This window comes from Argiope bruennichi, chromosome 8 (assembly GCF_947563725.1).
Source record: "Argiope bruennichi chromosome 8, qqArgBrue1.1, whole genome shotgun sequence".
Lineage (NCBI taxonomy): Eukaryota > Metazoa > Arthropoda > Arachnida > Araneae > Araneidae > Argiope > Argiope bruennichi.
The window spans coordinates 82,379,822-82,524,000 of NC_079158.1; the positions used below are offsets into that span (position 1 = coordinate 82,379,822).

The 144,179-nt window shown below is 27.8% G+C and overlaps 2 protein-coding genes and 1 non-coding gene across 4 annotated transcripts; 1 reads left to right on the forward strand and 2 right to left on the reverse strand.

The window, feature by feature from the left end:
* The first annotated feature begins 30,653 nt into the window (after positions 1-30,653).
* LOC129981707 (intraflagellar transport protein 122 homolog) lies at positions 30,654-62,356 on the forward strand. Of its 2 annotated transcripts, XM_056092654.1 has the most exons (26): positions 30,654-30,799; positions 31,844-32,071; positions 32,365-32,441; positions 32,827-32,960; positions 33,527-33,606; positions 35,605-35,875; positions 37,457-37,595; positions 37,678-37,736; positions 37,838-37,978; positions 39,029-39,166; positions 39,782-39,946; positions 41,023-41,142; positions 41,386-41,504; positions 42,724-42,877; positions 44,148-44,303; positions 46,347-46,513; positions 53,572-53,743; positions 54,223-54,325; positions 56,131-56,375; positions 56,566-56,666; positions 57,059-57,224; positions 57,970-58,081; positions 59,653-59,769; positions 60,240-60,307; positions 60,411-60,575; positions 62,036-62,356. In XM_056092654.1, the coding sequence occupies exons 1-26, from the start codon at positions 30,741-30,743 to the stop codon at positions 62,132-62,134; spliced, it is 3,555 nt and encodes a 1,184-aa protein (XP_055948629.1). In that variant the 5' UTR covers positions 30,654-30,740; the 3' UTR covers positions 62,135-62,356. The 2 variants fall into 2 exon arrangements, with proteins under 2 accessions (XP_055948629.1, XP_055948630.1); XM_056092655.1 differs by lacking the exons at positions 57,970-58,081; positions 59,653-59,769; positions 60,240-60,307; positions 60,411-60,575; positions 62,036-62,356 and having other exon boundaries at positions 56,566-56,653; positions 57,059-57,218.
* A 30,583-nt stretch (positions 62,357-92,939) lies between these two features.
* LOC129980676 (piggyBac transposable element-derived protein 4-like) lies at positions 92,940-93,515 on the reverse strand. Its single transcript, XM_056091057.1, has one exon. It carries the CDS (start codon positions 93,513-93,515, stop codon positions 92,940-92,942), a length of 576 nt encoding a protein of 191 aa, XP_055947032.1.
* Positions 93,516-135,330: 41,815 nt separating this feature from the next.
* Trnai-uau (transfer RNA isoleucine (anticodon UAU)) lies at positions 135,331-135,422 on the reverse strand. Its single transcript is given in 2 exon segments — positions 135,331-135,366; positions 135,385-135,422. It is a non-coding gene; the product is annotated as a tRNA-Ile (tRNA).
* Positions 135,423-144,179: the final 8,757 nt, after the last annotated feature.

The window sequence follows — 144,179 nt, forward strand, 5'->3', positions numbered from 1 at the left end:
GCTGACAATTGAAGAGAGAGAACAAATTTACTAATTGTTAGGATACTCTTAAATGCAATTGAATTACTATAAACTGAAAATAATAATAATAACCATGGAAAATGTCTTTTATTTTGAGAAATTTGAATTATTGAGAAGGTGGGTTCAGTTTCTATGAGTCCACTTGGTGAACACTTCCCATCAAATGTCTAGGTTTAGGGCAGTCGTTAAACAAAGAGATTAGTGTAGGTAGAGTTCATTTCACATAAATAGAAATTCAAGTTTTTTACAATGGCACATTTAGTGCTGAATTGGCAATATTTGGTATTATTTAATTTTTGAAGACAAACACAAAAAATAATTCACCAAGTTCAAAATCATTTGAATACTCTGAATCCTGAAAATATATTCCTGCCATATGTATACAAAGAACATTGCAAATCAAATAAAGAAACTGAATAATTATTTGTATGTCTAATGATTGCACAAGAAGAAGAAAAATTAATTAAAAATCTAAAATAGAATCATGCATGACAAAAAAATTGTCTTCGTTTGCTTTAAGTTTATGTAAGTAATTAATATCAAATTTTCCAGAGGAAATGCAAGGTAATCTAATTTAACATAAAAATAGTATAATTAATCAATTATTTTATAATTTATTATAAAAAGGTATTTATATTCTTATATAAAGTAAATTGTTCATTATTGAATATGCTTGAAACTTTTCGAAATTTATATTTATTTATTTTCTCTGAAGTATATACTATTTTGCGAAACACAAAATTAACAACTACCATACTATCAATGTTTTAAAATCTAAGTTTGATTTGTAACTTATTTTCAGTATGCACAAGCTTTCTAAATAATTACTTCGCAAAGCTTATATGTAATGAACAAACAGTTGATTTTGTAGTTTTATCATTAAAAAAACAAAACAATAATGATGCTTTAGAAACAGATTTATCTCGTAACATTTTTATTTAATTATTTATTATTACCTATAAGACTTCAAATATTATTTATATTGCATTTCAGTCATAAATAAGTGTAATAATAAATCCATATTTTCAAAAATATATATCTATATAACTTAAAATTTTTTTAAGCAATTCATTTACTTTATGAGAAGCATATTTATATTGTGAATATATCAATTTTTTTACGAATGTAAAAATATTTATAAATATTAAAATCTATTGTTTCACTTTCTACAACATAAATTACTAATCATAGCAATATAAAAAAATTAATTAATTAGCAATTAACCAACCAAATTTTATGCTTTAATTTTAGTCACATCTACCAAAAAAAAGTAACAATCAAGAACCGAAAAAAATTGAAACGAAATTTAAAAATAAGGGCAATGAAATGTGTGTTAAGCTGAAGCTTTTGACTATCTACACAAACATGAATGGTAAAAATCAAGAAGAAATGGAAAATAAAAAGTATGCATCAGAATTGGAGCTTGTAGCCTCAGGAAATAAGATTCCATTCTATAAACAATAAACTAATTAGAATGGAACAAAAATAATTACAAAACTCAATTTTTATTCATAAAAATATAGTAATTATCATTAAACGAATGCAAAATTATCTTATTTCAAAATGTCTAAACTATTAGCAAAGATAGAGTAACAATTGTGTAATTTAAAAAAAAAATCTAAATCACTGTCACATGATTATGTTTCTTCTAAATCGAAATACGAATCACTACTCCCAAATCATCCACTAAATCTTTTAAAATTCCGTCCTTTTCCCAATAAGTATTTTCAAGTTTTTCCAAATGACAGTCATGCGCTTCCCATTCTTTGGAAGTCATTCCGAGCATAGTTTGAAAGAACAGATTTTGTAAATTCTCCAAATTTAAATCACCAGGAACATTTCTTCCATTAATAAGCTTTTTAACTGAAGACCAAACATTTTCACTACCTAATCGTACACAAATATAGTAGCACTTTCTTTTGTTGGACTTAAAAGTCTTGAATTGTTTGCCGAATAACACATTTGTCAAAGTCGTGAAGTTCACAATTTCGGTGAATAGGATTGATTTTAAGGTGCTTTCAAAACTTCTGTTTTGTCCAATGTCGAAACTTCCTTTTTTATTTTTCTAATAGTGAATTCCTGCACTCCAGTCGCTTGAGAAGCTCTTTTCGTAGCTTTTTGAAGAAGAAATTTCAAAGATTTTGCTGCGGCTTCCTCGGAGTAAAAAGTAGTATTATGTACTATATCGGAGTATTATGCACAATTTAACTTGTTGGTGATTTTAAAGTCTCTTCCTTTCTTAAATTGAAAAGACATTTTAAAAGATGTCAAAATGTAAGAGACAAAAAAAATATATTAAATAATGAAATGCAATTAATATTAATGACAGAAAAAGTTAATAAAATAAAAAAGACGTAAGCAAAGCGAATATAAAAGTACAACTGCGGCTAAAGCGAGAAGATGAGCGATGAACAGCTTTTTTTTAGAGCTTCGAACTGACGCCAAGGGGGGGGGGCATTAAAGAGACTTTCATCCGATTTTCCTATTCGAAATGGATCTTCCCTACAGAAACCTGTTTCTATATCGTAACATAGACATCTGGCTAGAAGTGTTTTCCTGGTGGACACTCAATAATGAATCTATTATTTTTGATGAACAGTTTGTTATTGAAATTAATCATAATAATAGCTAGAGAATCCGTCTGTCACTTTTATATACTTTTTATATAATTGGTCATTTTGCTTCTAATCACATAAAATTATTGATAGTGAACAAGTTGAAATTGTTTGAAGGAAAAGGGAAATGTCACAAACTAGGAAGATAGCTGGCAAAGAAATAAATATGAATTGTGTACAGTTGCATACAGTTATTTTTTAAATTAAATATTTGATATTATCTACTAATAATCATGATGATTGTGTGTGTGCATGTTGGCACTCTATAGGACAACTCATTTCACCTAGAATACTAAGTCTGGCACAAATTCACTTTGAAAGTTGGAGTATGCAGCCCAGAATAAATTTTTTAAAATTTAAATTCAATTTTTTTAATCTGCAATTTTTTCTTTGTTATGATAAAGATATCAAGTTAAAGTTTCTTTTTCCCATAATGAGTAGGTTTCTCTCTGTATATAATATTCATTTAATAACTGTGTAATACTTACAGTTAAACTCGTGAATAAGCAATGGTATTCTTTCAAAGCATGTCCATTTTTAAGCATTACTGCTACTTAATATAATATGATTGGATGTATAAGAATGTACTATCATTTTCATACCTACAAAATTTATTTCTTATTATAGTGCAATGTATTTTTTTATTGAATAATCTTTTGAGTTATTACGTAAATTATGAAAAATATTCTGTGGTACTTTCAAAATTTCAATGTTGGATGATTCTGCTTTCTTTTTTCATATTTTAAATAAAATAATTTAATTTTAGCGATAATTTATATCAGTTTAATCACTTCAATTTTTCAAATTAAATTTGAAACTTTTGGTGAGATGATAAAAAAATTAGGGAGATACGAACAGAATAGTGTAAAACTTTTTAAATAATGCATGTCTATAAAATAAACATGTATAGCAAGTTTAAAAATTCTTTGCTGAGGTAGCCGTTAACAGCAAACAACATAAAATATTTAATTGAAAATGTTAGCAACGATTCATCTCGGCGAATCAACCGATCGCCAAAGACGGTTACACAATTGCTAAATCTAGAAACCATAGTGAATATTCCAGTCACTATTGATATTATATGGGAAAATAGAACCTATATTATATTCCTACTATTAGAGTTTCGCTGCTAGAAATTGCTGAAAAGTTAACTAGAGTTAATGAAGTTGAGATTGTTGAGTTGAGGCGTTTCTTAAAATAAAATGACACTCGGGAGACTTCACCTGTTCTTAAAATGCTTGGAAATCACTTGCCTGTAGATATATAAAGATACTATTTACAAATCAAAGAAGACAATTCTTTATTGAAAAATCACGTCAGTGTACAAATTGCTTTAGTTTCATGAGTCCTTCAAGGATATGCGAAAAGATAAAAGTTTGTTATTTGTGTGGCGAAATTCTAGCTGGATTTTGTCAATCTCTACAAAAATGCATAAACTGTCAAGGCAAGCATACGGCTGCATCGAGAGGGTGACCTTTTTATAGTAAAGAAAAGAACATAGAATTAAAATATAGAAATGAGACGAAATGCATCTAAAACCACTTGGCGGAATCTGACTGCGTGGCGTCAAAGTAAATAATCGTATGAAAAATATTAAAGAACATATTAACGAAAAAAATGAAGACTATGATCCTTAAAACAAATGAAAGGATTGATTCTATCATTCAAAAAATTAATTTAAGATGGGACCGCAAATTAATATGATCCTTGGAATGTTTTAAAAGTTAGTGAAATCATTTTCACCAAACATAATTACCATGAATAATCTTCGTAGCGAAATTCTTTCCCCCATCTAGAAAGAAAAAAAGCATTGGAAAAGTTTCGCAAAGCATCTGCAATTCCAAGGCAATTGGATGCGCGGGATTTTGCTTAGTTTTTGGGGTCCAGTCTTTTTCTTTTCTTTTGTTTCTTCAAGTTTTTCTTTTTCCCATCAGCCATTTTTTTTTCGTGGTTTTGTTTTCTGCAATGATTTGATTCAGTGGGACTGTGGGGAGTTTTAAAAACAAAAAAAACACACAGAATACCTGGCTTTTTTCCTCTTCATCTGAATTCTGGATTTTTCAAGCATGAAGGTCACATTCTGTATTCAAATAAAAATTTGCTTTATTTAGAAAGACAAAATAGATCTGGAGAAGGTATAATTACCAATATTACAGAAAAAGCATTTGGAAGAATTATTTTAATTACTCTTTACATAATAGTAATCGGGAAATTCTCGCAGTTGAACTTTATTATACCGGCTTACATTCTATTATCATTAATTTATATATTCTACAACAACTCAATATAGAAAGTGTGATTTTTTAAAATTATTTTTCTGTCACCGTTTTTATATTTCGGTGGTTTTAATTTCCATCATCCTCTTTAGGGATCAGATAAATCTTCTTCTCTAAGTAATGATTACGCTGAATAATACAAAATTCCAGTTTTATTCTCCGTATCATTTCGAACTATACTTATGCTGTTTGTACTAGATCAGCTTCGTTACTCGATCTGCACTACACTTGTCTCTTATGTTCTTAACTTCTATATTTTAAATTCATTCCTTGAAAAGGATCATTGTCCGGTCATTGCCACATGATCAAATCTGGATTCTAACACAAATAATGTCTAAACAATAGATTGAAATTGGACTACGGACCTATCTGCAAAAGTATTAGCTATAAGAACTATTCTAAACGCGTTGTCACTTAGGATTTCGCATTTATAAGAGCTAACACAAAATCAACACTATTGTCGACTATTATTAATCCTCTGAAACTTCTTGAAATTTCTCTTGTCTGAGATTTTAAAAATTGAAAATTCGTTTTTGCAAAAAAACATCGATATCAGAACCAGAGTGGATAAAACACAAAATGCATGCTGCAAAATTTCGTTTTCACATTATAAAAGGTAGTCGGAATTGGAATAAAATTGCATTATATTGAGAAATCCTCGTATGTTTTATTACTTGATCAATTTTATAATCATTCGAATCAAGAATTAAACATCTCAAATATTATTCAACATAAAAAATTTTTTTGTCTTAAATTCATTTCAGCAAAGCAACTTTTTGTTGCTGCTGACAGTGGTTTTGAGTATGAACCGATCTCTCTTGCTCATTGCGAAGAACATAAATCTTATCTTAATATTTATTTTCAGGAAATCAGATAAGCTATTGAAAAAAACCCGAAATTTAACTCCCAATGCTGATGGTATAAGTGCAAATTGGTTTAAGAAGCTTAGCAACACAGATTTAATAAACATTACATCCATCTTTCAAGAGGTCCTTACCACATCTTTTATTCCGGGGGAATAGAAACATTCGATTATTGTTATAGTTCCTAAACCTAACAAGGACAAAAAAAAAAAAAAAAAAAAAAAAAAAATCATTTTAACCAATAGCTGTCATTTTTGTTACTTCAAAATCTTTTGAAAGAATTTTTATTCAGTGTATTACTCATAATTTTTTAATTGAGAAAAATGTTTCTCCTTTTGTGAATGGTTTCCTTCATCTCAGGAACCAACAAATTGCAGAATACAAAATTCACCCTCCCGTTATGGAAGCCTACAATCATAAAAAAAACTTTCTAGGCATTAGTCTAGATATTAATAGCTCATACGATTTTGTTTACATCAATAGCCTTATATTGAAGTGTCTTCAACTTGACATAAAAAGAAATATTTAAAGATCCTGCACAACTTTCATCAAAATTGAACTCTTAAAATTCGTTGGAAAAATATCCTTCCTCTAGAACTAAAATTCTACAAAATAGTGCTATCTCACTTTTTTTTTTTTAACTTCTCTTGCAGGTTTTTTGATAATTTCGATGTTGATGCGAAATGCTCATATTTGATGACGATATTTTTTATCTTTAGTGCTCATGCAGCTTTAGATTATATTTCAAAGAAGTTGCAGAATATAAAAGGCCCACAAATAATGTAAATATAGGAAATTTTATCTGAATAATGCTTTATAGATGATCTATAAAAAAAGAAATTGCAGTCGACTTCTCGAATTACATACGCTGGGTTTCCTCTCTCTTGGAAACAATCTATTAAATATTTAAGTATCAATTTTTCCAAAACAAACCAAAATGGGTTTGATTAAAAAAATATTCGATCCAAAGCTCTCAAGAAAATTAATGCTTTAAAATCTATTCATACAAATCTTCCAGACCAATACAAATGATCTTGCAAACATAACTAACAACAGCATTTGTAGGCTCTTTAATTATAGCTCAACTGCTAATAAACTTTCTGAATCCCAGTACAAAGCTTACAATTCTATATAAACTATAACTCTCAGAGTAGCACTTGGACTACCTAAATGACCCCAAATATTCTACTAAAGAATATCGTGAGACAGGAAGTGTTGACGGAAAAAAAATTATCTGGGCAGTTCTTTCTCAAGCAAATTGCCAATGGTACTTCACTTATTTATCATCACAATTCCTTTAGTGGGTGAAATAAATTAAAAAATGACATTTTAATTGGAAATTTGTTTACTACCCTGGATACCTCAATATATCACATTATTCCCCTCCTGATCTCATTCTTGAAACAACTTATGATAAATTCATTTATCAGATCTTAGTTTCCAAAATAAAGCTCATTCTATTTATATGATGAAGAACTTTGAAAAAACTGTATGCAAAGAATTTCAAGATTACTATATCATCGATACAGATGCATCCAAATATCAATCTTTCACTTCTAGATTGAACTTTCAGTCCCAGAAAAAAGTCTAATGCTACGGATAGACAGATATTCGGCTTTTCAAGCCTTGCAATCAATTCTCGGCTCAGCTCCAGTATACGGCCTCCGCCAAATTGGCGAGAAATTTGGCGATAAACGGTCTTTTCTGGCTGCCGTTATCGGTGTACGTTTTCTTCTTTAAGGTAACCTTAAACCTTATCTCTTAGCCTTTCACCTTAACCTCTAATTTTAAATTTCATTCATTTCACACTGTATTATCCACTTGTATCAGTCGACGGCTGTTAGCTCCCATCATTTCCCACGTGGCCAGGTTGTATTTTTCCAATTCTCCAAAGGTCATTCACAAATTATTTGGCAAAATATTAGTACAGGAAAAATTTAATCAAAAAATATGCTAGGTGTGGTCTCCAGGACATTCACAGATATATTGGAACGGAAAGGTGGAAATAGTTGCAAAAACACTCCTGGAATCTCACCCATTACTAGTGCAAATCGCTTTCGCAGTATAATTTCTCATTATCAAAAAATTTCTCATCAAATAACAAGTCATAGTAAAATAGTAAATATCGAGAATTTATTGGTGATATTCCCATCATGTTTTCTCTTACTCTTTGGTTCAAAAATAGAAGAGAGGATATCATAACTGTACATCTTTTAATCCGAATGATTATTTCTCCTCTGTTGAACAGATCTGGTATAGAAAATTATCCTCAAGTTTGTAATCTTGAAAATAGGATAAAGCATATCATTTTGTTTTGTTCTAAATAAGCTTTTTATAGATCAATAGGTACGTTTTAATGCAAAACTTAAAGGCATTTTCGGATACTTCTTCAATTTCTGATGTTTTTTATATTTATTGAGAGCACCTGTAGGGAACTGATGATGTCTATGGTTCGAAAGTTTTCAACAATTGATTCTAAATTTAAATCGTGCCATTCTAAATTTAATATGTGCCTCAGTGGTTTTAATTATCTATTTAATATCTAAAATCTATTTTCGAATTCTCAATAACCAAATATATCATTAACTATTCAACCGGCTGGAACGCAGAAAGTCGCTTCAATGGATCTCTTGAAAATTGGCTGGGATGTGTGATGGCAAATAATGAAAAGTATTGATCAGGAAGTTCTGTGCCAATTAAGATTTTGTAAAATGTGTCGATTTGTTGAAAAAAAAATAGTGAATATTGTAGTAAAAAACAAAACACTCTACAAAAAATTCTATTGCACATATTTCAATTATTTTTATACGCAACTTGCAGACACCTACGGTGAAAGGAATGAGCTATAATCGAAGAAATATATGCATTTTCAAAAAAATTACAACTAATCGAGTATTTCTGTATTAAAAAATTACACAAAATTCGTTGGGGAAAATTACGTTAGGCAGCTCTAAAACAAAAACTACTCAGTTCAAAGTTATATCCACAGTTCATTGCCTTTGGTACACTTAAGGTAACATGTACGCAAAATTTCAAGGTAATAAATATATTAACAAGTTTTTAAAATATCATGTTTTACGAATGAAAATTTTTCAAAAAAATTCATTTTAAGTTTTCATTTGTCTGGTATTAAAAATGATTTGTAAACAATGCTCAAAAGCAATCCTTTCGGCATAAAAAAAAAAACTACTCAAAACGTATTCTAATACGCGTGGCTGGCTGGAAGAACATGTTATAAAATACATTTTCAGAATGCGTGTATTTGATAAAATGTTGGAAAACATTCAACTTCCGGTTCCGTTTTCAGCTACAGTGGTGTATAAAATATCACATATCTCGGTTTCTGTTCATCGTAGAATTAAAACAAACACAGATTTGGAAACCCATATAAATGGGTTTTAAAATAAAACAATAAAAACATTTTTTGTGAACTTTGACCAAGAACTCCCTTTTAAACGTAGACAGATACCCTAACTATTGCTTAAGATTTATATATGGATCTTCGCCAAGCATTTAATCTATACTTATAATAAAGCTCAATGTTGTGTGTGTGTGTGTATTGGCGCTCTACAGGCCAGACCGTTTGACCTACAGCTACCAAATTTGGTACATGTATACCTTGGAGGTTGGGAATGTCCACCTGGGGTTTCTTTTTTCGAATTTTTAATTAGAATTTTAATTATCAATTAAAAACTAACTTTCCCGCCAAAAAAATCTTCTATTTTCCCCACCGCCAACTTTTCCGCCAAAAAAATCTTCCATTATCCCTAGCGCCAAACGAGAAAGGCTTCAGTTTTTTTTTCTCCCAACAGTAATGAGGCTAGGGTTAAAATTTTTCGGCGGATTATTTCATTCGGTTCTGTTTATTTTCTTAATGTTTGATACATTTAAAATTAAACATTGTTAATGAATCAATCTTTCAGATTCATTCTGAAGTACTTTTGAATTAAAATAAAACAGAATAAAGGAAATTAAAAATTTCTAATCCGCATAGCGTTACCCCAACTGGCGTAGAAAAAATCCTGTATTTGCGTTACGTAACCGGCGAAGAAAATTCACGCATGCGCATTCTGTTCTGACTGTTGCCATTACAACGTTATCAATGGATGATTTAAATTATTTTTGGGTTCGTTGCATGCTTTTGTAAGTGAATTGTATTTATGTTAGTTATATATTTTTTGTATATGCTTATATTTTTAAGTACATCGTTTTTTAAGTAGTTTTTTTAAAACCTGTTTTCAACCGTTTATTTTAAACGATTCGTTTTATTTTCTTAGTGTTTGATGCATTTAAATTTAAACATTGTTAATTAATCGATCTGCTCATAATGAATCTAAGAAAATTTTGTTGACCAACTCTTGAGATATTACATAAATTTAAAAAGATATTCTTTAGTGCCCATAAAGTTTAAACGCTGAGTGACTCTATTTTCAGTAATTAGATTATAAAAAAATGCTTTGTTTCAGTAAAAAATATTATATTAATTGAAGATAAATTCTTTCCACTTTAATTTAAAGCATAAATTCTACGGGTGCTAACAGAAAATGAGAGAGATACATATTACGTTATGACTGAAGGCCTTTATAATATTATGAATGAATTATATGATTATCAAAATTTGAAGTTTTAAAATATTTTGATGAAGAAGCTATTAAAGTAGAAATTGCATAAAATATTTAATTATTAAAACTTTAACGAACATTAAGATTGGCGAACCGGCTGGTCGCCAAAGGCGGCTAGTAAGTAATAAAAGACAAATTTGAAAAACTTTAGATCTAATCATTTTTATTATTATTTTTTTTACTGTTTAGAGAGAACTTTGATAAAAGCGTTTTTAATTATTTTTGATAAAATTATTCCTGATAAAAGTAGTTACTATTTATTCTTTTTCACTGTTTAATATTAATTTTTATTTCACTATATTTTAATACAAGCTTTGTTTACTGCGTTTTGCATATCAGCTTTGTCCCCCACCCCTTTTTTTCATAGAAAAAAAAACTTTCTTGTATAAGTGTATTTCTAGAAGTTATATTTTTAAAATATATAATTATATTATAAATATATATTTAAAATATATATAAAAACATATTCAAATGGTAGGAAGTTTTGTATCTTGTGATGGGCTGCGAAAAACAGAAATGATAAAAAATTATAAAGTAATAATAAAGACTTAAAAAAAAGTTCAACATATGAAGGAAAGAAAATATATTTAATAAAATGGAAAACTATTATAGAAACATTTAGTTATATTCAACAAAATTCCATATTGTTTTGAAGAACGGAATGAATAAATGTATCTGTGCAATTATAATTATTGCCTTTCATTGAAACAGTATTAGCTATTTAAAGAAAATAAATTAATGTGTTTAAAGGCTGATACAATTTTTAAATGTTTGAACTTATCACAACTTAACGTTGTGGATTCAGAATTTAATAATGAGAATTGATTTACACGCATATTTTAAAAATTAAAGTAAATGAAGTCAATTATAAATAGAAGGTTACTAGCTAATAGGTGACAGTTTTTTAAATATGTGCAGCATAGCTGCAGATGAATTTTAGTATATAAATATTTTAAAATGTATTCTAGAAGAAATTGAAACTAGAAGTATAATAAAATTTCTGAGAATAATAAATATAACGCATACAATACTCAAGAAAATCTGTTTATTTTTTTACTAGAAATGTTTTTTTTTAAATAATAATTAAAATCTTTTTCCACCAGAAATAGTTTGTCACTTTACAAAGAAAGTATACAAAAATAGAAAATTGCGGCATTCCATTTATTATAATAGAATTCTTAAAAATGAGAACAATAGCATACAACTATAAGGATTAAAAAAAATTAAAAATACAAATTCAAAAGAGCAAAAAAACTTTTGGATAAAATTTATAAAAAGGCATTAATTCAATATTTAAAAGATAAATGTGATTGTGCGCAGGTTTTACAATATTTCACCCATAACAATTACATGCAAGGCAATTTAAATAACAGATTGAGTATGATATATATCTCAAAACATGGAGCAGCACATAAACCCACCTTGTAGATTACACATTCAAAACGCGTTTCTCTTCGAACACTTTTGCCATTTGCGTTTGTTTTTGAGCAACACACGGCGCATCTTCTAGCAGAGTATTTTTTTCCCCTATTGAAGCAACTAAAGAATTCTCGCCAATTTTCCCACGTTTTCAATACTCTTTGGGACTTTACATGATGGTAAACATCTTCCTCACATAATCTTTCGATCAATCTCATTCTAAAATCGACATGTTTTAAATTTCCTCCATTTCTTTTATACTGCACAAAAGCATTCCACACAGCCTGATCGATGTCAAAATATTTTTTGTAACATTTCCTCTGTCAGCTTCTGGTTGAAGAATAGTATGATAAGCATTGATCAGACTTCCCAACTCCTCCCATAGATCTATTATAATCGACTACCACTTTCGGCTTTTGTTTGGTAGCGGATTTTTTTTAAATTCAACCCTAACTAATTCAGCCTTATGAATGGCACTTAGCACCGTTCAAGATTTCTTCAATAAAAATTTACTGTACGGTCACCCTAGGCGACTTTTTCAAAATCTTGCCAAAAGTCGCCTAAATAGCGACTTCTTGTACGAACGAGATTTAAAGAAGACAGAGTAGTGAAAACGTTGCCTGAGCAAAAATGGCTGCCAAATTGCTAAAATCGTTAATAATGAACAATAGACATACCTCTCCCATTTGCCGCTATCGCTCGCCCCCCTCACTACCTTCCACCTCTACTTCGCTGTCGATGCTGCGTCTTCCGGCTGCTTGAGGATGGTAAATTCGGATGATTGAATAGATGAAAGCCATGAATTTGTTGCACATGTGCTTATTTTTTTTTCTGCCACACATATTCAGCTAAATAGTAGTCTAATTGACTTTTCTCGCCGGTATACCACGTTTAACTGCTCCCTCACATTCCTTTTTATGGTATTAGTGTGGGCACCTGTATCCTGTTCCTTGAAATTCACACTATGATTAACCTTCAGATGCACGAAGCCTTCATTGGAAAGGCAATCGTAGCTCTCCCAGCAGTCTGAAATTATCAAACCCGGAAGAATTTACTCATTAATAACACTCAACAAAGAATCAGTCGTCCTGTCATCCACAACTTTCATAAAACATTTACCCGTCTCGCGCTCAACTCCCCCAAACACCCATTTACCTTCCACACGATTAAATTTACTCTCATCTATCTCAACAGCCACGTCGCTTCCACCCACTTTCATACAACTTTCAATCTTCTCTACCTTTCAAACCTCACGGCAATAGGAACGATAATCACACACAGTCTTAGAAGAACATTTACTCTTTCATATTAAAATCAACCTTACTCTGACTCACCCACAAATAAACCTGAACTAAAATCTCATTCAATGTCATTCGACTCAAAAGAACCCTTTCTCACATTCCTTTTGACGCCATGCATTTGTCCTTTCACCTCAGATTTTCACCTCCACTCAAAACCATCACTTATATCTTGCCTTTCAACCAATTTCGTATCCTTACCACACTCATATCTATCCGCAATCAAACCCGCTTTCATACAAAATTCAAACGTTTCCTTCCCTTTAACTAATCCATTCAAATACCTTAAATTAACATTCTCATCATACCACATAACATCATTCTCGCACTTACCTCAGACATTCCCCATGCAGCAGCCATCACGAAAAGAACGAGGGAGCTGAAGACTAAAAAAGCACATGTGCAACGTGGTCGAACGAAAATTAAATAATGGCGGCTACATTCTGTTGTCCAATAGGGTTACTGCAATTACTTGTCGGGTCGGATGGGGGTTGCCATATAAAAAGATTTATCGGCAATGTAAAAAAAATCTCGCCAAGGGTGACCGTACAGTAAATTTGATCTATTTTTTGTCTTTCCACTGTAGTACCATAATTTTTCCCTTTTCAAATGCTCTCAATTCATGCTTTTTCAATTTTGTGTCCTAAAATTCCGCTGGTAACCCTTTTCTGTTTTCTCTAACAGTTCTTATCAAATTGATTTTATTTTGAAGAATTTCGGCTACTTCCGGAGAAGTATAAAAATTGTTGTTAGCTGATATCCTTTATTTTTAAATTCATGGATTAGAGTCAGTACACATTATGTAGATAATCAACGTGTTCGTATTATTTTATGAAAAGGGTTACTTTACCGGTACAGATTATAGAATTCCAAATATAATCAGTTTCTGATTCACAAGAGTTGGAAGAATTTAATTCCGAATCTAGTTTTTTTAGTCGGAATGTATTGTTTCCATCCAAGTAAACCTTTGAAAGCAACCAAAAAAGACTCGTCTATTGTTACCGATTGATTAGGTGTATCGGGATGCAGGAAGTTGCTCACCGCTCGCTTTCCACAGATGAAGTGAAGGGTCGAAGGTCGTGTTCTTCCCCTTATCTCCGCTGGCAACGGTTTCTCTTCTTCTCGCCGCGTTGGCAATTTTTCCGCGCTAGTGGCGAGCCGCTACAGGAGCTCCCCCACCAGCGACAGCTAGATTTTAGGAGTATTGACGATTGAACCGAACACGTCGTCCGGAGCGGGTGACAGTCTCTGGTCGGTTAACCCTCTCTGGTATCTCTGCTGAGCCGGGGACTCTAACGCTAGATGTCGAGTGCTGTCGCAATCGTGCAAAACATAGGCAGGTTTCATACTTCGATATTCACTGTGAGTCCTTTCCCATGTTTGTCGATTTGGAAGCTTTTCTCGATCCGATGGAGAACTCGAAATGGGCCCTCATAAGGAGGTTGGAGGCTTTTCCTGAGTGCATCCGTCCGGAGGACCACATGCGTGCACGACCCAAGATCCTTGCTTACAAATACTGTCTGCGGGCCGTGTAGCTGTGGTTTAGGAGACAATAGTCGCTGCATTACCTCTCTCAGTTTCCCCACAAAGGTAGATGGATCGGGACTGTCCACTGTTGGACTTAAAAATTCACCTGGAAGTCTAATGGGAGCACCATATAACATCTCTGCAGTTGTCGCTTCCAGATCCCCCTTTCATATTTCTCTGAATCCCAAGAGGATTGTCGGCAATGCTAAGGACCATTGCACTTTTCCATGTGTCATGATGGCTGCTTTTAGTTTCCGGTGGAATCTTTCGACTTGTGCATTCGCAGCTGGATGGTATAGTGTTGTGCGCTGCCGAGAAGTACCCAGGAACTTGGTTAGGGCTTGAAAAAGTGCAGGCTCAAATTGTGTACCTTGGTCCGTTGTTAATCTGAGTGGTAATCCAAATCTGGTTATCCATCCTGAGTAAAAAGCTGTTGCTATCGTGTGAGCCGATATATCCACCAAAGGGAATGCCTCTGACCATTTAGAAAAGCGATCGACGCAGGTAAGGTAATATTTAAAGCTTTCAGAAGGGGGAAGATGTCCCACTATATCAATGTGAACATATTCAAATCTAGCACTAGGAGATACAAACCCCCCATGTTTGCTTCTAGTATGTCGTGACACTTTTGCTTGTTGACACTGTAAGGACGTACGAGCCCACAACGTCACGTCGGCTCTCATGGAAGGCCAAACGTATATTTTCGCTGATCTTATTGCCAGCCTTATTCCTCACTTCTACCAACAATCGGGAAGGTTTTCTATCCCCGTGCTGCATCCCGGAAATAACATCCTTTAACTTTTGCTCCTTACCTTGCGCGTACTGAGAACACAATCTCCTTCGCAGTGCTTCGAAGGGTCTTTCTGTCGGCGGATCTTGCATAATGTCGCCGACGACCTCCAATTCTTCCGGTTGCAAAAGTGACAATATGGTGAAATTTCAGTAGTCACATCGGCGAGAATGAATTGGCTCGCCATTTGCTTGAACCATAGTTCCGGATTAGCACGCCAAAATGGAGGGGCTTTGACGGCGACACGTGCTATATTTCCACTTACTTCGTTCTGCATAATTAATCACGATAAGCAATAAAAATAACGAGGAATTTTGTGCGAGCACAGTTCAAGAATATCGCTACACAAAACTCTAGTCACTTTTCTGTTAAAATCGTTCCGATGGCGATGGATTTTCACAAGAAGCACATGGTTCGTTCAAGTCCAAAGGTCACCAATATCGGGATGCAGGGAAGTCACTCACTGCTCGCTTTCCACAGATCAACGGCCGTATTCACCAACCGTTGTTAAACATCGGCTGATGATTAAACGCTGTTCAGCAGTCAAATCGGTATTCACCACACCAAACCCGTTGTCAATTTCCCCCTGTTTTCCCCCATTTTTTGATTCATGGACTTCCGATGATCACATTTGATCAACGGTTTTCCGCATGCGCAGTTCTCAAGAAGGACAACTGTTACATTAGTTTTCAAACAAACATGGAGGATTTAGATACATTGGAACTATTGCAGTTGATATCAGATAGGAGGTGAATAATTTACACTGACAGAGTTTCTGATTTGGATTTGTTAGATGAATGTGATTTTGTTTCCAATGCATTTTATATTTGAGAAGGAGAAATTAAGCATCAATATTTTACGAAACAGTGCTGTAACTACTGAAGAGAAATTGTGTATTGCCTTACGTTTTTTTGCTTCAGGAAGTCATCAACAAATAATTGGTGATTTCAATCAAACTATCCAGTCATCATGTTGCCGGGCTATAAATGAAGTATCTAGATGTATAGCTGAAATGAGGCCAAGATTCATTTACCTACCAAATAATGAATCTGAGCGACTTGAGGTATGTTTACATTTATCCCTTTTACATCGTTCATATGGGAATCCCTTTTTATTGTTATTATATCCGAGTTGATTTTTGATTATTATTTTCTGGAATTAAAATTAGAATCTGTCATTTGTATAATTCCGTGAACATTCAAATTTTTGAAGCAAAGGAATTATAATTAAAAGAATTTTCTAAACTTATTAATACCTTTTAGAAAACTCATCAAGTTTAGTACGATTATACTGTTTTTTGTCAATACTGTTTTACAGTTTTTTGTTCCTTAAAATACTTCCATTAAAAACATTTTATTGCATATTTTCTATCTGGTTAATCTAATGACTTGCTAATAAAATAAGTTATTTCATATCTATACATATTCATATCATTTGTGTAGTCTTATAGTTTTTTTAATTATGTTATTATGGCGATATAAGTTATTAAAAATTGATAATGTATGTATGTAATATTTTTTCAAATCATTTTTAATTAACTTTTAATATTACTTTTATAACTAGAATTCATCTGTAACAGTTTTTGCATTTGTTATGCTATAAGAAAATTTTCCCATTCTTTACATAGACAGTGTACATGTTAATCAATTTTAACCTTGCTCCTTTTATTTTTCAATTTTGTAAATCTGTAAAAATATAATAAAGAATTCAAGTATTAAAGATTATTTGCAATATAAACTTAACATTTTAATTATGCTTTATTCCATATTGAAAAATCTTATTCTTCTATCCCTACCATTATACCACTGTATATCAAAGATTACGGCAGATTTTTGTATGAATAAAGCAAGAAGGGTTTTTGAGAAACAACCACCTAAATAATAAAGGATTAGGAAAAAAAATATTCTTTCTGTAGAATATTTCCAAAGTTATCTGCAATCACTTACAAATATTTTAGAATGCACATTTCTAGTGATTGAGAATAGAATATCTTATGTCTTTTTTTTATATATATAAAAAAGTTTTAAAAAGTACTGTATAAATGAATTCTAAATTTAGTTACAAAAAATGGAATTTTTGTCTTATATCAAATATTATAATATTTAAAAAATTTAATATTATAATCAAATAAATTATAATATTTGTGTTTATACTATCAATTTTTAAGTATGTCATGTAAGTATTATTGTTAAATTAGCAATTTTTTTCATTAGTTATTTATAATATAATTAATTCTTATTTCACATTTCTCAGATTAAAGACTTGCAAAGATATGGAAGAAATAAGGAACAGCCTTTTCCTCCTGAAAAAAAAAAAAAAAAGAAAGAAAGAAAAGCAACAAACAAAAAAATCTTTTTCATCTGTCTGGTGATGATTATACAGGATTGCTTTTTGTATTTTTGAAACTTTCCTGTATGACTCATTTCCATGATTGTACACTGTTTTCACATGGGTATATAAGTTTTTTTTTTTTTTTTTTTTTAGTAAATTGATTTTTTATGTTATTATTTATTTTATAGAAAAAGAATTATTGCAGTTTTTATTATGATTAATAATTAGAAATTTAAAGAAATTACTTTTGTTACTTATAAATTGTGTGATATAATAATGTGCTTAGTTACTCAATATAGCTAATCTCTTTTACAATATCAGTTTACTTCAGCTTTAATCTTCAACAATGTGTATAAAATTAACATTTTTTAAAGAAATCAAATTTTGACCTTTGTTATCTGCTGAAAATGATTACCAATTTTTATTAATGTTTTCCTTCTCATTACATAACAAATTTTAACATTATTTCTAATGTATTCTCTACCTGATTATTTTTTGAATTTATCTGTATAGAAATGACTAAATAATTCCTTATTCCCATCTTTGAAAATCAAATGTATTTTTAATTTGATGTTGTTCTTTTTATGATTTATAGAAAATGACATGCATGTATGACTCATATCAGTGTAGTTATTTTTTAGTGGTTTTATGTGCTCATTATCTTATTATAATATGTATATGTATTAGAGAAATAAAAAGACACATATAGAAGAATTTTGTATTAAGAATCAGCATTAATGTTGCACCTCTATTGACACTTTCTTGTAATTCTTGTAGAAGAATTTTGAATTAATAATCAGCATGAATGTTATATTTTAAAGTACCTTTAATGGAACTTTGTTTTAATGCTTGTAGAAGCTGTAACTTCTCTGTCAGAATTTTCTTTTGTAATTCATATATGTTACTTTTCGAGTCAAATTTGAATAAAATAGATTTTTGTATACAGAAGTCCTTTTTTAATTTTGCATATTTTAAGACATTCTGAGAAGTGTGTGAAAAACAAAGAAAATAGATTAATTGTGATTTGAAAATTTTGGAATTTGAAAAACAAGTATAGATAATAACTTATCCGAGTTAATTCAAATTTCTACAAATTATGATGCAAATATAAAATTTTAAAAAAGAGGTTTTTATTTTAAAAATTCAACTTAATTTAACTGACAGTTTAATGTAACCTATTAGAATAATATTTAAGATGATTTCAAGAAAAAAAATTTTGTGAAAAATTCTTTTACTTTTTTGAAACATTTCAATTTGGATCATCTTTCATCAAATTTAAATATAGAAAGAGATTCCTTGTTTAAATACACAAGATCCTGAGTTGAAAAATTTGACAATTAAACAAAGGAAATTATGCTGACTTAACAGTATTTAGTTAGATGTTGTGCTCATAGGTTTATGATTTCAGGAAGTAATGATTGTCATGAAGATATGAATAATTAAAAACATCGTTGGAAATTAATATAATAAAGTGACAGATATTATTCAAGTATGAGTAGAAACTAAATGTTAAAATATCAAAAAATTAATAACTTTTTTGGTACAAAATCCTGGGAATAAAAAAAATAAAAAAAAAAAAAGGCAAAAACTTGTTGAAACAAATGGAATTTCACATTTACTTGAAAGAATTAAAATATCATTACTAGTTTCTGACAGGCTAATCAAGTTAAACTGTGTTGCTTTTTGATTAAGTTTGAATCATCAAGCAGAAAGTGTTAAAAAATTTATTGTTGGTTGTTGATGTTTTTCCACTCAATTTATTTGTACAAAAGTGAGTGGTGAGTGCTTATGATGTGCAAATTAATCATTTCTTTTATTCAAGGATAGCAATTCTAAAATAAGTATGGTTGTCATCAATATTTATATTATTTTTATGCAGATTTGTAATGGCAAGATTGTGAAGTACATGTTGTCAAACTGACAATTAACTCATTCAAATTTAAAGAGTTGTTAAATTCATTGTTTATAAAAAGTTTTAGATATGAGATACAAATGAGCTAATTCACTTCCACAATAATAAAATATTATAAAAAATTATTGCATGAATATTTATTTTGGCAAAAAAGGCTCTTGTTTTTCATAAGAATTCTTCAATATTCATATACAATTTTCACTGACTTTTGTTTATAATTTGAATTTTCTGATTTGCAGCATATATTCTGAATGTATATATTCTTCTTATATGTATATATTCTGACATTTATAACAATAAATTTATATCTTTTTTAACAAAATATATGTAAAAATTTAATATTCTGATAGTTAATAAAAGAAAATTTTTTCATATTTGCTTTTCGATGGGAATAAAAGCATACCACAGAATAAGTATTTTTTACTTTTATTCCGCTTTGAGGGAAAAAAATTATCTCAAACACTACTGAATATGTAGACAGCTAATACATATTTAAATATTGACACCAAAAACAATCTTAGTATTTTTTTTTAAATATAATATATTGTGGAAGTTTAAAACCTATTTGTTTAAAAATAAATGCTGAAAGTCTAATAACAATCTTAAAGAGAAGTTTGTAATATATGCTATAAACTTCATGCAAACAATTATATGGGATTGCCAGAGATATCATTGCAATTTAAATAACCTTTGGAAATTGAAATATTTTGTGTAAATGAAAATTATTTACTAATATGAAAGTCATAATACTTGTAAGCAAGATTTTATACACTACATTTTCTCCTCTTTTATTATATTAAAAATACAGGATACTACAATTTTTGTTAAATTCATTGTTTAGAAGAAACTTCAATGAACTCCTCACTTGCGAAATCAGTTTGCAGCAGTTTGTTATTTCTATTGTTTATGTATATACTCTATAATTATATAAAAAATGTTTAAATATTTCCATAAGTAAATGAACTAATTTAAGGTTAATATGCATTTTTTTCAAAAATTTAATTCAGATAGACCTTTTGTAAAAGTTTAATTCATTGGAAAACTATTCAAAGCACAGCTAATATGCATATTCTCAATTCAAAAGAGAGCAAATGCTCAAATGTTTTATTACATAATAATAGAGTGGAAATTTAAAATATACTTGGTTAATAATGTATAGTCAGAGAAACAATCCTACGAAAAGCTATAATATCATGTAAGCAAATCGGTGAGATTATCACTAGGCAATATCACCTTCGTTTTCTCGTTTGATCCTTGTACACATCTGGGAAAGAAACAAAATAACAACAAAAACACGAAACAGCGCCACCCATCAGCTGATAATCATGTGATATATATAGACCAATGAAGATCCATTTCCGGTTGAAAAAGGCAGAAAAAGCTGATTGTCGTAACCTTGATGCTTAGTCGTGAAATTACCGTTCGTGAATACCAATGATCATTGGTTGATGATTAATCGTTGATCATGGGTTGAACGATCCGATGTTTAGCAACCGGTTTGGTGAATACGGCCGCAAGTGAAGGGTCGGAGGTCGCGTTCTTCCCCTTATCTCCGCTGGAACCGGTTTCTCTTCTTCTCGCCGCGTTGGCATTTTCTCTGCACTAGTGGCGAGCCGCTAGAGGTGTATAAGCAGATTTAAATTTCTGAACCAGCATTTCATGGATATCAATTTTTTTTTCTTAACTTTGAATTTGGATGTATTTTTTTATTAAATTCATCTGAATTCTCAAAATGAAGAAATTTTATTAGCAAACTATATTTTTTCTCACTCATGATTTGTCCCTCCCCGCCCAAAAAAAAGGGTGTGCTTAATATAAGTTATGTTCCAGTACCAGGCTTCCACAGGTTTTGACACTATTCTTTGAAGTAAAAGTAAACTAAAAAATAGATGCAACTCTTATATCCGTATTTTTCCAATTTTATGCTCTTGAAGAGGGCTTCAAATGGGATTTATTGAAAAAGGTGTATCTATTTTTTATATTGTTGTAGTATTGAAAAAGGTGTATCTTCCGTGTATCTATTTTTTCTTGCATAATGAAAATCATCACTATTGTTGAGACTCTACCTGAATTTCATTTCATTCAGTCGTTTCTCCGCTAATAAGATTCAAAGATGTGGGATCGTAATGTGAAATAATCCACTCGTTATTAATCCGACTCCATTTTATTATCTAACTAAATTACAATTCTATTTACATGCTATATTTATATTTAGTTGCCATATACAAAAACATACATTGGTTTCGCGCGCAGTTAATTCTGATTTTAGAGTTGTAAAAGCAAGTTATAGCTCTAGTATGATTAAAGTTAAAATTAGTTTTTAGCCAAAGGCGCTCGTAACATCCTCCCACCTTTTGATTTTTAAATTAGGAGGTTACAAAATCAAAATTAACAAAATATTGCATTCAAAATATTTAGAAATCAAAACATGAAATGCACATATTTGAAAAGTATATAATAAAGTTCAAAAGTTAGTTAAAACTTGAAGGTTTAACCACTCTTCTTCCACTTCTAGTTTTTGTTTCATAGTTGTTATTTTCCGAGCTTGGGATTTCGATTTCTTCATACGAAGCAACCGGTTCGTTTTTTCTCGCACCCACAGGATCGTCATGGTCTAATTCCAAGGGGTATAAACGTTGCACTGGACGCACAAGTTCCCCACTCGCTGTTTTTAGCTTCACTACTCGGATGCAGCCATCTTTCCCAGGAAACACTTCGATTACCAATCCCAAAGGCCAGTCTAGTCGCTTTTTGATATCACTTTCAATTATAACAATATCTCCCACTTGCACTTGTCTAGATTCCTTTCCTTTTGGCTTCTTCTGGATTAACAAGCTTAGATATTCTTTTCGAAATCTTTTCCTCAAGTCCTCTCGTAATTTTTGTTGATACTGATATCGTTTGGAGATATTTACTTTATCCAAAGTATCCAAATCGGGAACTCCTACCTTTGTAGTCTCTTGAATGAACATTGAGGGAGTCAGTGGAATTAAATCATTCGGATCTTCCGATAGATAATTCAAAGGTCTAGAATTGATGTTGGCTTCTACGTCACAAAGAATAGTGAACATTTCTTCGTAATGAAGCGATGCCTTTCCTAAAACTCTTCTTAAAAGCTTCTTCACCATCTTAATCATGCTCTCAAAAAATCCGCCCCACCAAGCAGCTGTTGGGGGGTTAAATTTCCACTGAATTCTTAAGACGGAGGCTTCATTGACAATCTTGTCCCAATCAAGAGAACCCATCAAATTATTTGTTCCAGTAAAATTTGTTCCGTTATCGCTGTATATAGTCCTAGGTCGCCCTCGTCTTGCGACGAATCTTCTAAAACCTAGAAGGAATCCATTAGTTGAAAGACTCTGTATTAATTCCAAATGAATGGCCCTATATACAGCGCAAGTAAAAAGCAAGATCCAGGCCTTTTTCCCATCCTTTAAATGAAGCGGCCCTGCTAAATCCACTCCAGTGACTTCGAATATCAAGGCTTCCCGTACACGATCTTCCGGTAGTGGCGCAGGAATTGATTCAATTTTCTTGCTCGTATATCTTTTGCATCTTATACACCTTGAGAGCACTTTCTGGACAGTTTTTCGGCCCTGCAAAATCCAAAATTTTTGACGGATATCTGTTAGGACAACTTGAACTCCAGCATGGGAAGAGATCAAATGATGTTCGAAAATCAATCTCTCCACTAATGGGTGCTTACAAGGCAATACTAGAGGGTATCTAAAATTTTCTTCATCATCTCGTCTAGTAATTTTAGTTTTCAATCTAATTAGTCCATCAGAATCATTAAACACACAGAGTGATTTAAGTTTTGATCTTGCATCTTCGTTATTAAAGGTTTCTTGTTGCACGATTTGTATCACCTTTCTTTCGGCGGCATCTAGTTCTGCAACAGTTAAAAGATCTTTCATCTTGTTAATTGGATTTCGGCAATTTTGTACAAATCGTAGCATCCATGCTATCATTCGCACAATTTTGGAATATCTTGAGAACTTGTACAAATACCAGGATTTATTCAGATCTGTAGAGTTGACTAAAGTTACGACCCTCTTTTTCCTTTCCCGGAAAACCTCTTCAAAATTGTATTCAGAGTCTGTCGCTGGCCATTCTTCTTCTGGAAGTTTCAACCACTGTGGGCCCTCCCACCATCTCGATTTCAAAAATCCTTGGATTGAACAACCACGGGAAGGGAGATCAGCAGGATTGCAAGTGCCTGGGAGATGCTTCCAAGCATCCTTTGAAGAAAGACTTCTTATTTCTTCTACTCTGTTATTCACGAACGTACCCCAATGATCTTCTTTTTGAATCCAATAAAGAGCAACAGAAGAATCTGTCCAATAAAAAGTAGGTACGTCTCTCAAAGACATAGAATTTTTAATATCTGAAGTTAACCTAGCTCCAATGCAGCATGCTAGTAATTCTAGACGAGGTATTGTAATAACCTTTAAAGGTGCTACTCTACTTTTTGCCTCTATAAAATATATTTTGACTTCCTCTCCCAAGGTATTTCTCAAAAATACGACAGTACTGTATGCAACTTTGCTGGCATCACAAAAGGTATGAAGACTTAGTCCTTCGGTGCAGCCATTGATCTTTACACATCTAGGGATCTTAACTTCAGACAGCAATTTCAAATCAACAATCAAAGTTTTGAATTTTTTCTGAATGTCATCTGGTAGAATTTCATCCCACCCTAAGTTTCTTTTCCAAATATTTTGCACTAAGAGTTTTAAACATATTGTCACAGGACATAAAAATCCAAGTGGATCAAATATCTTTTGAGACGTTGACAGAATATTTCTTTTACTGCAAACATCAAAATTAAATTCTGTATTTTGTAAATCACAGAAAAGGAAATCTTCATTTGTATTCCATAACAGTCCAAGTACTGAGGTTGGAACAGTTGGCTCGTCCCGACTTAGGTCCCTTGTATATTCCCAACCTCGAAGATCAAAACAAGCCTTGGAAAGCAACAGCTTTGCTTCTTGAATGAATCGGGTAAGATCATCTTCATTGCGCACGGATGTCACACAGTTATCTACATAAAAGGAATTCTTCAATATTTCGGAGGTTTCAGGAAAGCACTCTTTACTTTCCTCTAGATGATTCATCAAAACCGCTGCCAAGAGGAAAGGACTACAAGTGAGGCCAAAAACAAGACGGCAGTGACGAAGTACCTCAAATTTTCTTGTTTCGTAATCTTTCCACCAAAGAAATCGCAAAACATCTTGATCCTCTTTTGCAATTGAGATTTGAAGAAAGGCTTTTTTAATATCAGAAATTACCCCAATGTTATTTTGTCTGAATTTTCTTAAAATGGGTGGAATTTGCTCTATTAAATTTGGTCCCTTTTCCAGACAGTCATTTAAGGACGGAACTTTCTTAACTCGACAAGAAGCGTCAAACACTGGACGTACTTTGGTTGATGAGTTTTCCTTAAAAACACCTCGGTGCGGCAAATAATAACTTGGATTTCCCTCCTCCATTTTGGGCACTTTCTCTATTATATTTTCCTCAAGCCATTCTTCAAAAACAGCCTCATATTCTGCATATTTCTTTTCATCTTTTAACTTTTGTGAAGTACGGATACAACGTTGTTCAGCTGTGGATCTATTGTCTTGTAGAATTTCTTTTGCTTCTATCCAAGGTAGCTTAACTATGTATCTGCCATTTTCATCTCTATCCACTGCTTTCATAAAATGATCCATTGCGTTTCTTTTCATTTCTTCTTTAGATTTAGTTTCAACTGGATCCATAATACCTAAAGTTTCTAATTTCCAAAGATCAGAGATAGAGCTATTTTGTATTAGCATTGAAGTCACCAGTTGAGCGGAAGTATTTTCCTCTTTTCCTCCAAAAACTTTACCCATGATCAGCCAGCCTAATTTTGTTTCATATGCTACTAATCCACATTTCAGAGCATATATATTTCCTGAGAATAACTGTCCACAAAAGTCAGCTCCTATCAGCAATTCAATGTCCGGACAATCTTTGCCTTGATCAGAGAGTATTATATTCTTTTTCTTCAACTCCTTTTGCCAATTTCCTTTGTGGATCCGAGGTATTTTTCCGCATATAATTGGTTGATCGAGGACTTGCATATCGTAAGTGAATCCCGTATTCAAATTCTGAAGGGTTATTTCATATAGTCCATGATCTTTTTTTTCTAACGTAGATCCACCAAATACCGAATGTATGATATTTTTAACTTCAATGGGCCTCAGATTCATTTCTTTAATTGTTTTCTCTAATAAGTATGATCGCTGCGAACCACTGTCAATAAGAGCTCGTACTCTGCGTGTTTTTCCTTCTGCTTTAATATTAACTTGCAATGTTTGAAGGAGAACTTCTTCAGCAGCACACTGATTGGATAAATTGAGATTTAGATTCTCTTCCACCTCAGGTGTTTTGACTTTTGGTTTGTTTGTTGGCAGATCTGGACACATCAAAGTCCAATGCCTCTTATTACAAAGCAGGCACTGTACATTTGACTTGCAAATTCTTGACCTATGGCCAGGCTTTAAACAAGTGAAGCAGCATTTTTTATTTTTCAAAATCTTTTGTTTCTTTTCAAAATCAAATTTTTTGGCATAGTAACATTCTTTGCTTTCGTGAGGTTTTTCACAAAAAACGCAGATGGTATTATGTTTTCTTTTTTCTGTACCTCCTGAAAACAAATCTGTAGCAGTAGCCACAGAATCAGAATTCCTCTCCTTACACACCTTAGGCGCAAATCCTGATCTCGCTAAGCGAATTCTTTCCTCACCTTCTATTTCTGTTTTCAGAAAGAGTAATAAGTTTTTCAGTTTTTCTGAATAAGCATTGCTTTCCGGGTCATGATTTGCTATTATAATTGGATTACGCAGCCATACCCTGAATATATCTTCAGGTATGCAGGATTCCACCAGGGGGAAAAGCATTGCTGAATACTTGTCTGATGTTAAACCAATTGATTCTAGAGCTCTTAAGTAAGTTTCTAATTTATCATAAATTTGCGACGTGCTTAATTTCCTTTTAGCTTCTGAAGCATTTATTATAACTAATTTTAGTAGCTCACGAACGTAGTATTCAATAAGCAACTCATCCTTTCCGAAACGCGATTTTAAACTTTCTATTGCCTTGCAATAATTCGCATTTGTTGGAGGATAACTGTCTATAATTTCCCGAGCTCTAGTTCCTTCACTTACACATTGGATCAAATATTGAAATTTGTCTTCATTTTCTAATTTATCATCATCATGAATACGCTTAAATTGACTCCAGAAAGCCAGCCAATTCTTAATTTCACCGTTAAATTTAACGAGTTCTATTTTAGGTAACTTAAGTTTTCGTTTAATTCTAGGAGAAACAGAACCAACGCTTTCCTTTTCAGCGTAAGAAAGTTTAGTCAAATATATGTCCACATTTACTTTCGCTTCAATCATTTTTGTGCTGTATTCTTCGATTTTCATATACTCATCTTCATACTTTTCGGTATCAGAATTTTCCAGAAGAAAACTACATATTTCATTATCTAATTTGGCCAAATCCGAATAAATTCGTTCCAAATTGCCGAAAAGTGATTTAATTTCTTTTTCCTGAGGTTCATCGACCTTTAATCTTTCAATTAAAACATTATACGTTTTCGTAAAGTTAGATCTAATAGGTGATCGCTTCTTAACGGACATCTCCATTTTTATTTCACTACTTAATTCTTATTGCAAATAAAAACAGACGTACCGTATTTTTAGCAATCACGTCCGGGTCACCACAATGTTGAGACTCTACCTGAATTTCATTTCATTCAGTCGTTTCTCCGCTAATAAGATTCAAAGATGTGGGATCGTAATGTGAAATAATCCACTCGTTATTAATCCGACTCCATTTTATTATCTAACTAAATTACAATTCTATTTACATGCTATATTTATATTTAGTTGCCATATACAAAAACATACATTGGTTTCGCGCGCAGTTAATTCTGATTTTAGAGTTGTAAAAGCAAGTTATAGCTCTAGTATGATTAAAGTTAAAATTAGTTTTTAGCCAAAGGCGCTCGTAACAACTATTATTTAAAAAATATGCTGAAATCATCTTCGGATCATCTGTGTCTCCAAAGAAATTTTTTACCGATGAACCGATTCCAGGTAAATTGAAAATTTGGAGGATCAGGTGAAGATGTTTGCAAATCAATAGGACACTAACAGATAGCCGCATTTAAAGTAACATCGCCAGATTCACTTTCTAATGTTGAATATTCATCTTCAAAAGACAAAATTAATTCATCATAGTTAGAATTTGAATCCATATTATGCACAACAATATTCTCATAAATATAATGTTAATTACTTTTATTGCAAATTTCAATAATATATTAAAGAAACCGGATGATATAATCTTTCACTAAAGCAATCAACACTTATTTAATTAAATAAATATTCGTAAGGTGTACTCAAGTTCTCTTGCGAAGTTACTAGACCTTTCAAAAATAAAACTATAGCCAGAAAAATTCAAGAATGTTTGGAATTAAAATCGGCATGTAATCGCAGAACATTTGTCGGTGAGAATTAAAAATGGAACTAAATGCCAAATAGGAAGTGTCGGATTTTTGTGAGGTGTTGGAATGGATGTAAGAAAGTGATTTTAAATTCAAACCATGGAGGGATATAAAGGAAATCTTCAGCTATATTATATGCTATAGAAGCTATCTGGAAGCAATTGGCGCATACATATTCTTAGTAGGGGGATACAGAAAAGACGAGTATTGAATAAACGAGTATGATTATGAATTGAAATGATTTTCCATAGGGGATGAGAATGATAGCTTAAATTCCGAAAGGAATAACTAATAAAGAGTAACTGAAGCAAATGACCATACAATCCAGATGTAAGGTTAATTCTAACCTACTGATTTGCATTTTACAAGTCACGTAACATGCTTTCTAATCTTATTTGCATCCTTCATAGGATGAAAATTCAGTAGTTTTAAGATGTAGGCATTTATAACAAGCTCTTCTCTACCAAATCTCTTTTTTTATAACAAATTTTTTTTATCATAGTTATCGTAAGATGATGAGAAGCCATTCATCATATTACCATCAGATCCTCCAAACAATGACTTTAGATAAGAACATTTGACTATTTTTATTAAGCTTCCTCTTTTGTCAATTGAGTTTTCGAATTTATTCCGAAATTCTAACCACAAACACGTATCGTCCAAATATTTGTCGATATACAGTTGTGGTAAACGGATTGAATTAACATTTCTGTTAGAATTCTTAGCAGATTCAATAACCGAATTATTTAGCAAACCACTTTGTGCACTCAATGTCAAATTTGGGTTCAACAGGGATGAAATACTAGAATCAATTTTAAAAAAATTATTAATTTGAAAAAAAAAAATTCTTGATCTTCGTTACATTTAAAATCAAATTCTATTTCCGCATCGAATTCGTTTTCTTTTGAAATAATTTCCTGGATTTTATTATCTAATTCTTTTAACATCCGATATAAATTTTCTAAATAAAAATATTCTCGTAATCTATCATCAAACAGTTCATCAAATTCTCTTTTTAATTTATTTACAAATTAATTACTGCTGTACGAATGTCAGCTCTAGACTTTTTCAGTTTCTTCTTTTCATCCAATCTTATAATATATAATTAGCTAAATATACATTAAAAATAATACAACACCAAAAGTAATCTTAAAACAAAAGCACTATTTCAAATAAAAGAAAAGTTCATCAAGAAGTATCAGCCGACATTCTCTATAAATTCTATAATGAACATGTAAACGATTCAGTGCCTCACTAGTTTCATGACATCCATAATATCAATTTCTATTTCTACCTATCGATATAATATTTTTCCAATCAATTCTAATTTTCATCAAAATTTTAAAATAAACATATCTCTTACCTTTTTTTTTTAACGTAACAGTCAATATTCGAAGGCGGCGGAATCAACATTCTATGGATTGACTTGCTGACTCATTTGCCTTGCCCTTGAGCATCTGAACATTAGTAAAAGGTTGATTTATCAGACGAAATTCGATGTCTCTTGCATCCTATTCATGGCAGTGTAAAAATTCATCATTTCAGGATTAAAATAATAGACCAATAAGTGCGGTACAACTCGGGCCGTTAGGAATTTTTTAAATTGGTTAGCCCCAGAGTTCGTAATTGCCGTTGATAACATAAAGGTACAATAATGTCCTGGAGCTATTTAGATTCATTCAAGATGCCTGGTTTCTCATGCAGATATGAACTATTCCAGCAAGACAATTTCCACATGTTGATTCATTTAAGGAGCAAGGCACAGAGATTCCCATCACTACTATTAAATTTCCTTGCTGCTAATACAAATCGATCATTCGTCATGGAAAAGTTTACTTAAAAAGCAACAATGACCATTATCGTATGGAATAGCATCTTAGTGCTACCATCTGCCGCCACGTAATTTATGTCGACTGATGAATCTGCCCAAACAAATTCCAGAACCAATGGAGTAAATAATCGTATTTGTAAAGGTGAATAGTATTTGGAACTAAAGAGACGATGCAAATTTACTTTGAATATCTTTGCTTTTAATTTGAGACATTTATAATTTAAACTGCGCCTGTTGATGATAAAATTAGAACTAATGATAAAATTGGAGCTAATATTTTATTTATTTTATTGTTGACTGCTAAAGTAGAGTAACGATGCCATAAAAAAAAATTCTTAGCTATTAGTCAGTAGGCCAAGTAATTAATGATATTTCAAATCAAATATTCATTCATATTTGGTTCCAAAATTGGGAGAATATAGATATTTATTATTTGCATAATTTTTTTAGTTAAATTATTTTCTCAAAATTATTGTATTATTTTATTTATTTAGCCGAATTATTTGTAATTATCGCTTGTAGCTCCGTCTATATCCAGCTGGAGAATTCTTTTCTTATGTAGTATGCATTCTATTTCAGTGTTACTTTAATCTCCAAACAAAACAATGTTTTTGTTTTTGATTTTAGTTCCAATTTGAAAATTATTCGCTACCTTTATTTCCATGTGATTTTATTTCTTGCTTTAAAATTAAAATGAGATCGGTTCTTGTTTGGGAAGCGCAGCTTCTAGACAAAGAAGAGAAACAACAATGGTAAAATATTTATAATTCTTTTAAATGTAGAAATTCATTATAAAAATCATTTTCTAAAATAATAAATCATATTTTTATTATGAGATTCTGAAACACTTCGCATTAATTATTATGATATTTTGAAGACTTTAATTTTATATTCTCTTAAAATACCTTAATTTTGACCTCGATTTATAGTTTTTATAAAGGAGATTTTTAGATAAGTAATTGAAAGATTGTTTGATGACTTCTTATGATTTTAAATAATGTTTTGATCTAAATACTTAAAAAATGCATCACAGGATTCTATGAAGACATGTCGTGGAGATCCTCATATTTTTAAAAGGTTAAATATCTTAACTCTGTCATTGTTTTGTATACTTTATTTATGTATATTATCGAAATCAGAATTGAGGTAAGAATAGGAATTTGGAACAATATTGTATGAACTCCAAATATATGAGAAACACACAATAAATTATTTACATTTAGTTTTAAATTATTCTGTGTTTTTTTAACGGTTTTAAACTGTTTCAGAATACAGTGTTTTTTGTAAAATATAGCTTTTTTGTGGGTTTAAATTATTTCAATATAATTTATTATTTTTTTCCCATAATGTTCATTCTTTTTTGAAATTTTATTAATTCTTGGTAAATTTAAAAACAATTTTAATTATGCTTAGCACAATGCAACTATCTGTATTTGAAACTCATAGGTTGATGAAATTTTAAAGTTTTAATTGTAATTATAAAGCACCATGGTATTAATTTCATGAAAGTATTATAGATTTTAATTTCTACTAGATAAATATTTATAAGAATATTAGAGATAGTTTAGAGCCAATGAATATTTACCTGCATGTTCTGTATAATTCAGATACAGCTTTTATTGTAACTATTTGAGCTGGTTTCCATATTAAAAGGAACTGTTTTTGTTTTCCAAAAGTGTTTTATATCCATCATTCCTTAAATCATGTTTTTACATCTATTATTTTATAATATTTTACTTGAAATATTATTTAAATTATGTATCATTTTTTTTTAATTATATGTACTTTATTCTTAGTGTATATGATATTGCATTGAAGCCTGATGGTTCTATGGTTATTATTGCATCAGGATCAAAATTACTTGCTTATGATACTGAAGGGAAACTTCTTCAATCATTAAAAGGCCACTCTGATACTGTATACTGTGTTTCTTTTTCAAAAGATGGGCAAAGATTTGCATCAGGAGGAGCTGATAAACAAGTTATCATTTGGACTTCTAAATTGGAAGGAATTTTACGTTATTCGTATGATATCACTTTTTTTGATATATTATTTTTGGTTCATGAAATTAAAAATTGTATTATAATACTTCTATTAATTACTAATTTTTTTTATAATTGTAAGAAATCCCAAACTTGACTTTAAAATTTCAATTAAAACTTATTTTTAATTATTACAACATTATAAATTTTTTTTGTGTGTTCATTTTTTAAACAAGAAATTTGAAAATGTGAAATTTAATTTGAATCTTAATATAAAAATATAGACTTTTTTAGTATAATAATTTTTTTAAAATTTTGATATTTATATATTTTAGCCATCATGATTCGATCCAGTGCCTTGCTTATAATCCTGTTTCAGACCAACTTGCAAGTTGTGCTTGTTCAGATTTTGGTATGATATTTTCATTCACTTTCCCCTTCTGATGCATTGTATTTGAATATTTCATATGTAAAAATTACCAGAACTCTCTTTTAAAATTTTTTATATATTTTTTACTCTAGTATAATTACTATTGAGTACTTATGTATTAACTGCATGTCATTGGCAAATATTATTTATGAAGGAGTTTATTAGCATGTGATGTTTTCATGATTAGTTACTGGCATCTATTTGATACTCTGGTACTTTTTATTCTTTTTATCAAAAGCTGCTTGATTTTCAATATTATGTTTTATTTAATGTCAATACTGCATATTAAACAAATAAGCTGATAAAAATTCTTTTAAGTATGTTACATCCACTAATTTTCATGTTTCATTATTTTGATATTATCTAGGTCTTTGGTCTCCTGAACAAAAAAGTGTATCTAAACACAGAGTGAATGTACGTATTACCAGTTGCAGTTGGACATGTGATGGAATGCTTTTAGCTGTAGGACTTGTTAATGGATGTATATCTATACGTGGCAGAGTATGGATAATCTTCTTTTACTCTTTATTTCCATAACTAATTCATTCACTTTTTTGAAATTTTATCTTTAGAACATGAAAATATGGTGAAAAAATTAATTGAAATTTAAATTTATAAAATCAATTGCTTAGTTATTATAGTTAATGTCTTTTCTTTTTATTTTATTTTCTGAAATATTACTAAGTACAATTACTGAAATTTCTATGCAATGCAATTTGATTGTTTCTTTTTGCTTCCATTTTTAAAAAATGTTCAAATGTTCAAGAATCTATGAGAGTTTAGTTATTAAGCATAATTGAACCTTAATAAATAATATTCTGAATTTATCCAATGCAGTCAAAACTTTATTTAAATTTTCAAACTTCTTTTATCTTTCTTATGTAATACAAACAATTGTATTCTAATTTATTATTTATAATATATTTGATAAAATTTCATGGATGATAAGTAATTAATAAACATTCAGTAGAATTTTTTATATATAATATTTCTCAATCTTTAACTTTTTGATACAAAAAATGCATCAAATTTTAAATAAAGTTATGTATACATCTGGTTATTTACAGAATGGAGATGAGAAGTTAAAAATTGAAAGACCTGGTGGTATTGCTGCACAAGTCTGGGGTGTTTGTTGGTCTCCTATTAAGTAAATAATTTAATCTTTCACTACTAAATTTTTTGCTTTTGTCAAACTTATTTTATATTTTAAAAGCATGCTTGCATTATATTTTAAAAACATATATTGATTCTTTTGTCTAAATAGCATTTTAGAATGATATTAAATTAAGTAATTTGTATATATAATAATAATAATTTTTCAGCTGTTGTTGCATTGCTACTTGTATTTTTTTTCTTTGGAAACAGCTGAAAAATTATTATTATTTGTTAATGATATACCTAGAAGCATGAAAATTTATGTGCGAGATCCTGCTCCTGAGATTATTATAATTTGGGGCAAAATTCTAGAAGAAAAGAATTGATTTTTTAAAATTTTATTTCAAAAGTGGATTATTTATTTGAAAAAAAAAGAAGAAAGAAATTAAATATCTTCAATGTGAAACTTTGGTCCCTCTTCCCTACTTAGAAAAACAATTTTGTTTTATGTTTGGTTGTTATTAAATATTATTATGAATTCATAATATAATGGCTGCACAGTTATATTCGTGGAGAGGAAGAGAGTTTACAGATGGCTCTGGTAGAGACTGAGTGAATGCTGGGTCAGTGATCCCCGACTTTGACGCTAAAAACAAAGGATTCAGAGTATTCAAGAATCTTACTGATAGTTGCATTATGATTTGAGTTTTGGCATTTGCTCTAGAACATTCAGTATGCTAAACAGAGGTTAAAAATATAATTGAGACTCAGAGTCAATAGTGAGTAGATGAGTGGAGAAAGAAGCAGTTGTGTTGAACCAAGTAGTTTTGTGTAGTCTATCCAGTGTATTCTCTGTGGATACTTTGGTCTGTTGCAGTTGTTTATTTCTGATTTGCAATTTTTGCATTGCTGTTTTGTTTATGTTGTATTTTTGTCGATTAAAGGTCTTAATCTGTTTCTGAGCCTTCATATAACCCCTGAACAGATTTTGGGATTTTTTTCCATAACATCATTTATTGAAGTATATATATAAAATACCATACACAGTTTATTGATGTGAACATGGGTAAAATGCTTCTTTCTATGCAATATTTGATCTCGGAAGGCAATCATTTTTAATAGTTGATATAATATTCTTCAATTGTTGTAATATTCTTGTGTGCATAATTGAGGGATTCTTGAAAAAGCTACAAGTTATGCAATGTGTATAAACTAGCATTCTAAAATAGAGAGAGAGAGAAAATCGCAAGGAAATTTTTCATACATGCTATCTTTTTATAGAAATAACAATGGAAAAATCTCTCGTGGTTGGTAGTAAAATTTTGCATTGGTAATCATTTTTGAATACAAAATATATAAGCAAACAGCAAGGATAGCAAAACTAACTACCGTATTCAATTTACACAGATGAAAATTTTTGTTGGTCTGATTACATGTGACTAAATGATATTAATAAAGCATACTTTCATAATGCACTTTTGCATTCTTAGGCTTGTTTGTTACTGGATTGTAGCTCCTTACAATGCCTATGATATTTTAATTTTCCTTTTGACATAAATTTCAAGTAAACAATATATTTTAACACAATTTGAGTATTTTATATCCGAAATCAGTACTTTATTTATCACTATATGCTTTATATTAATTGGCAAATGAAATCAATTTAATCCAAAATATCAATAAAAAATGCTTGTTTGAAAGAAATAAAAGTTGTTGTTCTATAATTAGCATTATTTTATGAATTAATTATATTCCTATTTTAAATGTTCTTTTTGCAAAATAAGTTGTGTGGTGTAGCTTATATTAAGCATAGATTGCAGAAAATCATCTTAGAAGTTCATTCTTAAGGCAAATTAAGATGGGAACATCTGTTTGCATTTTGAAGTATATGAAGAAAAAATATTTCTGATAAAAATTTCTTTACATTTTATTTTAAACCTCTTACTTAATTTGTATATTTAAATAAATTTATAAAATTATATTTTTATGCGATATCAAGCAGTTATCTAAAATAGAATCCACATATAAATTTTATTCTAATTTGTTTTAGGGATAGCAGTGGAGATCATGTATTAGCAGTTGTTGATTGGGGACAGACACTATCATTTTATAATACTACTGGAAAACAAGTAGGCCGTGAAAGAGGCTTAGGATTTGATCCATTAAGAGTTACTTATTTTTCTAATGGAGAATATATAATAATATGTGGAACTAATAGAAAATGTTCCTTATATACTAAAGAAGGAGTGTTTGTTGGTGATATATGTGAGCAAGAATCTTGGGTTTGGTGTTGTGCAACCAAAGATGATTCTACTCACGTTGTAAGTACTATAAATGATTAAAATAATTTTGAAAATTTAATTTCTTATACTCATTGAATTATGTCATTGAATTTTATTTTTCCAGATTTTCTTGTGCATTGTATTTTATTTTTTTAAAAAATTCATTTTTGTGTATAATACTAAAATAATTTTTAAATTCTGAATTCATATTTCAGAAATTAATCTCGTTGTTTTAAAAATTTGAAATTTTTTTTTTCATATTTGATCATTTTTAAATTTCTGACTTTTTCCAAAATTTTTGCTGGAAAGTATCATTAATATTACAATTTAAAAAAATCAGTGACAAACCAATAGTGAAGAGGATAATTAAAGACAACAATTGTGAACATTTTAATGCATAGTTCATGTCATTATTTCAGTTGCACATTAATTATTGGTATCTTTTCTGAATTCTTATAAGGAAGTTTATATGGGGAAAATAATATCTCTAAATTTGCCTGAAAACAGTTGTCAGCAGATTAAATATTAGTTTTATTCAAATATATCTATTTTAATTTCTGTTTTTAATAGCTTATTAAATTTTTATTTAGCTTTGATTCTATTTTAGGATACAGATTAACTATAGAAAGTTATTGCAAAATTAAAAATTAATATGAGCAAGACTTTTCAAAAATAAACATTCATTTTTCAAGATTATTACATTTACTGAAGATATTTGAAGTAATTTGAAATGTTTTTTAACTTAATAATTTTTGTAATTATTAACAAAAAAAAAAAAAAAAAAAACTTGTTTTTTATGATAAATTTATAAAAAAAGAAACTATTTATATGGTCCTTTCTTAAAAATAAAATTGTAAATATTTTTAAATATAATAAATCATATTGCATGTCAATAAAATTGTTAAATTCCAGCTATAATAATTATTTAAATTTAATTGAAGATAAATTTTGTAATTAGATTTGTGCAATTTCTCTAATATTTTAGAAATTTTAATTATACTCTTTAAAAAATATTTGATAGATTGCATATGCACTAAACTTTGATTTTGATTAAGAGGAGGGCAGGATTCTTTTTTTATTTCAAACTAGAGCTTTACTGTAAAAATGCATTTCTATGTAAAATTTACTGTAAAAATGCATTTCTATGTAAGATTTTCACTTGTTTAACCACTTGATTCTTCAGCTTTTATCATCTAATGTTTCATTCTATTTTGCAATATGTCGTAATTTTAATTAAACCAGAAACCACAAAGTACTTTAGAAGATTCCATAATTTTTGTGTTGAAACCAACTTAAAGAACATTAATTTTGATTTTTAATTTTATGATTATGTCAATTTGATGTCTGAGCTGATCTTTTAAAGAGTTAATTCATGATTCTTTCTTAGAATAATTGTTTGTTATAAAGCTCATTTTTCGTATTTTTAAATATTGTGTTGGGTGAAAAGTCTCTTAATTGTTTTCTAAGTAATCATTCTGAAGGATTTATTTATTTACAAAAATAAAATCTATTGCAACTGTAACTGCTAACCGAAATAGTGCATCATTTCTTAATTCCTATTTAAGAAATGATCGCTTTTAAAGAAATTTGATGAAGGGATAATGTTTTTTTTATATTCAGGCCATTGGAACTCAAGATGGCATTGCCAGCTATTATGAAGTTGGTTTCTCAACTGTCCATAGTCTTTATCGAGAAAGGTATGCATATCGTGAAAACATGACTGACGTAGTTGTCCAGCATTTGATTACAGATGACAAAGGTATTTATTTTATTTTTTTCTAATGTGTTGATTCCAGTAAAATTTATAACATAGGTTAATTTCCTTCACTTTTTTTACCTAGTTGTTGTCAAGTGTAGAGAGTTAGTGAAGAAGCTAGCCATTTATAAAAAGCGCCTTGCTGTAAGTTATTTATGAAATTTAAAGAATCATACAGAATTTTTGTTGTCAAATCTAATTATTTTAATTAATCTGAATTAATATGTTTTTGCCCCTTTAAATAGATACAAATGCCAGAAAGAATCAACATTTATGAAGTGTCAGATGACTCATCAGACATGCATTATAAAATAATGCAAAAAATAAATTTGAAATTTGATTGCACATTATTGGTAGTATGTGCAAAACATATTGTTTTATGTCAAGTAAGTGATTTTGGAAGTGACTTATTATCATATTATTATTGTAATATAAATATTTCCTTGATTAACAGATATAATTAATACTCATTTTTTGAAATACTGTGAAAAATTTCCACTTTTCTTTATTCAACCCTTTAACAACAAAATTGTATACATTTGATAGAATGATCTATTATGAAGTATATTCATAAATTCAGCTTGTGAAGTTTTTGTAATTTTCTCTTTCTACTCTGTGACCGGAATGCATTGTATGGGCATGTCTAGATATATCTGCTTTTAAATATATTTGAAAGATTGAGTATAATTAATTTAATCTGTAACTGATACTGATAGAAGCCAAACACTCTTTAATCTACATAAATAATATAACATAATTCATACTGCAAGTAACATATTTCTTTATGTGAAAATCTTTTATAGATCTGTGTTGTTTTAGAAAATTTAGTATTGTTTTAATTTGTCTTTTATTTTGAAATAAGACAATCGTTAGCATTACAAAAGAGTAGAAAGAAGCTAATTTGAGAAAATCAATTTGCTGGTAGAAAAAAACATCTTTTCCTACTGACCGTACCAGATTGATTTGATGTCCTAAGCTGTTTGAAGTACGAGACTTTTTTAAAATCCATTTTAGTAGTATTTTTAATTTATATGACATTTGTTAACTCAAAACAATTTTATAAGGGGCAGGCCTTTTGCTTAAATGTAAAACTTGTTCTAGCAATTCATACCAATTTGTCCTGGGCTGTGGAAATATATAAATGTATAGATTTCAAATGTTCAATGTAGCACTGATAATATAAATATTTTCATTCAAACTTCCAAAGAGAAAATATGACATAAGATCGATGCACGTTTATTAATATACGAGTACTATATAATAAAGTATGTTATTGAAAACAAATTTTAAAGCCTTCTTTTTTATTATTTTAATTATATATTATTTTTATATATGTAAATTAATGTACCTTTTAATTATTCAAACATCATAATTAATAAATACTAATTTTGTTTGTGCATTTCTTTATATAAAAATAAAATTTTTAAACTTTTTAGGAGAAAATTCTTCAGTGTTTATCCTTTGAAGGAGTATTAGAAAAAGAATGGATGATGGAATCTCTTATCAGATATATTAAAGTGATAGGTGGTCCTCCAGGCAAAGAGGGCATTCTTGTTGGTTTAAGAAATGGGCAGGTAATGGACAAATACTTATTTCTTTTATAATATCTTTATTAAGAGTTACTGTACATGATCCTTTTAGTACTTATTACCTTTTAAAATCATATGCATGTAATCTTTAATGCACTAAAATGTGCTAACATTAAACTTATTAGTTGTTCTTTACAAATGATTGAATGGTTGAAAATTGGCACTATTCTCTGTTTGTAATGTGTATTTTGCAAGCCATGCGATTTTCCTTTTATTCCTGAAAAAAATTCATATAAAATAATTTATTAGATTTCTTGAAAAAAAAAAAAAAGCTGTATGCAATTATGCTTATTTTATTTTTACTGTATTTTATTATTTACTTATTAGAAGGAAATCAGATTTTTAAAAAGTTATTCATACTAAGATTTCATTCTAATTTTTCATTTACTTTAAAAGCAATAAATATGTTTTGTTTTTTAAAAAAATATTTTGAAACATTCTTTCTTGTTATAAATAAACATATCATAAAAATTTCAAATTATATTTAAATGCCTTTAGAAATACTAGTACACAGTTTCATTTAATACTTTTTTATATATTTTGAGTAATATCTTTTCATACATTTTAAAACAAAGAATATTTTCTTTTCTGTATTTTTAGGTGGTAAAGATTTTTGTTGACAATGCTTTACCTGTTCATGTTCTTAAAATTAATTCTTCAATTCGATGCTTAGATCTGAGTGCTAAAAGGAAAAAATTGGCTGTTGTAGATGATAATAGCATTTGCAGTGTTTATGATTTGAGTAATAATTCATTACTCTATCAAGTGAGTATGAAAATAACTAAAGCATTTCTATTTTATGTTAATAATGCCATGAATATGCAGATAAAATCCTTTATTTGATGAGGCAATTTACTTTTGTGAAAACTGTAGATGAGTTTATTATTTTTTAAAAAAACTTTTCATATTAAATAGAAAAAGAAATATATATATATTCCATGTAAATTTAATCTTAATTCTTTCCAGATCATATTTATTACTTCTAATAAATTTTATTCATATTCTGAGAAAAATAAGTGAAACAGCTTATAAATCTTTTAATGAGAATCTGAAGTTAATTTTTTTCTCATTTATTTGACTAAGGAATGTTATCATTAAAAATATATATTCCGCGTAGGAGAGAATAATTAATTTTGTGTAATTTGGAAGGAATATATTGGAACGTAAAATATTTATCTATACATTTTTATATATTCTGTTCCATTTTAATTTAATTTAGTTTAAATAATGTAGTGTATTCTCAATTTTATTAGCTACTTCTGAACAAAAAAAGTATTATCAACTAAACTATTTTTAATTCTTACAAGCATACAATATTTTTGAACTATATATAGCACTTATATCTGAAGAAAATATCTGAAGAATTGTGTCATTTGCTCATAGGTTTCAGGGATTAATAGAAAATATTTGTAATAATATTCTAAATTTTTATTTTCTTATAATGATGAATCATAATTTTAAAATCTGATTTACTTAATTAATTTTTATTTGTCCTGGTTTCCAGACAAAAAAATTAAAATTGTGAGCTTTATTTTCTTTTCACCTACTAGGAGATGCTTGCTAACAATAAAATTTCTGAAGATTTTGAATTAATATAGTTTTAGATAGATAGGATATTCTATATTATTCAAATTGTCAGTCATTATTTAATAATCTAGAGAGAAAGCAAAATGGTTCATCTTTTAAAGATTATATTTGTAAAATTTATATATGTACTGAAATTATATCTGGCACATTCATTTAATGATATACATAAAATTTAAAGTAATATTATTTCACATTGAAATTAATCTTCCACAAATTTAATGAAATAACTATTATTTTTCTCTGTTTTTTCACAGGAACCAAATGCAAATAGTGTTGCATGGAATAATCATAATGAGGACATGCTATGTTTTACTGGGGCTGGTTTAATAAACATTAAAGTTGAAAATTTCAATATTCAACAACAGAAATTCCAGGTGTGTATATTAAATTTTTAGGAGTATTTCAAATTTTGTGTAATTTTAGTCCTCTTTTAGACTAGACTGTGTAATTCTAAACTAGACCTAGACTCCTAGACTGTGTAATTTCAAACCTCTTTTGTTTTTATTTAGATGTCCCATCATGCTAAATGGGGGGGGGGAAGAACCCTATGAAATATATTTTATGATTTAATTATCAATAAAATACAATATATAACATTTCTTATTGTCTATTCCTAGGGATTTGTGATTGGTTTTTGTGGAGCTAAAGTATTTTGTTTACACTATAATGCAATTTCTACCATTGACATTCCTCTTTCTGCTTCAATGTATCAGTATATTGAGAAGAAGATTTTTAGGTATGAAAAAAAAAAGCCATATGTTTTAATAAAAATAATTAATAAATGTTTTAATTATGTACATTATTTTCTGACTTAATTTTTTTGTGTTATGTTCCATTTACATTTTGAAATACTATACATAGTTATATTTTTGCTCATCATAAAAAATAGGTAGTAGATAGCTGAATCTAGTTTTTTGTTAGTTTTCTAGTTTTGGAATTGTCTAATGAGTTGTTGTAAGAAAACTATTTGCATTTATTTTTGCTATAGTGGTTACAAATTATTATTTTAGATTGGTCACAGCATTGATTGAAATTAGCAACAAATTTCAAAATAAGCAATTTATTCAAAAGCTAACTAAAATTTGTGGCTAGAAATACCCAGTCTTGAATGTAGTAACTAGTTTGTTATAGATAGACATTACAAAAGTTTTTCTTCATTAGAAGGCAGTTAGGTATAAATGCCCTTGCATATTTTTTAATATAGAGTTTAATTATTTTACCAATTATATTATTAATATTTCCAAAATATTAATCTATTATGATTATTATTTAGTAAAAATTAATATATATGATATCACTTAATCTAATTTAAATTCTAATTAATTTTCTTATTTTTTAAAATTAGCCCTATATTACTTTACTTTATTCTAAAATTTTCTCTTTTTTTCCTGATTCAAATCTCAGGAGCTCATTTCTAACACATGCTCTAAAAAATTGATGTCTGTAATTCTAATACTGCAAGCAGAGAAATAAAAATCTATAATAGAAAATTTGTTAAATTTCTGAAAGCATTTTTTCTTTAATTTTTTTTTACAGTACTTCAGTTTTGTCATTAAATTAGTAAATAATTCAGCACATTAAAAGAAGATTTACTTTTCCCTCACATTTTTTGAGGAAGGACAGAGAAAAGATTTCAACAACTTTTACGGTTTTTTTTAAATTTTGTGCTTTTACTTTGTTAATTATGAACAAATTATATATATTTTATAATTGCACGCTTTGTCATTAAAATATAAAAGTTTAATTCATAATTAATATAATTTAAAAAATTAGAGCATGAAATTCATAGTGCTTTTAGAAATCATTTTTGCTCTCCATTATGAACATTTATCCTGGAATTATGTATTTATGTTTGTGTTTTATGTTTTGTTAATGATTAATATATATTTGTAATGATTTTGATTTCTTTTTTTAAAATTTATTGTAGTTTATTTTCATTTTTTATATTTATTTAGTAAAGCTTATCAAGTTGCTTGCCTTGGAGTTACAGATTCTGACTGGCGATCTCTTGCTGAAGCAGCTATTCAGAATTTGGAGCTTGAAGTTGCACGGAAAGGTTTTATACGGATTAAAGATCTGATGTTTTTGAAATTGATAAAGTCATTGGAGGTTACAGTCTTAAAATTCTTTTTGCTAATTTGTTTTAACTTATTTGAAAACATTCTTTTTAAAAAAATCCTGAAATTGGAAATAATATTTAATGGGTAGGGAAAAAAAAAAAAAAAAAGATTTGCTTATCACATTGCTTGATTAAGAAATGTTACAGAAAAACTGTTCATAAACAAGTATGCAGAAAGATTTACATAATGGTAATTTGTGCTTCATTTTCCAGCTTTTTTTTATTTATAGGAATAAATCTTTTGTGTATATAGCCAAATGGAAGCTGGAATTACTAAACAAAATTTTGAAAATATTAAAAAGATTCTTAAACTTAATAAATTCGAACCTGTCTGCATTATTATGTCATTTACAGTGTGTTACAGTATTATATTAGTTAACATTTTTTTTTTTCTTAAGTAGATTTTGTCAAAAAATTTAGCAGACTTTTTTTGCATCAATATAAAATAGATTGTAGAAATAATTAGTATTTTTTATCATTTTCAAGTCTCTTAGTAAAACAAATGAGATTATATTAATTCTAAAGGCTAATTATTATGTCAATGTAGTGAAATTTATTTTGTAATTATTTTGTCCTGTCTAAAGAAAGTCATATTTTTCCTCATTTTCCTAAACTGCTAAGATTCATGGAAGAATTCTGATGCAAGTGCACTATAATAAATGCATTGATTTTTAAGTTTTTGTTAATTAATTTAGCAATATGGACTCAGATTCTTAAAGGTATTTGTTAACTTATTTCAGAATTAAATATTTGTAGGCACATGGTATATTAAAAATGTTATGATAAGAAATTAACTATTAAAAAGATAACCATTGCTGTAATTTTGTGGTGAGCATTTCATAAAAGGAATGATTGAAATTTATTATTGTAGAAAAAAAAATGTTTGATTATCAAGAGAACAATAACCTGAATTTCACTCAAACAATAGATAAATTCTTTTCTTGTTCAATATACCATACATTAGGAAATCATTTGTGTTAATAAAATTGATTCAATTTTGGAAAAATAAAAGTTCCTTGAATTTTATTGATTTTTTTAAAAAAAAGTACTTTCCTTTTATTCAATTTTTTCTTATGTATTTGTATGTTAAAAAAATAAAGATAAATTTATTTTAATGTTCACACAAGGAGTGATGTTTGTTTCCAGTACTAGTTTCTGTGTTGCACTTGTTTAATTTGACATCAATATGTGAATTTTTGTTTTGCTTTATGTTTTCTGTCATATTTCTGCATGTTTTTTTTATTAATCATTTTTTTACAGGCTCGCCGAAAAAATGAAAATGAATATGCTTTACTTGGAGATGTGTATGCATATCTAGGAAAATTTAATTTAGCTGCTAATTCATATCAAAAAGCTAATGCAGAAGGAAAAGCTCTTATGATGTATATTGATTTACGAATGTTTGATAAAGCACAGGTATGCCATGAGTCCTTATTAGTGCTCATATTTTTCTTAAGTTTTTGAAATATACAGGCTGAGTTTGACCTAATCTGCCAAATGAGAAAAGGTGATAGAAGAATCCATGTGAATCATAAAATACTTCATGAACTCTGCCCTGTCTCTTACCATTTGCAAGTTATGGTAGATCACGCTGCTAATCAGAAAAAGTTCCAGTTTAAAAGGTTTCTGAGGGAAACCTACATATACAAAAAACAAAACAAAAACAAATTTTTGGAGGGAAGAAAAGAAAAAAAAAGTTCTGTAACATGATATTTTCTTTAGGATTTCTGAATTTAAATCTGATTTAAAAACGCAAAAATTTGGCGAAATGTAAAACCATTTTAATATTTAAAACTGCAATACCATCTTAACTGCAATAAATTTTTTTTACCAAAAACATGTTCATTTTATCAATTTTTGATTGGCCTATGATAAACCATCATCTTCAATATAGACATTCCACACACATTCTTCCACAAATGAAAGTGGATAAATGGAATGAATGCAAATCCATCAATATGAAGTCTTTTGGATATGGGGACAAACTTTCATTTTATTTCCATTGTTTAAATAAAAATGCTACTTTTTTGCTTTCAAATTGGCTTTCTTGAATTAACTAAAATAGAAGGCTTAAGATAGACAGGAGATTAAAACCAAAAGCAACAATGGTAGTTTTCTTTTTTGATGAAATCCGATTGCAGTAAGGATTAAAAACAAAAGTTTAAATTTCTCTTGAACTAAAATATTGATATGGTTTATTATATGCTCATTTGAAAATCGATGGAAGTTTTTTTACAAGTTTTTAGTAAATTATCTATTGCTGTTAGAATGATAATTGTGGTACTAAGCAGTAAAGATTCAATTTTGCTTTTCTTTATGGTTCGGTGCTTGTATCTGGCCTTTAAGTCTAGGTATTCTGATGAAAAGGATGTCATTTTGCAGGATTTTCCCTGAATTTTTAAAACATGTGCTTATTTTACATGTATGCTTATCAGAAGCGTTTTAAATTAGTATTTTTTTTTTGTCTGATTGGTAGTATAATCACTATATTGACTATAGCTTGTAAACAATAAGTGATAGAACAATGTTGCCTTAAAGTTTTATGATCAGTGTGGGCTCTACTATCACTATTTTTCATTTGACAGAGTAGATCAAGTTTATACAGTATAATATATATATATATATATATATATATATTTCATATTTGGAAATATTTTAACATTTATTTTGACTTTACCAAGTATTTTAATTGTGTTCAGGTAGTCTAATTTTTTTTAATAGTATCTGAAAAATGTTGACATTTTTCTTTTTTATTCATGTACAAGTCATAAAATTACTATTTCTTGCCATTTGTAGCCAAATATTGCTTAAACAGATAACAGTTTATATTGGTTTTATAAATTAATAATTGATTTTGGATTAACAATTCAATAAACAATATTGTATCTTGTAGTTACTGAAAGACTTCTAAAAGTGTAATAGACATAAAATATAACTTAAACTAAAAAATTTTTAAAAATTTAAGTGAATCAAGTAAAAAATAATTTTTTTGCAGTGTCAAAGAAAGAGATTCAAGGAATTTTTGCAAAAGTGAAATATTAGTAATTCTTTTTTAAAGTCTAGCTCAGAAGATACTAAGATTAAGAGTTATTTAATAATTTGATTTACAAATCAATCCTGTAGCATTTAAATTCTGTTTTTTTTTTTTCTTAGAGTATAGGTGATTATGATGTATCATTAAAATGAATATGCAGAATATATATACATTTTTTTTTAGATAAAGATTATCTGACTTTTTTTCATTGTGCAAAATAATATAGAACAGTGGAGATTTTTTTAAAAATAATCAATTTCTTTCTGCTTTAAAGCTTATTTGACAATTTTAAATATAATTTTCTCATTTATTAGTTTTACTTTATTAATATTATGACTGGAATTTTAAAATTTTGATGCAATTATCCAATGTATTGAATAGATATTATGTCTGGTTTGTTTTCATATATTAAAATATTTTCATAGGAGTTTCTGTCAACATCAGATACTCAGGAAAAAAAAGCTCTTGTTTTGAAGAAAGCAGAATGGGCAAAGAGTATTAATGAAGCTAAAGCTGCTGCAGAAATGTACTTATCAGTAGGAGAAGTACAGAAAGCTGTTGAATTAGCAGCTGAAAATGATTGGTCTGAGATGTAAGCAAACCAAAGTGCATGCTATTTTTCTTCACAACTGCACCATTTTGTGAATCCTGCTGCTTTATTTTTATTTTAAAGGACATGGATTTCTTTTTAAAATTCATTTTGTTATTTTTTTATTTCACGCTAAGCACATCATTGTTCTGCACCTAAGAATCTTAATGTTTGTGTATGTTTTTTTTTTGCATTAGTCCTGTGTATGTTTTTTTAAATGTTTGTTGATCTCATTTATTTTCAAACCTGCTTCATTTATATATATTTTTTAAGTAATAATTATTGTCAAAAATTTTTAAAGTTAGAGCTTAGAAGGAATAGAACATATTCCTTTACTTTTTTTACTTTTATCTGAAGTACAAATTAAATGAGCAGTGAAACAAACAAAAAAGAGCCTTTTGTTATTTAGGTATTGTATATTGAGCACAAGATTCTAAGATATTACTGACCATTTAATACTGACTAATATTTTCAATTTTTTTATGTGTAAAAATACTAATTAGTTTGTTTATATTTAAAGAGAATCAATAATACTATTCATCTATATGTAATGCAAAATAATTAAATTTAATATTCTCAAATTACATTAAGATTTATTAGAAATATCTTGAGTTTTTCCCTTGATAGTTTTTTCATCAGTAAGTTTCTATATGTGTAGTTAAAAAAATGAAAATTCTTTTCTGAGTTTTTAAATTCCTTTTTGTTGTGCAGATAATCTCAATTTTATGAGTAGCATAAAAACTGTTTAAAGAATCAGTTTTGCTGCAGCAACAGTAGTTAACTGACTTCTCTTCTGTTGAACCACTAAGTTAAAAGAAATGTAAAAAAATGATATTAAAAGATAAATAATGTGGACTGATGAAATTTTAAATTTCTTTACAAAATGCAGGAAACTTCTTAGTAATTTCAGAAGTCAATAATCAATTTATTACATTTGACCTGGCATCAAAATAATTTTACCCAAGCCATGTCAAAAATATGTAATGATGTATTATTGTAATGATGTATAAAATATTTGTAATGATGGACCAGTTGCAAAAATACAATAGTTTAGATTTCATTGAAGTAAACTAAATAGATACAAACTTGATTTTAGCTTACTGTAGTGACAAAACAATAACTTTGTGTTAAATACACAAAAGTTCAATAAGAATAGCAACTCAGGGTGCAATTTAATATATCCGTTGAGTTTCTTTCAAAATTGAACAAATTTCGGATAACTTGGAAGGAAGTAGTCAGTAATCTCAATCGTTGAACAGCACTTATATTAAGAGGTGTATTATAAATTAATTCTACAAAGAAGTAGTTAGTTGGAAGGATTCTTATGATGAAGTGATTAATGAGGACTTGGCACCACCTGTGAAAATAGTGAAATGTTCTTGAAAAGTGGCTAGATAAAATATGGAAAGTATTTATAAGAGTTCCACTTTTTATTTAGCTTTATTTTACGATGATTGATGAACGTATTGATGATGGTGTTGAGCAAGGTCTTTAGGAAGAAATAGTCTTTAGATATAGTTTGGTTATGGTTGAAGTTGCAGATATATCCACCATCACAAATACATTGATTGTTGGTTGTCTTTTGAGAAGTATTTAGCTGGATTATTTATTTATTTGTAGGAAAATTATTTCTATTTGAGGAACAGCAGAGGAGTCTTTGATTAAGATGTTCTTTAAGGCAGAGTCTACAAATTTATTATCCATCAAAAGGATAATTTATCAATGAACTATTTTATGGTATTGGATATGACCATTGTTTCAACTGTAAATGTTATATTGATTTGAACACTATCCTTCTGGTTTTTCTCAAATCAAAATAAAGAATTTATGTATATATTTGCTGCTGGTTTTTTTCAGAAAAGGAAACCAGATTATTACAAAAAGATTTTGTTCTGCTTTGTTTTGTCTAAGGAAAAATAAATTTAATTATTATTTGTTGCTGGAAGGTGTTGGAATCATTCAGATATTTTAACATAGGTATTAATATCTTTGTTTTGGTGTTTTGGAGATTTAATTTGCATGTATTTGATAAATCTGTAAGATAGGTATGATAAAATGGTGGCTGATCATATAGAGCCAAATATTGTATGAAGATTCTTGTCAATAAGTATTATCTTTGTATTCTGGCATTGAATGTTTACTCGAAATTGGAATTTGAGAATCATTTTAAGAATTATTTTATGATCAGAATGATTTTATTTGAAGAGAGTGCAATATATTGTTGGATGGTAGGCAAACTTTTAAGGAGAATGAATTAATAAGCAATGAAGTTTTTGATCATGATAATTGCAATTTTGATTAAGTGATAAGCATGAACACCCCTGTGTGTGTGGATTGCAAAAAGCTTAAGAAAATTAAAATGCCTGACATGCTTTTTTCTGTAGGAAAAATGGAAATGAATTTTTGAAAGTTTATTCCTTAGAATTGTAATGAAAAATAGCGAGTGAAATTAAGTCCCCAGAAATTGTGATAATAATAGATAGTGAAAATACTGAAAAATGGGAGAATCCAAGATCATGCAATTCTATACCCAGATTTACTACCTATTTGCAAAAACAGGAAATTTCAATCAGTATTTTTTAATTGCAATTCATTCTATATACAAAATAATTTATAAAGCCAAACATGGCACATACTATGCTTGAATTGAGTATATTTAACAGTATATAATTCTCAATATGACTTTGATAAGAATAATATTTAAGCTATTTTTAAGAAAATTGTTTAATATTGAGCTGTTGGCTCTCAGAGGTCGATAGACACGTAATTCTAAAAGTGCTAAACTCGAAAAAATATATATATATATTTAACTTTTGGTATAGGCTGAGAATTTAACCAGAAATTTTGTTTTTAATATTGTATTTGCCACTTTAAAATTTCAAGCAGCTGATCTTAAATTCTGCATGCTCCCTTTTACAAATTTTATACATCATAAATTGTAGAAGACATAATAATCTTTTAAGTGGAAACCTTGAATTTACTGCTTGATAACAATGCCTAAATAACAAAGAAAGGACTCGCTTTCATTTTGTTAACAATACTTTTTATGTTGTCTTTCAATTCTGTTTCATTAAAGTGAGTTCTGAATAGTATAATGATACTATTAGAATCTTATTAATTTTTACAATTCTTTTTAATTTATTCTATATGTAGAGTTCTGTTAAAAATTTAAAGTTTTTAATTGACAATAATTATTTTCTCTAAAATTGTTAAAATTCTTGTGTTTGCATATCCTGTAAAAATAATTGCATGTGTATTATGAAAAACTGGTTGTCTGTCTATTCTTCACTTCGACTGTGATTTTTTCTCATTTTTTTACAATTATATTTTTTGCATTTATATTGCACAATATTTATTTCTGATTTCATGTTTTGTATATTTTTTATTTATTTAATCATAATCAAATCTTTTTATAAAAGAGTAATGTGACGTCTCATTTCAATGTTATATGTCATTTTTAAAACTCCATTTCATATTTGTTTTGATGTTACTACATGCTAGATATTTCAAAGCAATTTTTGTCTGTGATCTAAAAAAATAGAATAAATGATGAAAAAAAAATACTTAATTTATTTCTTGGAAATAAATAAAGCATTTTTGTCTTTATGTAAATAATGGCAAGATATATTTTTTACATTTTTTTTTTCATTTGATGAAATAAGTTGTACTATATTTATATATAAAAAGTTAATTAAAAAATTAAAGAGGGAAAGTTGGTAGTATTACATGAATCATAAGTTGATTTTTAATAAGGTTTTCAAAAGAACTTTACTAATACTAATTCTATTATTAAATATAATGAGTAACTAACTTATGACATTAACAGTTGATGAAATTATGTTTATATCTTTTTATTGTATACATTTTTTTAATTATAGTTTATTATCAAATTGATAATTTATTTAGAATAATTAAAACAAAAACTAAACAAAACTACACAATTGAGTTAGTGCAGCTAATACCATAACAATTTTGGAAAATTATAATAAATATATAATTATTAATGATTGGCTTTCAAAAATAACAATTTTAGATGGCAAAGATTGAAAATTTTTTAATGTGTCAAAGTCAGACTTAGTTGTACAGTTTTAACTTTCAAGTCAGTGAATTGTTTATATAAAATTTGATTCCACAGATATGTTACTATAATATATTACCATTCAATATAATAATAATTGAATTTGTATTAAATTATTATTTGCCATTATATATGGTTTAGGTTTCCATCAATTTTTATGTTGGGGTCAAAACATTGGGTGTGGTGTAGAAGTTTAGTTAATGTGTTAATGTAGTGCTAACTTGTATATTATCCTGGTTGCAATTTGCAAAGATAGTAATGGGCAAATTTATTGACTTCTACCAGTTTTTGATACTTTTGACTGGTGTTTGAATGAGTCTTCCATTGTATATTTCAGAGATAATACCCATATTGCAGTAAGTTATTAAAGACACAGTATCAGGAAATAATAATGTATTAACTCATTAAATTTCAAAAAATGGTCAAAGAATATATTAATTGAAGTGTTTACACATTTCTTTCTAAATAAACACTTTTGATATCTATAAATTTACATTCTTCTAACAGTATTTACATATTCATGCAGCTGCATTACAGTTGCATACAGCTTAAATATCACATAGTTGCATACCAGAATTTTAAAATGTTCCTTGCTACTGAAATATATAATTTTTTTAAAGGAAAAAATATTTTTGTATATAATTGTATACAAGGATTTTTTGTCCTTGTTCAGAATTGCACTAATTCTCTGAGATATATTAAAAGTACAATCTTTCAAATTTCTCTCTAAGTTGAAGGTGCAACATTCAATCATTCAAAGTGTAGCAAATTTCTTTCAACTCATTATGATTGAATGTTGTACTTCTAGACAAATATTTACTATAATTTTTATGTATTGAAGAAATCTACATTTCTAAAATAAATGTTTCCATAAAATTTGTGACAAGTCCCTTTAAATTTAGAATTAAACATATTTGTAGATTTTGTTGATAAAAGCTTAAAACTTTGAATGTAAGAGAAACTATTACTAATTGACATTTTTTGCCCTGTGACAGGCATTTAAAAATTTAAATTTTGTACCATTTACAATCAACTTACATGTAAGCTCATATTTTCATTTAGTTGTCTACCTTGTTTAATTAAACCTTGTAATTAGAATTATATCCATAGGATCTATATTTAATAAATACTAATACTTGTTCACTTTTTTTGAGACATACTGTATAATGATATTATATCATTTCAATTTTAAACATTGTTTTTATTATTTGAGCCTTCTAGCTTTTTCAATTTTATCTAAACCCTTGTATATAGCAAATTTACGATTGCACCACTATCATATTTGCAATTGTTTTTTTCATAATTGAAAGAGTCCCTAACCCCTCTTCATAATTAATAATACCCCCACCCCTAAAAAAACAATAGCAATTTACTTTGGTCATATATGTTTTATAATAACCATCATACATTTTATAACAACTTTTTAAACTTAATCATAAACTTTTAAATTTAAAATCATCCTTATGTTCTATTCATTTTTTTTAAATAAAGAATGAATAGAACATAAGGATGATTTTATTCATAAAACAAATTTTAAGTGATTGTGATGAAGTCCATTTGAAACCTGGAATGTAATAATTTTATAATAACGTATTGGTATATGCCATTTTGGTTACTGATATTTATTGCAACGTTTTACTTAGAGTATTATGACAGTGAAAAAAAGTTAGTACTTATATTATATTCTAGAGAATTACTAATGACCAATTTATTTGTTTGTGATATTTATTTATTGTTGTTATGTTTATTCTTTTTTTGTGTTCAGTAATATTTTTTAATAAAGCCTTTTTTAAGATTGTATGACTAGTTGTTTGTTTCCCTTATTTTTCTTCCTTTTTTTTTTAGTTATTTAATCAAAATCAGCATTTAAACAAATTTCTTTATTTTAACAATTTGCTTATTTATCCTTGTATTAATTGCATTTTTTCTACATGAAAAAAATATAATATTAAATATTATTAACAATGTTTAATATTGCATTATTATACAAGAAATGTAGTAGTTTCTTATAAAGTAACTTAATTTTTTTAAGAAAATATTTCGACATTTGGAGAATTTCATTTGTTTATATCCAGTGAAATTTTATAATCTTAAATACCATTCTTTATTAAAATCATATTATGTGTGAAATGATGCAAGTATAAAAAGAACTATAAATTACATAAACACATTTAAAAATATGTGTAAAATAAACAGTCTATGTATGAATGTCTAAACATGAACTATCATTCATGAGGGATATGAATGATAGGCTTTTTCAAAAAAAAATTTATATAAATAATTATGTTGAAAAATGTTCCTTACTGAAAAGGTTATTCTGCCTTCTGCTTATATAGTAATTCTTAATAATTTTATTATTGCATTTTTATTAAAATTTACTTATCTGTAGACATATAAAGTTAACATTTTATTTCTTTTCACTAATATGATCTATATTTTTCAATTAATTAGTTTAAAATTTACTTCCAAAATTTTTTTTTTCACGGGAAGTTTGCAGTATTTTAGAATTTTTTTTGTGGTTTGATTTTTAAATATCAGTGAAATTTTAATGCATGAACATCAGCAGATATCTAAGTGCTATTAAATTTATTAAAATGTTTAGCAATATTCATTCTTGTATCATAATACTTCCTTTTCATTCAAATCAGATTTAATTTAAGTTGAAAAAAATAATTTTCATGTCTTTTAATAGAAAAAAAAATGCTAGATACAAAAATAGAAAATTATAAGAGAACAGATAAAAATTTTGGTTGAAAAGAATAACTTTGAATTTTTAATATACAACTGATTTTGTAAGTTTAAGGATAGATAACCTTATTAAGATAACATTACAACATCTGTTAAAGCTATACATTCTGTAATTGTGATCCATTTTTCAATTTTATTTCCCTAATGTTTGGTTTTTACCTTAATGTACTACTCCTGCAACCTGATGGCAAAAATATTTGTTGTTTTAATTAATTGAAGAATTTTTTGCTTACAGGCTGATAACAATATCTAAAAAAGTTGATTTGACTGAACAGAAAACACTTTCACTGATTGGGCACCATTTGAAAAGACTTCATGAATATGGGGCTGCAGCAGAAATTTTTCATAAAGTAGGAGATATTCCTTCATTAGTTGAAATGAATGTTGAAGCAAAGAATTGGAAAGAGGTAAATAATTTTGAGTGGGATTTCACAAAATTTTTATTTTCTGGACTTTAATTTTTTTCTCAAAAATGCAATCAGTATTTAAAATATAATCAGCATTTGTGCATGCTCCTTTCAAGATCATTAGTTTTTTTGTTTTCATATTTTACATTGAATTATGTTTCAGAACCTGCACAAAAGAAAAAAAAATCTGCACATTTAGGTGTTCATTTTTTTAAAAAAGGACTTAACCTACAAAAATCCATTTGTATTGAAGTTTCACAAGTTTTTTGTTTAAAATTTTTTATTATCATCTGAGGAATTTAAGTATTTCAGTAGAGAAATAGTTTTAAATATTAAATTCATACTTTATTCAGATATTAGAGATTTTTCTTTCACATTTTATTGTTGCATATAAGCAAAAATAGTTTGCATTGTTGTTAAAATTTAAATAAAATTATTTATTTAAAATTATAATGTAAATAAAATATGTTTAATTGTAGGCATTTGAATTGGCAAAGCAATATCCTACCTACAAAGAAAATGTCTATGTACCATATGCCAATTGGCTTGCAGAAAATGATCGTTTTGTAGAAGCTCAAAAAGGTGTGATTTTTATTTTCACCTGTTATAAAGGATATTTTGACACACAAAACTGTTACATTATATTTAATTTGCTTTTTCTTTTATCTATATCAAATGCTTCATTTTTTTTTTCTTAAATTTTTGCAGATTTCCTTTTTTTCCCATTTTTTTACACAAAAGTTGATTGATTTCAATATTTCTTTATATATTGAAAAATATATTAAGTTATTAACAATTAATAACAATTAAATAATAATATGTTTTACAGTATAGAAATATGTTTTTAAATTATTATCATTTGATAATTATTATTATTTATTTTGGAGATTTTTTTTATTTAATGAGTTTAATAATAGATAGTTTGTAGATAGAATAAAATTTATAGTGAAGCCATATTGTGGGAGAGGGAATTCAGTTTAATGGTATAAAATATATGAATTGATTACTTAATTAGCATATTTTCATTTGCAAGAGAGTCACGGTTGATTTACTGAGTAGTGGGATCTACCTGCGACCCTATAATTTTGGTTGTAAAGTATATCTTTCAAGGCTTTAATGTTTATTATTTTTTTCACACTACTTGTAAGGTTACTAAATGTTAAGTTTTTATTTGATCAACAAATGTGAAACTGAAGGCATTAGAGGTACTTAACATATTCAAACTGAAACGAAGTATTGTTTAAATTTTAGAATTTTTAGAATTTCATGCGAATTTTCAAAATCAATTGCAAATTAATGTGACCTGTTTTTTTCCCACTTTTGTTTGAAGGATTTACTAGCTCTGGCATCTTTGTATTTCAGTATTTGAATTGCTTTAATGAAGTTTTGCAGGGTTTTTTTTTAATCATTTTATTCAAAATTACTTAAATTAAAGGGTTTTTTAATTCAAGGTAGTGAAAACAGTTTTTCTGAAAGTTGTTCGATAACAAATGTTTTGTTTTTTTAGCTTCTGTAATATGTTTTTTTAAAATCTTCATAAATAAAGATTAAATTAAAATCTCAACCAAACTTTAAAAATCATATATTTTTTAAAATTTGGTTGTGTCAAGAAGTCTTGCATTGATTAAAAGTTCAACTAGAGTTTAATCTGTACTTCCCAAAATAAAATTCGCTTATAATTTTGCTGTTATATGGCAAGTTCTTAGATGTTCATATTATTCTGGAAAACAGGAACTAAGCTAACACACACAAACGCGCGAGCGCGCGCACGCACGTACGCACGCACGCACGCACGCACGCACGCACGCACGCAAGGACAGATAGACAGACAAAGAATTCAATTTGCTTTTCTTGTATATTTTGATTGAGTTGTGAATTTGATTAGAAATGATAACTAGATTTTTGATTGGAAGTAATGAAGATTTCTAAACTGAAAAATATCATCATTTACATTATTTAAATTTAAAAGGATAAGTATGAAAGAGAGAGAGAAGGCAATGAAAGTATAAACAAATCTAACTGAAAGAACCATTGAAAGAATAAGAATGATTTTATTTTAGGGTAAAAAAGCAAAAACAAAAGCGAAGCTTTATTTTTATTTATAATTTTCACGACCAGTTTCCAAATTGTTCACATGCATTTTTTTTTTTTTTTTTTTTTTTGTGTAGAATAAAAATTAAAGAATATAATGGGGCCATCATTTTCAAGGATTAATCAGCTTTATATTCAAATTAATTTTTTCTTGAAAATGTAAAAGTATCCTGACTTTATTTATGCTTTTTTTTTCATGATTTTTGAAATAATTTTTGAAAAAAATATTTTTGCCTTTTTTTTTTCTTTTTTTTTGTGAAATAAGCTTTAAAATTTCTAATTTTATTTTTGCATAGCTTTCTACACTGCTGGGAGACAAGATGAAGCTGTTGGTGTTTTAGAAAAGCTCACAAGAATTGCCGTAAATGAAAAACGATTTCGTGAAGCTGGTTACTATTATTGGATTTTATCAATGCAAACGTTGAGAAGTTCTAGAGATTTAAATGATCCTTTGGACATTCAAGCTGCAGTTAAAAAATTTTGGGATCAACAATTCGCAGCTGAAATATATTATGTTTACAGTTTCATTTATAATTACTTGGTAAGTTTTTTGTTTTCAGTTTTTAGTAATTCTATCTCCAGTTTTTCATTTGTTAGTTTGATAATTATTAATTTTTATTATATAAAATCAAATTATTTATTTACTTATAGTTGAAATTTATTGACAAATATATATATAATTTATTAGGTTATAAGTCAATGAATGTACTTTAATTAATGTGTTTTCCTAGGAAGAACCTTTTACACTTCAACATACCGAAACTTTATTTAACATGTCTCGATATTTATGGCTGGAGTTAGTCAAGATCGATTTTCCTGGTATATCAAAATTGTATCCTTTATTGGAAACTTGATTAAACATTTATAATTATATCAATTATTTATAATAATATCAATTATTTAAAATTTAATTTAAATAGAAATATAAGTTTATTTGTTAAAATGTAAAAAAAATCAGATTTCAAACATAATACATTGTTTAAATATGTTGGTAAATACTATAATGTCAGTTTTTCAGCATTAAAAAATTAATTAGTAATAATTATATTTAATTCTTATATTTTATCGATTATCTCTTAGAATAATTTTTTGTATTTTTCAATAATTATAAGAAAACACAATTTTTATATGGAAACTTAGTTGATTCTAGTTTATTAATTTAAACTTAAAACTACATAAAATATTATTTTGTAATTGAATTTTTATCCTCAACTCTGGTTTTAGTCGGATATTTTATGCTGCAGCCAAACAAAGCAGTGCCATGAAAGCTTTTAAACTTGCTCGCATGGCATATCAACAAGCTAATATTTACAGGATACCTGAAAGATTCCGGGAATCTGTGGAAATTGCAACTATGCATGTTCATGCTAAGCCTTTTACTGACTCAGAAGTAAGCTATTCTTTCAATAAAAGGGTGAAAAAAAAAATCTAAACTTTTTCCATATGTTAAAATTTTATTCTAGCTTTCTTGCTTTCTTTTCATTTTCATTATAAGTACTTTTATTTGGAAATTTCACAAACTTCTGTATTTTAATTATTATTTTCTAATTTATGTGTAAGCAGGCATCGTAATGAAATATGTAAGCAAAGTAAATCATTTGGCCTGTTTTGCTTTTATCTTTTTGTTTTAGAATTTGTTTTCAAATTATATATTTTTGAAATTTTATTTTAACATTTCACATATAATACATATATAACAAAATATATGTTAAATTAACGGAAACTAAATACAAGCATTAAGAATTAAACAATGGAAACTCTTACTTTTTTCTGAAGTTTAATGCATGTTATAAATAAAAATTATGAATCCTGATTGTTTTCTTTTAGTGTGTGTGTGTGATATTTCTAAAAGTTTTTTACCTGATCATATGTTACTGTTTTTATTAATGCATTGATATAATTCAGCATATCATTTATCAGTTGTTTAATAATGTACAAAATATTTTAATGTTTGTATTGAATAATATAGTCTAAAGTTTAATATATAACTTTTATCTAGATAAATACAATCTGAAGCAGAATAAAACAGTTTTTAAAATTTGAAAATACAATAAGTCTCAGATGAAATGATTAATAATTTTTCAAATGTTTATATTGATGTTAATTTATTTTTCTTTTTACAAATTTTAATCCAGGAAGTCTTGCCAATGTGCTATAGATGTTCAACAAGTAATCCTCTAATCAACAAGCAAGGGAATATTTGTTTTAATTGCAAGCAGCCATTTGTTTATTCATTTATATCATTTGGTGAGTAGATATTTTTATTTTATAATCATTAATCATTTATTCACAAAACTAGTGTAATATCATGAAGGTACTTTTTATGATATCTAAAGACCCAGAAAAAACTATTTTATTGACAGTATTAATGACAAATTATTTTATGATCTATTTATATGCATTTTAATATTAATAAGTTATAAAATGCAATAATGGGTCATAAATAATTTTTATTAGACAGTGCTAACAACAAATTATTTTATGATATAGTTGTATGTATTTTAGTATAAATAGATTATACAATTTATTTTAGCTATAATTTGACTGATATTCAGTATAATTAAATGCTCAGAATGAGATTTGATGTTTGAAACTGAAAATTTTTCAATTTTAGTCAGACGATTAAATTTCAGGATTTTTTTCCCCTTACATCTCTTATTTGACAATAAGCAAATTATTATATTTTCCCTGAACTTTTTAATTTTTTATGAAATCAAACTGTACAACTATTTTTTTATGGATTAATTTTTGAACTTTTTCTTTTCCGTTCAATTCAAAATCAATAACCACTGGGTATTACATTACCTTTCAGAAAGTCTCATAATAATACTCATTTCTATGAATAAAATTATGATTAAATCAACATAGTTATTAATTTGCATTAGATCAATGAATGAATAGATAATACCTTTTTAAGAAAATATTTTCATTATAATGGTCATCAGATTTACGCTCAATGTGCCCCCCCCCCAACCAAGAACTATTATTTAAATTTATATGAACAAAGCCCTAGCTACTGCAAACAATATTTATGATTTTTCTAGGGAAAAAATTATTTATTTGGGTTTTAAATGTATATTGCTGTAATTGAAAGTCTATTATAGTTTTTTAAAAAAGGTTTTGCCTTATTGTAAAATTAAATGAATACTCCTACTTCTACAGAAGTATAAAATTATTCCATTAAAGTTTTATTTAAATGCAAAGGTAATTTATGTTTTTAGTCTAGTTTAAAAAATAACTGTTATTGTTACAATATTATAATTTAAATGTTTATGCAATTATCAATTGAAATATTTTTTATATAATTTTTTAAAAGCATTTTAAGACATATTTTTTCTTTCTTTTTTTTTTCAATATTTTTTCTATGGTATGTTAAACCTTTTTCAGTTAATTTGAATTCTTTCTTAGTACATAATAAATTTAATCTTCTTCTTTTGTGAAATATATCATATATATTGAAAATTTTTGTTCTCTGTTTTTGTTAATTACAAAAAAAATTAATTTTTTCACAACTTTTATTTAAACGTACCTTTTTTCTTTTTAATAATGGCTATTGTTTCTGTGACAGTTTTTTTGTTTTGTTTTTAAAAGAAGTATTAAGGAAAGCTTTAAAGGAAAGAACACTCTTTCTTATGTATTATTGTATTATTTCTACTTTTTAGTTATCTGTTTAAAATTTACAGATTTGTTAGCTTTTACAGTGTTTTTATTTTATGTTCTTATTCAATTTTTATATTTTATTTAAGTGTTTTTCTTATGACAATAAAGTTTTATTTCATGATGTTTCCTTTTATTAATTTTTTTGTTACTTAATTTAGAAATCTTGCCTGTGGTTGAATTTTTCTTAGAAGATGGAATAGATGATGATGAAGCCTATAAACTACTTGCTAGGAAACCTAAACTAGAATCGAACTCTACCGTGATGATGGATAGTAGTTAGTATATACTTAAAATTTTTGTTTTTGTCTTAAAGAAGAATGCATTTCATGCCCTTTTTACAATCAAAACTGGAGTTATGATTTCATTTTCACTATGCAATTTTTCATCCTGCTCTTTTTAAATATGAAATTTGTGTTCAAAAATTAAGATTATACTTCAACGTCATTTCAAATATTCTTATAATGTTTTGGAAAAATGCCTTTAATTAAAACCCTTTCTGGATGGTTAAGCATTTGAATTTTCTATTGTAAGAACTTGAATCACTCAACTGAAGATATCTATTAAATAACAGTTGACAAGTCATTCATCATGAGCAATTTTGTTAAAATAAGATTACTAGTTTTGTTTCCAATAAATGCTAAAGCCTATATCTATGTTAAAAGCCTTATTATTTCTTATGTCCATTTCCAGTATAAAAATATTTTAAAACAAATATATCTTCTGACGATTTATTTATACTTCCTAGACACTCAATATCTGAAAATAGAAGATAATGATCCATTTGAAGATGATACTGACATTTTTACCTATGATGTAAGCTTTATAGCATTTGATAATTTTCATGTCTTATTTAAATTTGTAAATTGCATTTTTGTTCAATATTGGTGTATGGTTTCAAAAAATTATGTTGTTCCAGGCTGCAACAGGAGAAGCAGGTCCTTTAATTTTGAATCGAAAGAAACTAGAAATGATGAACTTATCTGAAGTAATCATTTGTAAATGGCCCCATCCACTGAGAACTCAATATTTCAAAAATGTTCTGCCAAGTGTTCAAATTCATAAATGTATCAAGTGTAATAAAGTGAGTTTGATTTGATTTCAAATTTTTGTATTATAAGCAGTAGAGTACTTAAAATGAAAAATGTTAACTTTGTTGATTTATTTTCCATCATTTTTTTAAAAATTGAATGTATGTAAAATTAACTGTAGACAATTGTAATTTTTGTGTATTAAGAAAAATGATTTCATTTCACATTTGTGTTATAAAATATATTTCTTTGGAATATTAGATTTGCAAAATATTCTATCAAATTGTTTATAAAGATATTATGATTAGATTGATGAGTCAAAATTCTATTTCAGTTTTGGGTATCTATATCTGTACTGATAAAAAAGGAAAAACTGTATCTGTATGTTGGATTTTATAGGATATGAAATAAATTACTATATGCATGTTGCAAAGTTGGAAGGTGGAAATATATATCACAAAGTTTTTTTTGAAATTTTATCTAATTATAAATTGAGATTTTGAAATTTTAACACTGTAACTTCTAAAAATATTATTATGTAAAGCAATTTTTAAACAATTTTAAAATTTAAATATTTGTCTTCTTCATGATACAAACTTAGTTTCATGCAATTTATTACTAAATTTTGACATTTTTTAAAAAAAATATTTTTATTTAAATTTTCAACAAGCTTTTCATTATTACAAAGAAATTCAAACCATCAAATGTTTAATTGCATTATTTTTTTATAATGGAAAACTAGTGAAGAAGGATTCTGTGTATTATCTATGCAATATACTTGAAAAATAAGGCAGTAATATTGTACTATTAAAGGCCATTAAAATAACACAGTTTTATTGTTTATCACAATTTCATACTTAAAAATACTTTGTTGGAGAAAAAGATAACTTTCACCTTAAGGATTTAATTGAAATTAAATACAACCAATATTCCTGACAAATCATTTAATCATAAATGTATGTAAATCATTTTTATGTAATCAATGTAAATTTTTAAATAATATTTTACAAACAGGAAGCTGATCTTTTCTGCCTCTGTTTTTATTAAATTTTTGATGTTTTTTTTCCCTTCGACTTAGAGATAAAGGGGAGATGACAAGAAAGTTTCAGTATTTCTTTTTTTTCAGGTCATATGACTGTTCCCTGAACACTTATTATTTTTTTAGCTTAATTGCCATATACTTTTTTTATAAGTATACACATGGTGTTTTTTCCTTGGTGTAAAAAGTAATCAAGTTTAAATTTAAGGTTTTAATTTGAATGTATTATTTATTATTTAAAATTTTTTTAAAGAATACAAATTTATTATCGAAACATTCTTTTCTTCATGTGAGAATCACGTGTTCCTGTTAAGAAATGTACTGCTATGACTTAAAAATTGAAAAACCCTAGATGATTAATTTTTGAATTTTATGATTGCATATTAAGATTTCAATGTCCAGTGTATTATTTTTATTTACAAATTACTTTCTGCAAATATATTTCTGAAATGTGTTTTGTATTTCCCCCCCCAGCTTTTTCACAGTGATGATTACGAGCTTGAAATTTTAAAGAAAAATTGTTGTCCCTTCTGTAGAGTTACAGTTCAAGAACTTGAAGGCAATGATGAATAATGAACTCTTCAAACTTATTCTACATTTTTGGAAGCAGCTGTGATTTTGCATCCATCCATATTTCACAATGTTATTGTTAAATATTATTTGTTAACATATCAAATGTTATTATATATTTTCTTAATTTCTCTCCTGTATATGTCATGTCTGGCTTAAAATGTTTGGGCACATTAAAAAAAAACATTTATGCACATAAAATGAGGAATTTCAGCATTTTTAATAGAAAAACGGCATTTAAAAATTTAAAAGAGATCCTTATAAAATTGTTGCTAAGAAAATTATTTTGACTTTTATAGAACAAATTTATACATTTCAACAGGAAATCAATTACATTCAGATATTTATGTAAAATATAAATTAATGTTTATATTATATATATTTTTCATGAGTCAATCTAAACTATAATTATCTCACATTGATAGAGGTCTTCTGATAGCTAATTCCTGTACTATTCTTCAAATACAAGTTGGGTGTGTATTAATTACAAATTGGTTTGTGAGCTTTTACTGTATCATCTTATCAAAAAGCACTGTACTAGTATATGTATTGGCTTTTATGTAGTCAACTATCATATAATCAAAGTGAAAAATTCTTTATAATTGAAGAATAAAAATTTTTAAATTACTTTTTGCTGTTAAATACTTGCTATTTATATAATTCTCTGTTGATGGAGTAATAATTATTTATCATTATGAATCAAATTATCAGACATTTGTCAATATATTTTTAACTTTCAAAAGTAAGATATAAATTTTTTATGATATATGTGCATATTTTTCATATACTTATGTTTAAAACCGTCCAAGAGCAACTATTGTGATACACATTGTTTCTACACACTTACATTCTCACTCATTTTTTCATATAACATGAATGCTGTTTTATTTTCATTCATTCACCATTTCATGCTATTTCTGTCATATTACTTTGTTTATTTTTCTTTTTGGTGTATTTATAAATTTCTTGTGCATTTTTTTTTCAGTTGTTAGGTGTTTTTTTTTTTTTTTCATTTTTCCTTAAAAATAAACTGTTAAATTTGTTAGACAAATAGTTTAATTTGAATTATGTAGAAGTTCACGCATATGATTGCAATTTCCTAATTATCTTGTGATTTACTAGTCAAGTTTGTTTTGTACAGTCATTTCAGAAATATTTTTTAAAATCAATATGTATGTGATGTCTAGTCAAATGCTTTGAAATACAATTTTTTTTAAAAAAAATATAATTTTATATAACATTTTGATTAAAAATAGGTTTTTATATTGTGTTGTGTAATGAAATACGTTCTGCTTTTCAATCACAGTTTAAACTTATATAAACATACGAATTATTTTCTACTTTTTAAAATATTTTTTGAATGTTAATGTTTTTAATGTTTAATGTATTCATTTTAATATATTTGCAAAATTGTGTTTTTTAACAATTGTTTTAATATTTAAAAAATTGATTAGGAAAGATTCTTTATATATTTTTAAATTATATTAAAAACAATAAAGTGGATATGTAGTAGAAAGGAAGTATGTATCTAATCAATTGAACTAATGTGTTCAGTTAAATTTGTAAAATTCTTACATACTTGAATTTTTTCAGATAGATTTGCAAGTTAATTAATCTTTTATTTTTGTAATTAATAAATTGTGATTTTTGATTTTATAAATTTTATTTTTAATGTGGAATCATTTTGTGAAATGTATTTTCTGAAAAGTACCAAATTGTTGAAAAATGTTTTCTATGACCATATCAAAATGATTGCAATACTACCTTTTTTGCCACTTAATGATGTTTCATGCTTTATTTGTAAGCATTTATTTACCTTTAAAGCATACACAAATTGCTGCATAATGTTACAAAATAGTGATTATGCCATGGCTCTGATTTTCTTGTAGACAAAAAGTTTATGGTATTTGGTATTTCTTTAAAAATACATTTCACGAATTTAATTCTATAATATATAGCAAAATACACAATCTAATAGTTATTCAGAAGGTTTTACATAGCATAACTTCTTTTGCTAAAAAGTTCTATCTTTTATAATATATTATGGTTTGCAATTCTATTCAGAAATGATAGAAAATTTGAACTATTGACTTTTTTATACACGGTTTGTAACAATTTCTGCTTAATTACTGTAATTATTTTTTTTTAAATGTATGTGTAGAGGTGGTTGTTCAGTAGTATATTTCTGGTTAAAGGTGTAATATTATTTTATTTATGCATATTTGCCTCATTTGGAACATTAACATCGTTCATTTCATTGCTTTTTTTTAAGAACGCATACACTTAATATATATTATAAAGAGTCTCCATTTTGCTCATTCTTCACATGTTTTATTAATGTGTAATCTTTCAGCCTACTTCATGTATAATTATAAAAGAGCACTTAGATCAAGTTCTTTGTGAATATATCTGTATTTTGAAAAATATTTTATTTTTTATTATATAGATGGGTTAAAAGTGGACAACTTAAACTATAAAGTTTTTAAAAATAATTTATATATATTTTTTAACGAAAAATGGTGAATATCTTAAGAGTTTGCATGTTATCAATTAAAATATTTTTTACAAAGTATCTCATTTACAAAGTATATGAATGAAATGCAGTGGTTTTTGTGCATTCTAATTAAGTTGGAAATATTGTTTTATATTCCAATAAAAATTAAACAAATTTCTTTTCCATTATTTTAAATGATAATATATTTTCTATAATATACCTTCAGGTATCTTAAAGATTCTGTTCAAAATATTTCCTTATCTCTTGTGTAATTGTTTATTCTCAATGTAAAATTGGATAAATATGCAGGTGGCATTAGATATCTAGTCTGTTTAGTCACAAGGAATTAAAAAAGAATTAAATTCTGTGTGTGCAGTTATTAACATATTTGTGTTCTGTATTATTTCAAATAATTCAAATATACTGTTTGTATTTTGCATGGAAGGAAAACTTTTTTATACACTTATTGAGAGGCTGTAGAATTTGAAATTATGCAGATTAAACAAAGTGAAATTTTTGTTAATTTTTTTGATGGTTATAATAATAGGATTTTAATCTTACCTTAATTTACTTGTTGTGTAATTGTTATTATAGCAAGAATTAATAGCACAATTTATAGAAAAGTGATTTTCACTGATTTAATAAATTTTTTTGAATTTGAAATTTATTTGAATTGGATAAAATGTTAAAATTTATTTGGAATAAATTTATTAGCATGAATTTTTATATGGCTTATTGAATTATTTCCTATATTTTATAATATGTAATTAATGATGTAGTGAAATTAATATGTGTTATTTACTACACCATATCTTTTCTCTAAGAGAGCAGTTCCTTAAGAAGTTAGAGCACAGAAAATTTCATAATTTAGTGTATACTTTAATAGACATTTTTTTTTTATCATTTGGAATATTTTAATGAATTTTTTTTGATGAATTTTAATGAATTTTAATAGTTATTTTTATTGTGTTTATTTAATTATTTTTTACTTAAACTAACTTTTAAAATAGATCGCCAAAAATATTAATTTATTTTTAAAGATTTAAAAAATTATTTTAATTTTAAAGATCTATGTATGTAATGATATTTTAAACTCTTAATTTTATCCAAATTAATTTCCAAGATTTTATCTTAATTTAGCCCATCGTAACTTCCTTCTAAAATATTCTCTTATTTCGTGATCCAGTTCCACTTTCGGTTTAATTAATCCCTTTGTAAAAATAATGCGTCATCAGTACAACGTATCAAGAGAAAGTGAGAACCTTCGGTGCCCTTGAAAAGGTGTCAAAGTTCACCCTGTGTATTGAATTGGCGCATGGCCAGAAATCCTCTGTTATATATATAGACTGTTATAATATAAGACTAGTTATCATTGGTTTTGCTCCTTTTCGCTTCTTTCTTACTTCTGCTTTTGTGCTGCACTGTTAATAATCATGCTTGCCACTCGGAAGAGAATAAAACGAAATTAAAAATACAACGTCTCGTGTATGTCTTCGAACCTGCATTCTGCTTCAACAAATATATATATATATATATATATATATATATATATATATATATATATATATATATATATATATATATATATATATATATATATATATATTATATATATATATATATTGCTTTTATTGCAATTACATTGTAACTGATATACATTACATCAATATACATATGTACAGCAATGATAGGCATTACAACCGTGTTATAATGCCACCACTGTTGGCATTCACATACCACAGAAAAAAAAAACAATTGCCGAAAAAGAAAGTGAAATGAGAAAGGATCACACAAAAACATGTTTGACTGTATTTGAAAATTAATGAGAATTTGTGCATGCTATGATTTTGGTTTGGTATATAATTTTCCTGTTGATTTATACTGATGCAAAGATAAACTAAAGATTCACAAATATTGACCTGCGATCCTGATATCCTAACTAAGGTAGATTGCACCTATCGTATTTAATCTGCTCCTAAAGATTAGCAGATGGGTCATCTGTGCTGTTTCACATACATCTTCATTAGGTTATTATGGACATTTCAGATCAATGAGCCATTTTGACAGTATTGACCCATTTATAAATTCGTTTTAGTTATATTAATGTTCTCTATAAGCAAGCAATGTAAGAGCTATTTTAAAATGTAAATCGTACTTTTGAACTGCAGTCAGATGGCGAGGACACTACTTAAAGCGCCATCTCTCTTTCTATCTCTTTCTGAATCCCCCCCCCCTCCACATAAAGGAACATATGGCTCCTACGGATTTAGCGTGCACTATCCTTTATCATATGGATGACTTGAGTTTGAATCTGGACTCCTCTGGTCATAACTCTGAGACTTTACTATCAGGCTATCACGGTCGACCTACAGATTAGAAAAGTAAAGCTTCAACGCCACTTGCAATAATTTAATGAATTTACCGATTTATTTATTTGCATGTAGATAATTTTATGAAAATACAAGATAAAAATATAAATTTATCATATCCTATAACAGCAGTTATATGGTGAAAGCATATTATTGTTCTGTGGAGTCTCACTTTACATTAGAACAGAAGTTAGAATTATTTCTTGCAACAATTCAGAATTTCGATAAATCAGCTGGTGCGCATCCAGTCACCCCGCTACCACAGTATTAAGAAGTATAAACAGGGGCATAAATGATACTGTTGGGAGTAAAACTGGGAAAAGGATATTGGCACTGAAAAGCTGGACTGCCTATTCTTAATCATTAAGATATTAAAAAAGTAACAATTTTTCAATAATCTTCTGTTAGTTCTTTTTATATTGCCATAAATATTTTCATTTTTAAGAAATAATCTGTCTTGAATATTCATGTAACTTCTTGTTTATTACTATAATACAAGTTTTTTTCTTTTGTTTTAATTCAATTATTCAGATAAAGATTTAATTTTCTAAAAAATATGAAAAATAAATATAATTTGGTGTGCATTTTTAGATCAGTGGTTCAGTATTAATTAATTATAAAGAAAATAAATTGAACTTTAAAGCCTAGTATTCATTAATTTAATATTGTTAAAAAGCAGAATTTTTTGAAATCTGGCATGAAATGCAAAAACAAACAAGAAAAACAACACTGTTATTAGAAGTAGCATTAATAGTACGAGTTGAAAGACAATTTTACAAACTGTCTTTTTGTTCGTTTCTTTGTTGATGACTCGTTACTACATGCAAGACTGCTTTTTAATTCCGTTTTGAAGCATTCAATATCCTATTTATATTCACAACATAGAATATGCAGTTTGGAAGTAAAACTTGTTTTTTTTAATACAAGAAGCAAAAAGGAATTTGATAGATATAAGAATTCTTAAAGCTATTTTTTTAATGTAGTTAGTTAAACATCCTGATGGCAAAAAAGGTCATTTATCAGTTGTTTCAAGTACAAAAGCATCAAGTATTGCTTCAAGAAAACATAAAAAATTAAAGTATCGAAATGATACGAGTAAAAGTATAACGATAGTATCAAAATACTACCGAGTTTCAATATTAATCTTTAATTGATACAGTCAAATCGAATGCATCATCCGAACACTATAGTGGGCGCCTGTGACGTGTGAATACACAATTAAGAACTGAGAACTCTAATCAAATGAATAATGTAGCTCCCTAATGGCTCAAAATGTGCAATGACATTTTACAGTTTCTTTATAATATATAATACAGTATCTTATGATATTAGAGTATTATCGGAATATGCAGATATAATTCATAATTAAAGCAAATTAATAATTATTTTTCACTTGTTAAACATAGCATCAAGATTAAAATGGAAATAAGAATATCAAATAAATAAAAATGCTTGTAAATAAGGTAAGTGTAAGAAGTAAAATTTGTAAAAGTTGATTTAAAATATCGTTTAAGATTTCAATGATGTACAAAATATTGGAAATATTGCTAACGCTTCCCAAATGATTTCAAAATTGCAATTCGTTCGCTGGTTGTGTTACCTCGCTCAAAACCTTCAAATCCTTCAAAAGTGTGAAATATCAAAACGGTAAGTAGAATTACATGACTTTGTATACATTATTATACAATTTCAAAAAATCAATCTTTTAGAAAGCTAAATATTTAAAATGTACTAATGAACCATCTTTGAAAAATATTAATAAATCAATGAAAAGCCATGACAATTTATACAGAATTTGGCTTTTCTCTTACTAATGAATAGGTATCTTTTTTTTAAATGTAAATTATAGTATGTATTAATGTTTTGAAATAAAAATTATCTATTTTAATAAAGTTGTTTGTGCTTTTAATTAGCATAAATAATTAAAATAAAAATGTATGCACATTGTGAAAAGGATTATGCGAGAACAAAACGCCAATTATTTATTTCTAAATTAAAATAATCATAAATATGAATTCACAAAATTTAAATCAAAATTAAATATAATCAATATTCCAAATAAACAAACCAACGGGTCACCATGCTGTTTAGTACAAATGTATTCACTCACTAAATTCGATTCATAATATCGTATTTAATACTCACAGACCATCAGATAATTCCATTGCAAATAACGTTTTTTAGAGTGGTTGTAATATATAAATTTAAATCACAAAGAATCAACCCTTTCAAAGCAAAAATATTTTAAATACAAAAGATTTAATTTTTTTTAAGAAAAAGCATTTAGGCTTTTCTATATGATAAATAGAAAATTGAAACCTTATATTAAAGCAAATATTCCTATTATTTATGTAAAGAAATCCCTTTCATGAAAATAATTCAGTTGCATAGATATAACTTTTGCAATTAAAATTATCTAATTTCAATAGTTTTTATACTTTTAAATAGCATAAATAATTAATTTGTGAATTAATATATACTATAAACAGCAATACCGACTACAAAAACGCTAGCAAATTGCTCCTGAATGTTAACAGCTGCATTCTATCTCATTAAAACTAATCAATAACCACTGATTTTAAACTATCATTGTTTAAAAATTCTGTAAACTTGATTCAGTCTCCTTATGTAATTCACTTGTCATCATATTGCAAAGATCCATTCTCTCTTCTTACGAAGACATGCTTTGATTTGTATTTGAAACAAAATTTCTTGATCCAGATAATTTTAAAAATTGATTTACTAAAACTAAAAAAGCTACAATAAATTAGCAGTGGAAGTGTTTTGTGATATATTGCATCCTACAAACTGAATATGATCTACAACTACATTTTTATGCTACTACATTCAGGAGGTATTTTTCCTCTCCGATTCCGATCTGAGGATAAAAATACTTTAAGACTGTCCAAAATTGCCACAACATTATTTACCATTACATCAACATTTTTGGTGGCTTTAGCAACTGCATCCAATATGCAGAGTTCAAGAAATAATTCTTTGGCATTAGCTTTTGCATTTTTGAGTCTGATAGTGATTTTGCATCGATGTATTCTCACAATAAAAATCAACAAATTGAAGAAAATTGTGGAATTATTAAAGCAGTTTGAAATTTACAGAAAAAAATCGGGTATGGTATGGTTGAAAGTAATGATATTTATAAGTGTATTTACAGAAATCTCTCTGTACTTTATCAGCATATTTGTTAAAGAAAAATCTGATAACGCATCCATTTATTTCTTCGGATATAATTTAATTTATAGCAATTTAGTTTATATATCTTGCAGAGCTGTCTACATGTTTTACGTCAGAATGCCATTAATCGGATTTGCAATTTATTACATCGTTATCTGTAATGACATTATTCGCATCTTGAAACAATTTACTGAATCCATTTCGACAAACAAGTATTCAAGATCAAAGAAGATACATTCAAGTACATTAAAAAAGTATACTAGCCTTAACTATGAGGAACTTATTCATACATATTCTGACATAAAATCTGTCATCGCAAAGATTGACAAAGAGATTGGTCTCCTAACTTTCGTATTTGTTCTTTACAATTCTGCCATGATGTGTTTTGCTTTATATGTTATTCTTGAAAACACTGCATTCCATACATTATTTATGCGGATTTCAATTTTCTACATGTTTTTCAACACCTTTTTATTGCTGATAGCTATGACTGTCATTGCTTCGATGATAACAGAGGCGTCTCAGAAAATAGCTTCTCATACCTTATTGATTAGGCCAGATATTGGAGAATATTCTGCTTTTAGTCAGCAAAGATTTATTACGCTGGCGGAAAAACAAATTACACTGACAGTATGGGGGATTTTTCCAATTGAACGAAATATAATTTTTAATATTAGTGGAGCCATGTTCACCTATTCTCTACTTTTTCATAGCTTAAGTTCAACAAAGAATGTTTAACAATCTACAATCAATCTGATTAATTTCTACACGTTTTTCAACACTTTTTTATTACTGATAGCTATGACCGTCAGGGCTTCGATGATAACAGAGGCGTCACAGAAAATAGCTTCTTATCCTTACTAATTAGGTCAGATATTGGGAGAATATTTTCTTTTAGTCAGCAGCGATTTATTACATTGGCGTAAAAACATATTAACTGACTGTATGGGGGATTTTTCCAATTGAATGAAATGTAATTTTTAATATTAGTGGAGCCATGTTCACCTATTCTCTACATTTTCATCGCTTAAGTTCAACAAAGAATAATGTTAACAATCAGATTTTCATTTTCAAGCAGCATAAGTATGTTCGATTTCTTCAGACTTGAGCTTCTAGACTGTGAATGATTGTTTGATGGCTTTTTCAAATATATATATATATATATATATATATATATATATATATGCCATAATGTTTATATATATCATGTAAATTATTTAGATTTTAATTCAGGTTCAAAAAAATACTGCATACTACTTTTATTCTGAACTTCTGGATATCAAAGTCACTATTTTGCATCTTTAACTTTTGAACAATAGAATAAGATTTGAACATTGTGTCCTATCTTTGTTTCCAAATTTGAAACTTGTTGAAAAATCTCTGCCATCAGGAAATTGATTATCACAAACCATTGATTATCAAAATCAATTGTTTGTATCACCTTATTATAATCAATCAATGCATCACCTAATTGATTGTCATAATCAATTTAAACTCTGTGAACTGATGTTAAGGTCCTTCATGATTTTAAAATAAAATTATCCATAAGGTGGACCCCGGGACATCATGAGTATTTTCGCATCTAACTGTCATTATCTTCTTAGCAAGTAAAATTGGTGTCTGGGACATGAGACTATACTCATGTTTTAGCTGCACAGCGCCTTCTAAGAATAGCACCTTGTGGAACATATACCCTCTTGTCTTTTCCAACAATATTTCGCTGCATTCAATCATGAAAAAATATAGTAATCGAAATAATCCAGCATCTAAAATAAACACTCATTTTTTTTTACATGACTCTTTCGTATTCATTTTTTTCCCTTGACCTTTTCTCGAACTTTTAGAAACAATTTCTAAGTATGCTTCTGAAAAACTATAGTATACACTTTTAAAATGAAATCAGTGAAGTTGTGAATGCGAAATGGGTTATATTTCTTTGTTATAGAATTTTGAAGGAAACTGTTTCGTGTGTCGATGACCATATGAACCATTGTTTCTCATCAACACAGAGAAAATTCTTTAATGACGTGGTAGAAGGAGCAAGACAATTCTTAAAAGACCTTTGCATAGCTGGATCCATCCAAGAAAGTAAATTCTTGTTATTTTAATTCTAGGATATACCATTTATATCTCTCTTATAATATGAAATCTCAAAAATATATTTTTCAATCTTAAAATGTTTTTAAAGATAATATAGAAGTTTCTTATAATTTTTCCCATGTTAACCGCAAGTTTCTAAACATAAAAATCTAATTTTTGTTAATTGGAAATTCATATCCGGCACTACCCTAATTATTTAAATATCAACAAGCCATTGTAAATTTAATTATGACTAGTTTACTTACACAAAGACCCTATTTTAAGAGAACGCGAAGTTATTTTGGGGCTCATTTTGCAAATCTGAACTGCAAAACTGAACAATGGTTTGTAGATAGAATCGGATTTCGGATATGATCCGAACCCAAGTGCCGATATTTCGCCACTAAGTAATATCAAGTTTAAGAGGGTAGTTCTTTGAAAGTCCATTGCTTTTATGGATTATTTTTCTGGATAAATTGATAATTTTTTATATTCTTTTCAAATAATGTAATATAATTAATAATAATTTAATAAATTAATAGTAATAAATTAAATAGTATATCTGAAAGACTATTACTATTATTTCTTAATTATCTGAAATCGTAATAATTCATGAAGTTTTTTTATGCATTTCCTTTTTTTTTTAATGTACAATTTCGAAAAAAAAACATTAAATTGTGGAACATATACCCTCTTGTCTTTTCCAACAATATTTCGCTGCATTCAATCATGAAAAAGTATAGTGATCGAAATAATAAAGCATCAGAAACATATACTCATTTTTTTTTACATAACTCTTTCGTATTCACCTTTTTCTTCTTGTCTGAATTTTTAGAAATAATTTCTAAGTATGCTTCTGAAAAACTATAACATACACTTTTAAAATGAAATCACTGAAGTTGTGAATGTGAAATGCTGTGTGTTTCTTTGCTACAAAATTTCAAAAGAAAGTGTTTCGTGTGTAGATGATCATATGAAGAACTGTTTCACACCACTGCAGATAAAAGTCTTTAACCACCTGGTACAAAGAGCAAGGCAATTCCTAAAAGATCTTTGCGTACCTCGATCTATCCAAGAAAGTAATTTCTTTATTTTATTTCTAGAATATACTATTTATACCATTTTTATAATAAAAAGTCTCAACAATATCTTTTTCAATCCTAAAATCTTTTTAAAGATAATAATGAAATTTTGATTCATTGTACCCGTATTAAACACGTCTCTAAACATAAAAATCTAATTTTTGTTACTGTAAATTTATATCCGACAGTATGCCATTTTTATAAAAATCGATAAGTCTTTGTAAAATTAATTATGACTAATTTAATAATACATATGCTACATCTTGAAGATCAAAAGTTATTTTGCTTCTGATTTTGCAAATCTGAAATGTGGGCAGATGAAGATAATGGTTTGTAGATATAATCGGAATTTAAACTAATCGAAACCCAAGTGCTAATATTTTGCAACCAAGTAACCGCAAATTTGAGAGTGAAATAATATCGGGGTCCCATCTTTGAAAGCAAATTGCTTTTATAGATAAATTAATAATTTTTTATATTCTTTTTATACATATATGAAATCGTATATCTGATAAACTATTATTATTGTTTATTTATTTGATTAAACCGTAACCAAGATGTTACTTTATAAATTTCCTTTTCTTTTGAAATGTGTAATTTCGAAAAAAAAAATATATATACTTATGCAATAATATTTTTAATAATTTTTCATGAATAACTTTCTTAATTTGATAACTCATTACTTTCTGAATATATCAATTATTCATTGTAACAATCTTTATCGTCCTTTTATGCTTTCTGTTTCATTTATGTTACCGTATTTTTCTACCCATTGATGAAACATGTATCAAAATAAATATTTCTGTCAGAAAAATTTATTTTGTTTTATATAACTGTCCAATTGTTTTTCACTAGTGATTTACATGTTTTTGTTTATAATAGCATACTTGAAACCTTCAACATGTTATCAGAATTTGTCCTTGTCTGAAACAAAATGTGCTCCGAAACATCGACATTTAATCCAGTTATCCAAAAAAGTTGAACAAAGGGATGCTGATGATGGCCTCCGAGAAACCTGTTGGTAAAATCAATTGTCAGTTGACAGTGGTATGATTGTCATACAATTATCAAATTATTCTTGCTTTGCCAAATAATGAACACTGTCGTTTTTATACCTAAAAATACAATTATAATAAAGTAATATAATAGATATCTAATAACAATTTGAAACAAGGTATAGACAGACTTTCACATTCAAGTAATTCGTTTTTATTAGATTTTTTTTGATTTTTTAAATTTATTTGTAAGTGCTTGAAACGTAAATAAATTTAAGTACCTTTATATATTATTCATTAATATCGATGCGAATCAATATTACTGTCTTCCTGTAACGTTAGTATCATTATTGAAGAGAGAGGTTGACGGATATTCTTTATGGATGCTGAAGCGAACATTTGAGGATTTTGGGGGGGGGAAATGAAGGTTCTGGGAAATGCAAGAATTATAGCAATATCTCTATTAAAAACTGAAATCCTTTTGGAAAATTGTATTGTTGAAAGACTTATATAAATACAAGATTTTGAAGTGAGTTATTAAGTGATCTCTTAGTGTAGATAGCAAAACGAGTTTCTTAATTCGTTGTTTAGTGATTTGCTGTCTATTTGTGCTATAAGCGTTTACAAGATCTGTTCTTTTCATTCACATAGGCTGTATTATTGTTACTTGTGCTTCGTATTTTTCATGGAATAAAGCGTAGTTTTCCATTTTCCAAGCAGTAGTTCCTTTCACCGTAAATACATAAAAATTGTCATTTCATTACTATCCATCACAGTGCCTATTCATTGGCATCCATTGAATTGATAGAGCACTTTATTTATATAAAGAAAAGTCTAGATCATGCTTTGTTTTCGGGATTCTGAATTTTCGGGAAACCTGAAATATCTTTAGAGTCTATTTTCGAAAGGTATGCGAACTGTGATACCATTTTCATTTCGAAATTCTTCTCTAATAATCAATTAATAAAAGACAAATTATCTGCTGCTATTTAAGCAAAAAAAGCATGATAAAGTGATTTCATTTTTTTTTTCTTTGAAGGCTTAATGAACTCTGTCGGAAAACTTTGAATATATTTTGTTTCAAGTGTGATCTATATTTAGTGATATATCTATTGAAAAACATTCTATGGGCATAATTAAATTCCTGTCGTTGCATTTAATAATGATAGACTATCAGGGCATTAGATGACAAAAAGTTTTAGAAACACACTTCCCTGCTTACACATAAATTGCATAAAACCAAAAAATGTATAATTAGTACTCAATAAATATATGAAGGCATAATCAAAATTTTTTATTAAATTTTCATTTTGGCTTCTTTTTATTTCTTGTCATTTCATGTCTGTCCCTTGAAAGTTATATAACAGCTATAGACACCTGTCAAATTTTGTTCTAAATCCATCTAAGGTTTGACTGTCTGTCTGTCTATAATTTCAAAAACATACAAACGCGATAACTCAAAAAAAAGGAGTGACTTAAATATGTGAAATTTGGTATGCAATTTTGTGGCTATAAGTTTAGCTCTGTGTAAAATTGTTGTTTCAGTCGGTAGGGGAAAAACGCGTTTAAAACATAAATTCGATTTTTGGATACTATTAACCACATGCCAGGAATTAATCGCCCAAAAAAAAAAAAAAAAAAAAAACTCGCTGAGGATTATACGACAGATTTAATATTTTCTGGTAAATATATGATATTATTTGCAGCGTAAATCAACTCTATGGATTCGATTTCATGATCTTTTTGTGAGAATTCAATAATATAATGGTTCCATAATATAATGTTCCATTTAATATAATATGGAATTTTCAGTTCGCATTATATTTAATATTTTCCAATTAATTCCAAATCAATACGATTTTCTGATTGGCTTTCTAATTCAAATTTTTTAGAATTTCCAAGAACAACTTTTGGTGGTTTGGAAGACAAACTTTTTTAAGGATTGAAGAATAAAGAAACAGCAGCAATTTTTGTTTTCTGGAACTGATAATTTATCAATTGCTGATAAAACTCATAGAGAAAATAGTAGCATGTTAAAGTGTGTTTTCGTTCACCCAATTAGCAAAGTTTGAAAAACAAAAAAATTATAATCTTCAAATTTCTGAACGATGAACCTAAATTTTAACAAAGCTCCTCAATTTTTTTCAGGGAGGGGGGGGGGGAGATTTTTACAGTAATTAATTTAAATAGTTGAAAGTGACTATAAATCTTTCATTTAAAAATTATGCAATTTTCTAATAGCAACAATATATTTGTTTTCTCTCACAGTGCCAATGTTTGTAAACCATCTTTGTAATTCCACACCATGTATTACATTTTATCTTGTAAATAAATTTCTTCTTGGTATTGTATATTGGTTTTCTGTTTTTTCCAAACTGATGTTGAAAAAAGAAATAATTGAACTTAACGCAGTGATATTATTAGGTATTTTCTGGTCCTAAACAATATAAACTATGAAGCCACTTACTATACTTTGCAAAAATGTATAGGTTTTATTCATCCAATTATTATGATTCATCACCGTACGTTATCCAGTTTGGTACGCAATATTATTTAAACGTACGTTTGGTATTTAACTAATATTAATAACAATTACTTAAACAAGAGATAAGAATCTCCCCAACAATATTTGAAAAAAAAAGTTTATATTAGTCTCATCTCTTTTAATTCATGGAATTGGTATTTTTTTGAGATTCATTTATTTGGCAAATAAACTTATTACTTTTTAATAAATTTTTCTGTGGTTTCCCTGAGCTACTCTAGAAGACTACCTAGTCTAGGCAGAAATCCAACACTTATTCAAGGAAGAATTTTTTACCACAAAGAAACATTAAACGTATGATTATTTCTTTCCTTTAAGCAGAGAAATCTGATCCATTTAAATATCAGGCTCTTTTAAGTAAGATGTTCTCATATAAAAGCAAATGTAACTTCCTTAAAAATAGCAATAATAATACTGCATTATACATAGTAAGATAAATATAATATTCCATGCAGAAAACACAGTACTGAATTTGAATCAGTGAAAATTAAGTTTTATTTATAGTTATCAATTAAACATTAGAATAATTTATGTATGCATAAAAAACGAGAGAGAAAGCTTGTATATATCGACATATCCCAGGACAAGTTACTGGTTTTACTTCCAAACTGCATATTCTATGCTGTGAATATAAATGGGATATTGAATGTTCCAAAACAGAATTAAAAAGGAGACTCGCACGTAGTAACGATTCATCAACACAGAAACTAACAAAAGGATATTTTTTAAAATTGTCTTTCAACTCGTACTATTAATGCAACTTCTAATAACAGTGTTAGTTTGTTTTTGAATTTCATGCCAGATTTCAAAAAATACTGCTTTTTAACAATATTAAATGAATAAGCTTTAAAGTTCAATTTATTTACTTTGTAATTAATCAATACTGTACTACTGATCTAAAAATGCACACCAAAATATACTTATTTTTCATTTTTTTTTAGAAAATAAAATCTTTATCTGATTAATTGAATTAAAACAAGAAAAAAAAACTTTTATTATAATAATAAACTAAAAGTTACATGAATATTAAAGACAAATTATTTCTTAAAAATGAAAATATTTACGGCAGAATAAAAAAAACTAACAGAGGAGTATTGAAAAATTGTTACTTTTTTAATATCTCAATGATTAAGAGTAGGCAGTCCAGTGTTTCAGCGCCAATATCCTTTTCCCAGTTTTACTCCCAACAGCATCATTTATGCTCCTGTTTATATGGCTTAATACTGTGGTAACGGGATGACTGGATGTAATTAAAGAAAAAGTGCCATTCATGCATGCGCACCAGCTGATTTATCGAAATTCTGAATTGTTGGCACGAAATCATTCTGACTTCTGTTCTAATGTGAAGTGAGACTCCACAGAACAATAATATGCTTTCACCATATAACTGCTATTATAGGATATGATAAATTTATATTTTTATCTTGTATTTTCATAAAATTATCTACATGCAAATAAATAAATAGGTAAATTCATTAAATTATTGCAAGTGGCGTTGAAGCTTTGCATTTCTAATCTATAGGTCGACCGTGATAGCCTGATAGTAAAGTCTCAGAGTTATGACCGGAGGAGTCCAGATTCAAACTCTTCATCCATATGATAAAGGATAGTGCACGCTAAATCCGTAGGAGCCATATGTTCCTTTATGTGGAGGGGGGGGGGATTCAGAAGGAGATAGAAAGAGAAATGTCGCTTTAAGTAGTGTCCTCGCCATCTGAATGCTGTTCAAAAGTACGATTTACATTTTAAAATAGCTCTTACATTGCTTGCTTATAGAGAACATTAATATAACTAAAACGAATTTATAAATGGGTCAATACTGTCAAAATGGCTCATTGATCTTAAATGTCCATATTAACCTAATGAAGATGAAGGTGAAACAGCACAGATGACCCATCTGCTAATCTTTAGGAGCAGATTAAATACGATAGGTGCAATCTACCTTAGTTAGGATATCAGGATCGCAGGTCAATATTTGTGAATCTTTAGTTTATCTTTGCATCAGTATAAATCACCAGGAAAATTATATACCAAACCAAAATCATAGCATGCGCAAATTCTCATTAATTTTCAAATACAGTCAAACATGTTTTTGTGTGGCCCTTTTTCATGTCACTTTCTTTTTCGGCAATTGTTTTTTTTTTGTGTGGTATATGAATGCCAACAAGTGGTGGCATTATAATACGTTTGTAATGCCTATCATTGGTGTACATATGTATACTGATGTAATGTATATCAGTTAGAAAGTAATTGCAATAAAAGCAATATATATATATATATATATATATATATATATATATATATATATATATATATATATATATATATTTAGAATTAAAAATAATAACAATAATATTTTTTGGCGATTTATTTTAAGAGTAAGTTTAAGTAAAAAATAATTAAATAAACACAATAAAAATAACTATTAAAATTTTTTTAAATGTATTTAACTGTAATTATTTTATCAAGATAACTGATTCCAAAGCATTTTTAGAATATTAATTACACACTTATTTCTAATCAAATTACCCACAAAATCATCAGTATAAGATTTTTTTAATAAAAAAAAATCATTAAAATATTCCAAATGATAAAAAAAAATGTCTGTTAAAATGTAAACTAAATTATGAAATTTTTTGTGCTCTAACTTCTTAAGGAACTGATCTCTTAGAGAAAAGAAATGGTGTAGTAAAATCATATTAATTTCATTACATCATTAATTACATATTATAAAATATAGGAAATAATTCAATAAGCCATATAAAAATTCATTCTAATAAATTTATTTCAAATAAACTTTAGCATTTTCTCCGATTCAAATAATTTCAAATTCAAAAAAATTTATTAAATCAGTGAAAATCATAGTCCGTAAATTGTGCTTTTAATTCTTGCTGTAATAACAATTACACAACAAGTAAATTAAGATAAGCATTAAAATCCTATTATTATAACCATCAAAAAGTTAACAAAAACTTCACTTTGTTTAATCTGCATAATTTCAAATTCTACAGCCTCTCAATAAGTGTATAAAAAATATTTCCTTCCATACAAAATACAAACAGTATATTTGAATTATTTTAAAAATTAAAGAACACAAATATGTTAATAACTTCACACACAGAATTTAATTCTTTTTCAATTCCTTGTGACTATATAGACTAGATATCTAATGCCACCTGCATATTTATCCAATTGTACATTGAAAATAAACAATTATACAAGAGATAAGGAAATATTTTGAACAGAATCTTTAAGATACTTGAAGATATATTATGGAAAAGAAATTTATTTATTATCATTTAAAATAATGGAAAAGAAATTTGTTTAATTTTTATTGGAATATAAAACAATATTTCCAACTTAATTAGAATGCACAAAAACCACTGTATTTCATTCATATACTTTGTAAATAAGATACTTTGTAAAAAATATTTTAATTGATAACATGCAAACTCTTAAGATATTCACCATTTTTTGTTAAAAAATATATATAAATTATTTTTAAAAACTTCATAGTTTAAGTTGTCCACTTTTAACCCATCTATATAATAAAAAATAAAATATTTTTCAAAATACAGATATATTCACAAAGAACTTGATCGAAGTGCTCTTTTATAATTATACATGAAGTAGGCTGAAAGATCACACATTAATAAAACATGTGAAGAATGAGCAAAATGGAGACTCTTTATAATATGTATTAAGTGTATGCGTCCTTAAAAAAGGCAATGGAATAAACGATGTTAATGCTCCAAATGAGGCAAATATGCAAAAATAAAATAATATTACACCTCTAACCTGATTTAACCTGAAATATACAACTGAACAACCACATTTACACATACATTAAGAAAAATAAGCACAGTAATTAAGCAGAAATTGTTGCAAACCTTGTATAAAAAAGTCAATAGTTCAAATTTTCTATCATTTCTGAATAGAATTGCAAACCATAATATATTATAAAAGATATAACTTTTTAGCAAAAGAAGTTATACTATGTAATACCTGCTGAATAACTATTAGATTGTGTATTTTGCTATATATTATAGAATTAAATTCGTGAAATGTATTTTTAAAGAAATACCAAATACCATAAACTTTCTGTCTACAAGAAAATCAGAGCCATGGCATAATCACTATTTTGTAACATTATGTAGCAATTTATGCATGCTTTAAAGGTAGATAAATGCCTACAAATAAAGCATGAAATATCATTAAGTTTGAAAAAAGATAGTATTGCAATCATTTTGATATGGTTATAGAAAACATTTTTCAACAATTTGGTTCTTTTCAGAAAATATATTTCACAAAATGGTTCCATATTAAAAATAAAATTTATAAAGTCAAAAATCACAATTTATTAATTACAAGAATAAAAGATTAATAATCTTGCAAACCTGTCTGAAGAAATTCAAGTATGTAAGAATTTTACAAATTTAACTGAACACATTAGTTCAATTGATTAGATACATACTTCCTTTCTACTACATAGCCACTTTATTTTTTCCAATATAATTAAAAAATATATAAAGAATCTTTCCTAATCAATTTTTTAAATATGAAAACAATTGTTAAAAAACACAATTATTGTAAAAACACATTTTGTAAAAAATTGGAGAAACATTATATGACACATTGCCTTGAAACTTAGTATCCTTCGTTTTTTCTCAAATGAAGTTAGAAATTCTTCTCATTAAAATTATATTAATAACCTCTTTATTATCATCTTCATCATTTTTTGTGTATCTTCAATCCTTTTCACAACTTTGTGGATTATGGAGAACATTCCTCATTCTTGTCATCATATGAAGATTAGACAACTATTAGACAACTCGCTTTTTGTAATAGAACAGTAGACAGTGAGATCGTGACGGACAATTTAATAAGTTTGGTTAGAACTGTCTATAAAAACAATTTAAGTTTTCTTAGAAGTCACGAAAAATTGTTTAAGAAATGCAAAAAGTAGACTTACAAAATTCTTTTAACTGAAATCCTAATTCATAATATGAGGTGTAAAAAACATGATCAAAATTCTGCAAAAACATTCGCTAACAAATTCGTCAAATGAAATTTTGTTGGATTGAGATTTACTTGCTTTTCAATTGCATTGTTTTAAATATCAACAGTTGTACTGTCATGATACTCAGTTTGCATTGTTATAAACATAAGTTATCATTACAATATAATAATTCTTAAATTATTTATATCCTCTTCACATTTATTTTATGAATAGCAGGAACTTATAGCTCCATAGAAATGCTAACAAATAAATGTATGAAGTTCTTAGATTTAAGATTAAAGGCAACAAAATTGATAAATGCTTCATTTATTTATCATTCAAATTTAGTCTTTAAACACGATCCAAACAACAATATTTGTTCCGCAGAAATAAAACTGATATTAATCAAATATTAATAATCTTAATTGGAATTCTTTATTTTATCAAAACTGCAAAGAAATTTCGAAACTGTAAATTAGTTCAATAAATGTGTTTCAAAGACATACATTTCTTATCCATGTTCTTGAAAATTTTTTTAAAATTATTTTATGGTCTCTGTTATTTTACATCAATATATTACTGAATGACTGAGAAGAATGATTTAAATCAACTGCAGTTTGAGACATTTTTAGTTCATGGAATTTTTAATAGTTCCATCGAAGTTTTCAAATGTTTATTAAAAATTGTAGCCCACATCGTAAAAGACTATTAAAAAAAGCTATCATGTCTAAGTATTTGAGAAAATTATCCATAAAATTATTTAGAAATATTAAACATAATACAAAGTATTATATGTTAAAAAATATTGAAAAAGAAATTGCTAAAATAATATTCTAAAGAATACTCGTGTCTTATGGGTGTTAGGAAAGATTACACATGAGCTAAACATAATGACTTCTTCATTCTTTCTTATTATTTTCGAGTATCCGTCTTCATATTTGGTATTACCATTTCAAACAATTTTCATAAATGAAACTGTCTGGCTTAACCACTTTAGTAATTTTTCCTGGATGAAATTGTTTAAAATAACTATTTCAATAATTTTTCATGAATGAAACTGCCCCGCTTTCATAGCTGGTCATAGCTGTAAGCAATAAAAAAATGTTGAACGATGTGTAGAAATTAATCAGTTAGATTGTAGATTGTTAAACATTCTTTGTTGAACTTAAGCTATGAAAAAGTAGAGAATAGGTGAACATGGCTCCACTAATATTAAAAATTATATTTCGTTCAATTGGAAAAATCCCCCATACTGTCATTGTAATTTGTTTTTCCGCCAGAGTAATAAATCTTTGCTGACTAAAAGCAGAATATTCTCCAATATCCGGCTTAATCAATAAGGTATGAGAAGCTATTTTCTGAGACGCCTCTGTTATCATCGAAGCAACGACGGTCATAGCTATCAGCAACAAAAAAGTGTTGAAAAACATGTAGAAAATTGAAATCCGCATAAATAATGTATGGAATGCAGTATTTTCAAGAATAACAAATAAAGCAAAAGACATGATGGCAGAGTTGTAAAGAACAAATACGAAAGTTAGGAGACCAATCTCTTTGTCAATCCTTCCGATGACAGATTTTATGTCAGAATATGTATGAATAAGTTCCTCATAGTTAAGGCTAGTATACTTTTTTAATGTACTTGAATGTATCTTATTTGATCTTGAATACTTGTTTGTCGAAATGGATTCAGTAAATTGTTTCAAGATGCGAATAATGTCATTACAGATAACGATGTAATAAATTGCAAATCCGATTAATGGCATTCTGACGTAAAACATGTAGACAGCTCTGCAAGTTCTATATACTAAATTGCTATAAATTAAATTATATCCGAAGAAATAAATGGATGCCTTATCAGATTTTTCTTTAACAAATATGCTGATAAAGTGCAGAAAGATTTCCGTAAAGACACTTATAAATATTATTACTTTCAACCATACCATACCTGAATTTTTTCTGTAAATTTCAAACTGCTTTAATAATTCCACAATTTTTTTCAATTTGTTGATTTTTATTGTGAGAATACATCGATGCAAAACCACTATCAGACTCAGAAAGGCGAAAGCTAATGCCAGAGAATTATTTCTTGAACTCTGCATCATGGATGCAGTTATTAAAGCCACCAAAAATGATAATGCAATGGTAAAAAATGTCGCAGCAATATTGGATAGTCTTAAAGTATTTTTATGCTGAGATCTGAATCTGAGAGGAAAAATACCTCCTAAATGTAATAACATAAAAATGTAGTTGTAGATCATATTCAGTTTGTAGAATGCTATATATCACAAAACACTTCCACTTCTAATTTATTTATTTTTTTAAGTTTCAGTAACTTAAGTTTTAAAATAATTTATATCTTGAAATTTTATTTTAAATACGAATCAATGTCTAGAAGAGAAGACAGACTTTTGTCAGATGAGGGCAAGGGAAATTGAATCTAGTGTATAGAATTTGTAGACTATGATGTTTTAAAATCAATGGTTATTGATAAGTTTTAATGAAATAGAATGCAGATTTAGCGTTCAGGAACAATATGCTAGCGCTTTTGTTGTCGATATTCCTTTTTATGGCATATATTCATTCATAAATTAATTATTTATGCTATTCAAAAATATCTAAATATTATATGCATGATATAGCTTTTATCTATGAATCTGAATTATTTTCATGAAAGCGATTTTTTCATAAGTAATAGGCATATTTACTTTTAATATAAGGTTCTAATTGTTTATTTATCATAAACAAAAATCTAAATGCTTTTTAAAAAAATAATTGTTGTTGGATGTATTTATAAAATTTTTGCTTTTAAAAGTTTGATTCTTTGTGATTTGTATTTATATAATGCAGTCGCGTTAAAAGATCATTTTCAGTGGAATTATCTGATGATCTGTGAATATTAAATACAATATTATGAATTTAATTTAATTTCAAATTGAATTTAAATTTATGAAATAAATTTAATTTTTTATTTCAAAACATTAATACATACAATAATTTACATCAAAAAGATACCTATTCATTAGTAAAAGAAAAGAAAAATTCAATATAATTTATTATGGCTATTCATTAATATATTAATATAACATAAATACTTTTATTTTTTAAAGTAGGTTCATTAGTGCATTTTAAATATTTAGCTTTCTAAAAGATTGATTTTTTGAAATTTGAAATTGTATAATTATGTATACAATGCCATGTAATTCTACTTACCGTTTTGATATTTCACAATTTTGAAGGATTTGAAGGTTTTGAAGTAATACAACCAGTGAACGAATTGCAATTTTGAAATCATCTGGAAAGCGATAGCGATATTTCCAATATTTTGTACATCATTGAGATTTTAAACGATATTTTAAATCAACTTTTACAAATTCTACTTCTTATACATACCTAATTTTCATACATTTTTATTTATTATTTATTCTTATTTCCATTTTAATCTTGATGCTATATTTAACAAGTGAAACATAATTATTAATTTGCTTTAATTATGAAATATATCTGTATATTCCGATAATACTCTAATATCATAAGATACTGTATGATATGTCATAAAGAAATTGTAAAATATCATTGTCCATTTTGAGCCATTAGTTAGCTACATTGGTTATTTGATTAGAGTTCTTAGTTTTTAATTGTATATTCACACGTCACCATTATAGTGTTCGGAGGATGTATTCGATTTGACTGTATCAGTTACAGGTTAATATTGAAACTCGGTACTAATTTGATACTATCTTTATACTTTTACTCGTATCATTTCGATACTTTATTTTTTCATATTTTCTTGAAACAATACTTGATGCTTTTGTACTTGAGACAATCAATAAATGAACTTTTTTTCCCATCAGGATGTTTAACTAACTACATAAAAAAGATAGCTTTAAGAATTCGTATATCTACCCAAATTGATGTTACTTCTAGCTTTGGTTAACTAATTTGTCTTAATTAAAAATAATTAATAACAAGTCAGTATTTTTATAAAACATAAAAGAATGACAACAAAAATTTAATTTTAATTTTATTTTTCAGTATTTTATTGTATATTTCTATTTGGATTTTTCTATTTGGAAGTATTGTAATCGTCAAAAATTCGAATTCGTGATTTTGAAGAAATACCACATTTCAACCTTTCTTAAATTCGAAATATACATTTTTGAAACTGTGGCTGAATATTCGATTTGTCAATATGTCTACGAACGCACTAACTCAAAGAAATTTTGAGCTCGACGAATGAAATTTGGTATAGGGTTCTTACACCGAATTCAGATTTATGTCGAATTCTAAACGAAATCCATTCACAGGTAATTCGTCTGCCAGGCTATCCGAGAACAAAGGAACACGATAAGTACAAAACTCAGAGATCTAGTTAAATACAATTTATGCAACGATCCTTACCAAATCTGGAATTAATTCCGACAAGGGACTGAATGTCTGTCGGTCTATACTTTTCCAGGCATTTAAATGAGATAATTCAGAACACTTTAGATAAATGAAATTTGGCATGTAATATTATGATTATAATTTTATATATTTATATCAAATTTTGGTTTCATTCCATTGGGGAAAAATGTTCCAAAATATTTCATTATCTGATATATGTGTATTAAATGCCAGCGATTAGTCGCCTCCCTAATTGTTGTTTTCGAATGACGTATATTGCATATTAATTTGTTAACTGTATCAATTAATACAAGAAAGAAGTACACAACTCTCATGTTTGAACATAAAAATCTAATCATTCATAATGTTCAAAATCTTTCTCAAGTTTTACAATTTTATACGGGTAAAAGGAATAACATTATTATTGCGGAATAAGCGAGAAAATTTCGGGAGACTATTACAGCTGATTTGAAGCGTTTTCTTACGAAAACTTTATTCATGTACAATTTTAATTTCAGTTCAGTTAATTAACTAATGATTATTTTAGAGTGTGTTTTCAATTCGTTTGTAATAAAAAGATATTTACAAGGGATGTTCAAATGAAAAGACATAAAACGACACTGTGGGTATAAATGAAGACTTTTTTCAAAGTATACACTATAGGCCTGAGAACAACGATCCCATTGATTAACGAGGCGAAGGATTTTTTGTTCCCAGAATTACTGTGGCAGTGACGAGACCCAGTTCTTCACATGGTGCTTGAGTTCGCCGTCCGAGTTGAAGCACTTCCCTTTCGGGAAACCAAACACATGAAAATCGTAGGGCGACATATCCGGGCAATAGGGCGGATGGTCGAGCTGCTGCCACTTGAACTTGGCCAGTTCCGCGTGTGCGACCCCGGAGACGCGTGGACGCGCGTTATCATGGAACAGAACCATAACCTTCGTGAGTAGCCCCGGTCTTTTGTTCTTGATAGGCCTGCGCCATCTTCGGAGTGTCTCACAGTGCACATCGGAGTTAATGCTTCTGAAAAAAATTCTGAAAGGGAAGCGCTTCAACTCGGACGGTGAACACAAGAACGTTTTGAAGGATTGGGTCTCGTCACGGCCACAGGAATTCTGGGAACAAGGAATCCTTCGGCTCGTTAATCAATGGGATCGTTGAACTCAGGCCTATGGTGTATATTTTGAAAAAAGTCTTCATTTATACCCAAAGTATCATTTTATGCTTTTTCATTTGAACATTTCTTGTAAATATCTTTTTATTACAAAAAATTAAAAACACACTCTAAAATTATCATTAGTAAATTAATTAAACTGAAATAAAAATTGAGCGTGAATAAAGTTTTCAGAATATAACTCTTCAAATCAGTTGGAATAATTTCCCGAAACTTTCTCGCTTATTCCCCAATAATGATGTTATCCCTTCTACCCGTATAAAATTGTGAAACTTGAGAAAGACTTTGAACATTATGAGTGCTTAGATTTTTATATTCACACATGAGAGTTGTGTACTTCTTTCTTGTATTAACTAATACAGTTAACAAATTGACATGCACTATATGTCATTGGCAAACCATAATTAGGGAGGCGATTAATCGCTGGCATGTAATACACAAGTATCAGATGATGAAATATTTTGGAACCTGTTTCCCCAATAGAATGAAACCAAAATTTAACATAAAAATATAAAATTATAATCATAATAATACATGCCATATTTCATTTATCTAAAGCGTTGTGAATTATCTCGTTTACATGCATGCAAAAGTATAGACCGACAGACGGTCAATCACTTGACACAATTAATTGCAGATTTGGTGAGGATCGGTGCATAAATTGTATTTAACTAGATCTTTCAGTTTTGTTCTTATCATGTTCTTTTATTCTCGGATGGCCAAGCAGACGAATTACCTGTGAATAGATTTCTTTTAGAATTCGTCTTAAATCCGAATTCAGCGTAAGAACCCAATACCAAATTTCATTCGTCGAGCTCAAAATGTTTTTGAGTAATTACGTTCATAGACAGGCTGACAAATCGAATATTCAGGCACAGTTCCAAAAATGTATATTGCGAATTTAAGAAAGGCAGAAATGTGGTAATTTGTCAAAATCCCGAATTCGAATTTTTGACGATTACAATACTTTATCTCAGTACATTTCGTTTAAGTGAAAAGAAAAAATATGAATAGAAAAATATATTTTGAAATCCAATTAGAAAAATACGATAATATACTTAAAAATAAAATAAAAATTAAATTTTTGTTGTAATTTTTTTATGTTTTATAAAAATACTGACTTTTTATTAATTCTTTTTAACAAAGATAAATTAGTAGCCAAAGCTAGAAGCAATTTGGAAGTAAAACAGTATTAATTAATTATAAAGTAAATAAATTGAACTTTAAAGCCTATTCATTTAATATTGTTATAAAGCAGAATTTTTTGAAATCTGGCATGAAATGCAAAAGCAAACAAACAAACAAATAAGAAAAACAAACTAACATTGTTATTAGAAGTTGCATTAATAGTACGAGTTGAAAGACAATTTTAAAAAATATCCTTTTGTTAGTTTCTGTGTTGATGAATCGTTACTACGTGCGAGTCTCCTTTTTAATTCTGTTTTGGAACATTCAATATCCCATTTATATTCACAGCATAGAATATGCAGTTTGGAAGTAAAACCAGTAACTTGTCCTGGGATATGTCGCAATATACAAGCTTTCTCTCTCGTTTTTTATGCATACATAAATTATTCTAATATTTAATTGATAACTATAAATAAAACTTAATTATCCCTTATTCAAACTCATTGCTGTGTTTTCTGCCTGAATTATTATAATTCTGTTACTCTGCATAATGGAATATTATTATTGCTATTTTTAAGGAAGTTACATTTGCTTTTATCTGAGAACATCTTACTTAGGAGAGCCTGATATTTAAATGGACTAGATTTCTCTGCTTAAAGGAAAGAAATAATCATACGTTTAATGTTTCTTTGTGGTAAAAATAATCTTCCTTGAGCAAGTGCTGGATTTCTTCCTATATTAGGTAGTGGTCTAGAGTAGCTGAGGGGAACCGCAGAAAAATTGATTTGAAAGTTGTAAGCTTAATTGCCAAATACATGAGTCTAAGAAATGCAAATTCCTTGAATTAAAAGAGATTAGAATAATATGAAAATTTTTTCAAGTATTATTGGTCGTATTCCTATCTATTGTTCAATTAATTGTTACCAGTTAAATACTATAAGTCTGTTTTAAATAATAATAAGTTTGTTTACTATAAGTTGTGTACCAAAATGAAAAACTCACAGTTATGATTCATAGTAATTGGTTGAGTAAAACCTATACATTTTTTGCAAACTGCTTAGGACCAGAAAATACCTAAAATAATCACTACCTTAAGTTCAATTATTTCTTTCTTCAAAATCAACTTGGAAAAAACAGAAAACCAATATACAATAGCAAGAAGAAATTTATTTATAAGGTAAAATTAATACATGGTGTGGAATTACAAAGATGGTTTACAAACATTGGCTCTGTGAGAGAAAACAAATATATTTCTGTTATTAGAAAAATGCATTATTTTTAAATGAAAGATTCACATTCACTTTCAACTGTTTGAATTAATTACTTCAAAAATTCTCCCAGAAAAAAATCGAGGAGTTTTGTTAAAATTTAGGATAATCGTTCAGAAATTTGAAGATTATAATTATTTGTCTTTCAAACTTTGCTGATTGGGTGAACGAAAGCACATTTTTGCATGCTACTATTTTCTCTATGAGCTTCATCAGCAATTGTTGAGGTATCAGTTCCAGAAAACAAAAATTGCTGTTGCTGACAGAAAATTTCTTTATTTTTCAATTCTTAAAAAATTTATCTTTTAAACCTACGAAAGTTGTTCTTAGAAATTCCAAAAATTTTTAATTAGAACAAAAGTCAATCTGAAAAACATATTGGGTTGGAATTCTGAATATCAAATATAATATAGAATGGAAAGCTGGATTCTCTCACAAAAATTGTTCTCCAAATCCAACCCATACTTAAAGTTGATTTACGCAGAAATAATATCACACATTACTAGAAAACCTCTCTTTAAAATATGGACTAAACTTATTAAAGTATAAAATAACAAAAAATTCTGTGGAACATTTTTTCCAATTTTTTTTTTTTTTTTTTTTTTTTTTTTTTTTACTGTATGACTAGAAGAGATTAGGCATGCTGTTATAGGTATAATAACATCATACCTAATAGCATTTGAACTTTAAAACAACATTTATTGCTACATCTGTAGCTAAGAAAAACACATTCTTGGTATTCTTTGAAATACTCAGTTCATAGAGCCGACCTATAAGCAAACTTAATTTTAAGCTCCAATCAATTTTGTGTTTCAAAGTTTTGCTCCAAAACAATATTTTTAATAAACGCCAACTGAAAATTTTTCTTCAATCACTTTATTTTTTTACATCAATTAAATTTCCCCTTTTTTTTTGGCATTAGAGGATGAGAGCATTAAAGAAAAGAAAAAAGGGGGAAAAAAACCCCTCAATGATTTTTAGAAGAAATAATATTTAGACGAATACATAATATCTATACTTATAATAAAGCTCAATGTGTGTGTGTGTATGTATTGGTGCTCTACAGGCCATACCGTTTGACTTACAACTACCAAATTTGGTACATGTATAACTTGGAGGTCAGGAATATGCACTGGAGTCCCTTTTTTGAATTTTTATTAGAATTTTAATTATTAATTAAAAAATAACTTTCCCGCCAAAAAAATCTTCATTTCCCCACAGCCAAATGAGTAAGGCTTCAGTTTTTTCCCCACGCTAATGAGGTTAGGTTTAACATGTTTTCGACCGATTATTTCAAACGATTCTGTTTATTTTCTTAATGTTTGATTCATTTAAAATTAAATATTGTTAATTTATTGATCTGCTCATGATGAATCTGAGAAAATTTTGTTCAAAAATACTTGAGATATTACATAAATTAAGAAAGATATTTTTTAGTGTTTAAATGCTCAGTTTCTCTGTATTCAGTAATCATATTATAAAAAAATGCTTTGTTTCAGTAAAAAATATTATTATTTAATTGCAGTTTAATCATTTTCATTTTAATTTAAAGCATAAATTCTACGGGAGCTAACAGAAAATTAGAGAGACACATATTACGTTATGGCTGAAGGCCTTTATAATGTTATGAGAGAATTATATGACTATCGAAATTTGAAGTTTTAAAATATTTTGATGAAGAAGCTGTTAAAATAGAAGTTAGATAAAATATTTAATTATTAAAATTTTAGCGGGCATTAAGCTTAGCGAACCGGCTCGTTGCCAAAGGCGGCTAATTTATAATAAATTTAATCAGATAATTATAGATATTTTGCAATTTATATTTATAAAAGTGAATGTGCTTGTTTTTGGCCTCAGTCTTTAAAAACCTGTATATGATATAATATTTGCTCAAGCCTCATATCTCGTTGTAACTCTTTATTTATTAAGCACTGGTTATTTAAATGTTTATTCTCTAACATATAAGATTTATCGTACATTCTGTTGGGTACACTCCTATATCAGGCTGTATTTCTGAAGTAAATGATTTTAATTTCAGAATTATAAAAATATATATATTAGGCATAAATTTATAATTTTTAAATAATAAAAATGAGTTTTACTTTTATTGTAGAAACTGGTTATATTATAGCTGAACGTTATACATTCAAGTTAAAACTTTAAATGCCATTTGTATACAAATGAATACAGATTTTGATATGGTAGTGCTCAATGTGCTGGATATGAATATTGGTGCTTTTTAAAAAAAATCTTTATTCGATTTATTTAATCCGAATATTCGCTATAATGAAATTAATAAGTGATACTAAACTTAAAGTGAGATGAATAAATGGACAGAAATCAAGTGACGTACAAGATTTTGCACAAGAATTGATGTCGTACATGTAATGTTCGCAATGCTCATTGATGAGGGAGCTGGAGATCCGATCCAGATGTTGCTTCAGGAAATCAGCAGCTTCTTCTCCACAGTCTTGCTGCACGTATTCATGTTTGCAGTGAACGAGATCATCAAAAGAGCTGAAATATAAAATAGACGTGCTGTCTAAAGAAGATCAACAAACAAATTGATAGAAACGAAATGATAAGAAAGAGCTGTGAAGTACAGCGGATTACAGTTCAATACGGGGAAGAAAGTCAATGTCACGGCATACCTTTGACTCAATGAGAATCTGTACATCAGAATTATATAAACCTAAATATAACTTTTAATTTTATTGAAAAAGATAATCAAAGATATGACTTTAAAAAAAAAAAGGTTTTGTGCCACAATTACAGCCGGTGGAAATAGTCTACCCAAAACTTTCTCGCATACTTCCTAATAAAGATGTTATCTCAGAGATCGCCTTGCTTTGGCATTGGCGCACAGTGTCTACGAAATATTTTTTGGTGTGAATTTACCCTAGAATGCTACCCTTTAGTATACTCACGGGAAGGGTAACGATTCGTCTGGCAGACGAAGTATGCATAGGCGCTTTTAAAACCTAAGTTAAAGTCAAAATAAAACAAAAATACACTACCTGTAGCTGTTTCTAGGCGTTTTAAACTTCATTTAAGCAAAAAAATCATTTATTCATTTTCAGAACAATCTTTACAAACATTAGCACGGTGATCTCCGCATATTGCTCTTGTACAACTTTGACAAAAAAAAGCGGGTCATTCTTCGCAGCTTGTAAGGGCAAAATGCACAAATTTTTCTTTTGTTACTTTCATTTGTTTTCGGAGTTTCACAGACCATGTCTATTTTTAAAAGTTCGCTAATAATTGTTCTTGTAGAACGAGGTAAAGCAGGCGCATCTAAACGTTTCTTCATCCATGGAGCAAGAAGATCTTCACTTAACTTTACTGCAAACTTTTTTCTGGACATCACTTTTTCCAATTTTCTAGTCATGTTGTGGCCATATAAAACATGTGAATTTACTAAACTGATATTAATAATATCGTAAAATACACAAAGAGGCCATCGACGTGTCTTCCTGCTGCATGACATATTGCTACACATCTGGTCCAATGTGTCAACAGCTCCTTTTGTGGAATTATCGAATTCTATTATTTCAGGTTTTTTACTTTCTTTATTTACATATGGTTTTTCATGGAATGTAGAAAGCAGGATAACACACATATTTGGCTTTGTTTTGTAGGACAGTAGAGTTTTGGCTTGGTCAAAACAATACATTCCTGTTCCGACACTTCTAGAACGCAACTGTAAAAGTTCTGGAGGAATTTCCTTTTTATTTTTTCTTACAGTTCCCACAATTGATAAATTAATTGGGCTCTTTAAAAGATTATCTGCGAAAGGTATCGATGTAAACCAATTGTCCATCGTAAAACGCTTTGACATCTTAACAGTAGCAAAGAAATAAAACTAAGTCCTTATCTAAAAAGCTAACTTGCCTGCTAACCATTCGTCTGCGAGACGAACATTGCTGCAAATGTGGCACTTGCTGAAAAGATTTGATAACAAGGAACGTGTGCACGTGTAGCAGTCAAGGTCACATAAAGGTACTGAGGGGTACGTCCCATTTCCTGTTTTAGGGGCGCCCAGAGAAAGACATTTGTAAGTGACTTCGTCCAAGAGACGAATGAGTAGCATTCTAGGGTTTTAACAATTTACTGAAAAGTGTTTTTTCAGTATCATTTTCTATGTCATGTGATTTTCCACATCATGACTCTTCGTATCCTTGGCGAGTGGTTTGGCGATTGGTCCCTAGCATACAATTAATTGTATCCGAAAATCGAACTTGTGTTTTGGAAGCTGATTGAAACAAAAATTTAATGCTAAAATTAATAAAAATGAAACAAAAATTTAATGTTAAAATTAATAAAAATGAAACAAAAATTTAATGTTAAAATTAATAAAAATGAAACAAAAATTTAATGTTAAAATTAATAAAAATGAAACAAAAATTGAAATGTTAAATGAAAGTGAATGAAACAAAATTTAATGCAAAACTGCACTTGTAGTCACAAAATCTAATACCAAATTTGATATATTTATGTCATTGGGCCTTTGAGTTGTCACGTTTATATGTTTTTGAAAGTATAAACCGATAGTCAGGCAATCCGTTGTTGAATTTGACTCAAAATTTGATAGGAGTCTACACTATAGATGTTAAATCTACGTATACTGAATTTTATCTATGCATCTGTCTTTGTTTTGTAGTTATCTTGTTAACTTATATTCTAATAGCTAGACAGACAGATTTTTCGAAAAATCTGATGAAATTCTAAAAATTTGGTGTAAAGACCGTATACCAATTTTCATCCGTCAAGCTGAAAGAGTTCTTTTTTCCAATTCATTTTCCCAAAAAATGTGTTTTTTGATCTCAGGAAGATATAAAGCGTGGAGATTCGTCAAAATCACGAATTCGAATTTTTTGACGTTTACAACACTTTCTCTATACTTCGCTTATGGAAAAATACTATTTGAAAGTGGCCGAATTTTCAAATCATTTAAGAAATGGCACGTCTTCTCTTAGTCGATGGCAAATGATCGATTGAATGCTCTGAAATGTAGAACCCTTTTTCGGGAGCTTGAGATAGAAAGATCGTAAGCAGTGATATTCTGAAAAAATCAGTTACGGATTAGAGACAGTTTTTTGAAAATTAATGATAAATAACCTTTGCGCATCTTTCATTTGCATTCATTATTGCAGTTATAACAAATTTAGCAATACTAAGTAATAATAATTCGAAGTGGTAGTAAGAGATGAAATTTTTATCATATGATGACTTAAAATGATTACTTTTTAGCAATAGTAATCTTTTTGAAATATTTCTATTTTATCATAAAGTTTTAATATTTAATATTTTCAGTATCGAAAAATTTTGATAGACACATCAAGATCTGATTTCCGAATAAAGGAACATAATGAATTAACATAATTTGTTAATTCATTATGATTTCATAGGTATGTATATTATTATATCTTAATAAGAGAAAGTTTTAGCTTATTTCTTTTAATAAAAATCTAATTTTTGTTTTACTGATTTATTTTTTAGTCATATAGTCTGAGCTTTAAACTTTTTACATACAAAATGTGTGAAGAGAAAATATTTATAAGGTCTAAATATGTGATGAATTTCAACTTTTTAGATCTACCCGAGATCGAAAATACATTTTTACAACTGCTTTTGCCTGTGAATACGATAAATCTGAAAGTATGCATGTAGTTCAAGTATGCATGCTAGCTCAATTACTTAAAACTGAAAAGAGCTAAGTACAGAAAATTTGGTACATAGAAATGTAGATTTTTATTACATTTTAAATCAAATCTATTCAAACAGCGAAAATATTATTTAAAAAATTGATTAACTGACTGAAAGGAAGGCACACATACACATAGAAAGCAAAATACATTTCAACATATTTAATAACTTATTAAAGTAAAGCAACTTACTAAATCAAAACTTACTTAATCAAAACATACTAAATTAAAACAAATTTAATAATTATTAGTGACTTCTTGGGGCCTGTCTTGCAGAGCAAAGTTTTTCGAAGGAAGGCTTAATATTAGAAATAACCACTCTCGGTTCTGCCGAGATCTATATTTTGTTTTCAAAGTAGCGACAGCAGAAAATCCAGTTCCACAAAGGCAGGATGGTGAAAATGGTAATAGAATGCGAAATGCCCTTGTTTTTAGAGCAATTAAAATCCTCCTCTACTCCTGCCCAAAATTCAAATAGTGATTTATTAATAAATTGTCTTCTAGTTTCGACACTTGTCGTGATGTCTATGAATTTTTGTTCCTCATCAATTGAGAGTCCTTCAGAAGTCTTATGAAATGGATCTTTAACTCACTCGTAACTTGCTATCAGTTTGTCATCAGCATGAAAATACTTTATAAAATTCTTTGCCAGCATGGCTAAAAGATTTTCAATGGTTACAAAAACAACTTTTACATGTTCTTCTTCAGCCTTGTAAGTTTTAGTACAATCATCCCCATTTGCAAACATTGTTAGATTTCTTTGCTTTAAATTTCTGCTCCACAATTCCAATTTTCCACAAAAAGCATTTTACTTTATCACTCGTATCCAACATATGTGTATTTGGTCCTTGGAGTTGAAGATTCAAGTTATTTAATTTCTGGAATATGTCGACCAGTTAGTTCAATTTCATCATAAATAAACCATCGCTAAAATTCTTGGCCTCCTGTCTATTTTCTTCTTCTAGGAAAATGGCTATTTCTTCTCTTAATTCATAAACACGTTGCAAAAATTTCCCACGTGATAACCATCTTTCTTCGCAATAAAATAGAAAAGCTGAATGTACTGAACCCATGTCTTTAGAAAATGCGGAAAAGATTCTCGATTTCAGGAGCTCTCATTTTTATATAATTTACTACGCTTACAACTGTAGTTAACACAATATTCAGACCAGGACTCATTTCTTTCGAAGCCAAAGCTTCTCTGTGGATCATGCAATGTGTCCAGATGCAATGAGGCGATTTTTGTTTAACAAGTGCTTGTATACCTTGGAATCTTCCGGACATTGAACGGGCACCATCGGTGCATATTCCGACGCAATTTTTCCATTCTATGTTTGCCTCGTTTGTAAAATCATTTAAAATAGCAAATAATGCGAGGGCCGTTGTTTTGAAATTTATTGGTTTACAGAAAAGTAGTTCTACTTTTGACATATTATCACAAAATCGAACATAGGCAATTAAATGAGCATCCTTATTAGTATCTGTTGCTTCATCAAGCTGTATTGAAAACAATTTGTCACGCAACTTCGAAAAAAGCTGACAATGTACATCTTCAGCTATATCACTAATTGGACGAGCAACAGTATTATTGAAACAGGCACGGACTGCAATTGTTTTGAAAAATTATCTCCAAACATAGTTTCTACAATCTCAATTGCTGCTGGTAAAATAAGCTCTTCACCAATGGTGTGAGGTATTTTACATCTGGCTATTTTATATGAAACTTTGTAAGATGCAATTAAAACTTTTTTATTCACAGACAAAATTTCTTTAAAAAATGATTTTTGCTTTTTATATGATTTTATTTTTAATTCAAAGAATTCTCTGGGTTTGTTGACGTACTCACTATGAAGCGTTTCCATGTGTCGTTTAAGTTTATTAGGTTTCATGCTGCCTTCGGCCAACATTTTTGAGCAAATGATACACAAGGACCTTTTTTCATTTACTTCAGTACTGGTAAACCCAAAATTTAAGCATTCTTGAGAATATTTTCTTGATTTTATTTTCGGAACCACGCTCGTCTGTGTACTTGTTGATGCTTTACTGTCGTCTAATGCTCGCTTACTTCTGCTTAAAAATTTATCCATAAGTCTGCATAAATCTGTTGCCATAAATATTTAATATGGTGAATTGCAATTAACACGAAAACATATATAACATACACATTCATGATATATTCGATAGCGATAGAAGGATCGATTCGAATAAGACTGGCTGGAAATGAAACTTGCGTTACCAAATATTTTCCTTCTTTCTATGAGAAAACATCTGCGCATGCTCGAGACGGCATCGGTCGTGTGGATTCTCTTCCACAAACATTACTTATTTTTTTTCTCTTTTGTTTAGTCATGCTTCTGTTTTATTTCTTTTATTATTCGAAAAAATGTATTCCCAATTTCTAAATTTAGCTCACCCTGTCTAGGTTAACTTTCATTAACTAATTTTTCTAGTTTCATATTCTTTTAACGTTATCTCCCTGTTTTGCTTTCATTTCTAATATAATATTTAAATTTTCCCCACTTTCATTCGCGTCATCTGTTCACTGCCCGCTTTGCAAAATGTCAGATGTGGTTTATCGCCAATGTTGGCTCGCTTTTACTCTTTTTTTGGCAATTAGTTAAAAATAATTTAAAAACAGAATACAAAATACTCAATATACATTATTGTTGTATACTTTGTATTGTAAGCGGGGGGGGGGGGGCGAGATGAAAATTAAGATTGAAAACTGGGCCACGAATACTGAAAGGTTGAGAAACGCTGTATTAAAAGAATAAGGATCTCCCAGTCTAGATATTCAAGTAAATGTTCACTGGATAACTCAACGATAAAAGATAAACTCAAAGATAAAAGAAATATCATATGTGGACTCGAATCCAAATTGTAGGTTTATATTGAAATTTGGCTGTATCAGTGAACAGGCAAACATCCAAAATATAACAAATTAAATTAGATTTGTACCAAAGTTCGGTAATATGTCATCAGTATTTGATTGTCTGCTGATTTGTCGTAGTATTCGTGTGTAAATAAATCGATAATTCAACAAAATGGAATAAATACAATAATAAAATTTGATAAATGCTTTTTACTCTAATTTATAGATTCATATTAAATTTGAATTCAAATGGCTCAAATGTAGGAAGTCCAAAGAGCCTTCTACGAAGCTATATACATTAATTTGAAAGTGGAGCAAAAAATATTTTCACTGGATAATTTATAATGAAATATTGAATGTAAAAAGTATTTAAGTAAAGTAATCCCACCGACAATAAATAAAAGCATTTATTTAACACCTAATTTTCGATGATCAATGCTCCGAATTTATTATTAATTTCCTACTTAAAGTTCAGTAAAGTATCAGTTATATATCTTTCCAGAGACAGACATGAAACAAAATGTAAATAAAAAGATGCATGATCGAAAATTTAATGAAAATTTGTGTCCATACCTTTATTCATTACTTATTATGCGTTTCTTATCATGTATGCAGAATTTACGAGTATGCAGGCATCTATTGTGCTGATTATCTGTTATTATTAAATGTAGCGACAGGCACAGAATTAGTCCATAGAATGTTTTTCAATAGGTATATCACTAGATGCAAATAACACTTTAAATAAAGTATATTCAAAATTTACTAATAGGGCTCATTGTGTCGTCAACGAAAAAAAGAAAAAAAAATGAAATCACATCATCATATCCTTTATCGAATTTATTTATTTAAGAATTACTTAAGAATTAGTAACAGATAATTTGTCTTTTATTAATTCATTATTATTAATGAAGAATTTTGAAATTATTATGAGGGTATCACAGTTCGTGAACTTTTAAGAATGGCTTGTATTCACAAGATATTCCAAATTTTTCGAACCCCGAAGCAATGCATAATCTAAATTTCTCTTCATATAAATAAAGCACTCTATTAATACAATGGATACTTGTGAATAGGGACTGTGATGAATGGCAATGAATTGACTTATTTTTACAATAATAATCCGGTATTGTAGGTTGAAAAGGTTTAACACTTGGAAAATTGAAAACTACATTTTATTACACGAAAAATACGAAGGACAGGTAACAAGAACACAGCCGATGTGAATGACAAGTACAGCTCTTGTAGACGCGTACAGTTCAAATAGACAGCAAATAATTGAAAAGAAAACAATGGTAGTGATTAGAGAACTCTTTCTGCTATCTATATTCCGCGAAGAGAAAAATTGATAATTAATTTCAACTTTCTATATTTTTACAATTCTTTCAACTGAGCTTATAATTCTCGATAGGATCACGATTCCTAATAGATATATTGTTATAATTCTTGTATTTTCCAGAACTTTAATTATTTTTTTGCCAAAATCTATAAATGATTGCCACATAATCCATTAAAAATATCTGTAAATCTCTATCTTCAGCAACGGTACTAAAATTACAGGAAAATAGTAATATCTGTTTGTAACGACATTGATAGCATATCAACGATATTTAAATTTATTTAAGTTTCAAACAGCTACAATTAAGAAAAAAATAAAAATAAAAATCGAAAAACAATTTAATAAAAATGAATCGCGTGAATGCAAAAGTCTGCTTATGCTTTGTAATTGTTATTAGAAATCTGTTATATTACTTTATAATCATTACATTTTTAGAGACATGAAAACGATAATTATTTTACAAAGCAAGAATAAATTGAAAATTGTATGACAATCACACCACAATCAATAGAAAATTTCTCTTACCAACAAGTTTCTCGAAGGCCATCATCAGCATTCCTTTGTTCAACTTTTTCAGATAGCTGGATTAAATGTCGATGTTTCGGAGCACATTTTGTTTCAGACAAGGATACATTACGATAACATGTTGAATGTTTCAAGTACGCTATTATAAGCAAGAATATGTCAGTCATTGATAAAAAAAACTATTAAAATATGATATAAAGCAAAATTAATTTTTTTTATGACAGAAATTTTTATTCTGATAAATGTTATGTCCAGGGAAGAAGAAAACAGAAAGTATAAAAGTATGATAAAGGTTATTGAAATGAATAACTGATATATTCAGAAAGTACTGAATTAACAGATTAAAAAAAGTTATTCATGCAAATTTATTAAAAATATTATTGCATAAATTTAATGTTTTTTTTTTCGAAATTGTACATTAAAAAAAAAGGAAATGCATAAAAAAACTTCATGAATTATTACGATTTCAGATAATTAAGAAATAATAGTAATAGTCTTTCAGATATACTATTTAATTTATTAAATTATTATTAATTATATTACATTATTTGAAAAGAATATAAAAAATTATCAATTTATCCAGAAAAATAATCCATAAAAGCAATGGACTTTCAAAGAACTACCCTCTTACTTATTTCTACCCTCTTAAACTTGATATTACTTAGTGGCGAAATATCGGCACTTTGGTTCGGATCATATCCGAAATCCGATTCTATCTACAAACCATTGTTCAGTTTTGCAGTTCAGATTTGCAAAATGAGCCCCAAGATAACTTCGCGTTCTCTTAAAATGGGGTCTTTGTGTAAGTAAACTAGTCATAATTAAATTTACAATGGCTTGTTGATATTTAAATAATTGGGGTAGTGCCGGATATGAATTTCCAATTAACAAAAATTAGATTTTTATGTTTAGAAACTTGTGGTTAATATGGGAAAAATTATAAGAAACTTCTATATTATCTTTAAAAACATTTTAAGATTGAAAAATATATTTTTGAGATTTCATATTATAAGAATGATATAAATGGTATATCCTAGAATTAAAATAAAGAGAATTTACTTTCTTGGATGGATCCAGCTATGCAAAGGTCTTTTAAGAATTGTCTTGCTCCTTCTACCACGTCATTAAAGAATTTTCTCTGTGTTGATGAGAAACAATGCTTCATATGGTCATCGACACACGAAACAGTTTCCTTCAAAATTCTATAACAAAGAAATATAACCCATTTCGCATTTACAACTTCACTGATTTCATTTTAAAAGTGTATACTATAGTTTTTCAGAAGCATACTTAGAAATTGTTTCTAAAAGTTCGAGAAAAGGTCACGGAAAAAAAATGAATACGAAAGAGTCATGTAAAAAAAAAAAAATGAGTGTTTATTTCTGATGCTTGATTATTTCGATTACTATATTTTTTCATGATTGAATGCAGCGAAATATTGTTGGAAAAGACAAGAGGGTATATGTTCCACAAGGTGCTATTCTTAGAAGGCGCTGTGCAGCTAAAACATGAGTATAGTCTCATGTCCCAGACACCAATTTTACTTGCTAAGAAGAAAATGACAGAGGTGAAAAAACTCATGATGTACCGGGGCCCACATTATGGATAAATTTATTTTAAAATCATCAATTCACAGAGTTTAAATTGATTATGACAATAATTAGTTGATGCATTGATTGATTATGATAAGATGATACGAACAATTAATTTTGATAATCAATTGTTTCTGATAATCAATTTCCTGATGGCAGAGTTTTTCCGACAAGTTTCAAATTTAGGAACAAAGATAGGTCACAATGTTCAAATCTTATTCTATTGTTGAAAAGTTACTGGTACAAAATGACCACTTTGATATCCAGAAGTTGAGAATAAAAGAAAAGTACACTATTTTTTGAACCTGAATTAAAATCTAAATAATTTACATGATTTATAAACATTATGGTATATATATTTATTTGAAAAACAATCAAGCATTTATTCACAGTCTTGAAGCCAAAGCCTGAAGAAATCGCACATACTTATGCTGCTTGAAAGAGTCTTGAAATTGAAAATTTGATTGTTAACATTATTCTTTGTTGAACTTAAGCTATGAAAAAGTAGAGAATAGGTGAACATGGCTCCACTAATATTAAAAATTATATTTCGTTCAATTGGAAAAATCTCCCATACTGTCAGAGTAATTTGTTTTTCCGCCAGAGTAATAAATCTTTGCTGACTAAAAGCAGAATATTCTCCAATAATTGGCCAAATTAGTAAGGATAAACAGCTATTTTCTGTGACGCCTCTGTTATCATCGAAGCCCCGACGGTCATAGTTATCAGTAATAAAAAAGAGTAGCAAAACGTCTAGAAATTAATCAGATTGATTGTAGATTGCTAAACACTGTTTGTTGAACTTAAGCTATGAAAAAGTAGAGAATAGGTGAACATGGCTCCACTAATATTAAAAATTATATTTCGTTCAATTGGAAAAATCCCCCATACTGTCAGTGTAATTTGTTTTTCCGCCAGCGTAATAAATCTTTGCTGACTAAAAGCAGAATATTCGCCAATATCTGGTCTAATCATTAAGGTATGAGAAGCTATTTTCTGAGACGCCTCTGTTATCATCGAAGCAATGACAGTCATAGCTATCAGCAATAAAAAGGTGTTGAAAAACATGTAGAAAATTGAAATCCGCATAAATAATGTATGGAATGCAGTGTTTTCAAGAATAACATATAAAGCAAAACACATCATGGCAGAATTGTAAAGAACAAATACGAAAGTTAGGAGACCAATCTCTCTGTCAATCTTTCCAATGACAGATTTTATGTTAGAATATGTATGAATAAGTTCCTCATAGTTAAGGCTAGTATACTTTTTAAATGTACTTGAATGTACCTTCTTTGATTTTGAATACTTGTTTGTCGAAATGGATCCAGTAAAATGTTTCAAGATGCGAATAATGTCATTACAGATAACGATGTAATAAAGTGCAAATCCTATTAATGGCATTCTGATGGAAAAAAAGTAGATAACTTGGCAAATACCGTAAACTAAGTTGTTGTAAATTAAATTATATCCAAAGAAGTACATGGTTGCCTTATCAGATTTTTCCTTAACAAATATGCTGATAATCTGCAGAACGATTTCAGGAAAGACACTTATAAATATCATTACTTTCAACCATGGCATACCGGATTTTTTTCTGTAAATATGAAACTGCTTTAATAATTCCACAATTTTCTTCAATTTGTTGATTTTTATAGTGAGAATACATCGATGCAAAACCACTATCAGACTCAAAAATGCAAAAGCTAATGCTAGAGAATTATTTCTTGAACTCTGCATGTTTGATGCAGTTGTTAAAGCCAAGAAAAATGATAATGCAATGGTAAAAAATGTTGCAGCAATATTGGACAGTCTTAAAGTATTTTTATCCCCAGATCGGAATCGGAGAGGAAAAATACCTCCTGAATGTAATAACATAAAAATGTATTTGTAGATCATATTCAGTTTGTAAGATGCGTATATCACAAGACACTTCCACTGCTAATTTTTTTTTTTAAGTTTCAGTAAATTAAGTTTTAAAATTATTTATATCTTGAAATTTTATTTTAAATACGAATCAATGTCTAGAAGAGAAGACAGACTTTTGTGAGATGAGGGTAAGGGAAATTGAATCTAGTGTATAGAATTTGTAGACAATGATGTTTTAAAAGCAGTGGTTATTGATTGGTTTTAATGAAATATAATGCATATTTAGCACTCAGGAACAATATGCTAGCGTTTTTGTTGTCGATATTCCTTTTTATGGCATATATTCATTCATAAATTAATTATTTATGCTATTCAAAAGTATCTAAAAATTATATTCATGATACTTTACAATTGATGCGTATATATAACTTTTACAATTGAAATTGGATGATTTTAATTGTAAAAGTTATATCTATTCATCTGAATTATTTTCTGGAACGCGATTTCTTTTCATAAGTAATAGGCATATTTGCTTTTAATATAAGGTTCCAATTGTTTATTTATCATAAAGAAAAATCTAAATGCTTTTTAAAAAAATAATTGTTGTTTATGTTTTTATAATAATTTTGCTTTGAAAAGGTTGATTCTTTGTGATTTGAATTTATATAATGAAGTCGCGTTAAAAGATCATTTGCAGGGGAATTATCATATGGTCTGTGAGTATTAAATACAATATTATGAATTGAATTTAATGCAATGATTGCTTTTTTACGAACAATCGTATTGACAAGTTGGTTTCTTTATTTGGAATATTGATTGTGCTTCATTTTGATTAAAAATTTATGCTTTATTATTTATGATTCTCTTAGTTTAGGAATATATAGCTAGCGTTTTTATTGTCAGATAATCCTGCTTACAATGGGCATAAATTTTTATTTTGCTAATTAAAAGCAGAAACAACTCTATTAAAATAGATAATTTTTATTTCAAAACACTAATACATATAATAATTTACATTAAAAAGAAACCTATTCATTAGTAAGAGAAAAACCAATTTCTATATAAATTGTTATGGCTTTTCATTGATATATTAATATAAGATAAATGCTTTTATTTTTTAAGGAAGGTTCATTAGTGAATTTTAAATATTTAGCTTTCTAAAAGATTGATTTTTTGAAATTTGAAATTGTATAATAATTTATACAAAGCCATGTAATTCTACTTACCGTTTTGATATTTTACAATTTTGAAGGATTTGTAGGTTTTGAGCGAGGTAACTCAACCAGCGAATGAATTGAAATTTTCAAATCATTTGGAAAGCGATAGCGATATTTCCAATATTTTGTACATCTTCGTGATCTTAAAGAATATTTTAAATCAACTTTTACAAATTTTACTTCTTACACTTACTTTATTTACATGCATTTTTATTTATTTGAAATTCTTATTTGCATTTTAGTTTTGATGCTATGTTTAACAAGTGAAAAATAATTATTCATTTGCTTTAATTATGAAATATATCTGTATATTCCGTTAACACTCTAATATCATAAGATACTGTATTATATATCATAAAGAAATTGTAAAATATCATTTGTACATTTTGAGCCATTAAGTAGCTACATTATTTATTTGATTAGAGTTCTTAGTTCTTAATTGTATATTCACACGTCAGAGGAGCCCACTATAGTATTCGGGTAATTTATTCGATTTGACTGTATCAGTTACAGGTTAATACTGCAATAGTATTTTGATACTATCTTTATAGTTTTACTCGCACCATTTTGATGCTATCTTTATAGTTTTACTCGCACCATTTTGATACTTTATTTTTTTATATTTTCTTGAAGCAATACTTGATGCTTTTGTACTTGAAACAACCGATAAATGACCCTTTTTCCATCAGCATGTTTAACTAACTACATAAAAAAAAAATAGCTTTAAGAATTCTTATATCTACCCAAATTGCTTGTTACTTCTAGCTTTGGCTTCTAATTTGTCTTCATTAAAAAGAATTAATAAAAAGTCAGTATTTTAATAAAATATAAAAGAATGTCAACAAAAATTTAATTTTCATTTTATTTTTCACTATTTTATCGTATATTTCTATTTTGATTTCAAAATATGTTTTTGTATTCGTATTTTTTCTTTCACTTAAACGAAATGTAGAGATAAAGTATTGCAATCGTCAAAATTCGAATTCGAGATTTTGACGAAATAACACATTTCAACCTTTCTTAAATTCGAAATATACATTTTTGGAACTGTGGCTGAATATTCGATTTGTCAATCTGTCTATGAACGCGCTAACTGAAAGACATTTTGAGCTCGACGAATGAAATTTGGTATAGGGTTACACCGAATTCGGTGTAAGAACATCGAATTCTAAACAATATATTTACAGGTAATTTGTCTGCCAGGCTATCCGAGAACAAAGAAATACGATTAGTACAAAACTCAAAGTTCTAGTTAAATACAACTTACCAAATCTCGTATTTATTCCGTCAAGGGACTAACCGTCTGTCGGTCTATGCTTTTCCATGCATGTAAACGAGATAATTCACAACGCTTTAGATAAATGAAATTTGGCATGTTATATTATGATTATAATTTTATGTTTCTATGTTAAATTTTGGTTTCATTCTATTGGGGAAACAGGTTCCAAAATATTTCATTATCTGATACTTGTGTATTACATGCTAGCGATTAATCGCCTCCCTAATTATGGTTTGTCAGTGACATATAGTGCATATTAATTTGTTAACTGTATCAGTTAATACAAGAAAGAAGTACACAACTCTCATGTGTGAATATAAAAATCTAAGCACTCATAATGTTCAAAGCCTTTCTCAAGTTTCACAATTTTATATGGGTAGATGGGATAACATTATTATTGGGGAATAAGCGAGACTATTATAGCTGATTTGAAGCATTATCTTATGAAAAGTTTATTCATGTTCAATTTTTATTTCAGTTGAGTTAATTTACTAATGATAATTTTAGAGTGTGTTTTTAATTTGTATGTAATAAAAAAAAATATTTATTTACAAGGCATGTTCGAATGAAAAGGCACAAAACGACACTGTGGGTATAAATGAAGACTTTTTTCAAAGTATACACCATAGGCCTGAGCATAACGATCCCATTGATTAACGAGCCGAAGGATTCCTTGTTCCCAGAATTACTGTGGCCGTGACTTGACCCAATCCTTCACAACGTCCTTGCGTTCACCGTCCGACTTGAAGCTCTTCCCTTTCAGATGTTTTTTCAAAAGCATTTACTCCGATGTGTACTATGAGGCATTCCGAAGACTACGCAGGTCCATCAGGAACAAAAGACTGGGGCTACTCATGTAGGGTGGGGTTCTGCTCCATGATAACGCACGTCCACACGTCTCCGGGGTCACACACGCAGAACTGGCCAAGTTCAAGAGGGAGCATCTCGATTATTTGCCCTACATGTCGATTATTCGCCCCGGATATGTCACCCTGTTATTTTCATGTGTTTAGTCCCCTGAAAAAACATCCGAAAGGGAAGCGCTTCAACTTGGACGACGAACACAAGGACGCTGTGAAAGACTGGGCCTCGTCACGGCCACAGGATTTCTGGAAACAAGGAATAGTTTGGCTCGTTAATCAATGGGATCGTTATGCTTAGGTCTATGGTGTTTACTTTGTATAAAGTCTTCATTTATAACCACAGTGTCGTTTCGTACCTTTTCATTTGAACACCCCTTGTAAATCAAAATACATTTATTTATTCTTATAAAAACCTCGTTTATTTTGTATATTTAATAAACATTGAAGAAAAAGTGAAAAAAATAAATATTTTAATAATTTAGTAGGAATAAATAAATAACTTACAATGACTATGTGTTACGTAGCTGTAATATTTTAATGTCAGAGCTCCCTAAAGCTACGAATTTCTAGAATTTTTCCTGTCACTCTATAGGGACGCCATTATACTCAAAAAGACATTTGTTGTTTGTTTAAATTATTTCACTTCGCCTATTATTCTATTGTCCATTTCTACAATACATATTCATGAACAATGTTAGCTATGTTTGTTTCAAGAATTGACTATTTTGACATAATTTCTATTACATTTCTAAAAGTAATTCACAAAGTTCCACATCTCATTCTTTTGAGTTTTTAAGATGATTTTTATCCACATATCTAAATTGAGCTATAAATTTTTATAAAAATATGGTTTTTAAAATATTGATTATTTTCAGATATTTTCTAGCTCTTTTTTGCTTATTTTTACAAGTTTATTTTTGCTCCTTCAGTGTTTTATGTTTATAAGATAAAGTGATTACTTTTTCACTTATCTGATTTAGACTATTAAATTTTAGTAAGGATTGTTTTCATTATTGGCTCTAACTTTTTCTTTGCGCAGTTTTTTCATTTGTAGATTTCACATTTTTTGAGATCTAATTTAATGAATTCCCTTTTAACTATTCATTTTTTATTATGTTTGTGTTTGCTACCAGTATTATTAAATTCTAAAGATCGATTTTTTAAAAGTTGTTAAATATCAAGATCACTGATCACTGATGAAAGATCAAGATCAAGATCACTGATGAAAGATCAAGATCAAGATCACTGATGAAACAGAATGATATATAAGAAAAATCACCTTTTCAGAAATTGAAATAAAAGTACCATAAATGTTTTAGAAAAAAAAATCACAGATATTTGTGATTCTATTAGCTTCATACATTTTAAATAATTTCATAATTTGCTACAACTCACTTTTTTTTACAGTAAGAACACATCGACGCATCAATACACCTGTGTACAAAAATTCTCAAATATTGACCAATCCGATAGTTTCATACTTTTAATTTCCTACTTTTCTATAATTTACTGATTTTTATAGTAAAAACACAAAACTATTATTATATTAAAAAAATCCGTTGATTACTTTTTGAATATCGTATTATGGTCGTAATCCTTTAATCCTTCCTTTAATCTCTAAAAATTATTATGCAGCCTAAATAAAGAAGGAACAATATTTGACAGGCTAATAATAGCATATTTTTTCTTATTTTATAACTGCGAGAGTATAAAAACTTGTCAGTTTTGTAATATTATAAAAATATAACATTGAAATTGATCTGGAAATAACAGTATATCATATTATTTGTTTAGGTAATTTAATTTATTCTATTTTCAATTTTAGGAGCACGATTTGGTCTTGTTGATTGTTCGATTATCAAAGCTATAGAACGGTAGTACTCAAATTTAAAGATTATTGCTTACCGACAAACAATTTGCAACTCTTGTCTTGTAGTTACAAAGAGAAGATCTGGGTGTTGGTTAACCGACTGAATAGGTTCCAAACAATTCTGTAGCTGATTTAGAGTACATTTTTCATGCATCATTATGACTCCTGAATAGAAATACATATAATGTATATTTAAACAGTTCCATACATAAAAAAATTACTAAAGGTAATTCTAGATAATTTCGTTCATGAAAAATAACTAAAATGGTAATTCGAGACAGTTTCATTCATGAAAAATAACTAAAATGGTAATTCGAGACAGTTTCATTCATGAAAAATTATTGAAATAGTAATTTTAAACAATTTCCCAAGTGGAAATACGGATATCTAAAATAATAAGAAAGGATGAAGAAGTCATTATGTTTAGCTCATGTGTAATTTTTCCTAACACCTATAAGACATGACTATTTTTTAGAACATTATTTTAGTAATTGCTTTTTCAATATTTTTTAAACATATTATATTTTATTATGTTTAATATTTCTAAATACTTTTATGAATAATTTTTTCAAAAACTTAGGCAAGATAGCTTTTTTTACATTAATAGTTTTTTATGATGTGGGCTACGATTTTTAATAAAAATTTGAAAACTTCGATGGAACTATTGAAAATTCCATGAACTATGAATGTCTCAAGCTGCAGTTGATTTAAATCATTCTTTTTAATCATTCAGTAATATATTGATGTAAAATATCAGAGACCATAAAATAATTAACTTTTTTTTTCAAGAACATGGATAAGAAATCTATGTCTTTAAAACACAATTATTGAACCAATTTACAGTTTCGAAATTTCTTTGCAGTTTTCATAAAATAAAGAATTCCAATTAAAATTATTGATTATTTGATTAATATATTTTTTTTTTGTTGAACAAATATTATTGTTTGGATAGTGTTTAAAGACTAAATTTGAATGATAAATAAATAGAGCATTTATCAATTTTGCTGCCTTTAATCTTAAATCTAAGAACTTCATATATTTATTTGTTAGCATTTGTATGGAGATAAAAGTTCGTGCTATTCATAAAATAATTCAAGATAATATGAAGAGGATATAAATAATTTAAGAATTTTTATATTTTAATGATAACTTTTGTTTATAACAATGCAGACTGAGTATCATGACAGTACAACAACAGTTGATATTTAAAACAATGCAATTGAAAAGCAAGCACATCTCAATCCAACAAAATTTCATTTGACGAATTTGTTAGCGAATGTTTTTGCAGAATTTTGATCATGTTTTTTACACCTCATATTATGAATTAGGATTTCAGTTAAAAGAATTTTGTAAGTCTACTTTTTGCATTTCTTAAACAATGTTTCGTGACTTCTAGCAGAACTGAAATTGTTTTTATAGACAGTTCTAACAAAACTTATCAAATTGTCCGTCATGATCTCACTCTCTCCTGTTCTATTACAAAAAGCATAGAGTTGTCTAATTTTCTTCATATGATGACAAGAATGAGGAATGTTCTCCATAATCCACAGAGTTATGAAAAGGATTGAAGATGCACAAAAAATGATGAAGATGATAATGAAGAGGTTATTAACATTATTTTAATGATAAGAATTTCTAACATCATTTGAGATAAAACGAAGGATACTAAGTTTCAAGGCAATGGTTCAAATAATGTTCTCTATTTTTTTTTTACAAAATGTGTTTTTCTGAATTATTTCAATACAAAGCAAAATTACACTCTTTATAGTTGAAATTATGCCTTAACGAAGCGAGTAGGTTAGATTCTATATCTGTTTTTGTCCCTCGTTTTTATAATTTAATTTATAATTTTCTATTACATGGATGTTTTTATATAATGAAGTTTTTAAATGGAATTTTGATACTTGAAATGAATTGATTGCATAGAATTTTTTAAATATATAAATTCTCGAACAAGTAAGGATTTCATACAATTTAGCTTTTAAACCCCAGTAGCTGGAATAATTTAGCAGAAATTAATATAGTAAACAATTATATTTTTAGCAAAACTGCATCTAATATTAAAATAAGAAGAAATCGTTTATTAAAGCAAACAATTCTCAGTATCAAATGATTCAATCAAATAACATTTATTTTAATATTGAAAACGTTGTTCAACACTTAAAAAAATTAGACTACAAACTCTTTAATGGCATTAAAATTAAATTTAATTAGTTTTTATTATAAATTTGATTTAATTAAATACACAAATGAAAAAAAGTAGCAAATGTAATTTGATAAAAATAACAATAAAAAAATGCATGTAGGAAAACTTTACCTTTTCTTTGACTACAAAAAAATCTAATTAAAATAGAATTTCATTTTTTTATCAAATAATTATCATCAACATCATTTGTCAAAATTTAGCTTATTTGAAATTTAAAAGTCATGAAAACCAATTTTCATAAGCATTTGATTTTTTTATCAATACATTTTTAGAATAGATGCATTTTAAACAAAATTCCTCCTAATATAAAAAAAAAATTGCAAAACAATTATAAAGTGTAAAAAATGTTTTAAATAATTTCACTGAATTACAATTTTTTTTCGTATGAAAATAACCAAGTTTTATCAAATTCAATTAATAACGAGAATTCAAACGATATTTAATTGACACAATCAATAGTTCATTCAAAATCTTAATCTTCTTTAAATTTCTTAAATAGATTAAAGAATATTATTTGCTACTTTCTTAACTTAAAATTCTCAGATAACTTAACTTATTTTGAAAATCTTACTAACTATCAATAAATTAATAAATATTCAACACACCTGGCAGTAATGCCAACTGAAAGACGAAGTTGATAATCATAGATAATCTCTCAAATGAATAAAAGTTCCATCAAGAGAGGTGAAAGACGAATTCGCATCAGGGATTGCAGACCAGGAAAAGTTTAAAGTCTTGGAAGGAAAGTTCAGAGAAAGCGTGAGTTTTCCCCTGAGGAGTTTCTTGTTGAGAAAGAGATCGGTTACAAAAATCCCTCTGGTGGCGGAACTAAAAATTACTGTTTGAAGTATTGAATAAATTTTCTTTTATGTTTAATTTGATGCTAAACAATTTATTTTGATTTTATGTTTTATTTGATTTTTGAGTGGGATTTCTGATGCCTTTATAAGATTTCTTTAATTAATATTTTTAAAGATTTCTTTTAACTAATTTTATTAACATATGTAAGAAAATTGATTGATTTGTTATAGAAATAGATTGGGTTATGGGTATTTTGAATAGGTATAGTAAAAAAGTAAATTAAAACAGAAATCTAAATATTTCTGTTTGACAAGTAAATCGATGATGAAATTATTTTTTTTGGTTGTTTCAGGATTTTATTGCAAAATTCCTTCATTAGATTTAACTAATCATCTCCACAATTTTACGCAATTAATTCTAGATTCTTTTACATCGATGATAAACTTTTATTTAATCAATGTCTCAATATTTAATTATTAGTCAATATTTAAGCAATTACTTTTTCAGATGTGTATGAAAGCATAATAATTACAAAATAGTTCAGAGCGAATCAAATACAAGAAATAATTTAAAATAATCTAATTGTACTAGACAACATTAAGAATAAACATAAATACATATTTACAACTATTAAAAAATACATATTTACAACTATTAAAAAATACATATTTACAACTATTAAAAATATTTCATAGTATCCAGCCATCGATGAGGGTTGCTCCAAAATCTATCATTTTATGGGACTGTTACATAAAAAGGAAAACGTTAGAAAAAAAAACCAAAAAAAAACAGAGACCCCTTGAAACGTTATTTTCAATTGTTTCTCTATGCGCAAATACTGCATGGCTTTTTCATTGTCAGCTACTAAAAGTGGATTAAATTTCAAATTAAAGATAACTGTAAATTTCACTTCACTATAAATTAACAACAAGCATCTTTTAGAAACGCTCATTCAAAACAGAATGTTATGAGAATGAATAAATCGTTTAACTCGCCAAATGGCAAATATTTTAAGTCAGGAAATGAATGGGGGATAAAAATGGATGAAAAAAGCTTCAAGATGTCTGGCTGAATTTTTAACCAGGGTTATTTAAATAAAGTAAACCTAAATACTCTTTTGCTCAGATTGACCTCTGAAATTCAAGGGCAGCTGCAAGTTTCTACGATTTTAATTTCAGAGAAAGTGTGCCAATTTTCCATGAAAGTCTTCCAATAGGTCAACCTGCTTTTTTATTATTGGGACTGTTAGATTTCTACATCAACTGAGGCTTAGATATTCTAAGGCCAATTTGACCATTAGATATCATATTTTACCTATATATGGAATCCTTGATTCATTAATTTGACAAAATATGTTAGACACTATATTAAATTTTTTATCAATTGATTAGTTTTATTAAAAGCATTCTTTCTGATTTAAAAGGTTTGAATTTTTATAATTTTCTTCATTGTTGAATGATTGCAGATTTGACATTTATTCCTATTTATACGGCGAATAGACCTAGCACATATGGTTCAGAAACGTTTATACAAAAGCACAACGTTTTGTTAATAAATAAATAAAACAGCGAGAGTTTTCTCCCTTAAACGTTTTCGTTTACTCTCTAATAAATGTATTTATATTATTAATCCTTTTAGGTTTTTTGTTCCCTTCATTTAATTACAACATTGCTAAAATACTAAATGTATATGTCCAGGATGTGACTTCAATGGGATTGTTTGTGGAGATCCCGTGGATGGTTTGTTGTATCCTTTTCTCTTCGTCCCCTTTTTCTTCCATTTTGTGTTCATCTAACTGATTAGATAGCTCAGTGTTATGGGCACCGAGGGTACAGGATGACATAATATTAGGTATATTATTAATTGCATCCATTGGTGCACACTAGTTACAAAAGAGCCTATTAGTATACGACCTATGCCGATTTTTTTCCTGATTGATCAATGGAATGCGGTTGATACACAAACACCAAAACATTGAATTCTCATTTTGATCGCCTTTTTTAAGCTTGATTGGAACCAACATTTGACACAAAGCCATACTGTTATTACAAATCACTTAACAAATTTCATATATTTAAGTCACTGTATTTTTGAGATTATTCCATTTATATGCTTGTAAAAGTACAAACAGGCAAACCACCAGCTCCTTGATAGGTTTGGTACCAAATCTGATAGATATCTGCACTTTAGATGTTAGATCTTTTCAACAAATTGATCTTAGATAGAACTCTTCCTTTTTGTAGTTATCGATTTATTTGTAGTTTGACAGCCAGATAGAGCGATTTCCACTGAATGGAGTTTGTACAATATTTAATAGAAATCTATAAACTTTTTGTAAAAACCATATATCAAATTTCATGTGTCTAATTCAAACCATTTTTGAGTTATTGTATTCAGAGAGAGGAGAGTTAGATAGACCTAATTTCAAAAATGTGTTTTCCTGACACAGCAGGTATGAAAAGTGAAGATACGTCATGGAATATGAATACTTTAAAAGTGAAGATACGTCATGGAATATGAATACTTTAAAAGTGAAGATACGTCATGGAATATGAATATTTTAAAAGTGAAGATACGTCATGGAATATGAATATTTTAAAAGTGAAGATACGTCATGGAATATGAATACTTTAAAAGTGAAGATACGTCATGGAATATGAATATTTTAAAAGTGAAGATACGTCATGGAATATGAATACTTTAAAAGTGAAGATACGTCATGGAATATGAATATTTTAAAAGTGAAGATACGTCATGGAATATGAATACTTTAAAAGTGAAGATACGTCATGGAATATGAATACTTTAAAAGTGAAGATACGTCATGGAATATGAATACTTTAAAAGTGAAGATACGTCATGGAATATGAATACTTTAAAAGTGAAGATACGTCATGGAATATGAATATTTTAAAAGTGAAGATACGTCATGGAATATGAATACTTTAAAAGTGAAGATACGTCATGGAATATGAATATTTTAAAAGTGAAGATACGTCATGGAATATGAATACTTTAAAAGTGAAGATACGTCATGGAATATGAATATTTTAAAAGTGAAGATACGTCATGGAATATGAATATTTTAAAAGTGAAGATACGTCATGGAATATGAATACTTTAAAAGTGAAGATACGTCATGGAATATGAATACTTTAAAAGTGAAGATACGTCATGGAATATGAATATTTTAAAAGATTTTAATACTGTCTCTTTGTACGAATAAGTAAAAATTGCTTTTTAGAAACATATTTACTAATTACTGTACCAAAATAGAGAAAATAATTTTTAAAAACACAGAATTAGGTTGTCAAAGAAAAAAATAACAGTGTAAGACATTCTAAAGTTATTCTATTTACATTCCTAACGTATTAAAATTTTTATTGAATATTTAAGGATTTTCTTACTTTTAATATTCATTATGGCTATATCATTTTCAAGTTTCAAACTTTTATGATTTTATTTTTATTTAACCATCTCAATTTCTCTAATAATATCCTATATTTTAATAAACTTATAAAATTGCCTATTCGATTTAATTTTTTGTTAATAATAATTAAAAAAATAATTATTATTTTTATTTTAAAGTTTTTAATACACACCAAAATTTATTAATATGATTGAAATGGAATTTTCCAATTGAATATTTTTCCAATATTACTTCTAAATCGCAATTTTAATATTAAATTAAAACTAAATCAAACTAAGTGATTAGTTGATAGTTAAGTTCTGAAAAATATATTATTATAGGGAAAAAATGACTATTTAGAATTTCACTACTCTTAGCAAATCAGTAAGTGAAAAATCAATTTGTCAAAGAGGAAAAAATGGATTGTAAAATCTCATTTGTTCAAATTTGAAACAATGCGATTTAAATAAATTGGTGTAAAAACTCTCGAATTCTCATGATTTTTTTTTCTCATTATTTATGCTATAATTTACAAAAGAATTCCTAACTTTTTAAATATTAATCGTATATTACGGCATGCTATATATTACGAAAAAATATAAAGTATATATAGTATATATATATATATTACGGAAAAAAATTAATATTTAATTTAAGAACAACTACAATTTATCTCTCTATCCTTAATTTTTATGTGACCCTGCGTAATATTAATTCTCTAATGTTAATTTTTTCAGAAAAAAAAATTAAAATAGAATTTTTAACCGCTTTGTAACAGACTAACATAAATATTGTTGCAAATTAAATTCAGCGTTTATTTCAAAGTAATTTACTAATGAATGAATTATTTTTCTAATATGCGGAACAAAAGTCTAATATGCAGAACAATAAAATATTTATATATTTTCTCATTTTGAAATAATATGAAAATACAGAAAATATTGAAAAAAAATAAGTTCATATTTGCGATATAGACCAAAGAACATCTCTTACTCCAAAGTACTATTCTTACTATTCTAGATTTCTAGATTTTCTTTTAATAAAAAAGAATTCTTTATTTTCTGAGTTTTTCCCGGTCATTTTTCTTGGAACCCCGGTAAATACATCTACAAGGATTTTAAAGGACTTTTGTTTTATTCCTTGTGATGGTTGAGCGCCCGGAAGAGATATTTACGATGCGACAGAAAAGACTCTCTCCCGACAGGTGGTCGTAAACTAGGCCCAACCATTTATCATAGATCCACGCTTTTAAGTCCTACTTTAAGGACTCTTCTTCAATTTCCCCCCCAAGAAACAATCGAGAAAACGTATCTTGCATTCATCTTACAGAGTTTTGTTTTGGTTCGTAGTTTGTTACGTATTGTTTCGTCTTTTTTTACTATTTTTGTTTAGTTCCTATTTAAAGATTTATTTATCAAAGGCGGAAGTATGTACGAAAGATTTTAAGAAGTTTTGAATAGGAAACAAGTGATTCCGTATATTATCATCTATATACCTAAAATGATTGGAAAAGCCAAAGAACCGGCTTAATCTCAAGAATGATTCTTTAATTCGAATAACAGTTTTTCTGGGATTTAACAGATTTTTTGGTTTGTGGATTTAAGTTCTTTCCTTAATTTAAGGGCTCATTTTCATTGAGGTCTGTTTCCTTCAGCTTCAATCACTGGTCCGATTTTGCTAATTTCTTTTTTATATGAAAATTTATAATATTTAGATATGTTATCAATAATTACCAGTACTCTATTGCTCTCCATTTTCAAGAAAAATCTCAAAATCACTACGTCAATGTATATTTGCAATGAGAACACCTTGGCAAAGTCTCTAAGGCATCTAAACTGTACCAAGTTTTATGATAGCTGATGATTCTTAAATTCTTCATCAATGATAGTTTGCCCACTACCATCCTTATTTTTCAAAAGAAATCTCAAAATCCTTACTTCACTGTGCATTTACTTTGGAGAAATAATTTGGAAGAATTTCTTAGCCACAGCCATTCCATCAATTTTGCCAGTTTTTATTTTGCATGAATGCGAATGAACTGTAGATATATCATGAATGGTTGTATACTACCCACCTTCCACAATTTTCAAGAAGAATTTCAAAATCGCTACTTCATACTTTTCTATTTTGATGATCTCACTTTTAAATATATTTTGAAAAGGACTGTAAAGATTAACGATTAACGTTTAAATAACGATTAACTTAACGATTTCTGAAAAAAAAAATGTTTTTGATGCTTATATTTTTAACGAAAAAGTGGAATTATTTTTCCCCCTAGAGAAATATTATTGAGAAATTAAATGATGTACGAACAATGCTATATTGTGCTAAATATGTAGTTGTAACTTAAACACAATAAAGTGAAATGGCATCGGTATCTATTTATGCTTTACCTCATGATAGTTGAAAAATTAACTACTTCTTTGTTTTTATAAGAAAGAAGCAATATAAATCATCTTGACATTGGTTCATAACAGATTAATACTAGTTCAATTTTTTATTTTTGTTTTTGCATAAAATATCTTATGTATGACTTTTACATGCGAATGATAGGCTGGGACTTAAATCTCCGTTAAGTGATTATAGCATAAGGACGGAGAACGAGAACAGGTTGTTGTTTTTAAATTTCTAATAATATTCTGTAATAAATTAACCACTTTTTAAGACTCCACCCCAATTTTTCTTCTACTCTTTTAATAATTTGAGATAAGATTCACGTTCTACAAATTCTTATAATAAATGAAAAGGACAAATATAAATCATTAATGCTAACTTGAGTGATATTTTTCGGATTAATATCTACTGACTTCTGTTGATGTTAATCATAAATAGCTTGTTGGCTTTGTGCTTGCTTATTTTTTAAAAATGAGAATTATATTGTAACTTGAAGCACAGTAAACTCTAGCTTTTGGGGCTAAGTAGTTTAGTTTATGGTCATCATTAAAACAATGGTATCTCTAATAATAATATTGGAAAGTAAGTGTGTAAGCTTACTGGCGCTCCATAAGCAATCTATTTGAACAATAGTGACGAAGTTTGGCACAAATAAACTTTTAAAAGTGGGAATACGCACTGCGTAGCTATTTTTTTAAATTTTAATTATTCCGGAGTTTTTTCACGATAATTCTCAAAAATAAAGGAAGTATAATTTTTATACCAATTTAAAATGTTTTTTTTTAAAAATTGTCTTTTTAAAGCTATCAATTTAATTGGATTCCTTTTCCAGGGCTTTGACTTTAAAAAAAAGCTTTTTGCATAATTTTTAGCAATAGTTTTCAGTGTAGCCTTAAAATTCAAAAACTTTACATTGTTTCAAGAAATATGATTGTGATTTTCTTCCATTGTTGAAAATTAAAAAAAAAGTTGATACTTATTATTTAATTAGTTTACATCTTTAATAAAATTGAAGAAGAATATATATCTGTCAGAGTGTAAGCTGTTGCTCTGCATGGCAGACCTTTTGGCCTTAGAGATACCAAATTCGGTACTAATATGTTTTGAAGGACGGGGATGTGCAGATAAACTATAAATTATCCAGATATTTATTAATATATACACTTAATGCAAATCAAGTCTTCACAATCGAAACTTATTGATTATAGAAATTTAATGAAGAAATAAAAATTCGAATAAAAGGATTGATATAAAAATGAAACCATTGAAATTTTTTTTTCATATAATTACTATACAAATACCTTCAAAATATGTGGGCTTATTGTCAAACTTTTACGCTTATTAACATAGTTAATTAGCTTATTATATTATACAAGAAATTATATCATATTTGAAAATATTCTGGTATAAATATGTGCTGGTTTAGAAATTTAATTATTAAAAAAGCCTCGTCAAACTATCTTCGTCAGGAGTAAACAAATTCAATAATAAACGTCAGATGCTTAGTAAATGGCAGAATATTTTTATAAAGTTTGGTTTACTATGGAACCAACTAAAAAATGCTTAAGAAATAAAAGTTTTTCCTAGAGGGTATTATTTAATATTTGAAAGTTTTAAGTACTTTATAACGAAGACGAACTATTGGAAAAGTTGAAAATACACGATTTCAAAGCAAATAAATGATTGATGCTTCTGTTTCCTTTTCTGAATTGAGAATCTATTGGATAAAACAAGCAAACAAATACTACTTCTAGCCGGTAGAAAAAATGTAATATTTGCTAATGCAAACTTTTGCCTTTTGTTATAAATAAAATTCAATAGATTTGCTGATTTGTGTTTTGTATGTACTGTCCTCAAATCGTTTGGCTTCATTAAGCGAAATATGCATGTTAACCTTTGTGGGATAATCATGTAAACGTAATTAATCATAAATGTATCCAATGAATGCAATTGTCATATCTTAAAAGTTCCAATAAATTGTTTCAAAATAACAGCAAACATGTTTTTAATTTGTAAAGAAATTATCAAATGTTTTATTATCCATTTTCTCGATATGTCTTTCTAGTATTCAAATAGGACTGCGGCGGCCTGGAACAGGAGGGCTTCTGGTTCAGGAGCCGATTCCACCGAAGAACCGTCGTGTAAGCAGGACAAGTGCACTCTAAATCCGTAGGGATCAAACATCCTTCCTCTGGTGTGGAAGTTTGGAGAGGGGGCTACCCAGCTAAGATATCTTCCTCGTCATCTGACCATGGTTCAAAATTGCGAGGTCCGTCCCAAAATATCCCTAGTGCTGCTTCAAAATGAGGCTTGAATATAACTAAACTAAATTAGTATTCAAATTATACATTGTTAGAACACTTTAGGATTGAACAAGGATTTAATGAATCAAAATTCGTTGCTTGCTGATAGAAAAAATTATTCTTTTCATAATCAAATCTTTTGTGCCTTGGAATCCTTTAATGTTCAAATGAGAGCATTCTATTTCAATTTGAATAAATCTATATGTTTAATTTTGTTCTCATTTAAAACATTACGAAAGCTGCTTAAAGTGGATTTCGTAATTTTGAAATATGGCCAGATGGCCAGGAAATTAACAAAATCAGATCTCTGCTCAAAAATCACCATTATTACATAAAAGCAGAAATATTTATTGAATAGAAGAGACGAGTTACGATCACATTAATTATAATATTCTAAATTCTCTAATCTTTTTTATAATGCAATATATAGTATATAATATTATAAAAAGTACATATAATCGAATAGGAGGCAGTAGATACTTAGTCTAAAACTGTAATAAACAAGGTAAAGACGCAATTGCTCTAATGGAAATAGAATCCTTTTACAACGAAACATTCTTCTTTTCAGTAAAGCAATAATGTCGCGAAGTTGCATTATTCATTTCATGCAATATGAATCTCATCATTGAAAAGAGATGTTCTTACTGGGCACAGAATGGATGACACATCAATTATTCTGATCTTTGAGACTTATTGTTGATAGTTTGAAGACTTAACAATGACTTTTCTGGCAATCTGATGACTCAGATGACAAAAGGGAAGGTTGAAAAAATGCAGAAATTTTGGAGATATTTCTATTTGAACCCAAGATCCGAAGGTTCTTCCAGAAAGATCCATGCTGTTTTAGGAAATTTATACAGATGCCAGAGTTTGAAGTGATGCAGTCAAGTAACTTTTTTCTTTAGAGTTCTGATCGCTTAGTTGTTTTTGCTAAACAATTTTTTTATTTTGCGATACATTGTCTATGTGTACTGTTACTGCCTCAAATGTTTTTGCTTTTTTGTGCTCTAAGACAGAGAAGCATAATACCAAAAATGTGTTTTTCGAACTCAGTGATGTCTAAAACTTGAAAATTTCTCTTTCATTTTTTAAAGTAATGGTTTGTTGTATTGCACATTACTAATTAAGAAGGAGCATAGCATATTAGCTGATTCGAAAATTAGTTTTGAAATTTTTAAAGAAATCCAAGTATAATTATTCAGTAGATTCAATAAAGTACATCTTATTTTAGAAGAGTTTGTTAATAAGTTAACACAAATAATGATAAAATAAAGTTAAAAAAACTTAATTTAATTTCGCCAACTCCAGTATATATGTATATACAAAACAAACGAAATTCATAACTTTCGGCATTGGAAGAAAAACAATCTATTAAATATTTGCAGAAACAATGAAAAAGTTTTAAAATTCCATTGCACAATGGAAAGTATGTTTGCAAATATTGGATAAATTTTAAATAATTATCAAAATTCAAAGAAAAATGTCATAAAAATTGAAATAAATAAAAAAGACAATTTTTAAAAATTTAAAACTGGTATAAAAAGCACCTTGTTCAACAATATTTTCCCGAAGTAATTAGCGGAAACCAAATTGATCGAAATTTTAATTGCTCCGAGGTAATTGCTTTAATTGCTCATTTTCACTTTCCGAAATATATTTACGACAAACTCAAATGTCTGCCTCGTACAGCTCCAACAGACGTACAGACAGACAAGCAGTTTTCTTTCATTATTTGTAAAAGTGAGCATTTTATTTTGATTACTCTTTCTTATTATTCCTTTAATGAAGATGGGAATTTTAGCTGCAAACAACTTTCGAGAAATTTCGAAAAATGTGACATAGCTTTTCCACATATTTCAAATAAAATTGCGAATGATTATGCAGTTATAACGATGCGATATAATTCAAATGATGTAAGTTATTAAAGAAACGAGTTACACTTCAAACGAAAATAAAGTCCATAGCCTTACAGTCTTTTAATACCAGAAATGATTAGAAAGAAAAGGTTCCTTTTCTAAAATAATGATCATTAAAAACGACAAACCAAGTAGAGGTAAATCTGTGGATCCCTTCCTTTCCTTGTAAATTCGTTTATTATTCATAGAACAAGAGAAAGATAAACAGAATCTGATGAAATATTCATTAAAATGAATTGAAATTGTATTTATCTTTGTTCAAAACTATTTATTGTTTTATTTATCGTTTTTTCAGTATTAGCAAGCAATGTTCTTTGACTCAAGATAAATTATAGTTATTATTAAACTGTTCGAAAATTTAAGCTGGGTATGTTTGAATAAATATTTACTTATAAAAATTTATTAAAAAATAAAGCTGTATTATTATGGCATAAAACATTGTTATGTTTAATCAATAAGGATATCAAACAAACAAACAAACAAAAAAGAAATAGTATACTTAAGGATTTAAAAATTTTAAAAGGTATGATAAAATTAAAAATCTCTTATAAATTAGATACTTAATTTCATTATATACAAAAATACGAAGAAATCACATTATTATCATTAAATACTCAGATCAGAAATTGGAAGTGGACTAATTCAAGGAAAAAAAAAACAACCGTTAAAAACATTAATGGTTGGCACACAAACAACAAAATATGAAGATCAAACATTCTTATGTTTAATCAGTAATATTCTTTCATTTCGTTAAAGAATATCAAACAAAAAAGAAATAAGTAATTTTCTTAAGGATTTAAGAATTTTTTAAAGAAATGGAAAAATTAAAAATCTCACATATTAGATATTTAATTTCATTATATACAAAAATGCGAAGAAATCACAGTATCATCATTAAATATTTAGATCAGAGATTGGAATGGGATAATTAAGATAAGATTTAAACCATGACACAAAAAAGCATTACAAACATTTATGATTGGTTTAAAAAAACAAAACAAAACAAAAAAAAAAACTATGGACATTAGTTTTCGATTAGAAAAAAAGTAAAAATGAAAAACAATGTTTGGGTTAAAATATAGTGCAATAATGAGAATTTGGATTTCAAAGAATAATTTTGATTTGTGTTTGAGAAATCGATGTTCCAAACCATATTAGGAAATTAGGTTCATTTTAGGAAATCGTGACTTCCTGAAATGAAAACATAATTTTTATGTTGTTTCCCTATTCTAATTTTTATGCTGTTTCCCTCTGTATATTTGAAAAGTTCTATAGCATTTTTGAAGATAAATAAGCTACAAAAGGGATTCTACTTCTTTTTTCATTATAACAATTCATTCTTGCTTTCTTTTAATTATATCTTATATTACATTCAGAAAATAATCATATATCTGAAGTATGATAATTTTTGTGCTGACGAAATCGGAGATTACTTTTATTTAAGGGAATCAATAAATTATATTTTGAAACCAAATTAAATAATCAATCGAAACATTATTATATATTTTGTAATATACAGAACATGGTCGACTTTTTTAAATTTTGAAATATAATTTTTTATAAATTAAGAGCAGATTTAACTTTTTTAAGGAAGGTTATTTTAGAGCTGTTAAGAACTTTGTAAAAATTACAATAAAACTTAAAGCGCTTTAAAAAATTTGATGTGATACTACACGCTAAAGTAAAAATTTTATTTAACATTGTCGCACGTACGAATAAAATATTTATTGAAATAAAGAAAGCAAAATAAAGAAAGCAAAATAAAGAAAGAAAATAAACTTAAAAGCAGTTTTGAAAAATTATTAAATTTGAGAGAAAATTATACAGATTTAAATTTGATTTCATTAAAAAGCTTATTTTTGGGGTTTAAAGTGGTGCAAAAATTGTTTTTGAGAAATAATATGTTTAGAATTTGCCGAAAATAATTCCGATTGTTTTCAATTTAAAAATCTAATGAAAATTTGAAAAATTCTTCTTAATGAGATTTAATTACTGAAGCAACAATCGCGTGCAAAATATGGAAGTTTTCATTTAAATGAAAAATCCTATAGAACATTTCGGAAGATTTTTGCATTAAGCGAATTGCATAGTGTAAAAATCGATCTGTTAAAATTTTATTCTATGTATCTAAATAATAATTTATTGTTTTAGGGTTAAATTTATTATTTGTAAATTATGTCGTGTACCATGACGTCATTTACCAATAGTATACCAGCATACAAACTTTATCATGAAAATAAAAAATCAAAATAAAAGATAAAAGTCTTTATAATATTTTTCTTTGAACAAACTCATGATAAAAAAAAAAAATGTGTGTTTTATTTGACGCTATAAATTAAAATTGAAAGAAATTTAAAAATGTTTCAACTATTTTTTAATGGAATTTACAGAGCAATTTTATAAAAGTTTATAAAAATTGTATGCATTTATTTTTTTAATCAGTAAGCAAGAGAAATGTCAGAAATAAACAAAAGTAAGCAAGTAATATACAGTAATATTCATTTGCATTATGGATGCCTTTTTAATACTAGTTTTCTTCTATGACTTTTCAATAAATGCTCGTTTGATGCAGAATTATTTCCTAATGTATCTTTCTTCACCTAAATTATCTGCTGTACAAATTTGTTACTCATTCACAAGAGATGGCGCCACTGATAGCTATGTATTACACCAGTGCGTAAATCCAAAAATTGAAATTGGGAAATGAAATAGTTTATCCACGTAAAGTTTAATGAATATCTAGATTTTCATCCTTTTTTTTCTAAAGTATCTGATGATATGAGAAACATTTTTCTGCTTTAATATTTCAGTAATTTCAAAGAAAAATGTTTGCTTTAAGGAATTTTTGAGAAATATTAAAATAAAGAATTTCTTTGATGAGAAGAGAAGAGGGAAAGTGTTTTCTTCTATGATAAGCATTGTACTGTCTAATGAAAATGCTGGGTTTGATTATATCCTTTAGCGGCCTTTAAATATATATGTCTCGAAACTTCTTTTTTCCCTAATTTCCAAGCTAGGTATTTTTGTCCATTAATTTTAATTTAATCACTGTATTAATAGTTTTATGTAACAAATTTTGAAGTTCTGGAGTGACAGAACTTATTATTGTGAGTCATTTTCAGGATCGTGGCTTCATTATTTCAAGAATAAAAAATCTCAGTTATTATTATTACTATTACTTAACCCTTTAAAGGGCCATTTTTTTCTAGTCATATTATGTTAAAATATTTTTAGGTTTAAAATTAGAATAAGAAAAGAGATTCATTTAGCTTATTAGATAAATTTGATTAATTAATTAATTTGGTTAATTAATAATTAAGTAACAAATCAAGACACATCATTTTGTGTGAGATAAAGAACTGATGCATCTAAGTTTCTATTTTTCTAAAAAAAATTTGTCAGAACTTATGCCAACCTACATAAATTCATACAAAGATTGATAAATTTGGTAACAAGCATATTTCCCACTGCCTTAGAAAGGGTTAAATTAATTATTTTTTACAAAACAGTAAAAAAAAAAAAAAAAGACATACTTTTAAAAATATCTAAATTATATTTAATAATAGGCAATATTTTAATTTATAAGACAATATTTTTTCAGAATTATAAAACAAAATGATATATAATTTAAGTAATAATAATAAATTAATTAAGAATACTGTAGAATAATATTTAAAATTTCTATGATTTTTAGTGTGAACAAGTTCGAACGTATGATTCTGGTGAATTAAATAAAAGAATAAATGTCAATTATTTTGAACATTCTGAAAAAAGGAAACAAGCCTTGCCACCCAACAGTTATAAAAGGATTGTTATGTAATTGCCTAGTTTGCCTGTTTAATAATACCGCCCTACAAATACGTAATGACAATTAAATGTATTAATTTGTAAAAAATGCTGCGAATAAAGTAATTTACATTTTTAAAAATAGTTGTCAAAAGTTTCACTGAAATTGAGAAATTCCACCGTTTCTCTCTCTCCATTTTTTTTTTGAACCTCAGTTAGTTTTGGCACAAATCAAGTTATTCGAGTCAATAAGTTTCCCTTTGTGAAACTGAGAAAGATTTCAGAATTTCGCCTTTCGAATGGGTACTTACTATTTTGCTATTTAAGTATTCGATTCAAGATTATATTTCGAAATTTATTATTTGCATATATATAAGAAAAAATTAGATAAAAGACGTAGTAGCCATTTGAGATTATTTCTACTATCAATTCAAGGAAATTTCTGTAAACGGAATCAATGGAAGCAGAAATGGAATTTCTCGAGGCAGTTTGAACTTTCTTTTTTGTTTAAAATGTTGGTGTCTCAAATCTGTTTTACTAAATATTAAATAGGGACGAGAAACTGAATTAAAATTTGAAATCAGTACTTTTCCTCAGAATTTAATTTATTCAGTATCACATAAAAATATTTCTTTATATTATTTAAAATATTTTTGCAGTTGAGAATTTAAATGTTTTTCTAATGGTTTAGAAATTAGCTGTAGGCATGGTTAGAGTGGCGATTTTGTATATGTAAAGCGTTACATATAGATAGATAAAGTTCTCTGTGTTGACTTAATCTTTCCAAGTATTTCTCACTTATTTGATTTTCTGAAGAATGTGATTCGCTGTTTATTTCAAATCCTCAATTGTTGGTATAGTATTTTACATTGTGAATTTCTGATACCTAATCACCATAAGTCAATTCAATCTCTGTAACTTCGTATGGTTTCTTCTAGTTGATTATAAATATGGGCAAACTTTGTTAAGGAAAAGGGGAAATTACTCAGTATAAAATAAAAAAAAATTAAAAGAGAAAAATTGCAATTTATATGAATATGAAGGAGATAAATTACAAAAGCACGTAGAAAATTTATTTCAGTAATTGTAAAATACAAAAAAAAAGCATTGTGAGTAATAGTTTAGAATAAAAGAAAAAGAAAAAAATCCAGATTGCAGTCCCAAACATAGTAGCAAGCTACTTTTTTTTGCTGAACATTTTTTGTGTTGTTTTCGTTTGAGCTAATTGAATTAGCCTTCGCATTCTTTACATCACGGAATTTTGAGAAAATAATTCTAACCTAAAATCAAACCGAGGGGGGGGGCACCTCGAAATGAGGATGAGAGGCTTCCGGCATGATGGTTGGATCTCGCCACCCTGGAGGGTACACAAATAGGTGGGGGATCTGACTCCTCCCATCGACGACGGGACGTACTTCCTTCGGGGAGGGTTGTACCGTGGCCGGTGATGGATATTAGGACTCAACCACATTTCCCGCCAGTGTTGCTGTTGCGGTGGTCCTGTCATTCAGTTTTATGGTTTAAATCCGTGTGCCTTTGTGTCGGGTCGGAGAGTCAGATGGCTGACTAACCTAAAATCATGATAAAGACTAAAAGGAACATTTCTTACTTTTTTATATACTAAATATATAAGCAGAAAGATTTATAATCGACCTCGAGATTTTGATCAGTTTTCCACGTTTTAGATGTTCCAGAGTTTTAAAAACATATTTTTGGAATTATGTCTGCATGCCTGATTATCTGTTACTCTATCTGTTTTTGAACACGATTACTCAAAACCGCTTTTCAGTTTGAAAGAGGAAATTCGATGCATGAATATTACAAAAAATTTGAAGATTTCTATCAAATTTTGAACGAAATCCATTCAGAGGAAATTTGTCTGTTGGTTGTCCGTATACAAATGAACACGATAACTACAAAATGTATATATTTAGATACAAAAAAGTAAACGATAAAAAAGATCTAAATTTGTGTAAAAACGATAAAATTTATTACACAGGTTTAACATCTAGAATATTGCTCTTTTCAAATCCTGAACAAAATCCTCAAGGATTGATCATCTGTCGATTTGTATTTTTGAATATGCGTAAGCGGAATACTTAAAAAGCGTAACATTTTAGATGCTTGAAATTTGGTTCACAGGTTTAGCATCTAATGTGTAGAATCTTATCAAATTTTGAATAAAATCTTTTCAAAGATTGACTGTTTATCGGTCTGTACTTATGTAATCGCATGGCTCAATTACTTGATACTTGATACTTTGTAATCACAATAACTCAAAAAATGCCGTGTCTTAAATAATTGAAATTTGGTTTGCGATCTTGTTATTAAAAGTGTAATTCTGTCATAAATTTTGGCTTCTATCGGGCAGAATAAAATAATACATATTCGATTTTCACATATTTTTGTATTAATCTATAGACTATATTTCGTTATTTTTAGCTAAAGTTATAGCAGGTCCAAAAATTTATGACGGGGTGAATGTTTGGGGGGTAAAACTATATTTCGTTACCATTGTTAGCTAAAGTTGTCCAAGGTCAAAAATTTTGTGAAGGGGTGGATGGGTGGGAGAAAACATCTTTAGGAATATACGAGAATGTTTCAAAGGGATCACTCACGCAATCATTTTATCGTTTTATCATAACGTTAACAGCGACAAATACACACTATAAACATTATGTATTTAGTGAAAACGATATATTGGTTTGAATTTCACTGCAACAAAAAAGCATTGTTAACTATTTTATTTAAAATTAGTTTAAACATTATTAAAATTTAAAAAAAATCGGGAAATGAAAAATCGGGTAGCCTGAAAAAGTAATTTTTGGAATTAAAACTTTGATTAATTTTAATAGCTTAAAAATTTAAGTAGAATTATGGAATATATTTTTTAGTAAGCTCTTGCGTTGAAAGAATTTATTACGCACCATATTTAGTATGTCGTGTTATAAATTTTCTAAAAACTTAAAAAACTTGAAAATTAATTTTTTTTTTATTTATGATTATTTTTTTTACGAAATCATGATTTTTATAGCAATTTATTTATGTAGGACTAAAAATTATTAATTTTAAAAGAAATTAACCAAAACTGCTTTATTGACATTATATCTTATATACTTAGATTGTTTTTGAGCAGTGGCATTCCCAAAAAATATGATAATTATTTAAACAAAACTTTTTCGAAGAAATTAAAAATACCACTTTAAGTATTCTGAAAAAATTTTTAATAGAAAATATATATTCAATTGTTCATTCAGGGCATCGAAATTTCTATTCCAATAACTTATAATATAGCAGAATTGCCTTTTTATATCATATAAATAAATTGCAAATAACATAGTTTTCATAAAAAATTAAACCGCATGGACAAATTTTAAAAATGTGCATTTAGGTTTGGAGAATTTTAACTGATCATATGCTCATCTGCCTTTAGGTAGGTTCTTATTTTAGCTATAAAGTTATTTATTTTAATGTGTTGTTATATTAAACTTATTATGTATGTTAAACTTATAAGTTTAGTTGAAATTCATGGCCAAATATGCATCTTTCGACAAGAGATTATCCAGAACCCTATAGTACGCATGATCAGAAGAGGAACATCAGTACCATTAAGTTTAAAACAGCCAAAATGTTTAATATTAGTTGCTTATATTCAAACATCACAATTTTTACTTAATTCCATAGTCTTGCAAATTTTAGATTTACTTTAATTTAATTATGTGTGGAATTAGCTTACTCAGTAATGGTCAAATTGTTTCTGTTATATATATTACTAGTCGTCTTAGATGAGCAGTTGGTTTGCCGTCAATATTGGTTATATTTGACTTCAGATAAACCTTTTTTATAATCTCATGTTCCAAATTCCCCCAAATTATCTGACATTAAAGCCATGCTATTTTAATTATCTTAATTAAGTTCGGGTTTTCATGTGCACGAATTTTTCTAATAGAGACAGTCCTATGATAACATAAGGGAATTAAAAACGTAAATGTGGGGTTCATCTATCCTCAAAATTTCGGGATATTGTAATTTCATGTTTTATCCATCTTGTAAATTAAATAAAACCCTTCTTCCTTAGCTTCCAAAAATAAAAGGAAATCTCTTGATTAAATATTGGATGAAACAAATGAAAATTGCATTTTAGAGCAACCTTGTAATCAATTAATGTAAATCAAATAAAAAGATATTTTTTTAAATTGCAAAAATTCTGTAAAAAATTCCCACGATTATTAAATTGATACCATTGAAAATAATTTTTTTAAAATATTTGAAATTGGTGTAAAATTCTTGTTTGTGCAGTAATATTTTCTACATTTATCGCGAAAAAATGCCATAATCCAGCTTAATTTTTAATTAATTAAAATTTAAAAAAATCGCTCCGATTTTCATTCCCACCCTCCAAGGTATATATGTACCAAATTCGGTAACTGTAAGTGAACTGGTCTTGCCTGTAGAGCGTCAGCACCCAATTGCAAGCGCCCGCGAGTACACACACATTCATCTTTATTATTAGTATGGATTCTTTGAAAATTAATACAAAATTCAATCAATTAAAATTGCTGAAAACAAGCAATGTAACCACTTAATTTTGAAAACAATTGTTTAATGTTTTAACATAGCATACTTTAGTTCCTATTCGTATATAAAAAATTGGTTTTCTATTTATATATCAACTAACAGAATTGAATGAATTGAAAATAAAACTGTATCTTTTTTGTTCCCCAATCGTCTTTTTAGTAATCTCTCTAATGCGCCTGTAGCTTGAAACGTCGAAGTTCGTTGCTGCTTACATCATTTGTAGATGCCTCCGATCCAATTTAGTTCTCCATTATGTTGACAAAAGACAATTCTTCTGAAACTGTTTTATTTACAACATTTAATGGAAAGTGAAATTCGTATTTCGTACGCATTTTCATACCTACAATTTACATTTTCTTCAAAATAATTTCTGCTAGAAGACTTGCAGAAAATTCACTTTTTTCTTTGTTATTTCAAGAATGCTGATTATAATTCTTTTAGATGTGAAAAAACCGGAGCTGAAAATTACATTAATCAAATATATATCAAAATTCCCAGGCTATACATGTATATGCTTCAATATTCCCATGTTACTTCTGGTTATAAAAGTAAAAATAAAAACTGATAGGAAAAAAATACTTTGTTACTAAATTGTGTCACTACATTTATTCTTTCTTCACTGGAGCATATAATGAGTAACTTCTCACACGCTGGAGTGTAAAAAAGAAAAAGTAAAAACGTATTGCTAGTTTGATGCCAAGAAGTGATCTCTGCTCTGCTCTGTGTAATTCTGCTTTGACGAATGACGGAAATTTCAGTTCCAAAATGTAAAAAAGAAGAAAGAACAAGAAATGCTAACAGAATCTTATATCGATGAATGCAACTAGTTAGAAATAGCGGATATTAAAAGTGAAAATGTTTACAAAGTATCTTTTTTCGGATTTTCTTTTAATTAAATTTGAGTTCGAAGATCAATGAAAGGTCTTAAATAAGTGTTAAGTTTAGTGTGACAGAATTACATACTTTATAATTCAAGAGAATTTCAATTAGGCTTTTTTCTGAATTTCTTTGAATTAAATTTAAATTCGTTGATTAATGAAAAGTTTTAATTGTGACAATTTGTTAAGTTCAGTGTGGCAGAATTATATATTTATAATTCAAATGGATTTCAATTATGACTTTTTTGCTTGAACTTTCATTAACAATGGTTAACTTTTATTGATATTATGAGTTACATTGGGCCTTGATATTCCTATTTTTAAGATATTCCTGTAAATAATAACAATATTCCTATTTTTAAGATATTTCTGTAAATAATAACTATATTCCTATTTTTAAGATATTTCTGTAAATAATAACAATATTTCTATTTTTAAGATATTTCTGTAAATAATAACTATATTCCTATTTTTAAGATATTTCTGTAAATAATAACAATTATAAAGAGGCAGTGAAGGTTTATCAAGTTTTAACACGTTCGCTGCCATGATTGATGCTTGTGATTCGGACTACTCTCTATGATAGTATGTATGAATAGATATAGTGCGTATAGATAGAGTAGATAGTATGTATGAATAGATATAGTGCGTATAGATAGAGTAGATAGTATGTATGAATAGATATAGTGCGTATAGATAGAGTAGATAGTATGTATGAATAGATATAGTGCGTGTAGATAGAGTAGATAGTATATATGAATCACATGCGATTCACATGCTGAGAAATATATTAAAACGAGGAGATATAAACAAAGCACAGGCTTGTTCTACTCTCATCAAATTCTACTTTAATTGAGAATTTTTGCTGTCACACGAATGTGAGTGACACGGCAGTCAAATAAAAGTACAAAAATGCGGTACAAAGGTGTTAAATAACACCTTTGTACTGCATTTGAACGATGCAAAGGAAAATACAGTATAATCATTATAATACCAATAACCATCAATTTCACTTTTTTGGGTATGAAGCTTATGTAATGTTTCTTGTAAGTGAAGTATACAAAATTCTATAATCATAGAAAAATTTGACTGAAAAATTTTGGTATGTGTCGATGTTTTAGGCTTAAAGAATTCGAAAAATGGAATTAATTCTGGTTTTTTTTTGTATACCTGTTCTTGTGTTTGTTAATTGGATAAATTTAAAACAATAACAAACTAACTAAATAAAATTCGACAGAAGGTTCTTATATTAATGCGGTAGATATGCTCAAAAATTTGAATCAACCTATGCTTTCTTAACTTTACGGTATTTGTATGTTTAAATGCTCTAAATTTTTCTCTTTACTTATTTCTTTAATTACATCATTTATCATACTGTTTTTATTTTTCATTTGTCCTATTTTTCTTTTTTCTTTCTGTTTTTGTTTTTATTAATTATGTTTTGTTTAATTCCCCCATTAATTTCCATTTTGTCGTTATCAGCATTGGTAGCAAAATTACTAAACAGACTATTCATTTTTTTAATCATTTGATTTGATCGCGAATTAATCTCTAATTCACTCAAGCAAAATCTTGAATTGTATCGCAGTTTGTTATGATAACTTAGATAAGATGTTATTCTTTGAGCATTAATTGAAGGTTTAAATGCATAATTTGTTTAAATATTTTATTCTTTTTTTTATTATTTTCACTTCTTTTCTTCTTCTTCTTTAATCACCCTTTCAGTGCCTTGTTTGTTAATATCATTTTTTCATCTTATAATTTTCTCGCTGTCTGTATTAATTTCTTGTGATTGATTTTGTCCAGCGTAATTGAGTAATTTTATGTTTTTTGATTAGAAACCTACTTTTATTAAACTAAACAGCTTATTAATGTAACACAAAGTAATCCTGATTAATAAAGTTGCTATTGTTCAAGCTTTTTAAACTTTTAAAATTAAACAATTGGATTCCAGAGTCATAAACTGCAAAGATCAAGAGAGGTCAACCCCTCTGAGGTGCAATTTGTCTTTTACTTTATGATAAAGACAGTGCTTACATACTCTTAAAGATACCCTTAAAGATAATTACAGAAGTTTATAGTGATGCTATAGTACTAACTTTTAAGGAAAATGTATCAGGTTGCTGCGAATGCAGTAAACTGTTACAAAATTGCTGCACAAATTACAACTAAAAACTAAAATAAAAAACAACCTGAAAAATTGTTTAAATTTTTAATTTAAATTTATTTTATTTTACTTTTATACCTGAAAAAAAATTACTGCAAAATGTAGACACTGGAAATTGTAACATTCACTGAATGATTTCTGTTAAAGATAATATTTATTTAGTTTCGCGATATTTTAATTTTGCTTTTGAATGAAACTGTACATAATTTAATTTAAAGGACTTGACTCAGGATTTGAGATTATTAAAAGGCTCCAAGTTAACTTTCCAATCATCAATATGCATTAGGAAAAACTGGATTAATTGAAAGAATTCAATTCAAAAACTAAGAAAAGAAATTGAAAGAACGTAGAATAATCATATTTTCGATTTACGCTTTTGATACATTTAAAACTTGTCGCCTTTGGCAACCAGCTAGTTTTCTAGGAATGACGGCTGCTTTAATTTTTAATTAACCATTTTATGCAGCATGTACTTCATGATTTCTCTTATCATGAAGTACATGCTGCATATTAATTATTTTTATTTCAAGGCAAGTTATTTTTAAATTTCCAATTTTGATAAACGTGCAACGCGTACCATTTCAGTAGCTTTATATAATTCTGTTCACTGTGCTATGCATCTTCCTAACTTTCTATAATCTCATTTAAAATTTGATGAAATTTTAAAGTTTACTCTTAATTATTTAGTAAAAATAACATGCACATAAGAAAAGTATTAAAATATGCAAAATAATTTTTAAAAATTTATTGTAGTTAGAGAAAAAAAATTGTACAGTTAAATAAAATTATTATCCGTGAAAAAATTATTATATTAATTTTAAAGTGGCAAGGTTTCTGCCTAATTGTTCCAACTTTATAGAAAAAATCTTTTAACTTTTAATTGCTTTTTAATTATGAATCTAATTAAAAAATTCAAAAACTTTGCTTAAAATAGTATCTGATGCTCAAAAAGTAATTATTATCACTGAAAAATTTATTAGAGAAATTTTAAAGCGGCATAAAAAGGGCTTCTGAGCAATTATTCCAATTTTATAGACAATTTTTTTAAAAATTTTAATTACTTTTTAATTATGAATCTAATGAAAAATTTTAAAAATCTTTGTTTAAAGAGAACTTGATGCCCAAAAAATAATTATTATCACCAAAAAATTTATTATAGAAATTTTAAAGTAGTATAAAAATAGTTTTTGAATAACTATGCCAAATTTATAGAATAAAATCTTTAAACTTTTAATTACGTTTTAATTATAAATCTAATTAAAAATTTTAAAATCTTGGTTTAAAGATTACCTGATAATTAAAAAATTATTATTATAGGCAAAAAATTATTATAGAAATTTTAAAGCGGTATAAAAATAATTTCTGACCAATTATTCTAATTTTAGAGAAAAAAAATCTTTAATTATTTTCTAATTATAAATCTAATTAAAACTTTTTAAAAATCTTTGCTTAAAGAGTACTTGATATCCAAAAAGTAATTATTATTACTGAAAAATTTATTGCAGAAATTTTAAAGTGGCATAAACATGCTTTCTGCACAATTATTCCAGTTTTATAAAAAAATCTTTTAACTTTTAATTAGCTTTTAATTATAAATCTAATTAAATAAAATAAAATCTTTGCTAAAGAGTGCCTGATGTCCCAAAAGTGGTTAAATACCAAATTTGGAAAATTTAATCGTCTTCACACCGAGAATTTTTAACAATTCTTATATTATACATAAAAAAAATTATTTGAAAGTACAGCAAGTTGAAATCATACTAAAATAAACAGTTGCTTATTAGTTAATTAGACTTGTTATTTAAAAATAATGAAAAAAAGTTTTAAAAATTTCTTAAAAGAAGCGAACGATAATTCACTTTTTTTTTATTCCCAGAGAATTCCAAATTAAAAGTCATATTGTTTGAAAAAAAATGACAATCTTCCCCAGGTGAGGATCGAACTCACAGCCTCGGCATTACTCGCAGGCACTGCATTATAAGTACCGCGCGCTAACCAATTGCGCCACTGGGGACGGAAGCTTCGCCGCAAGTAAGCAATCGGTTCCAAAGCAATTTTTTTTCCCTTTGGAGGGAAAATGCTTCTGAACGAATAGGGAAGAAATCTGCGGTCAGCGAAGAGTAAAGAGATAAGAATTTACTTTCGCCTGTTTGTGGTTGAAAAGAATTTCCCATCTGAAGGCTAAATATCATTCGGAATCGTGGATTCTGATTTTTAGTATATACAGTTTTAATTTATTAATTGATTGATAATTATAAAACTAAAAAGAGAATTCTTTTAATTTTTAAGAATTTGTAATCTTTTTGAATTTAATAGTTCAAGAAATTTGCGTATTTAATAATTCAACTGTATCTGCTTATTTGTTAGGATTATTTCAGAAAATGCTGAATTATCAGTTAATGACAGTGATTTTGTTGTGGAAAATCATTCTTGTAGTACATTTTTAAATAAATTAATAATATCGTTTATGAGAAATCATTCCGGATTTCAAAATATATTCAGTAAAAGTTACTTTATTTTATTAAAAAAAAAAATTAAAAACTTAATCAAATGCATTTTGAGGACGAAAAAATTTCAAATTATCTTTCATTTCATTCAAAATTTCAAATAATTTTGTATAAATTTCAATAATCATTCATTTTTTAATACATTTCATTTCATTTAAAATTTCAAATAATTTTGTATATAAATTTATAGCACTTTTCTCCGTATTATTTAGACTTTTTTCTGTGTGTTTGCATACATATATTTACATATTTATTTGTATGATTTCTGTATTTGTATTTTGAATGTTTTATTTTTATTTGATCATGCTTCTCCAATTGCATTATAAAATTTACTGTATGTTTCCGTTAGTATAAAAAGCAATTTTTTTAAAAAAAAGTTTGTTTGTATTTATTTATGTATTTTCTTGTTTCCCTCCTTTTTCTTTGCATTTGTACCTGCGTCCTTTATATTTGAAATTTCCTCCACTATCAGTTGTGTACTGACTCATTGGCACACAAGGAGTTTATGCATCAATAATAATAATAAAAGGTGATCTAAAGATTACATCAAATAATTATAAATAAGAATAGCTAATAAGAATTAAAATGAATTAATTGAATAGATGATAATTTATTTGCAACTTTCTACAATACATTTCCCTTGTTTTTAAAATTCATCTTATATTTTTTGAAGTAAGTACAAATATTTTAAAATGAAACATTGCTACATTCTGGGATATTTGTGTTGTTGTTGTTTCTTATGGCACTTGTCATAGACAAGCCCGCAGCCATAGCCAGCGATTTTAAGCGGAGAGAGCGTCTCTTGTTTTTCAGTAGCGCCATCTAGAGCCAAGATTGCGTCTTAGTTACACATGCGTTACACTTGCACAACCCCTTTTTATAGGGGCCACATTCATACACCTCACAGATAGATGAGGAAAAACTATGTCCGAACCGGAACGCCCAGATCACGGGGAAGACGCATTATCCCCATGCCAGGACGCTGGCAGGACACACACACACACACACACACACACACACACACACACACACACACACACACACACACACACACACACACACACACACACACACACACCACATATATATATATATATATATATAAATATAAAAAACAGTTTCGAAATCGCAACTAAAATTTATAACGTATTTAAACTAAAACCAAAAAAGAACTTCAATTTTTTAATTAAACAAGGTATGGTTTGGGATTAATCCTTTGGCTTAAATAAAAATAGAACTTTCCTTGCATATTAGATCACTCAATAGATGGCGCTGGGAGCCTACATTTGTTTGCATAAATTTACCGTTAGTTTTTTAAAAAGCGCGAATCCCAATCCATAGCTTAAAATTTCCTTGACTGTTGATGGTATGTTCTGCCATTTCGTTTTTAATTTTAGTGCTATTTATTGTTATTTTTGTTATTGTATTTTTACTTGGTAGTGGTTATTTTCTTCTAATTTGTTGTGTTGTATTTCCTTTCTGTTAAAATGGTATATCTCTTGGGCATAATTTCAGGGGATATTCGGGTCACGAGGAATCATTATTAGACAAATGTCTGCATTTCCTCACAGAAAAAATCCCTTTCTTTGAATCCCTGCCTGAGGGTGACCCTTGAAAAAGTCTTCAGGCCAGGATTCTTTTTTATATTTTTTATAATTTTTTTGGTTTAATTTTTATTTGATTTTTTGATTTTCCTATTAACTTGATTCTAATACTTTTGTATATATATATATATATATATATATATATATATATATATATATATATATATATATATATATATATATATATATATATAGTTCTAACTTTTTAGATCAAATTTTATAAGATAAGAGTTTGCTTATTAAGTTTTTCTATATGGGTGTCACAATTTTTTATAAGTAACTATTAGGTCCTTTTTCTATCCGCTCTCATGCTGATAACGTCATATAGCGGCATCTCGTACATTTTTGTGGTACTTGCATTGTTGCCATAGGATGATAACCTATTTTAAGCTCAAAATTTTGCGAGATGAGATGATGAATATGAGATGAGGACACACACACACACACACACACACACACACACACACACACACACACACACACACACACACACACACACAAAAAAAAAAAACAAGGATTTTGCAAGGGAAAAAATGTTGGGCGAAGCACAATCTGCCAGATATTTTAATTTATTTGAGTCAGTTTTGAGTTTTTGCATTCGAACTGTGTTTACATGCATGAGAAAGTAAAGATCGATAGTCGGTCAACTATTTGAAAGATTTGTTTCAAAGTTTGATAATAATCTTTAATATTGATGTTAAAACTGTGAAACAATCTCAATTACAAACACTGTAAAATTTTTGAGTTAGCATTCTCATATATATGCGAAAGTATAAATAGACAGACAATTGATCTTTTGACTGAATTGATATCGAATGATACAGATTTACATTATAGATGTTGTACTAAATTTTAATTGTCTAGCTCTTTGAGTGTTGGAGTTATCATCTTCAATCAAACTAACAGAACTAGCCAAACAGAATTCTTCTGAATGGATTTCGTTACAAATTTGATAAAAATCTACAAATTTGGTGAAAAGTTTACAAATTTCATTTGTATAATTCAAAGTGTTTTTTAATTATCCTTTTCATAGACAGACAGACCGAGAACAGACAAACACAATTAAAAAAATGTGTTCCTTGAACTTTGGGAGGACTGAAACTTGGAAATTCATTAAAATCTTGAATTCGAGTTTTTTGATGATGTATGCGAGAAAGGAGCTTTTCAATATTTTTGTATTTTTAATTTCTCATATAAAGCAAGTATAGAGAAATAATCGTAATCGTCACAAAATTCGACTCGAGATTTTGACGAATCTTCTCGTTTCAGATTTCCATGTGTTCCGAAAACACATTTTCTGATATGATGTATGCCGGTTTGTCTTTGAATACAATAACGCAAAAATTCTTTGATCTAGAGAGTAAAAATTTCATATATGGACTATGATTAAATTCGTAGTTTTTTTAGTGATTTTTGAACGAAATCCATTTAAAGGAAATCTAATATGATTTTTCAAATACATATGAGTTACGTCCTTTGGAGTTCGCTCAAAATTTGATGAAAGTTTCAAATTTGGTGTAAAAGTCATATATCAAATTCTATCCTACAAACTCAAGTAAGTCAACGTGTTTACAGAGCAGATGTAATTCCAAATATGTCCTTGTCGGATTCAAGGAGTCTGAAACATAGAGATTTACGGAATCTCGAGTTATATATACGTGTATATATACTTTATATACGAGAAAGCAAAAATACTTTTTATTATTTTAGCCATTGTGGTTATTCACACGTATCTTATAACGATATTAAATATATTTTTTTTTGTATGATAGTCATTGAGGCTTTAATATTAAAAATAAAATTTTAAAATAATATGAATATATTAAAAAAAAAATTCTGAAACATTTTTATACTCTGATATTTTGTAATTTTAAGTTCGATTCTCCTTTAATATTATCCCAATATCTTTGACAATTATAAAGTTTTTTAAAAATTTATGCACCATTTATATAATTTTTTTATATATATTCACGTTAATGTAGTTGATATAAGTTAAATGCGTTGAATAAATTCAGTTTTAAAATTTGATTCTTCATCAACAAATGTTCTTCGTCTTTCCTCCATTTTCACCAGAAAAATTTGCTTAAAGCATTCTCAAGAAAAACAGACAATACGAATGTTAATTATAGAGATAATATTATCTTGACTAATTTTTTTAGAAATTGAATGAAATAATTTTTATAAAAATAATTTTTTTGATAATAAATATGTGAATCTTAAAAGTATGCAATAAGGAAAAGAGTCATTTCAGGTCTTATTTAAAAATGTGTTGTGCGGAATTTAATTACGTTAATTTAAATCCATTTTTCTACAATTCAACAGATTGATTGAGGCGATTAAAATTATATGTGTCAAGCATAAATTCATGATTTTAAGCCCCTTATTTTTCATAAAATTGATTTGCAGCTTTAAAGAAGTAATTCAAGTAATAATTAATTTGGTTTAAAACTCAATTTTTGTGAAGTTTTCCTTTAAAATATTAAACAGTAAGCGATAATTTTTAAAAAAGACTAATTAAAAAATGCCTTTAACAATTAGAAAAAATATTAGGATTTTTTCTTTTGAAAATTATTTTATTTTCTGAAATTCTGACTGATTACCTTTGAGCTTTATTGAAAATCTAAAGCAAACAAATTGTAGTCCTGACGCGGTTGAGTGCACTTGATTTTAAATTTTTTTTCTCTTTTAAATTTATCAGTAAGTGGGAAATGTCACCAGTTCACACTCGAATTACCCTTTTTTTACAATTCTTTTTTTTAAAAATAAATATGTATAAATTTTTAAAAAAAGAATAGAAGTCGATAATGTACATAAATAGGTACTTTCGCCATTACCATACGAATTGACCGCAACGTATTGTATTATTCAAATTTTTTCTATTAGATTACAATTTTGTTATACTCTATTGAGTTTTTCCTATTGTTCACAAAAATGTGAATAATCACAAACTGATAATAATTTATCAGTTTGTGATGTTTAAATTGGCGACAAAAATTGCTCAATCTCAATATTATCTCACATTTCCGGAATAAAACTATTGCATATCTTATCATTTGAGATAGAAAATGATTCAAACATGATAAGCATAAATCAGCCAAATGTATCATTACATTCTAAAGTAACTAAGATCAAAAAATAAAAAATTCTGAATGCACAAAATTTTCTCAGCAATTAATTTTATATTTTCATTTTTTTTGGTACACTTTTCTAATGAAATTTTCTCTCTCTCTCTATTTTTTGCTCTATAGATTATGTATATTGTATTTGTGTCAAATTTATTGAATAATGTATTATTTTAAATTGAATTTCAGATGCTTTTTTTGGTTGTTATTGTATCTGCTATGGTAAATTTTCTAAATTTTGATTGATAATTAGTTTGCTATTTTAATTTTTAAAAATTTTGGTTGACAGATAAATTGCTATTCTAAATTTTTAAAAAATTGTTAGATAAATTTGAATGAAATAGAAATAGTTAATGATTTACATATTTCTGTTTTTTTATTATTTATATTTTACTTAATTTATGAAGATATAGACAAAAGTCGGAAGTAATTTAAATAGTTTGTGATTTTTACTTTCTGCACTACGAAATTTACAAATTAAAAATATTATACCAAAAATCAGTATTCAATCTTATTTTATTGATGTTGCCCTGGTGTACCTTAGTTCATATCACCTATCCAGAAAAACGAGAGAAATCTTATGATTGAAAAAATAGAAGTTTCAATCAGTCTGCTACTATCAAAGCTCATTTAATAGAAGACATTAACTTATCTACTGGTTCACGAACTTCCGAAACCCAACGATATTAGCTCTATATCTGCTAATAATAACTGAACATGTGTGTCTTTGTATGTTTGTATCTGCCTGTTGACACTCTACTGACTAAACAGTTTGATCTAGAGTTATTAAATTTGGTACTGATATATTTTGGAGGTGATTACGACATCAAGGCATTTTTTTGAAAATTTAGTTAATTGAAAATTTATGTTTTCTGTGATATTTCTGAAGGTATTATTATACAAAAATAATTATGATAATTAAATTGTCTTTTCAATGATGACAATTTTGTTGCGATGCCAATTTTTCCTTAATTTAAAAAAAAATATTTATTTTTTGTACTTTTTTCAACAATAAATTTCATTTTTATAATGAAATTCAAATCGTTATTCAATCCCTATTTTTTCCACTATTGTCAGCTGAGTCTGATAGATTCTTTTGATCATCTGCGCAGTTCACGTGAGGAATCAGAAAGTGAAATTGCATTTCTGCAAAAGACAACGATCTATTTGAAATGAATTGCACTTTTAATGGCATTGCGATATCACGTGTTTTGATTCCACAAGAAAGTTTGTTCGATTCATATATAAAATAAGCAGAAAAGGTGCAAAGCTGTTAAAATATGACTTTAATGATTGCGCACAACTTTATACGCAAATATTCATTGTTGGCAGCTAAAATATCAAGTTATGCATCAAGCTGTTATAAGATAAAACATAAGTTAAACATAGTAAACATCTTCAAGCTAATCATAAGAACTTTAATTAAAATTAAACGCAACCAATATTTTCGGTGAAGCTGTTGACTACCAAGGGAGACTAAGAGTATTAAATAAATCTAGATATGTTAAAAAAATACTGATTAATTTTTTAAAATTTTCTCGTATACTTAATATAGAAAAAGTATAGTAATCGTCAAAAAATTCGAACTCAGGATTTTGATGGATCTGCACGTTTTTGACTCCCCTGAATTCGAAGAAGATACTTTTGGAAAATGTCCCCCTGTCTGTGATAATGACAACTATAAAAAACATAAAAAAACAAACAAACAAATAAAAAACACTTTCAGCTGGACGGTTGAAATTTTGTGTACGATCTTCACACCAAATTTGTACATTTTTGCCAACTTTTGTGTTAAAACAAATCTGTTCAGAGAAAGTCTGTGTGTCCAGTTGTTCGAATATAAATTAAAATGATAACTTCAAAACGAAGAGAGCTAGATTGATGAAATTCGGTGCACAGATTTAACATCTTCAGTATAGATGCCAACCAACTTTTGAGCAAAATTCAACAAGGGATTGACCGTCTGTAGGTCTATTCTTTCAGAAACATGTAAGCGCAATAACTTAAGTATATCCAATTTGGTACATGAATCTGCGACTTTAAGTGTAGTTTTAAATAAAAATTTGTTTTCAATCGGTTTGGAAAAACGCTTCTGAAGGCCAAATTCCATTTTTGGATACTTTTAATCAAATGCTAGGGATTTATCGCCAAAACGCTCTCCGAGAATCATATGACAGATTCACAAAAACTGCTGAATTCACAAAAAAGGTTAATATTTCGTGACTATTGTACACCAATGCCATGCAAGCCTGGGATAATATCTTTATTAGAGAAAGTTTAGGGGAGAAAATTCTAGCTAGTTTTTATACAAACTAAAAAAAGTGTCTACCTTGTCATTGTAATCAGTTTTCAAAAAGGTTCAAATTAAAAATTAAAAAAAAACTTTGACGAATATTTGTTTTATAGAATGCACACAGGGAATTGAACTACTTTCATTTCATTTGTTTTTAAAGGAATGTGTAGATAAAATTAGTAACGCGCTGAATGAGCTACGAATTCTGTTTCCCCTACTTACTCATGCATTTCGGTCGGTAACAGGCGAATCGGTTAACCACTCTGTTGTTTTGTAATAGATATCTGTTTGTGCGAAGTGATTAATCAACTTTGATTTTGTGAAATTTAATTTGAAATTGTCTTCACTTGCAGTGACATATTTTACGAAATTCTTTAAAGTATTTTGCACTTTATTTAGAGCTATTTTATTATTTTTACTATTCCAATTGGCTTTCTCTTTTGATGATGTTGAAAATTTAGGAAAAGATTGTTCCTTGGTAATCAACTATTTTTATTTTCATTTATTCAGCAAAAAAAAAAAAGAAAAAAAAAAGAAGTTTGAAATTCATAAGAAAACCCTTTTATTCCAAATATCTGTTCTTTCTTTTTAACATTACGTCTCTATAATAGTCATTTCCTGAGGTATGACTACATGCTTATTTTGTAGTAATTTACAAGACTATCATTATGATGACTTCTGGTAGTATATCGAACATCATCATTATTTTTATTTGTTTTCATACTGCTATAGATAAGAAATTTCATGTTTTATAAATATGATATTACAGCGCAAAATCACAGAAAACTTTAAAGAAATCCTTGTCTAACGATTGTGTTTTATAATGAGCAGAAATTTGTAGGAAACTAAAATATTGTTTTAAAACACGGAAACAGTTAATTCCGTAAAGCAAATATGATTTAATTTTTTAAGTAAACAAGTTTTCTTTATTAATTTGATTTATTATAATCTACATTTGTATAAACTAATTTTAATCATGAGACTTTAGTGTAAATGATGAATTGCTTATGTAACAATTATTCAAGGATTTTAAACATTTTGGGATACACTGTATTTATAATTACTTTTCTGTTTATATTAAATAATGCGAATGCACTAATGCATTCAAAAAGTTAACAACTTTTAATATTATTCCCAAACATAGAAGAATTATGCCACATTCTAAAGAAAAATAAAGGGCGTTAAGAGGTCGGCTAATCAGAACAGAAACACAAGTTCAAAAACACTGAGATGTAAGATATGTAA

Coding starts and splice junctions, on each gene's coding strand:
- LOC129981707 (XM_056092654.1), top strand. CDS start 30,741: ATGAGATCGGTTCTTGTTTGGGAAGCGCAGCTTCTAGACAAAGAAGAG. Junction 35,876..37,456: donor AAGATGATTCTACTCACGTT/GTAAGTACTATA, acceptor TTTTATATTCAG/GCCATTGGAACTCAAGATGG. Junction 41,505..42,723: donor ATTGAGAAGAAGATTTTTAG/GTATGAAAAAAA, acceptor ATATTTATTTAG/TAAAGCTTATCAAGTTGCTT.
- LOC129980676 (XM_056091057.1), bottom strand. CDS start 93,515: ATGTATTGTTTTGACCAAGCCAAAACTCTACTGTCCTACAAAACAAAG.